We start from the raw sequence: 105386 nt of genomic DNA on the forward strand, positions 1-105386 counted from the left end.
AGTGGAAAATCAAGAGGAACCCATCGAAATGATGCAAACATCACAACTACATTTGAGGCAGCGTTTTGGGCCTTGAACCGGATTGTATAGCTGATCATTTTTGTCATTGTGAAAAATATTTCAGACGTCGATAGTTTCGAATGAATTCAGTTACATGCGACGAGAAGCATTTGATCATATCAGTTATTTTCAAATAAGCGATATTATTAAGTATAGACCTGCACTTCGATCGGATACATACAAAAAATATCTGCAGTTTTCACTTCAATGGGTACAAAATAAAATAGCTAATTGATCTTTCTTGCAACGTCTTGATCTTTAGGTTTTGAATTTGTGTCGGTGGTGCAGCCTTCGGAGAAAGCCCCTTGTCAGGAAGAGTTCTGCTCCGTTCATGAGGAGAGAAATCACGTTTGGTTTTATTTATTTTTTTATTAATTTTATCAATCAAATGGTGCCATTATTTACATGCGGTTTTTTTTTTGGGGGGGGGGGACAAACGCTTGCGAGTGAATTTATTAGTCGCTCAAAATCACAGTGAATGTGCTGCTGCATAGGTCCGATTTGGTTCCATTGATTTTGATATGAATGATGGCATTTTAAGCGAGCTAGGCAATTTGTGTTTTCAAAGATTCACAACTAGTGTGGCCGGTGAACATTTCTTGCATAATTATTCCTGCAACTGTTACGTGGCTGAAATGACCCAAGGCACAAGTGCACGCTTGATTTTGCATGCGAGCTTTGCTGTGGCGAGCATGAGCAGATGCAAACTTGCTTGTAACCACTGAGAAATGCTGACAGGGCCTTTTAGTGGCCTGGCTTGTGGCACCTCCTGTTTATTTTCACCAAGGTTGACTCCGCGCCCCGCGCTTTGCCTACATCAACTCAAAAGAGCCTTTGTAACGTCGAGGCCTGAAATTTAGGCGAGCGACCAGGCCGGTGTGAACTGGTTCCTGCATCCGTTTCAGTGAGAGCCTCAATGTCTGCATGTTGCCTTTGAATAATGTGAGAAGCCGCTTTGGTTAAATCAACACGCTTAGCATCCAGACCTGATAGATAGATAGATGGATAGATGGATAGATGGATAGATGGATAGATGGATAGATGGATAGAGAGAGAGAGAGAGAGAGAGAGAGAGAGAGAGAGAGAGAGAGAGAGAGAGAGAGAGAGAGAGAGAGAGAGAGAGAGAGAAACGGATGGACGAACGAACGAATAAATAAATAAATAAATAAATAAAGCATTAATAAATAACTCAAATTAAAACCATGGCACTTTATTAATTAAAAATGTAACGTCTTGAAAATGGTGTTGACAAATGACATGAGTAAACTCATTTTAGGCTACGGGTCCCACGTATACGTAATAACACGTTATTAAGGCAGCATACGAAAGTTCACACACACACACACACACACACACACACACACACACACACACACACACACACACACACACACACACACACAAGCACACACACACATATGCACATACATATACATATACACACGCACACACATACACGCCCACGCACACGCGCACGCACACGCACACGCACACTCGTGAGATAAAAAAAAATGCGGATCTGGCTTTCAAGAAATATTTAGCGCTCTTTAGAAATAAATATATTAGGATATAATTTAAAAAGGTATTTGTGCCATTTTTTTCTCAAGTTAAGAGAATAAATTGACGTGTTTTTGGTGCTGACACGCAAAATCATCTGTGTGTATCGCCATAGTCTCTTTGACAAAATCATCATCATCATATCATGTAAGAGAGGAAATCTATCTTACGGAAGCTCAGAACTTGCTACAGTCGTAAACAAAAGCTCCCGAGGTGCGGTAGATGGACTGCGCGGACGGGAAGGCCACCTGGCAGCTGCTATTCCCATTGACCGGGGAGCCGTTCATCACCATCCTCTGGGACTCGAACATTTCTCGGACCGAGTGGAAGTTCTGCTGCAGGGATGGGTAGCCCGAGCTCAGGTGGCCCTGCAGGTCGCCGTACCAGGAGGCGAGCCGGCCCTGCTGGCCGTGCTGCTGCGGGCCCTCCTGCAGGTTCGCCTGTAGGCTAGGTGGTGAGGCGGCCGCGGCGACGCCGTAGTCGGGCAAAGCCTCACGATCGTCCACGCTACCCCTGGACGGCGCCGGGTGTCCCCCGGAGCTCCGCTCCGCCGCGTAGAGGCTCATGGCTTGCATGTTGCAATGATAGCTGGAGTTGGTGCAGGCGTTTTGGTTGCAGCTAAAGGAAGAGCCCTGGTTGGGCGAGTAGCTGAGCGCCAACGAGGGGTTCACACCTGTTCGAGAGGAGGTGATGAGAGGCGGGGAGAGCTCCGCTTGGGGAGATCCCTGCAGGGACGTCATGATGTTGTCCACGCTGAAGCCTTGCGCGGAACTTTGGCTCTGCTGCTGCTGCTCCGAGCCGCTGTGCGGGCTGGACACGCTGCTGATGCTGCGGTTGGGACTTTCCGTTTTCGGGACGGCGTCGGGTGCCGGCGACGCGGGTCGAGGTGGCGTGCAGCTTCCGTTCTCAATCTTGATGTCCTGGATGCGCAGCGTCTGGCAGCTGTCGTGCAAGGGTGCGTCGTCCCTCAACTCCCTGGCCGCCTGCAGATCCTTGGTCCGTTCGCGATCGTCCTTCTGCGCATCTTTCTTCTTGAAGCGCCTCCTTCGCCGGAGGAAGCTGCCGTTCTCGAACATGTTGTACGAATCCGGGTCCAGAGTCCAGTAGCTGCCCTTGCCGGGCTTCTTGTCGTCGCGGGGCACTTTGACGAAGCACTCGTTGAGCGACAGGTTGTGCCGTATACTATTCTGCCAGCCCTGCTTGTTGTCCCGGTAGAAGGGGAAGCGCTCCATGATGAACTGGTAGATTCCATTTAGGGTGATCTTCTCGGGGGAGTTTTGGATGGCCATGGTGATGAGAGCGATGTAGCTGTACGGCGGCTTGACCATGTCTTTGGGCTGCTGCTGCTGCTGCTGCTGCTGCTCCTGAGGGCTATACGGCCCGTACGCGCGGCCCATGCCAGCTGGGTACTGCTCGTGGGAATACATGGTCATGGGCGCCGGCATCCCGGCGTAGCCCCCAGCGGCCCGGTAGTATCTCTGCTCGCCGCCCATGTACGGCACGACCCCCAAGGGGTTGGCCCTGGCCACGGAGTAGCGCGACTGCATCCCGCGCAATGCGTCCAACTTGCAAATGTACTCCTTTGGTCACCGTCCGGTTCAGGCCGCAGCCCTCCGCAATGAGCCGCAGACCGTCCGGGCCCCCGCAGTTAACATTTGGAAAGCGACTGAGCGAAAAGTAAAGTCGCGGCAGCGAGACTCCCTCCACACACAGAGTGCGAGAAACATTTCCCCCCCCCCTCTGTCGTTTGTTTGAGCCTGAACACTTTTCCTTCCATATGGTTGCTCGGGCTGCTCCTCCCCAAACGCGCGCTCCATCATCCAATTGGAGGACGAACAAAGTCATCCCCTGCATCGAAACTTGACTTGTTGGTCATTTCAAAGAAAACTCTCCGCGGCACATAAACGACCTCGCCCTCAACTTATTGAAATGTCAATAAAATATTAGTGATTCTAAAAAGAGAGAGAGAAAGAGAGGGAGAGACAGAGAGACAGAGAGAGAGAGAGAGAGAGAGAGAGAGAGAGAGAGAGAGAGAGAGAGAGAGAGAGAGAGAGAGAGAGAGAGAGAGAGAGAGAGAGAGAGAGAGAGAGAGAGAGAGAGAGAGAGAGAGAAGAGAGAGAAAGAGAAAGAGAAAGAGAAAGAGAAAGAGAAAGAGAGAGAGAGAGAGAGAGAGAGAGAGAGAGAGAGAGAGAGAAAGAGAGAGAAAGAGAGAGAGAGAGATGCAATGTCTCAATGCAATTACTATTTGCCAGTTAAAAATGCAAAGTGTCCTTACAGACACTTCGATTTCGTTATTTGGATTCTAGAATTCAGTCTGCAAACGAATTATACCGGAGCCGCTCAACACGTATTTTGTTAATTTGCCGTCAACTTTACAACTTGACAAGATCCATCCATCCATCCATCCATTATCTGTACTGCTTGTCCCCACCGCGACCCCCCGTGGGGACTAAGCGGTTCAGACAATGGATGGACGGGTACTGTTCACCGCTGTCACCGTGTGGTCAAAATGCACAATGCATCATGATCGCACCTCGGGCTCCTTTTCTCCAATGACGCCCCCTTTTGGCCTTGCAATGCCCGCGCAATGGCAGCAGCACCACTCATTTTGAACAATTCTCTCCTTTTCCACAATCAAAATGGCGTCGTACATGTCACGCCTCGTACCCAGCCGTTCCTCCATGTTGTCTGTTGTCATGGTTTCGCCCGTGTGCTCGCCCCTCCCCTCCCCTCCCCTCCTGTGTGCCCCTGATTAGTTTGATTATGCTCACCTGCCTCTTGTTACCATGTCATGTATATAAGTCCTGTCTGCCCCCCCCATGCCCGGTCGGATCATTGTCTTTTTGTTGCTGTTGTCTTGTTGTCGTAATGTCTTCACCTCTTTTGTCTCACGTCCCTGTCGGTCAGTCATCTTGTTGGTTTTGGTTAGGAAGTCATGTTAGTTTGTTAAGTCATGTCAGTTTTGCCGAGTCTGTTTTTGAGTTCCTCAAATAAACCCTGGTCCAAGCTGCACTTGGTCGCCCTGCTCCATTCCTAATCCTGACAGTACATGCGAATGGTAAATGTTTGATTTGTGCTATTTTGTTCAGTTTTCCTTTGTTTGTTGCCTTACATTTGTTTTGTGGAACAATTTTGTCACCTTTTTTCAGGTACCTCTCTCTGTTCAGTCAAATCTAGTATTTGCATGATCTCTTAATAGTCTATGCAGTAGCGAGCGTTTTTCAAGTGTTCAGGGTGTAACAGGCCTTGCATTTAAATTGTGGGATTTCACTACAGAATACCAAACTAAATGTGATTGTGATTACACTGTGAATAGTTGTGTTCAATGGACCTCCATCGTGTCTGGTTTTATTTAAAAAGCATTCAATTGGTTGTAGATTTGAAGAAACGCAAGAGCAGCAGCGCAGTGTCCTAGTCGTGGAATGCATCTTCTTTCTTCCTTGCGCCTCTACTCAAATAAAGGGAATGAAATCAAGCCGTAGCTTGTCCGTCCGTGGTAGCCACTGAGTGGCACTGTAGTCCGTTTTATATCAACGTCTGAGGTATTCTCGTCAAATACAATGGAACAACTCAAATGTTGACTTTGTTGGATGAATGGCCTCTTCGGATATTAATGAGTTGTGTACATTTATTAAAAATGACGTTTCCTTCCTTGTTTCCCCTCGCCGCAATGAAAGGAGGATGCGTGTGCTCCCCATGCAGAAAAAAGACCACCAAGCAGAAACTTGATTCAGTCGGTTTTTAACTCGCTTCAAATGACACGAGATCATGTCAAAAAATATTCCAGGCCAGAGTTTTTAGCTGTTTCTCGTTGCCTCGTGCAACGATAGGCCAAGTCGCGGGTTCAAATCGAAATATCATTTTAAGGGAAATTAGAAAGCTATTTATTCGATGCAAAACGAACCTTTGGTAAGATGAACGAAACGGTGTGACCTGCTGTCACCCATAAATCCTAAATTGAGGGTCCCGCAAGTGGGATTTGTGTTTGCGATTTAGGCCTCTCAGTCTGATTTGTTTACCACCATCTAAAAATAATTCCGTGACGTATTTCCACACTATACACGATTGTTATTGTTTTATTATATCGCCGGCGTCGGACCCCGGTACTTCTATGTCACAATTTGATCCGTCCGTTTAAAAAAATAATAATAATTGCTCAGTTTGTTTGTTTTGTTAAATTAACTTTTTTATTGACCAATGTGAAGTGTTGAAAATGGCTTGTTCTCTGACGAAATTGCCTTTCTATTGGAGGGGCGGGGTGGGGGTGGGGGGGGGGGTCTCCTGAAAACAGACAATGGAAAAAACAAGAAAAAAAAAACATTCCCCTTGTAGACACAAATAATTGTATAAAACCTATAATTGCGTCCTGCGTATTTTTTTACAAGCCTATTACCTTTTTTAATTCACGCTGCACAAAATACATTCGAACATGCACATATCAATTTAGATATAGGAAAACGTATGTGGCTAACAATGTGATAGCACTTTTAATTTGATCGAGGTTAAAAAAAAATCATATGAGATAACATCTGCAAAACAACGCCGTTGAATATTCGCCTTTGTACAAATATGTTTCGTGCCACTGTTTGAATACAAATTGAAGACAACATATCTGCTTGAATAGGGCTCCTACAATGTAAGAGCTTTATTGAAAGACAAACAAGAGACATCTTTGGACAATGGTTATATGATAAGTGCACTATTTGTAGCAGTTCATAATACTGCATCCGTGTGGAAAATCAAACATAATATGGGGCAAGAGCTTGAGCATGATCACAAAGAGGCGGGTGCAAATGTTTCCTTCATTTTCCTTCAGTGCATATTTGCTCAGGTCCACGGAGACGCAAACACGTGAATACATTCGTCGTAATTCCAACAGAGACGAAAATAGTCCCTTCATTGTGGCGGACGTGCAGTTTGACTGCAGCGCTTACATGATGCACGGTTTGATGTCCTGACACACGCTCTGGGGGTGAGGACGATGATGATGATGATGGCGGTGGTGGTGATGGTGGTGATAGTAGGAAGTGCCCGCCGTGGGGTGGATGGATGAGATGCCGTTCAAGTCGAACACGATCTCTTTCCTGTCGCAGTGGCTCTGGTAACGCGGAATTCCCACTGCGTCCGTGTGCAACAACACAATCATGTGTCAAATATGTTCACTTTCACAACAACTCTTCAAATTGAACACCGATCCTTAAAACTGATGGCTACCCCCATCAATGACCGCTTCAATTGGGTTGGTCCTATTTTTGAACCAAATTGGGTTGGTTTTGACCCACCAGTTAAGTCACATTTATTTTGAATAGTCCTTAATTACGCCTCAAAGGGCTTCACTGAGTGGAATATTTTAACAAACGATTTTTAGTTCCATTTGAGGCTAATAAGCCATGAACAATGTTTATTTGTTCATACGTTTTGCAATTCGGCATCTATTTTTTTATTTGACAAAAACGTGAGTCGTTTTCAAAGACGAGCTCGCCTTGGCAACATTTTAAGATGTTATGTGCTTGATTCCATAAAACAATCAAAACAATCAAAATAACGTTGCGATCAATTTGATCGGACAGTCGTCACAGCCATTTTTTCTGCGTTTTCTGTCCAAAGTATTGAAATGAATGATCTCACGATGCGTGTATATGAAAACTGGGGAGTTGCATAAATGCTCAAATAAGGCCGAAGGACGCAGTAGAATTTTTGCTCGTCTTAAATGGCAATTGTCAAGGTCAGAAGGACTCGTGTTTGATGAGCAGGCAGCGGGACGCGTCCACAACTGGACAACATTTGCACACCTTTGTGACTGAAGTGACAGCGTGATTATAGGCCAGAAAAGTTCACACCGGCACCCTTTAACCTTACCCCCACCCGCGGGCTCATTTGCGATGTTGCATTAAGCCGAGCGAACAAGGCCTCCCGTCTCTTGTGGCCCTTGTCGCCGGTGTGGTCCGATTTGCAGTCTTTGTTTGCTTAACCTTTGAGCCTCTTTCAGGCTCCAGCGTGAGCTGCTCGTCTCGCTGAAATCTTCGAGACTTGAGTAAAAGCCCCTCTGTGTGGCGGCTCAAGTTAACCAGCGTGACTTATTGAGCCAAGTGGGAATTTGAAAATGACTTTTAAATGTCTTCAAACACTCCCGAAGACACTGCATGGAGCGTGTATGCACTTGTGCAAAATTCAAGAAATTAATTCAAACTTAAGCATGAGGTCGAATCTTTTATTTAACAACGGAGATGTTGAAATGGATTGTCAATTTGTAATTTGATTTTGGAATATATGACAAGGGATCAGATCAAACTAGGTCAAATCAATTCAACATTCCAAGTCAATAATAAAATGGAAATGAAATTGACGTGCACGGCTCTTTGCTAATTGTGACAATTGAGGTACTAGTGGATTTGGGTACCTGATATGTCGCCGGCGTGGCCATCCCTGGCATTTTGCTGAATGTAACTCTGCTCCAGGGAGTACGACGAGATGCCGGAGTGCAGAGAAGACGACGCTGCGGGGCTGCCGGAGCTTAACGGCTGCTGCTTGATGTAGGGCGACCCGCCCGAGGCGGCCCAGTGCGCGCACGTACTCGCCGCGTACGGGGAGTGGCCGTCCAAGGCGCTTGCCACGGCCGGAGAGGACGGCACCGGACTACTACTACTGTCCGGCCCGTAGTCCCCGTTGGACGGCACCAGGCAACTGGCCATGTACGTCGAACCCGGGCTTGGGGACATGTGGGGAACATGATGGCCGGCGCCCAGTCCGTCGTATCCCGCGGCATGCACGGGATTGCTCATCATGTCCTGCAAGTTGTAGCTGTTGCCGTGACAGGCGAGCGTGGCGGCCGAGGGCGCCTGGAAATCGAAACTCTGTGGCAAGATGGACGTGCCGAAGCCGATGCCGTTCATCATCCGGTACATGGGTTTGAGGGCCTGACACTTTCTCCTGAAGCCTCGGGGTCGACGACGGAACGAGCCCTCCTCGAACATAAACTCGCTGCCAGGATCGATGGTCCAGTAGTGGCCTTTGCCTGGCCTGCCCAGTCCCTTGGGCAGCTTGATGAAGCACTCGTTCAGCGAGAGGTTGTGCCGAACCGAATTTTTCCATCCCTGGTAAGAGCCCCTGAAAAACGGGAAGCGGGCCTGGAGGAACTGATAGATCTCGCTGAGGGTCAGCCGCTTGCTCGGGGAGCTTTGGATGGCCATGACGATGAGCGCGATGTAGGAGTACGGAGGCTTTTCCGGCCGCCTTAAACCGGAGCTGCTCTTCTTTCCTTTGAGCGCAGCCGACGAGCTTTCCGAGGCGGCTTGTGGGCTCAGCATGGCGGGATGCGGGACGCCAGACGCCGGACTGGATCTCAGAGGAGGCGGAGGATCCTGCAGCTGCTGAGGGCTCTCGGTCGTCATGTCAGCTATGACGCACAGCTGGCGGTAGGAGGGAGAGGCCCCCGAGGGTTGGGAAAGGGGCAAAAAAATAAATAATCCAGTGGTCCTCGCCTGTAGTGGGCGTCACGCCACCTTTAGCTCACATCCAAATGGAGAGAGATATCTGTCTCGGGTCCAGTTACGCACGACTCTCTTTGCCGTTACGCATGCACGTACCTGACGCTCGGCGGCCAGTCGAGGGGAAGAGGAAGAGCGAGAGGCAGGGGTGAGCGGACGATTGTCCCTGCACGGCTTTCAAGTGGACGGACGCGGGGGCTCCCTCCACTGGGGGAGGGGGTCCACAGTGGAGCTAAGTGGTGCAGCGTGGCGCGACAATCACTCAAGTGGAGGAAACAGCAAAAGCCCTTCGACTTGGTGTGCCGACTGAAGACAAACAAAAATCGTTTGATAAATCTTTCTCCCCTCTATGGAGAGCCCCCATCCCCACTCACTGTCAGCATTCAAATCTCCCTGAAATCAGTGACCAAAAGAATCACCTCCACTCCCACCCGCTTGGCCCTTTCTGCCTTATAATTGCCACATCTGAAAATCACAAATTTGCCGTCACATCCATGCAACTCACCGGTCCTGCACGTATTTATGACGTATCTTTTGAATATTTCAAATGGCATTTTTGTCATCCTTCTGGCAAGTCCTATATGTAGCCCCCTCCCTAATTATAGTGATAAAAATGTGCGGCCCCGAGCTCCATCATTGAAGCTGCCGACCCCCGCCCCATCTTATCATGGCTGCATTTTCTCCTAATTTCCTCCTAAAATGGTCCGATGGAGAATGAAAACAAACGCTGGCGGTGACGGTTGTGATCAGGCCGGCAGGGGGGTGGGGGTGCTGCTGTTGCTGGTGCTGGCTGGCTGGCTGGCTGGCTGGCTGGCTGGCTGGCTGGCTGGCTGGCTGGCTGGCTGGCTGGCTGGCTGGCTGGCTGGCTGGGGCCTTTGCCGTGCTGCATGTGCGTGTGGAAGCTGGGGATGTTTCTCTCCATAAATGACTTTGACATGAGTGGAAGCAGGCTTTTTCCATCAAGCGCGGCCCTGGCTACCACACACAGTGCGCCAGTGTCAGTTTACCGCCCCCGGCCAGGGGTGCTCCCGGGGTGGACTTTGCGTTCATTAGCGAGAGAAAACCCGAATTAACCTCGCGGGCTTCAACCCCCCCCGCCCACACACACACACACACACACACACACACACACACACACACACACACACACACACACACACACACACACACACACACACGCACACACGCGCACGCACTCACGCACATTTAACATCGGGCCGAAATATACGGCCCATATAATAATAACATGCGTGGTGTAAGAAATAAAATGATAGTCTTAATTATGGAAAAGTGTTTTATATAGCTTCGCGCGTCTGAGCAAAACTATTTCATAAAAGCCCTGCACATTTTCCAAACAAATACCTTTGCACTCTGCACAAACAAAGGATGTGCGGATCAAATGATTTTCCGTGCACGACACACAGTCAGCTCGGTGGCCCCACAAATTTCCTGCGACATCAAAACTGCACGGCGACCCCCGTGGAGATCAGGATGCAAACACAATCTTTGTTATGGGAGATTTTTTTTTCTCTCCTGCTCCCACTGAACAACTGGTTCATGTTGGAAATCACATGGAAGACTGATTTTTCTTTCCACCGACCGACCGGAGACCCACGTGGGCCCATTTGCTCTTCGGAAACGGCCCAGTTATGTTATTCTGTGGTTTCACCTGCAGGTTGCAGCATTAGCCCTGGAACACGAGGTCGCACCTGGCACCTAGCATCCCGCAATTGGACTCGTACGCACATTGTAAATTGTGATGACTCATAACTCGTACAATCGCTGTGATTGGCCTCCCCTAGCTGCTGCTTTATGATGAGTCAAATAACAATCTAAAATACACCAGCTCGAGGTCGCAGCTGGAAAATACAATTTCAAAAACAAACAGCAACAACAACAAAAAAGGAAAGATTTCTCTTCATTTCAAGAGTAGGTTTTGAATTGTTTTGTCTTGAACTGCAGCATCACTTACAGCCCGATTGAATGTTGCCATGTTAACCTCGACAATTGTCATCATGGTCGTCATTAATGGCGCTCGTTTGATAGAGCCGAATTATTTGAAGTTTGGAAGCGTGGTCATCGAATGAAATAAAAATATATGAACGCGGAATATTGACAGTTTGGTGGCTAGCAAGAGTAGACGTCCAGTTTGGGGTGCAAGTTCAGTTGGGGTTTCAGGACCGCGGAGAGCAACTGACGACTCCTGGCCGAACAGCAGCAAGGACCAAAAAAAAAAAAAATCATCCATCACAATATTGACGTCTAACGATCTGCCTCGTCTTTCAGCGAGCCGGACTTCCCCCCCATAAAAAATGTCTTCAACTATTTTTTGGATTGTTTGGATTGTAAATACAAAAACTACAATTTGCTAAAAAATATAGAGGCAAACATGCCACATGATTGGACTCATCAGAAGGATGTTGCGTATCGCAACAACGGAATCATTGGGGAAATGATGATGATGATGATGATTATTACTATTATTTTCAATCATTATCATAATCATTATTGTCATTAATCCTCGTTGTTCCAATCCTTATGTTCATAGAACTGAATTTGACATATCAACAGTGTAGCTTCAAAGATTTTTTTATTTTTATTTCTACCACACCACATTGCCAATGTCAAGATTTGATGAACTCATAATTATGGCCCCTAACCCCCAAAATGCGAACATTTCTTAATGATTCTAACCTGTTTGTGTATTTCCACCATGGTTGCAGACAAAAGATTTGAAATATCACACTATTTAATTGTTGAACTTGTTTTATTCATGAAAATATCAGGCATGCAAGTCGCGGACACATTTGGCAAAACTTCTGCACTTCCATGAAGAGTTTGAGTGCAGCTCAGTCATTGAGTTGATGCATGGTGCCAAGGTTTTCTCACCACATCGCACACAGCAGTTCATGCAATTGAGCTCCAAATCATTTGAGGTCTCAACGTGGCCCAAGCACGCTGTGACACAAACAACAAAGGGAACCGGGAAAACAAACATGTCTCACCGCAACACGCACACACGAGCGCCATGCAGTGAAATGACCCGTGGATAACCTCGCGCACGACAAAGTGTTGTTTGCGTCGCCATGTGAGTTGGCAAAGTGTACATTTGACATGTTGTGTCCTCCCTCAAGAGAGGAGAGAGTCTATGTGAAAGCTTGGCGCCTTCGAGGGCGTCTTGGGGGTGTGGGACGCTGCCTCCAGTCGAGCTTCGTGATGGAGGTAGGCAAGCGGGTCCCCTCTGGCTTCCGCTGCCTCGGACAGGTAGCTGTGATGCAGTGGGAAGTTCAGAGCGAACGGCGGCCAGAAGAGCCGCTGCGCGCGCGGGTTGTCGTAGTCGTCCTCCCTACGTTTGAAGGGCTTGCCGAGGATGCTGTCGATTGCGAAGGGACCGGAGAACTTGGCCCCCATCCTCTCCTCGGTGGCGAGGTGCACCTCGTCCCCCGTGACGTCCGTGACTTCCTGCTCCTTGCACGGGGACCTCTTGGCGATGCGCTTCCTCCTGCGGCGGAACACGCCGTCGGCGAACGTGTACTCGCTGTGGGGGTTGAGCATCCAGTAGTTGTCCTTGCCCCAAGGCCTGGACGGGTCCCGCAGCACTTTGAGGAAGCAATCGTTGAGGGACAGGTTGTGGCGCACCGAGTTCCTCCAGCCGGTGTAGGTGCCACGGAAAAAGGGGAACTTGTTCATCAGGTAGTCGTTGATCTCGGCCAGGGTGAGGCGGCCGCTGCTGGACTCCCGGATGGCCATGGCGATGAGGGCGATGTAGGAGTAGGGCGGCTTGGGTCTGCGCGTGTAGGGCTTGCTGCCCTTGCTCGGGTCGTGCGCGCCCGGAGTGACAGGTGGCGGGCTGCTGGCCGCGCAGTCCCCGTCCGACCCCAGCTCGTCCCCGGATAGAGGAGAGGGGATCCCTGCGTCCGCGTCGGTTTCGGCGCAAAACTCCAGCGGCTTGGCAGCGAAGTGCAGTGCGGAGAAAACTTCCAGTTTCATTCTCGCCTTGCTGCTGAGCAGGTGGACGAATGAACCCTCGTGTCGTGGCGTGGCGGGGCGGACTGTCTGCGTGCCCGCGTGCCTGCGTGCCTGGAGCGCCTGGAGTAAACTGTCTCCGGAGACTCACCGGTGTCGCTATTAATATAATGGCCCCGCAAGGGACGGCCCAGGGGCGGAGCTAGCATCTGATGCACGCAACGATTGAATGATATGTAATGTTTACAATTGGACACTATACCCGTGTCACGCCACGGAGGGAAAACACGGCGACTTATCCGCCTGCCCGTCTAGCCTCTTAAGATGTTTTTTCATCAAATAGATGAAGCCATTTCCAAAGGAATTGCCAGTGGATGCAGAAATGCTGAGTGGAAAAAAAAAAGAAATACGTGCAATACTTTTGAATGATGTGCTATGGTTTGGACGGTGTGTGGATGCAGAAATGCTGAGTGAAAAAAAAAAGAAATATGTGCAATACTTTTGAATGATGTGCTATGGTTTTGAACTATTTGGACGGTGAAGAATGTGGAATGTGGCATCGAGTGGTGTGGAATGGCTGCGTCTCCTTCCTTCACCAACACGAGGATGAAACGCAAGAACCACAATTAAAAAGAGCCAATGAAATCTCAGGAGATGGAGTCAACATAGTCATGTATGATGCATGATTATGTTTTAAGATCATGAATTGAAAACGTTGTATTCATCTTTGTAATGTGGACGATCCTGACTGTCACTTTGGCAGATGAATAAAGTTGGACCCAAACAGTAGCCCAGAAACCAAATCCATGTTTGCGCCTCTAACTTTTCTCCGTTTCGTCAGGGCCGCAGATGCGCAGAGGCTCAAGTCACTTAGCAGCTCAGCGCCTGGCGAGTTCTGAGCCTGTCTTTGCCCATCGGTTGCTTGGACTTGGCTGGGAATGCATGACATGACAACTCACATTCCTTTCACACGCCCTACCAGGTAAGATAAACCATTTTAAAAAAAATCATTCTAAAAACGTTGTGAAAGATCCCAAACACGTTCCATCATTGAAAAAAATTAGGCTTCCAAAGTTGGTCTTTGATTCAACAGAATCAGTTAATCATTCACTTGGCACCACATCAGTGATGCTCAGCAACTTTACGTGGGTGCAGACAAGGAGAAAACCACATTGGGCCCATCTTTGAAAAGGTGCCGCAGCATTTTCTTGGAATGTCTTTGCGTTCAGTCAAATTTCGATTGGTGGTGAAAAGAGTTGAAGTCAGACATCCGCTGCCAAAAACAAACTTTTGCGCCCAGAGGATCAAAAGCAAAAATGTGAAAGACTCAAATGACACTTTAATAAGACAGCATTCATTTCCCTCATTAGGACTGCATAACGCTCACAAGACACGCAAGACTTGAGAGGGCTTGTGGATGTTTAGCTAACACATCAGAGTTTTGCTTTATTTTTTTTATTTTTTAAAAAGACACTTTCAACATTGCAGTCAGAGTATCTTGCAAATATATCCATCCATCCATTTTCTGAAGTCCCCTCGGGGGTCGCGGGCGTGCTGGAGCCTATCCCAGCCGTCATCGGGCGACACCCTGAACTGGTTGCCAACCAATCGCAGGGCACACAGAGGGACAATTTGGAGTGCTCAATCGGCCTATCAAGCATGTTTTTGGGGATGTGGGAGGAAACCGGGGTGCCCGGAGAAAACCCACGCGGACAGGGGGGGAAGATGCAAACTCCACACAGGGAGGGCCGGAGGTGGAATCGAACCCGCACCCTCCTAACTGTGAGGCACACGTGCTAACCACTGCGTCACCGAGCCGCACTCTTGCAAATATATGAAAGAGAAAAATGATCTCGTCAAATGATAAAGTCAACAAGGTCGGAAGAAATCAGAGCAGCTCTCACTTACGGTCGGGGTGCGCCGCGCTTATATAACTTGTTCGCAAAGGTCTGTTCAATTTGTCACCGCGTCGTACGAGCTTGTCTACTGAGATGAACAGGAGAAGACAACTTGTCAAAGTGTTGACATGAGTGGAATTCCACCCGTGTAAATTCACAGGGTAAATCCTTCAGTGCTCCAAAAATAACCGCACCTTTGTGGCTGGTTGTGCTCACACGCTACCTCTTGTCTGCGTGCCTCGGGATGACTTCTTACCTGGATCTCCGCGCGCCTTTGCTTTCTTCTCCCCGAGTGAGGAGTGTCCCACCCCCATGTCTCACTGTAAACAAAGTGCAAAATGTGTGCGCCCACATGTATGTTTGTGTGTGTGCGTAGGTGAGCACGGCAGGCAACGACAGCAACAAGAGGTCCCACGTTGCTGAGATTCCCAAGATTCCCTGCAGCATATTTAGTCTTTGATGGTAGACATGCCTGCTTGGGACATATAGGCAGGTACATGAAGCGTCTGCTTCACCTTCACTGCATGAATTCCTTCCAGTCTTTTTGGAAGAACCTACATGTGTGTCTGTCTGCCCTGATGTACAGTGTGTGTGTGTGTGTGTTTGTGAAAAGTGGACGATTGACTGTGAGGGCACTCAGCCAAAATTGACAATGCCGTCTTGTTTATTCCGTGAAAGTTGGCAGCCGGCAACAAAACCTTGCACACAGCTTTGTCATAGCTCTGTGTCAGAAATCAAGTGAGGGCGGGGGTGGCGAGGGGGTCACCCCTGTATCAAACAGTAACAAACAAAACGTTGTCACTACGGAAGGACACGCTTGAGAAAGTTTCAAGTGCGAACGGTGGCCAGGTCGTGTTCCATCGAGTGCAGTTTGACACCAGGTAATCATGAAATGTGATTACGGAAAATTCAAAAAAGTACAGACTACCCTGCAGTCACATGGCAAGCGCATGTTGCTATTTTAAGTTCTTTCACATTCTTACCTGAGGTGAACACGCCCTTCCATACCAACAGAGTGGAAAAAAATAGATACACAGAAACATGCAAAGTCAACAGGACGGTTCTTAAGGAAACCAAGGGCAAAGGTGCACGAGTCCTGCAGCTGGGCTCAAGACCTGCCTGGAGGCATGGGGGGGGGGGGCTCATCGCCACTCATTCTTGCCCCAGTTTTGAGAATAGCTGATGAGCATGGGGGGGGGGGCTCATTGCCACTCATTCTTGCCCCAGTTTTGAGAATAGCTGATAAGGTCAGGTCAATGCAGATGTGCATGCCCCTCTTCGTCCTACCAGCCAAATGTTTGTGTTTTGCATGCCTTTCACTCAAGCTCGGCCCGTAAATGTGGGCAACGCAGGCTTCACGTGATGTGACACTATCGGGCCTTTCATCCGTTGACACGCGAGGCTCCCCTCGCAAGGTGTGGGTGGCGTTTGGGCATAACGGTGGGAGGCAAGCCAAAAGAAAAGGCGGCACAACCATTGATCTGGGCCACGGCCGACCCCAGACCCCGTTTCGTGTTGGCAAAGGACGAAGGCCGGGCCAACTCGGTACCTGCCTCGGTACCTGCCTGGGTACCCAGCTCGTTACCTGCCTCGTAGCTGCCTGGGTAGCTGCGCGGCGCTGTTTACTTGGCAGCCGTTCAGCCCGTTTTTGTCTAAACTTGAAATAGGATCTAAACACTCTACTCACGCATAGTGGCTTGCACGAGATGCTTTGCTCAACCTACCGCGGGGCTCCCTGCTGCTATTTTTGCTCTGTCTGAACCTTAACCGCGCCTCTCTCGTCTTTGATTGAGAGGCGGAACGCTGGCCTCCGGGGTTTTACCTGCAAAAATAGCGCCGATGATTGGGAGCAGTTACCAAGGAGGCCCGGCACAAAAGCCCAACAAACACCCGCCTGTAAGTTCCGTGTCAGCATTTGATATCTTGGAATTGGCAACAGTTTTAATACCTTAGTCAAGTGACTTTGAACACACTAGGATCTGTCATTTCTTTGGAATATCTCCATCGTCACAGTTTAATCATGAAAAATGAAACATTCCCAAGTAGGAAGATCTTTTGCAGACAAAAGCTCACACTTTTAGTTTGGCTCACTGCACGGGTGATTAGAAAGCGAGGTCGGTATGTTGCTGTTTGTCCTCGTGCTACGAGATATTGATTTGGTGATAATTCATGCCATTAAAAACGGGATGTTGAATTGTCAAGAAATTTCCTCCAGCTGGATGGTAAAGTGTGTTACCTTCGCGCTAGCATCGATCCACGGGAACAAAAAAAACGGCTTCCGGCCTGTGCGGCGCAGCTCCGATCTGGTGCAGATGTGTCGGATAATAAATATCCTTCTAGACTCATTTCCGCCCATTCGCATTTAAATGCGCAGTTCGATCCTTAGCAGCTTACACGTGAACGCCGTTGGCCTTGGACAAAAAATAATTGTGTCTTTCCTTCAGCTGATGGGCGGTCAAAGGGGGAAAAAGCACAATTGAGAGTTGCATTCACAGGCCGGTCTTGGAGAATGGCGCTCGAATGCTCTAGTGTGATCTTTGCACTGCAGCTACAGTCGTTTTAAGACAACAACACGAGACTATTTCTTCTCACTTGCTCACGCCAGTCTAGGTTTCCATATGTCGGAATAATTATAGTTTGGCTGCTCAAGCAAAGAAAAAAAAACTAGCCAGCAGATGTGTAGGCGCAACCTGCCCAAACAGCAGCTTGCGTGTTAGCTTGTAAAGCTCTGTAAAGTTGTGCCTCCCTCCCCTCACTATACAGCCCCCACCCCACCGCACACGCTACAGGCCCGTTCGTGCAGACCAGGTAAAACATCTCCCTCTGCGTGTTCCAGCCCTGCAGGTGGGCCCCGCATGCTCAGGTAGATAATATCACTGTTACTATAGACGCTGTTTGGGTTAACTGAAAAACACTTTTCACAGCAGGAGCAAAACACTGCACGATAACAGTGCAAAGCGCCGCTTGACAATTCCCCACTGGAAACTCTTTGGCACGAACGGCACACGCGATACCTGACGCATTTTTTTTTTTTCCGGACTCAAAGTTTGTCGGGACCCTTCACCACTTTCCACCCTCACTATCCGCAGTAATACTATTCTCTCCACAGACATCTTCAAGTTCTCTTTCAGGACCTGAAATGGACCAGGCACATAGACTCGGAAGAAGGAACAGCAGAGGCTGTACTTTCTGAGACAGCTTTTTTGAATTGTCTACATTATTTGTACTATGTGTCCTCTCCGCATCCATTGCCGCCTGGTCATCCTCCCATCTGTGGTCTGTTCTCAAGGTTTCTCATTTCCCCTAGTTGGAGTTTTGAGGGTTTTTTTTCCTTGCCCTCCTGGGAGTTAAAGATCAGGGGATGTTTGAGAATGTTTGTCATTTTTCACACGTCCTGAGTGTTGTTAGTCACCTAAATGTTGAACAGAGGAGTCAAATTCCTTGTTTGGCACGCTCAAACATGGCGAATAAAAATTCTTGAATCTTGAGAAGCTCAGAGTATGACAATTCCCCATTTAGGAGCTTTCTCTGAGACAATGTAGGAGTTATGTAAATCCAAGACACTGAACTGAGTCTATCTCAGAAGAACTTTCCCCTGGACGGAAAAGCTTTCAGTCCAACAAGCGCCTCTGTTTCTAATCTCCGCAGAGCTTGAGCAGTAGACATTAGAAATTGTCCTTGTGTAAACAAAAGAGGCACCAATAGCTTAAATGTGCTCAGGGCCAGAAGCGAGGATAACTTCCATAAACAGATTACCCAGGTGGTCCACGAGTGAGAGCGAACGGAGCTGTGTTTGAAAGGCCACCGCACGCCATCGCCTGCTTCGGCTGCACTCCAATTCAATGGCCCGACGGCCGCCGATCACATCGTTACAGCTTTTGAGACGATTAGCCTTGCGCGCAACACGGAAAGCTTTCACAAATTTCACAGCAAACATGTCCAAATGCAAGTTTCCCCTCAAAATAACAACAGACGTGCTCGAAACCACCAGCGGAAAATAAATAACGCAAATCTTTCCAGCATTCAAACATGCCCATGTGCATTAAATATTTATTCGATTGTCATCCACATCCCATCAAAATCTCGCCTTGCGCAGCTTCAGTGTAGTACCGCGGTATGCCACACAACACGCTGCATCATTTCCAACACCGAGAAAAGGCAGAGAAGGCACCAAACTGTCTTATTTGATATGCGCTGTGCAGTGTTAGCAAAATTGCTTCGGAAGGGTAGGACGGAGCACAGGAACATGTAGGAAAGTTGACGGACTACTTTTGAAAAGTGACGGCCTCATATTAACTCGAGAGCAAGACTGGTCCTGCGCCTGTTTACACTTTGTAATTCACACACGGCTTCTCTCATCGCCACAGCGGCTGGCTGCGTGGAAAAAGACTTTTTTACAGCTACAAGCGCATTCCTTATCGTCAAGACAGGCGAGGAATCGGGCCGACACCTCTGGCCTTTGTGCCTTGTTTGGATAGCGTCGGATAGAGCTAGCCACGGCCTCCCCTTATCGCGGGTCGAGCAGGTTTTGTTTTTTCGCGGCGGTGTGCTCAGGGCACCCATCGCTTTACGTACGTGATGGGTAACTTGCGTCACGGAGCGTTGTCGTGAATGCCCGAACATACTTAGTCGTCGTTGCTCTGAACTACGAGTCAAGAGTGAAGGTCAGCGCGACTTTGCGGGCTACCCAGGTAGTGTTTCACCAGCGTTAATAGTTCAGGTAATGGCTGTGAGTCATTGTTGAGAGAATGCCCTTGCGTGTATGTTGAGCTGTTGAGGTTTGGCATGTGTGTTTGTCTTGCGGGCGCAATTAAAAACCAGTTCTTCAGAAATGTTGTTTTGACAGCCATCTCTAGCACCGGGATCACCAGCCGCTGGGGCTTCCCTACACGGCCATAACAAAAGCCATTTTTCATTGCCTCGTCTAAATTTAGACTCTGTGATTGTGCTTACGAGATGAGTGTATCAGAAATGTCGTGATTCACGCAGGTGTGGATCCAAAGAGAAACGGACTTGGGTTTTGTGTTTGTTAGACACTGCAGATCTGAAAAACAACACAAAGCCCATAATTACGCTTATGCCTGCTTTCTGTGTCGGCTTACAACTGAGCTTGTTTATGGCCCTTGTGGCTTTCCCCAAAATCATGTCATTTTCTTGCCATTACTTTACCAGTCCAGTGGATGCCACACAAGAACAACCACAAAGAAAAAAAAGACATAACCGAGTGTCCAGAGCAGGAGTTGAGGTGTGAACCTGAGATACATGAATTTGTGGCCCCCCTGTGAGTGACGTGCACTTTGGGCTGACCCTCTGCCAGGTGCAACCTCACCTGATCTTCAGAGTCTGGCCGAGGTGCATAGCTCACATACTTGTGAGCGGTGTCATAGCATCAGAACTTGTTCCTTGAGGAGAACCGCCTTCCGCGCTTTTCTCGCTATGGCCCTTGGCGATGTTGCTTACGATATATCGGCTTAAAGTGAAAGTCAATCCTAAATCACCGGGATTTTGCTCCCCGCTCAAAATGTCATTTTCTAACAACCGAAATGAAAAGAAGAACGTTTTGATCATCTTTTGAGATCAATCTTGAAGTACAATCGTAGTGATTGATGGAAGCACACGTCATCGCTGAGGAAGATGTTGGCCCTTCCAGCCTGGACTTGAACACAACTTTGCAACGAAGCACATTAAGGCGGCAAAGGGTGAGCGACAACTCCTTCTGACGTACGTAGGAAAGCCGGTACGCCGAGTCAGACGTTCCTCACCGCCGTCAACTCATCTGAGCGCAGCGACAGAATACGATGACACGCTCGCGCCATTGCCTCCTGGCATGATATACTCCAGTCACAATTCATCAGTCCACATAATAATAGCAATCGATATGCAGAACTGTAGTTCGTGGAAACAGAAGGAATGGAGCAGGGCGACCTAGTGCAGCTTGGACCACGGTTTAACGGAGGAACTCAAAAGACAGCCTCGGCAAACTGACGTGACTTAACAAAACCATAAAATGACTGATTAAACGAAACAGACTTGAAAACGCCGGGAACCAAAAAGCCATGAAGGCAACATGGGTGTGGGGGGTGGGACTTATATACACGACCACAGACAGGTAACAAGAGGCAGGTGAGAATAATCATGGGCACACGGGAGGGGAGGGGAGGGGCGAGCACACAGACACAAACAATGACAACAGACACATACGAGACGTGGCACTTTCCTTTCTTAGCAGATGAATTTGCTCAAATAGCTCAAAGGTGACAACTTGCAGTTTCCACCTCACTGGATGCACATACCAAAAGTGCGTGAGTGGCTGTGCTCGTGTGTGCTTATTTGCTTTTCCATCATCCAGATGAGCCGATAAGATAAGTCGTCACAAGTACTGTTGAAAAACTGTCGCGGGTGGCTCACACGGCATGTTACACGACCGTTCTCTTTTGCATTGATTGAGCTCAATGCATGCAAGCAACAGTATGTTTGCGCGCATGCGTGCGTCTGTGTGTGTGTGTGTGTGTGTGTGTGTGTGTGTGTGTGTGTGTGTGTGTGTGTGTGTGTGTGTGTGTGTGTGCGTGTGCGTGTGCGTGTGTGCGTGCTAGCATGTCATGTGCAGCATGAGAAACTCAGCAGGGGTTGCAGTGTTTTGGTCCACAGAGAAAGGAAGGGGGTGAGAGGATGGAGGTTGGTCAAGCTGTAACAACAGCCTTGATTTGAAAAGTAACAGCGCAATATCTTTTTCTTCTGCAGGCCACTGATGTGACCAAGAAAAATGAGAAGCTCTGCATACGGGCACACAAGCCGATCATGATTTAACCCTGGACAACTTGTACGTTTGTTTCCAAACCGACAAGCAAACAAGACAGGTCATCTCAGGTCAACATCAGCTTCGGTAAAACGTTAACGTCGCGCTCATTAAGACAAATGACTCGTATCGCCTCAAAACCTCACTGAATGCAGAATGCTGCTGCTGGAATGTTGCCAATAATTGAAAACTACCCAGTGCGATAGATAGATAGATAGATAGATAGATAGATAGATAGATAGAGTGTTTGTGTGTTACATTCGATGTTGCTCAAAGAAGAATTCTTGGCACCTAGCGTGTGCTGGGTTGTGATGTCAATGGAAATGATTGCACGTGAACGTGTAAGTCCATACGCAAGCAAGACGTTAATCCTGTGATTGCTTAATCAGCCGCTCAATTGCGCTCAGATATGTTGGCAGACAACACACTCGCTGCAGCCATTATCATACCATTGGTGTCTGTCATGCTTACATTTTTGTTTTTTTTGCCGTCCCTTTTGAGGTGCACGGTCAAGGCAGAAGAATTGAATGGATCTTAACTGCTTGGTCTTGCAATTGTCCCAGGGAGGATGATAGAAATGAGACCTGATGTGGTGTGAGCATGCTGTAGCAGTTGGCGCCCAGTGCTACGCTAGGATAAAGACGTCACGAATATGTGGATTTTAGTTACCGCTCAAGCCCCACTTTGGCCCCAGGAGAGCAAAAATCCTGAAAACCCCACTCCAACTCCTCAAACTGTAATTGGAAGTGCTGGTACCTCACCAGAGACTGAAAATGCAATTAATCATGCAGCTTTGGGCACTTTTTCTAGAGGCAGTATAGATGAAACATGCATCCAACTTTGTAGAACACAATTTGTCAGCACGTGTATTTAGAAATCAAATAGTAAACATCAATTGTGCTCACACGGTCTTTGCTTGTCACTCCGCGAGAGTTGTTTGCCTTTCAAGTGCATATATCAGTAAACAAGTGGTTCAAAACCCAAAGTATTAAGTCGATTTTTGTGTTCATTCTGATTTGCAAATGTATTTTTTACTCTAGGGTATGTTGAGACATTGAAAAGACAGCACTTGTACAAAGAAAAGTCTGCAAATTCATCTACAGATTACCTCTTGGCAGCGTCAAAAGAAGGTTTTCGCTATTTTGGCTTTTACGTAAACTAATCTGTGAGCGAGCGCAGGCTGTTTGTGAAGCCGCTGCATAATGGAAAGTCTTAACATACGCCAACAGGAGCAAACAGACTCCACCGGCGGGTCGCTCGAACTTTAGGATCAAAGCTTCGGGCACAAAAGCCGAGATTTAGCACGTAGCGTAGCAATGAGCCATCGTCGAGTCGTTCCCAGCCGAGCATTGTCTCGGCGTTTCTCCCCTGAACTTCTTTGAATTCCTGCTCATTGTTCACCGTGGCTACAAAACGTGCTCTTAAAAATCCCTGCGCAGCCTTTCAGGCTTGACTCTTTTGAGGGGAGGATGAAAAAAAGAGCGGGAAACATCAAACAGACGACGGCTCCATGTTTTGCCACGGACAAAGTGGAGCGAGTGTAAGGAATTTAAGCATCTGGCGAACAAGGCTTTTCTGTGCTTGCGTTTCAAGTGGTTGTTGGGCCTCATCCGCTGGGTGGCTTTCAGGTGTACGTCTTTGCCTTGCTGTGAGGAACACATGTCTATTTTTAGTTTGGGAGAGGATTTCGGAAAGGGCAGTCCCTCGCCGTCATTGCGCAACGACACCTTGTTATGTTTCTAAGGTAGCGGCCGCGCCGTTGCCGCGTTCGACAACACACCTCCCACTGCTTTTTTTCCCTCCCCGTTTGTTTGATAAGAAGTAACAGATTGAGTCTTTGAATTCATATCCCACAAACAGTGGCATCAAAATGTTTGGGAAGGATCTGAATTTCTGTTCAACTTGATCGTTTCGAGTCACAAAAATGAATTTGACCCGCACCGGTCACCCTTACGTTTACAATGTTCATTATCGATTCACCTTTGCCATTATCTCCAGACGGCTAAATCGATGTGACGTCGCGAAAATCATCAAATGAACACGAATCGCTGCAGTCGTGTTTGGACTAGACAAACAGGTTGTGAATGATAGCGTATGCTGTAGCAATAAAGCAATTAGCCAATCATATCATCATCACTGACCATGGCCAGCAATAAACACAGCAAACGTGGCTCGACACATGGAAAGCAAACACATTTAACTTGCACCTGATGAGTGTGTGTCGGCTCACTTTTTGCGCTCGATACGTGCACCTTTTCCATGATGTCGCGCAATCGGTGCAATTCTGCAAAGTCGAGGTTGACTTTTTTTACGGGGGGGGTTACGCTTTTTATCAAGCCATTACCAAGCAGTCCCACTCAGGTCGACTCTTTGTTTGGGCAACACAGGCAGCTGCTGAGCTTACTCTGCTCCACTCACAAAGGCTGGTGTCGCTTTCTATATGAATCGCACTTTCTCCAAGCGAGCGTCTGCCGCGCGTGTCGATAACTCTCCGCTTTAATCCCAACCTGTGTCTTGAGAGAAGAACATTGCATGCACGTAAGGATTACCCGCCCGCAAATCCAGCACCCGCCTGATTTGTAGCGACTCTCTGCACTTTGAAAGCACGAGAATAGAGAACATTGTCGGGGTGCTCGACGTGGCTGTTACGCAGATGCGTACACAATAGGAGATTGCTTCCCGAGTGACGTGTCGGATATACTCCAATGTATCGGCCTCGTCTGGCAGAGAGAAAGATAGCGGGAACACTTGCACTTTCTCTTCCAGCAGAAACAACAAAGGCCAGCCCTCTTCCGTCCTTCACGATCGCCAAGGCACCCTTCCCAGAAGCTTTGCAAAGTGTCCTGATCGGAACACGATCGACCACAAGTTGGCGCTTCTCCTGTTCTGCAGGTGAACCTCCAGAAGTGCCATTCTTGATCAGAATGTTTTTACGTGTCCACAGGCTTTGGGAGTGTGAAAAGCTCACGACGACAGATGAAGGATTGATGTGTGAGAGCTCGGGCCTTGGGTGACGTCGTCCTTCAGCTGCTTCGCTGAGAAGAAAGAAACAAAATCTTCATGATGGGTGAAAGTTTTTTTTTTTTTAATTTGCACACACATTTGTAACTGAAGCCATGCATGATGACGGCCTGAACTTTGTTTTTTGTTTTAGGGTTTGCCTTTCAATGTTGTCCAACCTTTGAGGTGCCATGACCAGTCCGCCCGCCTTTTTTTAGGTTTGAAGAAGTGCTCTTCATTGAAAGATGTTTCCTCACAGGTAGAAAGAAGCGTGTCAGTTACACAACCTATGTATTCTTAGGACCTGACCAGCATCCACAGCCTCTGGGAACAACAAACACAAGTTACACAATCTGGGGGAGTAAAAAAACTGTGGTGGTATTTGCGAGGTGTCAGATTGCTCTTTTTGTTCCATGAATTACATTTCAAAAAAACATCCCAGACGGGGACTGTTGATGTCGTGTCATGAACATTGAATTACATAAGGCGCGGTCCCACGGGAATGCCGACGGATCATCACAGTGATCCAAAACAACTTTTTTAAAGGTGTCACTTTACTTTGAGGTGACTGTGACATAATCATCTGGTTGTTGCCTTTGTGAGGAGACAGCGCCAAAAAATTAACTTGAGGTCACACAATCTGCAAAATAAAAAGAAATCAAACAACCAACTCAATATTGAATGAATGGTGACAGTTTGTAGAAGCAGCAGTGGGAGATGGCGAGGGTGCTTGGGCTTCTTCCCACATCCCCACAATGTGTTTTAATTGGAGACTCTCAATTGCCCATATTTGCTGGAATGGGTTTGGACCAAAAAAAAAAAAAAGGGTATCGCTTGAAAGGATCTGTATGGATGTAGTGTGGCCTTGGGCGTGGGTAGTGAACAATATGGAAGAACTGCAAAAGCAGAGCTCGTCCTCACTTTGAAAGCAATATGCGCACAATATCCGTTTCATTATAGAGATATATTATGCGAACAGACAAGCGCATTTGCCTGCTCAAAAAATGTCCAGAAACTGCAGGGTGTAGATTTTCAATTTGACTGTAGCAAATCCGTGAGAATTTTTTTGATTATGTTTCCTGCAGAGTGCAACTTTTTGGATGAGTCCAGCCGTGTTTCATTGTTTCTCATTGCAGATCAAGCAAGCTGCTTTATGACACAGCAAGAATTTGTCTGGCAAGTTTGTTTCCACCAGCCCGGAAGATTTACAGCTGTTTGGACTTGTCTTAATATGCAATAGTGCCACTGATTCAAATCTCGGTCCGATAAAGAAGATTCCTCAATGAATTGATTGATGTTTTGTATGTCCTCAGGGACCTTTTCACCTTCGGGTGTTAGGAGGCATCAACTAAGCTGTCAGTCGAGGCTGAGCTATGAATTGGCAAGCATCCTTGAGCTAATTGCATGTGGGCCATGACACAGACGGCTCAAAACAGAAAGATCTCCCGTGCTGTGGAGTTGAGCGATTGTTCAGTAAGGGGCCTTCTTTATCAGGTGGAAAGAGTGCGGCCTAGCAAAGCAGGATGTCTTTCATCCACTTCGGCAGCGGGATCAAAGGCAAAACGCTGCTCGCCTGAAACTGACCTTAATTTGCACTGCCGTTCGCTCGTTTCCCCACCGACAATCCGATAGGTCTCCGTGCGTGACCCCCCACCCCACCCCACCCCACCCCTTCCCACAAACCACCAACGGCGCCTGCTCTCTCCCTTCCTCGACTCCACAATCAGCAGAAGAAATCTCGTATGATCTCAAACCCATTCTTGATGACACTTTAGCAAGGAGATGCCCGGATGGGCATCGGGGCCAAACCGTGTCGGGTTTGTCCGGCTTAACTAAGAATAGTGTTTGAGAGCGCGGCGCTTCAAAGAAGCAGCCGTGTTGTGCTTCCTCTCTGTCTTCTTCTGCACTGTTTTCACAGCAAACAGTGGACTTGTCAGCATCACCTCTGCACCCTCACGCACGCACGCACATTGTTTGCGTCAACATATGCATACAGTCTTGACATTATGTTCGCTCAAAGACGCATGGAACGTATCGTGTCATTTGAAATAGGACAGAAAAGAAAATGCTCAAACAAATGCAACAGCCAGCCGCACTTTATTAGCCACCCAGACTTTCCAGACAACCAGAAACTCTTCATTGAAGTCAACTCTTCACAATTGTGTTGTATGCGCCCCCACGAGTCTAAACACGGTATTTTTATTCATATTTTGTTTGTGGCATTTAAATGTAGCAGCAAAATGCACCCATTTTTTCCATATTTTACGACTTGCCGTCAACTAAAAATGACATCACAATGGTTCATCAGTACAGTGCTAACATTTTCCGGGGGATGTTTAAGTGTGTGATGGCTTATACATAGCTATGTAGGTTACATTGTGTGAGCTATATGCAAAGATAACGCAGTCTGCCGTCCATGATTCTGTCACAATATTACATAACAAACAACACAACAACGGAGCTCACAAATGACAATGGCTTGGGCGCCCCCTGCTGGGTCGTATGAACGTTTTGAAAAAAAAAATCCTTTTACTGAAAGGTTTGCTTCTAAATACATCAACAGGTCGTAATAGAAGTAATACGCGCGTTTTGATACTTAAAATTAACTCGATCAGAGGGTTTCTATTTCAAAATGACAAGACATGACAAGAGTCGCCATGTTAAATGATCAAAGGCAGTGTAGAATGAGATGAACAAGGATTTGCAAAGCGTTTAGTTTTTGCCACCCTTGTGGATCTTTCAAAGACGTTTCCCAGAGGCTCTGCATGTGGCTCACAGTAGCCTGTTGTCTGGCCCGACGGCGGAAAGGAAGGCTGTTATGAGAGCCCATCCGACATGTTATCTTAACCTGGGTGGCGAAGGCCTCACCAGATTTGGGAAAATGCCTCTTTCACGGCCAGATCTTTGCAAAGCTTCAGCCCTCACCGGCAAGTAGAAGTTCACCAAAATGACACAGCTTGTATATCTATTCATTGACCACTTAATCTGCAATCCTGCACAATCACATACTACGTTTGGAATCTTGAATTTTTTTTTTATTAGACTACAACTGTGTATGTGCGTGTGTGTGTGTGTTTCCATGTTCATGTTTTCAGTCTTTTTCATTTCATGAACCCCTCCCCATTCAAAGTATTTTGCCTATATGTATCTCCGAAACAGATAGTGGATGAACTACCGAACAAAAAGATGGCTTTCTTCTTTTTTACTTCAGTCGTTGTGTCCCCGTGTCAAAAAGCGAATTCACAAGAAATACCACAGCAGTCTTTCGCTAAGAAATCCGTTTTTCAAAGCTGTGTGAGTTGAGATGATCAAAAATGACGTTCAAATCCAAATGTGGTGGCATCACCTCCTTTGATTGTGTTCTCCAAAGCGAGTCCCAAAGAATGCAGAGCTGCCCGGGTTAGTGTAATGTCAACACTCAGCACACCATCTCACCACAATGATCTTTGACATTGAGGGATTCCTACTCGTTTGATGTCCGGTAGTCCAAATGCCCTGCGCAGGAAGGAAGTGCTCACCCACTGGTGGCCTGTTCCATCTTCAGGAGCTGGATGGGAGGGAGGGAGGGAGGATTTCAGTGCAATATTTACAGTGACCTTTTCCGCTCACTGGCCAGGGGCCCATGGGAACAAACTGGAGAAGACAAACAATGAACAATGGGCTTCGGGGGATGAGCAATGGTGCCAGCGCAGCATGTGCCGTTACGGGATGTGCATTACGGAGCACCGGGGGGGTCGGCGGAGAAGGGGCGGGAGGTCAGAGAAAGGACCAAGGCACCATCGCTGTCCTACAGGCGTGCACCTTCTTGAACACCTGCTTCTAAAGCGCTTTCTATTAATACCACTTGCCCCGCAGTCCTACTTGAAACCATTGTCAACATTTCATTTCTGGCGGCTCGGTGACACACCGGTTAGCACATCCGCCTCACAGTTAGGAGGGTGCGGGGTTGATTCCACCTCCGGTTTGGCGTGTTCTCCCCGTGCCCGGGTGGGTTTTCTCCGGGCACTCCGGTTTCCTCCCCAAAACATGCTTGGTAGGCTGATTGAACACTCCAAATTAGCCCTAAGGTTGAGCGCGAGTGTGAATGGTTGTTCGTCTCTGTGTGCCCTGCAATTGGCTGGCAACCAGTTCAGGGTGTCTGTCTGCTGCCCGATGACAGCTGGGATAGGCTCCAGCACGTCCACAACCCCCGTGGGGACAAGCTGTATAGAAAATGGATGGATGGATGGAACATTTCCCTTAATTCATAAATATGACATTATTTTATTGTCATTATAATGACTGTTATTAGCATTCGTATTATTTGTATCATTATTATTGTTGTCGTTGTTATCTGAGAGAGAAAAAAACTAGGCCAGATCCGTAATCAGTGTAAAAAAATCATCTACAAACGCTGACTTGCATCTCCGATGCAAAACTTTAGTCATCTTTTGTTGGTGAGTGTAATCAAAGCTCAAGGCTGAAATATTAACTTGTTAGGTTGTGTTAAGTTGAAATAGAAAAGATCAATATCATGTGCGATTCCAATATCCCCAACAGAGAGTGACTTGCTGTGAGATTCTCGACGGTTCAAGACTGAGACAAGCTTGGTGCCTCTAAGTACTTGGTGCCTCTAAGTACTTGTTTACGTAGACAAACAGTATGTGACAACTGTTCAAACTGCCGCGTAACAGTTGGAGCCCACAATTTGAAGACTTCCCCCTGTAATCGGCTTCCCAGGGGAGAGGGCCTTGCCTTATCAAAATTTTCTTTGCCTTGCACAATTTAGCGGGATAAATGTAATGGTATCAGTGGTGCTGTGTGCATGGGTGGTCTCTGATGCATTTGCATTTCCCAGAACATGTGGAAATACCGCAATGATGCACCGTGAAAAGAGAATTGATGAAAGAGGCAACGCTCTCGCTGACGGCCGATCCTCAAGGGGAGAAAAAAAACCTTCAAAGCGGCAGCGGCCGTGATAATTACCGCCTCATTTGGTGATTCCTTTCAATTAAACTTTGACGGAAATCTCTCTCACATGACCTTAGTGACATGATAATGCAAAACACAGATGCCTGCAGCATCTCAGATCGCAAATGACTGGATTCTTGCTCATATAAACCTTTATATATATATATATATATATATATATATATATATATATATATATATATATATATATATATATATATATATATATATATATATATATATATATATATATATATATATATATATATATATATATATATATAATATAAGCCAGTTCGAAACCTTCCTTTCCATTTTATTTGCTATAATAATATTTTCTTCAATTTCTTCATCATTGTGTTTCCTCAACCACAATGTGACAGTTTGATTCTTTATGCGGAGAAGAGCAGTTGAATGTGAGTGGATGACCTTGTGTTCATAAAAGTTCTTTTGCTCTTGAACAGTTTGTCCAAAACGAAAAAGCTTCTGTCCACCTATTGACTTTCTTTTTTTATATTTAAAGTAGCGGCTCGGGGACGCACTGGGTAGCACGTCCGCCTCACAGTTAGGAAGGTGCGGGTTCGATTCCACCTCCGGCCCTCCCTGTGTGGAGTTTGCATGTTCCTCCCCGTGTCTGCGTGGGTTTTCTCTGGGCACTCCGGTTTCCTCCCACATCCCAAGAACATGCTTAGTAGGCCGGTTGGAGACTCTAAATTGTCCCTAAGTGTGAGTGCGAGTGTGGAAGGTTGTTCGTCTCTGTGTGCCCTGCGATTGGCTGGCAACCGGTTCAGGGTGTCCCCCACCTACTGCCCGATGACGGCTGGGATAGGCTCTAGCACGCCCGCGACCCCCGTGGGGACTAAGTGGTTCAGAAAATGGATGGATGGATATTTAAAGTACTCCTAATTATTCGACTGCCGTGAATGGTGTCTGTAGAGGAAGTAGTACCAGGAGCATAAGAATGTAAAATGGATGTAATTGTGACTTTGGTTTTAATTTTCCAGAATATGCCCGTGCGTCTTTTTATCCCCGCATTATTTGTCCTCGGTGGTGTCACCACTTTGTCTGGACGCAACTAGAAACCGTGCGTTACGCCTAGTTATTTTTATTTTTTTTCATAACGTTTATTCTGAAAGCAACGCCTTAGAACGAATACCGGAAATCAGCTCGTGCTACAGGAAACGGTCTCGACAGCTCGGCAGCGAGTCTAGCAGTAAGTTTCTTATTTCTTATCTCATGTTAAGTGCAACGCCATCATTCAATTGTTGCATGATCATTACTATCCCGCGCCGTATTCAAAGTCAGGCGAAACACAAATAATCAATCATGATATGTTGTCTGTGTTGACACAAATTCAGTGGCCACCCTCGATTTAGCATTGAGAAATGTCAATGCAGATGATGCCCCTTCTATGTCTTGTCTAAAATCGATCGCCAGTTTTGCTCGCTCACTCTCACTAATTCTGGGGTCGATGGAAGGAAGTCGTTTATTTTATCATTTTTTACATTTATATGATTTCATTATTCGAGGGTCTTTCTCTTTCGTAATATTGATTGTCTATGACAGCGTTACGGATGGGTCCATGGGTGGATGTTTGTATTTAATCATCACGTGAGTGAAAGAGAGCGCATGTTAGAAGAAGGGGTCGCAACATTTCCTGCAGACCTCCCATGACAAAGAATGGGTGGCCCTGTCTGTTTGTTTTGATTAAATGCCTTGGCTTTTGAAACAAAATGAAGTCTTTGCTCGACTGAGAATGCTCAAAACAAATCTGACAATTTTAGATTTTTTCTACAATTAGGTTGTTTATTAGCAACTCAACTATAGTGATTTAATAAATGACCTTTAGATCAGTGGTTCTTAACCTGGGTTCGATCGGTGAGTCGGTTTCAGAGATTCGTCAGAGCCTCCACTGTGGCGGTCCGAACACACCTGATTTCTCGTGTAAATTTGTGATGACACTTATCTGAAGTAGTCTCGTCACAAGTCACACTGATTTGCACTTGTGTATTTTGTTGTGAGATCATGCATTGTGTTGGGTTTGTTCTTTGAACAAGGTGATGTTTATGCACGGCTCATTTTGTGCACCAGTAAAAACATCAATGTCTTGAATTTGGAGAAAAAAAATATTGAATTTTTCACTAAAGAGGGCTTCGGTGAATGCGCCTATGAAACTGGTGGGGTTCGGTACCTCCAACAAGGTTAAGGACCACTGCTTTAGATCACAATAATATAACATCTGAAATGTTGAATATCGATTGATATTATTAGTTACAATTTTGAGTTCTCAACAGAACCGCAGAGGAAATAACGCTCATCCTCCAAACTTGTTTATATGAAAAGTGTTGACTAATAAAAGTTGGAATTTCTCATTTTGCCATGTGACTGGACGAAGCCATCTGTCTCCAGTCGGGTAAGCCGCAAAAACAAATTCAGCGTTTTGTTTGTTGTTCTGGCATTTTCATTTGGGAAACGGGGGACTTGATTTTGTCAAGCAAAAAGCTCAAAAGTGCCAGAGGCTGACAACCAAGCGGGCTGGGCCGGGCCGGGCCGGGCCGGGCCGGGCCGGGCACTCTTGTGATGAGAGAAAACAGACTTGACCGAGAATTTGTGCCTCGCTCATTTTGGAGGGCCAAAATCTCTCAATTCAAAAGCTTCAAACAGCAGTTGGAGTGAAGCAGTGCACGCTCTGAGAATATTTCCAAACACACCCATGATGAGGGAACGAGTTCCAGCTCCTTATTTCTTGGTCTCGTTTTGATGGAATAAATCTCCCTCAAAATTCTAACTTGTACTTTTAACCCCGGTACTGTCAGCATGTTGTAAGAGAGAAGACTGGGGATCTTTTGACATCACAGCATCTTCATCACTCCCGTGCCAAGAAGATGTCGCTCATATGTCTTGGTGCCCATGCTGCCCTTCTGCGTATTGCGTGTGTGATCTTGTGCACCTTGGTTTTGTGGAGCGAGGGCTCTGGGCAGACTTCCCGTGTTCATGCGTAGCCTCTGGAGTAAAGTAAACACAGCAGCTCTTTTCTCATCCCGCCCGTCAGCAGCTGCTCCTCGGCCTATGCTGGAGACCACACACCCAGACCACACATGCGCACACACACACACGCGCACACACACACGCATACATACACACACACACATACACACACACGCACCGGTACGTCCGCACGCTCGAGTTTCTTGAGTCATTTCCCCCCCCCCCAAAATGATATTCTTGCACTGTATATTCTTTTAATAATTTGAGTTATCGACTGTTCATTTCATTACTTTGCTTTCAAATTCTTCTGGCCCATCCCTTTACTTTGAAATGTGTCATTTTTAACAACCTTGTGTTTAAGATGTATTCAACGTAAATACCGCAGCATTGCTTCACCTTTGCCATCATTTGAGCTGCTAATAATTTGAAGAAGAAAAATGTCTTGTGCATAAGCCATTTTGCGCGGTCGTTTTCATCCAAGTTAACGGCGAGTGCTCGTTGAGGGCAGGTTTATTTATTCTGAGCTTTGAGGTTTACATTCTTTCTCCCCCTGCTCTCGGCCGCGCCGTTCCTTGCTTCTCACTCGACTTTCTGCTGTCTTACAAATAACTCTTGCAGAGCATACTTTGCATTGTTTGGAAGCTGGGGGGGGGGTTAATCGGTCACTTTTGGGAGGACTTAAGTTTCGGGACTTTTCACAAATAACCAACCCAAACTATCCAGTCGTTATTTTAAATGCTGAAATGTATTTTCCAGCCTGAAAGCACGATTTGATACCCGGTGATGCAATATTGCATGGGTCATTCTGCTTCTTTGAAAGTGTTACTTTTGGCTTTACGATCTTCGTGGCATTGCCTGTTTGCTTTTCCAGGTTTAGATCCGCCCGGCGCACCTGGCCAAGAGCAGCATGTCCCGTGCCCGTCCGCCCCCGCTCGTCACGGGCATCTCGCCCAAAGAGGGTCCGGCCTGGACCAAAGTTACCATCCGTGGAGAAAACCTGGGAACGGGCTCAGCCGATCTCATCGGTAATGTCCTCAGCCCACATGATGGTAGCCTCCTATTTGACCTTTGCTTTCTCCTGCTTCAATTCAGGTCTGTCCATATGTGGACATAACTGCCTGCTGACGGCGGAGTGGATGTCAGCCAGCAAGATAGTGTGCCGCGTGGGCCCGGCAAAAGATGACAAGGGCGAGATCATCGTCACCACTAAGTCCGGAGGCCTCGGGACCTCCACCGTGTCGTTCAAACTGCTCAAGCCGGAGAGGATAGGTAAGACAATCACTCGCAAGATGGCAGCCGTCACCATCCTGAATTTTGCTCAGTCATTGTTTCATCCTCCACTGTGGAGATAAATGGCCTATTTTAAGAAATCCTACTCACTTCCAATTTGGTCAGAAATAAGCAAAATATGAATAGTGGCTGTATCAGTTGTACCACAGGTTTGTTTATTGCAAGACAAATCCCGAGTAACCCGGGCACCTCGCTGTCCAATTTTTGGCGGTGCTGTTAAGATGACCGTCTTGTCGCGCCGGCAGGTATTCTGGACCAGTCGGCCGTGTGGGTGGACGAACTCAACTACTACGACATGAGGACGGACCGCAACAAAGGCATCTCCCCTCTCTCCCTCCGACCCAACAATCCACTGGGCATTGACATCGACAAGTACGGAACACGTAACAGAATTCCATTGCTGTGAACACGCCACGTTCTGTACATCTGGCCTTGTTTACATCATGAGACAAGTAAGCTCTCTCAATATGCAGCTTTGGGAAAAACGTGGCGGAGGCCGCTGACCACGAAAATATAATTGTTCTGTGTAAATCGGTTTTCAATCAAAGCTTTCTGCTCGTCATGCAGGTAGAAGGCAAATTTGAGATACAAATCACTGGTTGATGAAATAGTTGTCATTTGGACTGATTTGTCTGAGCTGACTTGTGTTTAGTGTGCAAGCATGCTTGTGCTTGTCCGCGCGTGCTCGGGTGCTGGCTATGGAGTTTGGATAGGATTTGGCTCATTAGTTGAGATGAAGCATGGCTAATGAAGCACGGGTTCCTCTTGGGTTCCTCTCAGACAGCACACATTTGGCTTCCCACGCCAAACTGGAGGACTTTTTTTGTGTTGGCGACGCACTGCCCCCTGCTTACAATAACACAAAATTTGTTGTGACTGTTGAACAGTGCCACGGATACTTAATAAAATGAACTGCATTCAGCATTAATGCAACATGCATAGGAGGCATCTGCGAAAGGGTTTTTATAACACCCGTGACTCCAAAAATTTGAAATGTTTCCCTGATTTTTTATTTTTTTTTTTTGCGCATAGAGGAAAGTTCCCCCTAAAAGACCTTGAGATGACATTTCCAGGGATGAGCGGTGACTTCACCAGTGAGAACTTCTCTGCGACCTGGTATCTTATTGAAAACCACGCAGGCTCGAGGTATGTTTGAAATGATTCAAACGTTGAAAGCATTTTTTTTCGTTTTTTGCCGGTTAATGAAAGCCATGCTTTTGTTTCTTAGTTTTGAGCACTTGAAGATGGCCGCCAGCAATCTGAAGAAGCAAGCCAACAAGAAGAACGAGGGGAGTCTGGCCTACGTTAAAGGAGGACTGAGTACCTTCTTTGAGGCTCAGGACGCACTGGCAGGTGAGAATCGTGAAGACGTCTTGATGTATAGTTGGATGGCGCTCAGTGGCTGGCCATTTAGACCCTGCGTGAACTTTTCCTTCACTGCTCTGAAAGACTCCTTGTGTTTATGCCACAGCGACCTTCAATAGACACGCAGAGGCTGCTTATCCTTCTCCTAAATTTTTTTCCTCTTCTGACGCGAGTGGCAACCTTTGCGGGTCTTTTAGTTTTGACGTGGCCAGTCACCGGGCAGCCATGGCCGCCCTGTACAAATGGTATAAACGGAGCCTCAGCTTGTCATTTGTGCATTTTGATTGTTTACAATTTTATTCCGCTCAGCCACTCTGTTACTTCCTGGAGCTATTTATAAGCACACTTTCTACCTTTGTCATTATTATTATTGCTTTCCGTATATTTGTGGGAGAACGGCAACGTTTTCATCGTGTCCAAATAAACAGAGTGGCACAGCACAATGCGAGAGAGAATATTAGGATTGCTCAAGATGATAACGGAGCCAATATGAGCAATTGGAACAATGCGCTGAGCGTGCCAACTTTGTGCCCGCTGCTTAGAAGGGAAACGTACATTTGGCGCGGCTTGTGAGGGGGGGGGGGAGTGTTAACACGACACAGTCTCTCACCTGATGCAAAGTCACCCTCGAGAACGTATTCAATTTTGTATTGGCTGAATACATTTTAAGTTCTGCTATGATGCTTTCAACTCAGCAGCTGACTTCAACCGAAGCGACTCCCTTTAAATTTAGTGCAGAGATGAATCAATGTTTTTTGACATGGTTATTATGATCATTGTTTGGTCCTGGCTAAATGTTTTGGTTAGTGCCAGTAGGACGTATTCTGAAATGTCGAGTGGAAGGTTCTGGACTGGATTTGGCCCGGAGGCCACACCTCTGAGACAGAGCTGCTCTGGCTGAGGTTCCGCCCAGCTTTGTTGTGAGTGAAATGTTGAAATTGGAGGTTTTGCATTGTTGTGTCAAAAGGAAGTGTTCGAGCGATGCAGGAAACAGAACCGCTCGTGTGTTCCAAAAAAGCCCATTCCCAGGGCCCATTCCCCCGAGCACCCGGCCCCGACAGGAGTCAAAACATCTCCAGCTTTAGAAAGCCACTGGGCCACGCTGTATTTTTATTCTGATTCATTTTTGTCCCTCAATAGTTGCAGGAAGGGAAGCTGCGGCTCTTCCTCAAGTCGAGTTATCCGGAGCTTGACCCCATGTTTGGCTTGGATGGAACGTCATCAGCCCGTCAGTGTCTCACACGCACACGTGTGACACGGAGCTGGCGACAGGGCGAAAGGGGACAGCCAAGATGTCAAACGGCGCACACGCTCGCCCCAAAGTCTTGCTTAAAACAGCCACGCCAGAGGTGTAAGAAAGACAAAAACTTCCATGCTGATGATATAAAAAAAAAAAAAAGCTATGCTTGTGGAATACTTGAGTATTTGAGCTTACTCAAGTAAGCCTTGAGGCTTCTGTGCGTCCGAACGGGCCCTTATATTTATTTGGAAAGCTCTGCCCCGTCCGTCTGTCCGTCAATCCGTCTTTTTGCTCCCTCCTCGCTCTGCTGCCGCCAAGCTTTGCTAACGATTGGAGGGAAGCACGAGAAGGAATGAGTGGACCGCCCCCCCCCCCCACAATCTTTGTGTCTTTCATCCTCATTTTGGAAAAGTCTCCTTGTTGCATATTTGAATGGCTCGACAAGTATGTGGAAAGTCCGCTTCCCCGACCGACTCTCCTCCCCTTTGTCAATAAACTGGCTGTGCGGCTCTTAGCGGCCGGCGGCCCACGACTGCACACCATTTATTTATTCACCGGGTTAGCTGCACCGCTAGCTTGCTCTCTCACTTTCGCAGTTTGATCCCCCACTCACTCCTTTTCAAATTCATGAAAAGACGCCGCTTTCTGTAAATCATTTGAGCCGTCAGATCATTTTGATTTTTGCCTTCTTCTTTGCCTCCAATTGTGTTTCTCCAAATGCAATAGTTGTAACAAAGTCAAGTCCATAAATCGAGGTTAATCTTCCTGAAACTGATTTTTTTTTTTTTTCAGATATTTGTGACTGTGATTTCCTCCTCCTTTCAAAAGTTTTTTATTCATTATCTTTATGCTTTAAAAACTCCCATTTTGTCTTTTTTTGTGTTCCAGCTATCCACCAGAGGCAGGATTCAGACGGTACTGAACGAGTGGAGGGATCAATGACCCACCGGCTGGAAGTCATCCTCAACAGTAGACTGTTTTTTGTTTTTTTTTTTGTCTCAGCCTTACGTTTTTTTTACATGTTGTGTTGTACTTTACATGCAAAGTATTTTCTTTCTCGTTCACAGGTGCAAGTGAAACGGCGGACACGCTTTTCCAGGAAGTTTTGGGGCGGAAAGACAAAGCGGACTCCACGCGCAATGCACTCAACGTCCTGCAGCGTTTCAAGTTTCTTTTTAATCTGCCCCTTAATATCGAGCGCAACATCCAGAACGTACGACTTTGATTTCTTTGACGAACGGAGGACATAATTGTCTGTAACTGATGCGGCTGGCTTTCAGCTGAGTTCACTCTAACTTTTTGTTACAGGGAGACTACGACGTGGTAATAAATGACTACGAGAAGGCCAAATCTCTCTTTGGCAACACAGAAGTTGCCGTTTTTAAAAAGGGTAAACAGCATTTCCCCTCGTTTTTATTCTTCCGGATAACCATCTTTCTCCTTCTGCTCCAAAGTGTACGCAGAGGTCGAGACGAGGATCAGGGCTCTCAGGAGCCTGCTTCTGGAAAAACTCCTTCAGACTCCCTCAACGCTACATGATCAGAAGAGATACATCAGGTCTTGCGCTTTTGAATGTATTTCCATCATAGTAATATCAAATCTATCTGGGTTGGTCCTCAAATGATGCTTTTCCTCCTTGATGGATGTTTTCCAACGCGAAACCGCAGAACAGCGCGGCGGCATTCCGCTCGAGTCCCCTTCGTGTGGCGAGCCGGAGATGCGTGTGTTGATGCTAGCTAATGAGAAACAAGTGTGCGGCTTCGTTATATGACGACAGCAGGAGGAGCCGGGCCACAGACCAGAGGATGAATCATGTCGGGAACCGCAGGTTGCCCAAGACAATTAATTGCTGACAGAAGGTCCAGTAAAGACTGCTGGGGATGGGATTGGGGGGATTTTTTGCTTTGTGTGGGCTGCCCGGTCCCTGTCCCCCCCTTGTCAGCACTGTGTTGCTGGTCAGAAACCAGTAGGTTTTCAAAAGATAGCAAATGTATGCAAAATCCTCAAAGGGAGTGAAGCGAATGCCACAGAGCGCAAGATTACTTCATGTGCCTGTTTTGTGTCCTTGTGAAGGTACCTATCTGACCTGCACGCTCCAGGTGACCCGGCGTGGCAGTGCATCTACGCTCAGCACAAATGGATCCTGCAGCTCATGCAAGACTGCAGGGACGAGTTCATCGGAGGTCAGCGAGGTAAGCGACGCACATTCAAAACAAAAAAAAACATTTCCTGTGAAATATCCAGAGAGTCGAAAGTTAGAGGAAGCCAGTCAGTCGCCTGTGACGTGGCGTCCTCGGTGCGCATTCCCTAATCCATCGTTAGCCTCCTCTACCCGCCCCTGCGACTCGAGGCCCGCATATTTATTTTCGCTTGAATATCTGAATTAGATAAAGCCAGTGCATTTGGGTGTCAGGGTTTGGCCTATCTGGTGCAATTTCTCGTACAGCGTCGTACAGGAGATGGATTGAAACAATTAGTGACAACTAAAACGGGCAGCACAAAAATGTCCACCACGAATCGTGATTCACCAAGCACACGTGTGTACACTTCCACTCCACATCAGGCATTGAAGGCAAAATTACAAGTGGGTGGCTGTGCCACTCAGGCTAGTTGCAATGTAAACACAACTATACACCCCCCACACGTGGTCTTTCCTGCTCACCTCTTGGTCCAAAGCCACACCTCTTCAAATCTTGGCAAATCCCTTCGGCCAGGCAACCTTCAAGCATTCTCCATTGGGAAAAGCGCATCCATGCATGCCTCCGCCTCCTACTTCCCCGAACTCACCGTTATCTGGCAAAAGCAAATCGCCTTGACTTTGGCTTCTCCTTCCTCCTTTCTGCTCATCACGTGTTCCAGCGTGCAATGAAACTGTTTTTGTTCGCATGCGGCCATCGATGTTCTGACGATGTTTTAAGTCGGGGGCAAGATAGCCGTTGAAGTTGCTTCCGCATGTGGGAACCTCAACACCCCCCCATCTGACTGCGGCTGATTCAATTCCATTTCTCCGATTTCCTCAACGGCGCTTCTGCCAATGTCAATACAATTTGCAGGGAAATTAGTTCATAGGAAAATAGGTTTGTCAGCGAATAATTGGAGGGACTGCGGTGTTCCCAATTTGACAAGGAGACATGAGGTTGCGATTAGGCTCAATCAGTGCACGACTTTACAAGGGTGCCGATTAACACCTCTTTGATTGCCGCCTCCAACGGCTCCGTTGGAACTCGACCGTATAACAACCTACGCTTCAAATGCAGCGCTGGCTCACAAAAAAAAAGAAGAATGTACCTCCCGAAGCGTAATAGGACTCCGATGAAGGTTAAGAGTCGCTTGTATTTTTTTTTGGTCCCTTCACTGTCCCTCTCTGTCTGTCTGTCTGTCTGTCTTGTCGACGCCTCTCCGCCAACAGCTGGAACAACAGCAGCTCTCATCCCTCTAATAAGAGAAAACATTGTAGTCAAAACAACATTTTACATATCTTGTGATGTCTGAAACATGAACGATACAGACTTTGCTTATGTGAAAGCACAGTGCGTCGCCTTGTCTGAGAAACACAAACGGCCTCTATCCTAGTTCTTATTTTCGAAATAGAAGATGAACAAATCCAACCCTGCTCGTTGGGCATCATTTTTCGTGTGTCTCATTGTCAGCCGGTGAATCTTTTCTAGTTGTTGATTCAGTGTCTATTTTGAAGTGAGCACTGCAAGCCAGCTGCAGCACTTGTTGAGGTCTGTCCACATGATGTGGTGAATACACAGCTCCATGTTGCCATCTGCTGGATTTCTGCTCTCAGATGAGCTGGAAAAGAGCTGCCGTGCCGCGCCGCGTCGTGTGTGTGTTGCTACACCCCGGTCCGGCTCGCACCGAACTTCCCGCCCTGTTTCTGAAACAACAGGTCGTCTTGTTAACTGCGGGCCGGGTAAGGGCTGGCTCGGAACAAAAATAAAGATAGATTCGAACACTGAGGCGGGACCGTTTAGTGTGAAAGCCCTCGGGGATTATGGAGGAATGTGCCAATATGAAAATGCGTGTTTGGTATTGGTATGTGTTCCTTTGAGTTCACGGGTCTGCTACCGCCCCCTCTCCTCATTTTCCTGTACATTTCAGTCTGTGCCGGAGTTCTGGATCTAAATGAGGATAGCCGTCCGTCTGCGCTCGGCAGGCTGGGCCACACATTGTCATTGAGGAGAGGCGCTAGCCTGCAGATGACACGACCCAGCGGTAAGTAGCGTGCACCTGACATGTTTGGCGCAAGCACTCTTTAGTGTGCATATAAATGTTTTGGTTTCAGCATAATAATCCAGTGAACATTCGGGAAAGCTTCACAGCTTCACTTGGGTCGCCGCGACTCTTCAAAGTTCCGAACGGGTTGATTCACAAACGACTCACGTATCCACCCTTTTCAGATTGGCGCTTTGAAAGCCCTCAGCAGGTGCAGTTTGTGGAAAAGCTTTCGAACGCGGTGATCGGCCAGCTGCCCAACTTCTGGAAGCTTTGGATTTCTTACGTCAATGGCAGTCTTTTTAGTGAGGTAAGAACGGCATCACGATGAAATGCTCCGTCTCCAGATAGCAGATTGCAGAGCTTCCTTTTTTGTCTCCCCCATCCATCGCTTCTGCAGACTGGAGAGAAATCCGGACAAGTAGAAAAATCCAAGAAGAATGCACGACAGAGGCAGAATGACTTTAAAGTACGCCATGTCTTCTGAAGCGCCATTCAAGTGACTTTGGACTTCAAGCTCTCCTGACTGTTGTGTGTGTGTAGAAAATGATTGAGGAGGTGACCAATCGCTTGGTGAAGCTCGTCCGCGGGGCCCTCCTTCCCACGACACTGCCGCCAGCAGAGCAGAGTCTTTATGGAGGTTGGGAGAACAAGACAGAACTTCCCGGGACCTGGGTCACGCAAATCATTCACACTGTCAGGTCAAAAGACAACTTGGAATTGGCTCGTTTCAGGTCACCTCTGCGCCATAATTTGATGGTTGCTTCTCTTGCAGGGGTTGTTACGAAGCTTTGTCCGCCCTGGAGATCCCAAACGACCTGCTGCAGGTGATCCAGGATCTGCTGCTGGACTTGCGTGTTCACTGCCTCATGATGACACTGCTGCACACCGCAGATGGTGAGGGAGGAATCCCTCACAGATTTTCTGTTGCAAAGGAGTGCCCTGCAGTTGGCCAGAATCAGCTGAGATCTGCTGGGATCGAGCTGTCTACAAAATAGAGGCGCACGCACGGCATTTTGACAATGCACCTTTTTTTGTGTAAAGCGTTCCATTTTTAGACAGGGCTTTGCTCTTAACAGCCACGTCCACAAATGAAGCCTCGACAAGATTTCAAGATGGCTCAAAGGATGAGCGTGTTGTCAGGTTCTCCGTATTGTTCTCGAGCAATCTCTAATTGGAATCTGCTTGCGTGCTTTTCAGATGTCAGGAACCTCGCCGAGAACGAAGACTGGCTGGTAGATAACGAAGGCCTGACTAAGCTGGTGAGGACGCACGAGGCGGCCTATTTCATTCCTGAAGCTGTTTGCTGACATTTCTCTTTTTTTTTTTTTTTGTCTTTATCCATTTGCGTGTCTTTCATTGATGGTCTGGCCAGCCTTCTCAGTTTGAGCAGTGTGTCGTCCACATGCTGCAGTCACTCAAAGAGCCTCTGGAGATCAAGCCAGGAGAGATCAATGTAAGAAATATAAAATATGCTTTTTGCATCCACTGATTCATTTTTTTTTTGGGTTCGAGTGATTTCAAAGCACAGCGACTTTAACTTCCTTTTCAGAATTTGGCACTTTTCAACCTTTCCTTTGCAAAACATTGCCGTTGCTCGACGGCTGCAGAGTGGCTACACACACTTTTAGACAATACCAAAGGCTACTCATCAAAACATTTCCAAGTTACGATACATCAAACAATTTCGCCCAAATCGGCAAGGCTACAATCACAACTATGCCTTCATCGTTCGATTGAAGCGATCGACCTAGTTACACATATTCAACGCAAACAAATCTCATACAGACGCCAATCAAATAGCAAATATGCGCAAGTGATCTTTTCTTTCTGCAGATACTCCAGCTGGACCAAGTTCAAGACCAAGCCACAAACCTCTGCGTGAGCATCATGAAGGTGAGTTTGTTTTTGTCGCGTGTATACTGGAGCTGCCGCGTTTTTGTGTCAAGGTGCGCGTGATAGCTTGCGATGGTTATCTGTCAGCCCACTTATATTTGTGGCAGCCCAGTCGAGTGTTTGTCCCAACATGCCTGACCAGAATGCCCCGTGTTAGGTTTTCATCAGCTGCCTGGAACAGCTCAGCAAAAACACAGATCGAGACGTGCCAACATCTCAGTAAGTAGCGCCGCATTGTGGTGGGCCTCCGTGAACATGTGATAAGATTCTCTCTCTGTGTTGTAGCGTCGCCATGGATCTGTCCTCTCCAGACCGCTTTCACAACACGCAAGAGTGCCCCAGTCCAACATCTGTAAGCATCCTCTTGTCCATGTTTTCTTTGAAACTCGACATGTCATGTGACTGACGGCAACAGTCGACCGCAAAATGTTATCAACTTATGTGGACGAGAAGCTAATACATCCTCCTTTCCTGTAAGTCATCAAATATGTTCATTTGCTGCATACAGTGCTTCTGGTAAAGGTACAGATGGGGGTTTTCCCTTGCCCAAATATGACTCCACTCACCTAAGTTACACATTTGCATCATGTGTAGGCGTCTCCTCCCAAACAAGAAGATGAAAATGAAATAGATTAAGATGAAAGAAAAAGATTCGTAATTGGTCTTTGACCTGTTGCAACATAGCGTCTCTTCCATTCCATCATGATTGATGCGTGTACTGCTGCTGTCTTTGCAGGAACAACGCTTGCTCATCATCCTCAGTAACTGCCACTACCTGGAGAGACACACCTTCCTCAACCTCGCCGATCACTTTGACAAGCACTGTTTGACGGGCTCGGACAAGATCACGCGGGTCAGTGGAATGTTGCACCGTCTCACATTGCTGTCATCTGAACGGTCATTTTGCTGCGGCTCGGGCTGTCCTTGAGAAGCATGTCGGGATGTTTTGTGCGATCCGCTCGGCTTTATCGTACTGCGTCAGAAGCCCATCACAGACACGATGACTCATGTTTGAGTCACAAAGCAAAGGTTCAGTGGAACGTTTTGGTCAAAATTTCCACTTTGTGGAGCTAGCAGAGGATGGATTTGGACCGAGTGCCACTTTTGCTGTCGTCCGCCTGCTAGGTGAGCGTGGCGGCTGTTCGGGAACTGGACGAAAAACTCTTTGAGGCTTACGTGGAGAGGAGAGCCGACCCCATCGCGGGCTCCCTGGAGCCGGGTATCTACGCCGGCTACTTTGACTGGAGAGACTGCCCCACTCCCACAGGTACTTTGACACTCGACCCCCGCCGGGGAAGGAAGCGCTCGTCACGCGCGGCGCAGGAATTCCCCTAAAACTCAAGCTTGGCGACCCACTTTGAAGCCCGTACACTAAAGGGCTCGTAGGAGGAGCGTCGCGCTCGCTGAAAGGCCTTATTCTAAGATTGTTCGGGAGGTCACACTGCATGGTCTTGGCGTGAGAAAACCCAGATGAACCCTGTTTGCATAGATGTGGTTTGCCTTAGCACGGAAACGTGTGCCTTCGTGCATGAGCGAGAGAGAGAGAGAGAGAGAGAAGATATATTTTCAAATAATGATGAAAGTGAAGTTGAACCTTGTGACGAGTGTGTGCAGGTTGGATATGAAAGAGGAACATTTTGGAATAGTAAACCGCACTTGTAGGATATGCTACTTTCGCTTGTTGCACACCCATGTGAGAGTTGTGAGAGTTGGTAGGCACCATGCAGTCGAAAAACAAACGGAGCTAATACTCAAGATGAGCACAGTATTGCTTGCCTTCTGCCTAAAGATCATCGTCTGCAGCTCCCCCTGACCCAAACTGAATAAACGGATGGATGTACAGACCTACCATTTGTTTGGCTTTAGAAAAAGAGTTCCCTGCCTATTGGCAATACAGTGGAGCTTCGGTTTTCCAATACAATCCGTTCCAGAAGGCTCTTCGAGAAGTGAATCATTCGAATTCGGAATCATGTTTTCTCATGACAAATAATGGAAAAAAAAAATCCGTTCCAAACCAAAAAAAAAAACCCCGTCATTTTTTCATTTGCGCATTTTTGTCCGATCGCGCAACTGCAGCGCGCTGGTCGCATGATTGTGACAGGGCGGCTGCTGAAATTTTGAAAATATTTTGAAAGCACTGATGAAGTACTTTCCAAAATTGAAGTGGATCTTAGTGCGCAGGGAGCTTCATTTGGTCCGATCGCGCAACGGCCCGCGGCGCGCTTGCCGGGCGGGCGCTCACTGTCGCATTGCTTTAGGAGCAATCTTTGCGTCTTTGTGTTTTAGGATGGCTTTACTGCTCCCACTTGCTTCATTTGGAGGCATGATTAGAGGTTAATACAATCCTCAAAGTAGCAAGAATGTAAGAACGAACGGAGTCAGTTGGCATGCGGGTCCTCTCGCTCATTTCGCGCGAGGTTCGACAACCGAATTTTGTCCGACATCCCAAGCAAAATAATCTCGGATTTTTGGTTCGAATAGCAAATTGTTCGAAAACCGATGCTCCACTGTATTTGGAAGCAACGGTTTCTCTTTCCCAGCGGTCTAAAATTTGCTCTGCAATAAACCGCAGTTAAGAAAGGAGCATTGAGTAACAATTTATCCATTTAAGGAAAAAAAACAATTTAGAATGCAGTATGTCCTTCTTCTTCAGGAGTGAGAAGCTACTTAAAAGAAGCGCTGGTCAACATCATCGCCGTTCATGCTGAGGTATGACACCCAGTTGTATTTTTTCTTTTGCCGCCGCCCTTCGAAATAGTTTCATCTGTCCGCCAGGTCTTTACCATCTCCAAGGACCTGGTCGCTTGCGTCTTGTCCAAAATTCTCGCGTCGGTTGCGGACGAGATGTGTCGCCTTATGCAGTGTGTGTCAAACTTCAGCAAAAACGGCGCCCTGCAGGTATTGCCATCGCAAACGCAAGCTGCTGACCGCTGCCAAATGTGTCAGATGGCTCGCCGGCTAACATTTGCACCTGGGACCTCCGTTTTTAGGCTCGACTTGAACTTTGCGCCCTGAGAGATGCCGTCGCCACGTACCTGAATGCCGATAGCGAGTAAGTGCAACGCGCGCACCCGTGCATGAACGCACGCACGCACGCGGGCCGCCACAGACAGGAACTCACTTGGCCCGGTTCTTGAGACTGCGTGTGTATCGCACGCACACACATCTTAACAGTCATGTGTAGCTCGCTACGATCCATCCGTATTCATGTCCCTCGGTGGCTTGAGAGAAAGGAAGTGAAAGCAATCTGCTTCTGCTGTGCATTGGCTCGCTCGCGTCTAAGCGGGACCGTGCTCGCCAAAGACATTTGGTATCGTTGAAATGATTCGTTGCCACGGCGACTCCGTATCACTCAACAGCCGTGCTCAACTTTGCTCCTTCTCGATGCCCGAGCTTCTCTTGTGTCGTAGATGACATTTTGCTGGCTGTTTTTAGATGATTGCGCCAATCCAACTTTCATCTTTAATTGACAGCTTAACCACACAGAGCTCCACAATGCGAACGGAAAGTGGCCCTAAACGTACATGTTTAAGAAGGCTCGCTTCAAAACAGTGAAACAAATTGGAACCATCCAGGAAGTTGGGTCAAACTTTGTGGATCAGTCCAATTTTGTACCAAGCCACACACACACACGAACGCACGCACGCGCACACACGCAGAGTGTCTATTTGTTGCTGTGACTAATTGAGTCTTTTTTTTTTTTTTTTTCCTCAGTGGCAGCTTCCACATGGCTTTGGAGGCCCTTCCTCCGTTATATAGCGCATCAGATGAAAAGTGAGTGTGCCCACGCCGCGCACGTTCTGATCAGATGTTCTTCCAGACTTGTAATGCAGCGCGTGCATGTCTTGTGCCAGGTTGCTGGGAGAACTTTTGAATACGTTTAAGAGCAACATGCGCCTGCAGCTCACCTGCTTTCAGCCCGCCTACGTCCAGTTTATCAAGAGATAAACTCCAGCCGCTCTTTGTGCACGACCAGAACTTGTGTGTCACTTTCATTTTCCACATCAAAAACAAGCTGGAGCCCAAATGTTGAAATAAATTGTTGCTCCAAAAGCCCAAAAAGTTCAAGAAGCACAATCCATCTGAACTCATGTTTGTCAGTGACTACAAATGGCCGTGTGGACCTTTGACTTATTCTCGTTCAGTGCGTTTTCAGTTAATGGCACCAATATACGTTTCCTACCTTTTCAACGTACTCATATGGTTTTCAATGCCTACAGTTGAACCACCAGGCGCACGGGAAGAGTCGAAAGACACATTTTTGTCGACGGTTGCATCCAAACGAAGGGTGTAGCCGTTCATCTGCACCCTCCACTTCCTTCGAGCCGTCTGGCGTCTCGAGGGCTTGCTCGCACAAACACTGGCGGGGTGTGGGCCGCTGGGGCCGTTACAAAAAGCAAACACTTTTTGGCTTTTGCGCTCTCTGTGAGGCACACTCAGGCTTCACCACACACTAAAATCTTTCCTCATCCTCTAACATTGCATTTTCATTAAGAGCCAAAACAAAGTCAACTAAAACTGAAGGTACCCTTCTGTCAAAAAAAAAAAAAAACAACAACCTCATGTTCACACAACTTGAAACTGAGAAAAGAATGACTGATAATGTACAAATGCAAATCTGCCACTTTTTGTTTGACCTGGAAGTGAACATGTGGCGCAAACATTTTCAGGCAATCCATTTCTGTAGCCTTCTGTTCTGGCTTGCGACAATAGTCCCCTCTGCTCTCAGGTTTATTGTCAAACAATTCATTCTAATTGGATGAAATGATTGAGACAGCCCATCAAACTGCATGGCATTTTATTCCAGATTGAAATTGCTGCACATATCTGCTCCGTTCACTCCTGCAGGCCGCGATGCTGCGCGAGGGCCCTGTGATAGTCCTCGGAGAGGCTCGCGTGTTCCGTGAGCCCCGCGTGCTCGTAGCCGCGCGGGTACACGTGTCCACTTGTCTGCTGGGCGTAGTACAAAAGTTGCCTGGCAAACAAAGGCTCCACCTGGGAGGAACGTTTCGTTTCACGTTGAGCTTTTACATTTCCTAATGCAGGTTTCAGTGTGAGTGCTTTGTTAGTCACCTGTACAGTGAGGCCCGCCCTCTGGGAGTCAAGACCTTCTTCTCCAAAAGTCAGAAGAACCTGGAAGCGAGCGGCCAGCGGTCGACCGTAGAGCCCCAATGTCTGGATCTCTGATGATCAATTGTGAGGTACGTGAAAGGCATTTAATGGTAAAAGTGTGGTTTGAGGCGTGACCTTTGGGGCTGACTGCAATGGAAAACCCTGCGTGGCCACAAGACATTTGCAAAGCCCTTCACACTTGACACACTTCACACTTGAGCTGTTTTAACGTGTGGGCGGGGACACTTAGACGGCGTAGTGATCATCAGTGACTCATCTTAAAGGACACCCTGGCCCGCCGCTGCAGCTGTTGACACGCACTTTTGGGGGACTTTGCTTCAGCTTTTAGGCCCACACAACTTGTTAGTATTCAAAAGCTGAGCTATTGGCAAACTCCACCTTCAGCGAGGGGCCAAGAATCCCTTGAGCTTCTCACCATGCAAAAAAGAGCTTGGTGTCACCCAGCTGAACATGATCCAGATTTTAAATTGAGTTGAGTGTGACCATGCAAACTTTTGTCATCTGGTCATAATGGATTTTTTCAATATGAATAAAAATGCTGATTGTAGACAAAGCAGTCACAATAAAGATGTATGTAACTGGCCAGCGGAAATAGTACAGGTAGCCCAGCCCTGCCAACTCTCACCTGTGAGGTAGTCTTGCGTGTGGAGTAATTTACAGGCGACGTCTCGCTCCAGCTTTTTGGGCTTGTCACCGCCGTAGGGGGCGAATCCCGCCTGCCAGTACACTCGACCCTCACACAGCCGCTGGGCGTAGAGTCCGTCGGGGGCCATCCAACACAGCAGCCCTCCCTCCAAAGCGGAGACACGGGGACTCGCCGGCTGGTCCAAGGCTCTCCTCTGAGCTGCGAAGGTGTCGGCGCTGGGCAGCGGGACCACGTCGCGGCCTCCTGAGGACAAGTAGTGTTTTTCCTCCGGGGAGCCTGGCATGATGTGGCAGCCTTCCGGGCTGAAGGTGGTCACCTCCTTCACCAGGGTGTCCCGCAAATACACCGACACGTGCAGCCGTGTGTCTGCGTGGAGAAAAGACGGCGTGAGTCGGGAACCTTTTTCAAAGAAAAGATTGTACTCGCAAAGTACCTCGGAATGCCTCTGCTGATCTGATGCTGCCGTCCAGACTAAAAGGTGAGGGCTGAGCGTCGGTGGCTCCGTAAGAGTAAAAGGAAGCTCTGAGCTGGTATCCTGCACACACGTGTCGTTTCAGGGGAGCCCGTCACGGGACTTACTGCGTGAGCCACATACCGTTCTCCACAGATGGGCCCTGCCATGGCAGGCTGCGAGGGGGACACGGGCCCTGAGTGAAGGGTAGCTCTGGCAGAGGGGCCTGCTCCTGACTGAAATCCCTCCAGCTGCATTCCGGAGAGGGAACATACGTAGGCATCTGTCGAAGGACGCGCGACACCTGGTTGGAACCAGCCAACCACATCGTTGACAAAAACCTCGGGGTGGGCCATAGAGAATCACCTGAGTTTGAAGAGCGGCGTAGGCTGAAGTCACGGAATAGCCAACGGCGCTCAGAGGACCGTCATCCTCTCTGGGCCCTGAAAGTCAAGTTGGATACATTTGCTGCAACGCTTCCTCGGAAAAAGCGACGGAAGCAACCGGAGTCGTACGACTTGGACTCGCTGACGAGAAAAAGTCCATCTCCCCATCACGGTTCCATTCCAGAAGAGACAAACGATGTGACAACTGACCTTTCTTGGCGCCCTCGGGGATGACGCGATAGACTTTGTAGGGGTCGGAGATGTCCAGCTGGCTACGCTCCACCAGCTCCTCAAAGTCGTTGCTCTTGTTGAGGGCGCAACGGAGGCGCGTCTTCCAAGTTGGCGGGTCGGGCTTATCCACCCCTTCCCGGTATTTGCCCTTGAACAGCGCCCAGGCCTACAGCGACATCAAACGTTGGAGAAAACTCAAACTGCTCCGCACGCTACCTACTTAGTCATTATGCTTACGACATTCGACATGTCGGTGTCGCGCTTTACAAATGACTCGGCAGAGTAGAGCATCAAACGGTCACTGCACACGGGCAGGGCCGAACTCGAAAATCATCCGAAAAATAATCCGTGCATTTGCACTCTATTTACAAAAGAGCGCAAAGGTGAAGCAAGCCGAGGCAAAGCAACATAGGAAGAAAAGCCAAAGGCAAACGCAGGAATCGAAGGTGCCATTTGTTGTCGGTACTTTGAAAAGTGCAGCGTCCTCGTCGCGGTTGTAGTCCTGCTTGCCAGCGTGTTTCCAGGGGATCCTGAAGATACTTTTCTCCTCGTTCTCCCACACCAGGCCGGCATATTTCCCACAATCCACCTGCTCAATGAGCCACTGTCGCAGCTTTCCGTTGCCGCTGCTTCCGTGAAGTCCGTAATCCGCATCAAGGTTCATGTTTGACCCCACGGACACCGCGTCTGCCTGTGTCCCTCAATTGGGTCCAAGTGAGTCTCTCAGCCAAGTTTGCCAAGCAACTCCAAAGTTACAAACTTCTTACTTGTGCTTTGCAGGTGGAATCTTTTGCACAGCCGCACTCGCCTTGCCTGTCGAGCTATTTCAAAGCTCTCAGTGATTGTGAAGTCGTCGTCATCATCTCGCCGCTTAAATGTGGTGCGTCTGGCCCCATTTAAGGGGTGTGGCCAGAGGATGCTGCATGGGGATGTTGCATGTTTCTTTGAGGCGGGGCGGGGGGGCTACTTGTAGAACAACTATCAAGCTTTGTGCGCGTATGTGCAACCACTCAACTAGGGCACAGTTGCCTCACTCCAAACATGAAGTTGTCCTGCTGTAGTGCACTGAACTGTCTTGCAAGTGAGCACAGAAAGTGGATGAGGATTTGAACAACTTTGGAATAAAAGCTCAAATGACTTGCTATAACGGCTGCTGCATCTGTGACACACGGCGTAGCGTGTGTATATGTGTGTGTGTGTGTGTGTGTGTGGGGGGGGGGTCAACGTTTAACCCAATCCGGTCAGGGTCACGGGGGAACCGAATCCGTTTCTGAAGAGTCACTGGTTGCCGTCGTGCTGAAACCCGAAGTCATTTTGTTTCCAGTAAATGCGGCCGGAGTTGTTTTACAACTTTACAACGCTGTATCTGAGCTGGTATCCTGCAAAAGTTTATATATATATATATATATATATATATATATATATATATATATATATATATATATATATATATATATATATATATATATATATATATATATATATATATATATATATATATATATATATATATATATATATATATATATATATATATATATATATATATATATATATATATATATATATATATATATATATATATATAAACCTTACATTCATGGTCATTTTTATTTATGAAAAAATGCCTTACTATGCTTGGTCATTTTTTTCGTTAAAAAATGGAATTTGGAATCAAACTGACACTGCTGATTGTGAATTCTTTCTTTGTTGTATTTTTTTTTTTTTGATAGATTCGGAATTCTAATGAATTATTTTTTGTTGTAATTAAAAAAAAAAAAGTCCATCTATAGTATTGAGTACAGTGGAAATTGTAATTGAAACCAACAGCAGCAGCAGCAGGAGCAGCAGGAGCAGCAGCAAGTCGTGAATCCGTTAGCGTCCTTTCACTTTAAATGCAAAACGATTTGTGGGTAGACTGACGAAGACTTTGAACTTGAAAGCTCAGACCTTCGAACGAGCGGGAATGACAAGGGTTTTGCGCGGAGGACGTCTGGTCAGCCTGAGGAGAGCGACGGTCGCGATGCAGTCGTACTGGTGCTCACACATCGACCTTATTTCATATTGCAACATGTCTTTGAAAAGTGTACGGGCGCTTGAATGTGAGGGGGGGCTGCTTGTTCCAGTGGCGTCACCACATTGGCAGGAAGTCATTCGTGCGTAATGAAGTCCACTAGATGGCGTCGTTTCTCCATGTGGCAAACAGAAAAGAAAACATTCTTGCTCAGTGAGGCGGCCTCTCTAGGCAATTTTGAACACATTGTGTTGAAATTTCCAACTTTCTTGTTGGCCGTCAGAGGGGACAAGTGTACTGTAAGTCAATTGAAAGTATGGTTTACCTTAGGAAATACCTCAGAATTACCACAGTACACTATCATGTAAAAAAGTGAGTCACAGTTGCGCATGAATCTCCTGTTGCATAGTGGTCCAGTACAGAATATTTTTAAACGCGCCCCAATACTTTACACTACATCAACACTTCCCATTCCCACACTGTTCTGTGCATGCATTGTGCCTTAACAGTAAATCAAACAACAAACAGGTGATCCCGACTTCTTCTGCACCGGTTGGTGCTTCTTCCCTCGCTCTCAGCGTGTATTTAAACGCAGTTCTCCAGTCACTTAGAAACCTGCGAAGTAGCGCGCGCATTCGTGAAAAGTGAAGCGCCAAGTGGTTACGTGTTATTTTACAACCACTTTGTATCCCTCAGCTAAACTCCTAAATCATAACCCACCCCCCCCCCCCCTCACATTACTAAAATCTTTTTTTCAAAATGATCAAGGTATGAGATGTTACATCATTTCAAATGAATGTAAGTAGAATGATAGTGTTCTTGGTGCTGTATAGAAATATATAGTTGGTTTTCAGCACTGTAAACATAACCATCTTCTCTTTCCTGTTTTGTTGGGGGTGTTGTTTTTCTGCAGCTCCTCACTGACATGTGGCAGGCAAAATGTGAACGGGGTTGATCTTTACTATGAGAAGGCAGGCACAGGGAAACACGCCGTGCTGTTGCTTCCCGGTGCTTTAGGTACACACTAACGTACACAACACTCCATCTTCAAGATTTAGTACGGTGAATTTAGAAAGTCTCCAGATGATACTTTTTTTTTTCTCTCTCTGTCCATCCCTTCTCAAAACTGCATTTCCAATCATGCAGTCCTCACAACATCAAGCAAGCAGCTGATTAGAGCAGATTAAAAACTAAATACCAAATATTTCTAAATAACAACTTGCTTTTTTTCATCCACAACAGGAAGCACAAAGACCGATTTTCAACCTCAGATGAAGTCTTTGAATCGGGATCTTTTTACAGTCGTGGGCTGGGATCCGCGTGGCTATGGAAAGTCGCGACCTCCACACAGAGACTTTCCGCTGGATTTCTTTGAAAGGGACGCCAGGGATGCGGTGGATCTCATGAGGGTAGGTCGCTCATCTCAGACGAAAACAGGATAAGCGAGTCCCAATACATTTCCACATCACTTCTTCATTTTAGACGTTGGGCTTTGTCAAGTTCTCTCTGCTGGGATGGAGTGACGGCGGCATCACGGCCCTGATCGCCGCTGCCAGGAATCCCGACTTCATCGACAAGATGGTGGTATGGGGGTCCAATGCGTTTGTATCGCAACAAGACCTCGACATTTATAACTGTAACCGCTCACTCTTCAATCCCCTGTGGTCAAATGCGACGGGCATTTTTGCTGACATTGTATCGCCTTTGGTGCGGGCTCGGCCGAACCACCAGCGGTCCGTGATGTGTCCAAATGGAGCGCAAGGATGAGGCTGCCCATGGAAGAGGTGTACGGAGCACAAGTCTTTGCGCAAACATGGCAAGCCTGGGTGGATGGCGTGGCGCAGTTTGCACACAGAGCCAAAGGTGAAAACATGGCAGATCATTTCATGCCACGTGTGTCACGTCTCGTACCCAGCCGTTCGTTCCACCATGTGTCTGTTGTCATGGTTTGGGTCTGTGTGCTCGCCCCTCCCCTCCCCTCCTGTGTGCCCCTGATTAGTTTGATTCTTCTCACCTGCCTCTTGTTACCTGTCATGTATATAAGTCCTGTCTGTCGGCTGATTGTCTTTTTGTTGCGGTTGCTGTCGTTTTGTTGTCGTGTCGTCTTCATGTCTTTTTTGGTCCCTGTCGGTTTCAAGTCTGTTTTCGGTTAGTCAGTCACGTTATGGTTTTGTTAAGTCATGTCAGTTTGCACAGTCTGTCTTTGGTTCCTCCAACAAACCCTGGTCCAAGCTGCACTTGGTCGCCCTGCTCCATTCCAACCGTGACAACGTGATGCGTTTACAAGCAACAAAAGGATTTCAGAACAATAAGTTGATTCCTAGATGACTTTGTGATGGCAAGAGGAAGCTTCAGATTTGCTTCATGAAGCACTTTGGACTCAATGTTGTGCTGAGAGACACTGACAACGAAGACACCTAACCCAACAGCACCATCTAAAATACATGTGGCCCTTGAAGCAAATTTGAAGCTTCATTTTAAAAAACAATTTTACACACAATTCCCCATAATCAATCATGTTTGAATTTTGTAATCAAGTAACCTCTTTTCCCTAAGTGATGTCAGCTGCAATCTATTTCTCATTTTCAATTGCAATGGCTCTCACAAACCTCTTTAAAAAATCTCCTCTCTTTAGGAAACATCTGCATCGAGCACTTGCCTCTGATCAAATGTCCGACTCTGATCATCCATGGCGAAAAGGATCCGATGGTGCCCCGTTATCACCCCGACTTCCTCCTCAAAGGCATCCCAGGATCACGGTGAGACCAGAGCGTGTGACCATGTCAGGAAAAAAAAGACCGTCATAGATCGTAGCGCTCGTGTTCCCTTTCCGAGTGTAGATTACATCTGATGCCAGAGGGAAAGCACAACCTCCATCTGAGATTTCCTGAAGAATTCAACAAACTGGTAGAAGATTTCCTGCAAGAGGGACACAATCATGAAATGAACACTTCACGTCTTGAATGATGCTGGACCAAACCCAATTAAAAATCTTTTAACGGACAAAAGAGAAGCTCGCACAAGTTAATATTCCTTCAACAACCGCTTTGGAAGATGCTCGGGCTATACGAAAAGTCCTTCTGGAAAGGATTACACTTCAATATCAAACATCTTTACAGTCATTCAGTTTCTTGTCATTTATTTTGTCGAAAGTCTTCAAAAGAGTACAATTCGATAGTTGCATAGCAACGGGGTAAAAAAGTAAGTTGTGTGAACATCGCTCAGGCTTGTCAATCAACCGACAAGTTGGTGCATTCATTGACAAAACACGGGTTCAAAGGTCATGTGACAGCTGCGCTCATACAAAACGCCAAATAATGGATTGACGGATCACGTTGCACAAAGCAGATTTTGGTCCCTTCTCCTTTTGTCCTCCAAGCATTCATCAAAATTGAGATGCTCCGGTTGCATTTCTGCTGATTTTATAGTCCAGACATGGTCCACAAAAATCCAAAGGCGGTCCGGGTCATGTTCAAGAACAGACAAGAACTGCAGAATCGATTTACGGAGGTGCCATTGGGAAAGATTACGAGTCTCTGCGAGCAAAAAGAAAAATGACTTCGCAGTCGGTCGCTGGAGAGCAAATCAGCGATGGCAAAGAGGAAGAGGTCGGCATGCGGCCGGCCAATCGTTCTATCGATTGCCTCCGTATTTGGCGGTCCAGTCCACCCGCCCGTGTACTGGCGGAATGTGTGTGTTTCTGGCCAAGGTGTTCATTGTGGAGAAGCCGCCACTTGGACATGGACACGGGATTTGCGGCGCTCTGAAGTCATCGTGCTCCGTCTGGTTATCTGCGGGCAGCAGAGTTACCTTTGTTATTACAACTACAAAATGGCGTCCTTCTGTCCGTCTATAATCTGAACCGCTTCTCCCCTGTATGAGTGATAGACGGGGGGGGGACACCCTGGACCGGTCGCCAGCCAATCACAGGGCACTCGCAGATGAACAATGACAGTGTGTGTATTTACCTTTATTGGCGAAGATTGTCGTCTTGGACAGTTTGATTTTGGAATCAATCCTGAGATCAGCAGGGGTGGACAGATCACCTAAACATCCAGGAATAAGTTTCGAAAACGGACACCTCTTTCGAACTTTTAAATCTCTGAGAGACATTTGAGTGAAAAAGAACTGAAGTGTGCTGATGTAGCTTACTGGCAGAGGGAACGCCAATCTGCACCAGAGGACTCATTTGCTTAGCGTCTTTAGTTTCGGACTTCTCTAGAGGTGAAAGATTTGTCTTGGACATGAAGGAGTCTGTTGAAGACAAGAAGCCATACTAAAGTAACATGCGGCCCGCTGAAGGTGTGAGCTGCGTCCAGAGCTGACCTTTAATAAGGGGGAGCTCCAAATCCTGTTTTTGAGCTAAGCCCAAGATGTCCCACAAGCTTCTGCTGGCTCCCTGATTGCCCGCTGAAGATCTTCGTTTTGGATTGATGCCTGAAAAGCGCAAGAGTGAATTTACTGGTCGGTCAAGCCAATCATTTTTCCAATGAGTCAAAGCTCCATTTCTTGAGGTGGGCCAGGATTTTGTGGTGCTCCCTCCCTCACCTGGAAGGTATCTGGACTGCCGCAGGTAGTGCTGCTTGGGAGACAAGATTGCCGAGTCACCTTTGTCCAGTTGGTTGCCGCATTCTGCTTTTGTCGCCATCGATGTCTTGGGGAGTGGAAAGCTGGACAAGAGGTTTGAGTTGTTTTTTTCATTTCCCGGATCAACCCAACGACCCGCCATGATGCTTGCGAACGAGCACTTACCAAGCAGCGGACACGTCGAGGGCTTCCTCTCCCAAAGAGTTGATGGTGGGTTTTTTGGAGATGGAAACGCCGATATCGGCGTCTTCGGTTGTCTCCCAGCTATCCACCGATTTGATGGAGGTTTGACCCCAGCGTCTTCGTCCGGCCCTCGCCCTGCTGACGCTGTTCCCCGGCCCGATGCTCACTGTTTTTGTGGGCTTTTATTGAACGAGAAGGGAGAAAATCAGACTCGACCATTTTGCCCCAGTGTCACGCGTAGCCACGAGAGAAATACCGCGAACGGCGGCGGCCTGTTTTTAACCAGGCTGAGCGGCTCCAGTTGCTCCTTGGACGGAAGCAAGCTGGGATCAGCTTGCTGCTGCGTGTCGGCCTGTTGGACGGCTTGAAGAGGCTGATGGAGAACTTGACTGCAGGTCTGCTGGCTCGGTTGGACGGCTTGAAGAGGCTGATGGAGAACTTGACTGCAGGTCTGCTGGCTGGGTTGGACGGCTTGAAGAGGCTGATGGAGAACTTGGCTGCAGATCTGCGGCTCCGTTTGGCTCTTTTTGGGCTCCTGAGCCGTCTTGTTTGTCTTACACAAAGGTTTTCCTTCCATGGCTCCTTTGACATCCTTTGACTGCAACTTGTGCTGCTTGGAGAACTTGGGAGGGCCACCAAGTGACTGACCCACGTAAAAGTAGGGGTACCGCAGTGCCTGCAAACGAGACGGAAAGACGGAGAATTTTCTTTCAGGTCATTACGGTGTGAAAATGATCCATCTTAATCAAGATGTGGGTGCACCTGAGCAGCATTTGGCCTTTTCTTGGGATCCCACTGCAGCATGTCCTTCATGAGTGTAATGGCTTCATCGCTGGCGTTGGGAATCAGCGAGCTGAGGCACGTCGGGACGCATTTAGGGAAGCGGAAGTTCATCGAGCTGGCTAAAACGTGGCCCTCGGGCCAATCTGCCTAACGCGTTAGCCCGGAGACATGACAGAAAGAATAAAAAAACATCAACAAGAACAACAGCAGCAGCGACGTGACTTGATTGGCACTCGGGTCAAGCGCGGGCGCTTCTCGTACGTTGGCTCACCTTCTTCAAAGTTCCCAGCACTTGACAGATCTTGAAGATCTCGTCCACTTCACTGTTGCCGGGAAACAAGGGGCGGAGCGTGTACAGCTCAGCCATGATGCATCCCACTGCCCAGATGTCGATGGGGGAGCTGTAGGAGGTGAACTTGAGCAGAATTTCCGGAGCTCTGTACCTGACAAGTGATTCCGTTTTATGGGTGGGTCGTCTCTCAATGGAGAATATAATGTCATTTCTCTCACCATCTGGTGGACACGTAGTCTGTGTACGGTGGCTGCGAGCGAATTTCTCTGGCAAGGCCAAAATCTGCTATCTTGACCAATTCAGGACCAATGCAGAGCAAGTTCTCCGGTTTCATGTCACGGTGGAAATAGCCTAGAAAGCAATGTAGCACTCAAAACATAGCACAAATAAAGGAAAATAAAATAGCTCTTACCGTGTTTATGCATAAAGGCTAATCCAGACAACACTTGAAACATAATGTTCCTGATCTCATTTTCGGAGAACATGACATAGTTCCTGACAGCATCGAAGGTGGGGAAAAAAAAAGGAAGAAGAAAATGTTGTGGCAAAAACGCAAGGCAAACAAATGTGGATGTTGGTGAAAATGGCACAAAGCAACGATACTGTAAGTGCCGGTGAAGTGACGTTACCTCTCATTCATGAGCTGGTAGAGGTTTTCTTTCATATACTCAAAGACAAAGAAGAGGTGGTCATTTTCTCTTATGACCTCTTTCAGTTTGATTACGTTTGGATGGTTTAGTTTCTTCAGCGACTGTACAACAGGGGACAAACGGAGGATTCAGTAAGAATACAATATTTTGCTCATGAAGAAAAGAAATGTCCATCAAGCCAAACACGTCATTGTTTTAGCAAACAGAGCAACAGTTGATGACATATTGATCCAATCCTCACCTTCAGCTCTCTTAGATTCATGCACTCTTCCCAAGAATAAAATTTCCTCTTCATCCTGAACAGTGACACATTTTTTCTGAATTGCTGTTATTCATCGTATACACATTTCAAAATGTTTGGCAAATGTGTTCCAACTAATCCTCCAATGGCTTTCCCTGACTTTAGAATCTAGTGCTCTCTAACGTCTCACCGCTGAGCTTACTGTTTAATGACATGAATTTCACAATGAATGAATCTGACAAGAGCTTTTCATTCAAACACATAACTGATCACTGATCAGATGGCAAATGCCAACCTGTATCCATCAACAAAATCCATTACAGCTCTGCTTACATGAAGCCATCACTAGCCAATTACAAATACTCTAAACAAGAACTTGAAAAGTTTCCAGAAGTGAGCCGATTCACTTTAGTACGGCCGTGCAGCAGCCATTTTCCCTCAGCTTCAAACTGGGCCATCTGACCTTTGCTGCGCTCACCTTTTGATGGCAACCAGCTCGCCAGTCCCGTTGCTCTTGCCCAGGAGTACGCTTCCATAGGTGCCATCCCCCAGCTGTTTGAGCATCGTGTAGCGGTTCATTTTCCACCGTCCTTGAAGAGGAGCCTTTGCAGTCCGACACAATGAAGCACTCACTCACTGCAACATTCAGCTCCTGTCTTTTTAAATACAGAGGTGGAAGTTGTGGCTTGGTGTCTGTTTCTGAGGAGAGTGTTTGGATGCTGTTTGTTGGAATGCCTCTGTCAGCCTTTCACGGCAAACAGAACAATCCCCTGGTAAGTAGAAGTGGATGAAGTTGACAGGTGGTTCAGAATATGTGCCAGGAAACAACCTCAGAGGAGAAGCTGGGTGCTTGTTAGTACAGCAAGCTTTATAAGACAGCTTGCCTTTATTTAGGCTATCACAAAGTCACAGCAAATTGGACCAGTCATTTCAATAAATCACATCTTACGCAATTTGACAAAACAAATACAACATTTTACTGTACCAATACGTAGATTGTCCTGTAGATGGCGTCGATACAGCCCAGAACTGTTTCACCTCAAATCGGCAAGTTCTTCATCGATTGCTTTGGGCTGCCGCTGTCGTCCTGACCCGGAAGTTGTTGTTTACCGGTTGTGTTGCTTCCGCTCTCGTTAATTCACGTTTGCATACAAGACAATAAAAATCGAGCAATAAATCAAAACGAGTGACGCCCAAGTCGGAGAGATGCCAGATCCTATTTCAGTTCACAACTTTTCGGAAAGATTTATGGAGCAGACGGTTCACTTTCACGTCATGAAACTCAGTGGTGCTTTTTTCCTCTGGGTTGGTTCGAGTCCACTTCTGTCCAACTTGGCGGTTTCAATGAGCAGCAGATACGTGAGTCCAAAGCTGATAGATAGTCAACAAGTACAAAACGACTCGGCATCGGGGGGGGGGAAAGAAACGTCTTAAGAAGGGCTCGTCACACCAAATGTCTTTTCTCTTTGAGCGTGAATTGACTCATGCAAGTGATCGCGATGGTGTTAATGATGAAGTGATCTGATCTCATGTCTTCTTTTATGATTCCACAAACCTGGCCCCTCTGCTTTGTCTGCGCAGATGAAATGAATGCATAAATTAATGGGCATTGCAACGATGGGCCAAATGTCAAAATCACATTTAGTATTGGCATCGATGAAACGGCGATTTTTTTTGTGTGTGTGAAATACGCCATTTTTTTTTTAATTTCAAACTGTCAGTACTGTCCAGAGATGGGGACTCGAGTCACTGTGACTTGGACTCGAGTCGCTGACGATGAGTTGAATGACTTCAGTGTTATTTAGTTTATGTTTTCAGTTTGAATATAAAATAATATCGATAACACGGTAGGAGCACAGGCTGAGAATGACGTTGTCATGATTGGATCACTACCCTGTCAATCAATCAATCAACCAATCAATCAATCAATCAATCAATCAATCAATCAATCAATCGTGCCCTCTCTACGTAGCTAACGTGTTGATTGGAGACTCGAGCCCTTTATATCAGACATTCACAAAGATGTCAGCGGGAGCGCAAAATGACCTTTCTGACGGCAAAAGAGGGATAGATAGCACAGTGCAAGATATGCAACAGAAACATTTCAGACAGCCAGACAACAACTTCAAACTTTGTTCCTTTGAAGTTTCTAGAGCTACAGATGAAACATCAAATGTTTCTAATGCTCTTTAATGTATTTCTTCTTTCAAAAAATTTTCAGATTCTTTGTTCATATTTGCAACTCAAATGTGTCAGACACTGTCGGCAGACGTTAATTTGATTAGATTGAGCTGTCAATAAATCATTGTATAAGGTCATTTCTTTTTTGCTTGATTCCATGGTGTATTTGACTGAATATCAGTAATTACAGTGCAAATCCAAATTATTGTCATATTTTTTAAACATTGGACAATGATGGTTACTGATATCTTGACTTTTCACTTTACTAAGATCAAATTCTGTGGGTAAAATTGCAATAATAAGGTGACTTGACTTGGACGTGACCTATTTAAGGACTTGACTTGACATAACCTGTGACTTGACTTGCTCAAGAAAAAAATGACTTGGGACTTACTTGAGACTTTTAGGTTACGACTTGAGACTTACTTGAGACTTGCATCTCTGGTACTGTCCATTCTGAAGCTTGTCTGTCTTTTGCGCAGGACTCCATGCCATTATCTACGTTAGTGATGGGGGACCCTTCAGATACAGCTCCAAATTCTTTGGCACAGAGATTAGGTATTGCTGCATTCTTTGTTCCACACAATAGTTTAGCACTAGGCACTGTGGACTTTTTCCCGCCTCACTATTTTTCCATCACTGATTCCATTCTGAGGGCATATAAATACGTTCAAAAGAATCGTTCAGCCTTCCAAAGAGAGTATACTAATGTGTGTCTCGTTTTGCAGCAAAGAAGACCCAAAAGCAAGTTTTTGTTAGTTACAGTCTTCCAACGACCGACTCCAGACTCTCTCTGCTAGTGGAAAACCGGATCAAAAAGGAGCTTGAGCTTCATCCGGGAAAATTTTGATTTTTTTTGGTGCGAGACTGTCGAAAAGGAATGGCGGGTTTTTCTCTTATTTGTTGCGGTGACATCTACCACACAAAAGAACGTCACATCCAGTGTTGTTTTTTTTTTTTTATTGACACAATAAATTAGGTGATTTCTATTATCAAAACGTGTTAGCCTATGCCTTTTGATACAAATACATCATTTAAAAATATGACTTAGAAAACAATTTTTGGTGGCTGGGTTGTGTGTGTTTTTTTTCTTTTTTTTCTGTGTAAGTGTTGAAAACATGAACCATGTGTTCAAAATACAAAACATGCTAAAGGAGTACAAGCAAGATGCTGGATCCTACATTTCTGTTTGTAGTTTATGTAACATTACTATAGAATGTGCTTGTAGAGTCTAAATAGGTGTATCACACATCATTGCTGAATAGTTCATGAACACAAGTTGTACTAAGTATACCTAACAACAGGCAACCCCGTTCGAGGCAGACTGTTCTAGTCTACTAGTGTTTAGTTTTGTAATTGTGCTTTTTGGCTAGCTACCATCAGAGCAGGATTACATCATGACCACAGTACAAGGAACACAGCTAGTGAGACATGGAGCGGGATCTTGACGAGTGACAAGCGACTAAAATTGGGCAGCATGACAAAAGAACAACAGATACATAAAAGTCAGTTGGAATGTTAAAACGCATCATAGGACTTCAGAGAAGAGAACTTCAATGTCACGTCTGTGTAGCATCACCCGCGGTCTCTCACGGCAACGCATGCAGGCAGGGTCTCCGGATGCACCAGCAACCGTCATAAACCTTCACCGACCGCCGTGATGCTCACTTTCAAAATCAGCGTCTACAACGACTTCTGGATAAAGTGCCAGTGTGGACCAGCGTAAGACAAATAACCTTTAAAACGTGGTCATGCAAAACATACAGCGATAGTGGTTGAGCCAATCCGCTTGATTGTGTCTCTTGACTTGTAGTGCAAAAATTAACTGTTAGAAGAAGTCACCTCAAACACTGACCGACCCATCGATCGATAGCTGCTCCATTTGCCTTCATCGGCTCCTTTGACCCGGGAAAGACTCCAAACAGAGTCGACAGCAGTGCAACACGGGAGATTTCAGATCAATACAATATTTTGGCAATTCTTGAATTCATAATTTAACTACAAATGTACCTTCCTCAACATCCTAGCCTCTCTTGGCACAAGAGATCATCAGGGTCACAACAAACAAAATGGTTCAATGATTTGCCATTTGAATTTGGGATTCAAGTTGAATCCCAAGTTCAAATTGTTTTCCGGGCCTGTTAGTTGCTGAGCAATTCGTTTGGCTCAAACCCCGTTGGCCACGGTGTGGTTGCCAATGACCTCGCCACCGGTGGCCAAGGAGTACGAGGCCGGTACCGCTGCCAGAGCGGTGGCAGCCGCCGCGGTGGCGCCGCCCGTGGCCGACAGGTGAAGCGGGGTGTCGTGAACGCGCGAGTAGTCCCTGTCGCCCTTGGCCAGGAGAAGGTGCTGCTCGCCCGGATGGAGCAAGGTTTGCCGGGTGAACGTCTCCCCGTCGGCCAGGCTCTCAGGCAGCGGCTGACCCCGCGGCTCGGGGAGCAGCAGCAGGCAGATGATGCACAGCAGCGTGCAACAAGCGAAAATCACGTGATGCAGGAAGTAGCCCTTCTGGTTGTGGAGCTCCATGATGGGCGCCGTCAGCATGCCGAAGCCAGCGCTGGCTAAGACTAGACCCAGACCTCCGCCCCTGATCCAGGACGAGAGGATTTGCTCAGTGCATCCGTCCTTCCCATTTCAAGTGATGGTAAAATGAAGCTTGAAATGTGCTTCATGAACCAATTGCTGTATTTTTTGACACCTCTAGATGGCACTGTTGGTTTCAATAACGGGCTCGACCACATGGTCAGCCCCGTGTTGAACACAACTAGAGAAGTCCAAAAATACAACTGGTTCAACCATTTTGCCATCACTGCTCCAAATTTCAGTCACAAGGAGCCTCTCTACGCTTCTCTTTCTAATCATCCTCACTTACCTGATGACTGTCGGTGTGATTTCAGCACAAAAGAAAATGCTGAGGGTGCTGACGGCATGAGAAGAGAACATGCCGATGATGGAGAAGGCCACGGAGAATTTCCTCTTTAGGCTGTCCCGCAGGACTGTCGGGAAAACAAGAAAAGCAACAATATGATTCCATGTCATTCATCCAACCTGAGCAAATGCGAGCAACGGTAGTAGCTGTACCGTACCCGTGTCATATCGGAGACTGTACTTCCCAATCACTGGATCGCATTTATGGTTGAGGGCATGTGGGGAGGGCAGAAAAGAAAACATGCTCATGACAAAAACATTGCGCGGGGCATTTGTGACACAAATAGGCCGTACATGCCTGAAATTCGAAATTACGAAACCGCATAAAAGATGAGCTGCTGCATTTTGATCGTCGAGAGAGCTGGAAAAAGTGCGGTGACTCACGATTGAGCAGGCCCAGCTGCAGCAGCGACGCCAGCGCCGTGATGATCATGAAGGTCAGAAGGCCACCGCGTCGACCCATCAGGCCGACCATGGGGCACAGCGCCACGCACGTTGCCACGGCGATGCCAGCCATGGTGTAGTAGTCCGTGTGGCACAAAGCGGTGGGCTGGGCTTCCGGGTCCATCATACTTCGAGCGAAACAGTGGTGTATCCCGTAGCCTGTCAACCTGGAAAAATGCACACAAATAAGCAAAGCTGGGAGTTGACGGAAAATGATACATAAAGGTGTCGGAATCTGGCCCATATTTGAAGGAGGCCGATGATACCAGCCATCCGGCATTGAGTAGCCGACAGCGCTCCTTTTCTGAAAAGTGCTTCTCGCAATCATTCGCAATTCAATCATGGTTCTCACCACTGTGAACGATGTCGCTATCGTGTCCGAGCACATTGCAGGCAAGAAAGCGACTTACGAGTTGACGCACAGCACCACAATGTTCTTCCACAGGTTCCTGGTACTCATCATTTTCACTACGCAGGAGCGCTGGGGCTTCTTGTGCAGCTCCTGCTCCAGCTCTGCTTGAAAACAAGACACTTGCTCACACTTAGACAGGAGATACAGGAGATAGAATCGCAACTTTTGCATTCTACTTGAACTTCAATGAATTTTCTAAACGTGAATCATATCAAGAAGCTGCTGTGAACACAAAATAATGAATGGAGTGCAAAAAGTCCAAACAAAGGCAACATGAATTTGACCACGTATGAAGCCTTCAGCACCTGAAAGAACTCTGTTGGGTTCAGTCGTCACGTCCACTTGGTTCTTCCTCGCAATGCGCAGCATCATGGCTTTGGAACGTCTGTAGTGCCGGGTGCTCAGCAGCCAGCGTAACGATTCAGGAAAAATCCTGCCGTAAGGGCAAGACACTCGTGAAACTCACAGACAATGTTTTGCCAAAGCAACCAGGAGGCGCGGCGCTGCATGACATCCTGCACATCCTGCGTTTGCATCAACTCACCACACATAGGGCAGCATCAAGACAAAGGGGCTGATGATGACAATCTGCAGAACCTGCCAGTCATCTCGCCCTGGCCAATGGCGGCACAAGGTAGCCAGGCCGGGCATCAGCAGCTGCCCCGCCACCATCAGGAAACTGGCCACCATGCTCATGGAGAAACGCCAGGCGGGCAAGCAAAGCTCCACCCCTCAAGTGAAGAGAGCCCAAAAAAAAAAAAAAAGGGTTTCAAGCTTTAACTGTGCTCACCATTATTAACAAGCATATCCAGAAAATGGCGTCTGAATCAAAAAAATAATCATCCAGTCTGAACATTGCAAACATATTCATTTTATACAATGCGGAAGTGACCCCATATGTGCAAATCAAAAAAACTCAACAAAAAACAAACCTCCCTGTGCTGTTTTCAACTGTTGCCAGCTCCACGGAGATATTGCACATACGCACGCACGTATGCGCGCACACAAACACACACACACACACACACACACACACACACACACACACACACACACACACACACACACACTGTAGGCACAAACCTTTTGTTCGTGCTGAGTAGCAGAATGCGCTGATTATATCAGTGCCCCCACTCTCGCCCCCCAGCCTGTGGGCTCATCCTGGTATTGCCTCACTCCCCTGCCCAATCCCCCTCCCTCCCTGCCTGGTCTCACCCCATCCCCCATGAAGCCTCCTTTCTCCCTCATTCTTTTCTCTGCACACATTCATTCACCGGCACTTCCTTGTCTGAAGAAAACAAAAACCGAAGGGGGGGGGGGGGGGGCAGGCAGCTGGTGACCACTGTCTGTGTGGGAGTGCGCCCAGAGAGCTGAGGAGTTGTCAACATTTCTTACAAGACTTCATAACATTTAGCAGATTCTCGTTAAGACCCTTAAATGCCACATCAAGTTTGGAAGCAAGCAACTCTTCTCTTCTCTTACAGTGTGTGTGTGAGTTGAAATGATCAAAAGAGTGACTGCAATCGTCCGCCATGGCCTCAAGTTCAAATGAAAAACAAATGTGAGGACACTAATAGCTCCCCAAGGACGGCCCCGCCAGGCACTCATAAAAAAGGTCCCAAATGGCCGCCACACCCAACCATGCACACAGTTACACACACCGCGTCTGCATATTTGGGCGACGGCAATCTGTAGTGAGAGAAGCAAATGATGAAGGGAAGCGCAAGAAAAGAAGCGCGTGCGGCTCTCTGTGCTAATAATAAACGGAGAGGCAGGCGCTATTGAAGGACGAATTCAGTGGAAACGGAAAGGACCGGAGATCAAACAGATTGACAATTGGGATTCCATATTTCCATTGGTAGAAAGAATGGAAATGGGGCCATTGACATGTATGCAGTAAGCGCACGCTTGACCTCATTCCAATTCAAAGCATTTTGTGATGAGTGCAGTTAGAAAATAGGATTCATGACACAAGTCGCATGATATGGCGCAGTGAGGGAGCAAAATACAAACGTGCTGCTGGCACTAAAGTAGGTCAGCAAGTGATTTTTTTTTCTATGCAAATGAAGCTGTAGCAACAACTTCAACATATGACAGAGGGGAAAAACGGATGAGGATGCAAGCGCTGCCAAAGCAGACAGGTGTAAGGTGTGTACTTACTGAGCACGTAGAGGGCGAGAGCGAGGCCCGCCAAGCAGAAACCCTCAAAGAAGCGCAAGGTGCTGAACATGGTGACATTTACAGAGAAGGCAACACTCAAACCAAACACCAGCATGAAGAGCACAGAGAGAATCAACACCGGGTGGCGACCGAACCTTGGAAGCGGAGAGAAAAAGAAAAACACACATCTTTACAAAAGGCTCACAACAAGGCCATATGGGCCATGTCTTTTTTGGGCCGCCTGGACTTCCTCGTTTGGTCGCCCAGTAGGTCATATTAGAATCAAAGCCACTTCTTTAAATGGTTTCCATGATGACTGATCCAGGACACAATGCAAAGGATTTTGTTTTCCCACGAGCCAGCTGAGTTGCCTTGTGGGAACTCAGTCAGTCAGTCAGTCAGTCAGTCAGTCATCTGGCATAATGGGCCAGGCACTTCCAAAAAATAGAAGTAGCAATTTGTGGGTCTGGCACCAACTAAAGTATGAAGCCCTTATGAGCTAGCCCACTGCCTGGGATGCTTGGGTGAGAGCTGTCTGGTTGTACCGAAATAAACCCAATAGAGCTTTCTCCATCAGGGCGCCTCGCCTTTGGAACAACTTGCCTGGAGGCATGCAGAATCAGTGATGTTTCAATGACTTAGAAGTCACTTTTTAAGAGAAAATTCTCAAGATTTCAGGAATGGAAAGGAAGTGAATTTACCAGTCGGCCATGACACCCATCACTAGGTAGCCAAAAATGGAGCCCACGAGCAAAGAAAATTTGGCAATATGGACCTTCCAGGCTGAGTCACACACCAAGTTCCACTGGAAACAAAAAAAAAATGTAGAAATCAGAATTATGCATGAATCCAAAACGTTGATGTAGAATGTCAATTATTCTTACAAGGCCAATGAGTCCATACATCTCTTAATTATCTTTCACTAGTATCTCACAAGAAGATATGCCAAGATAAATACTGTCAAAAAACAGATACAGTAAATACTAATCCATAAATAGGCTAGTTGTATATCAACACATTCGGTCATTGGGGCGGGGGTGAGGGCACGCAGCCTCCATCTCAAATTGAGGTCAGTGGGTGAGCCATGGATCAGATGTTACTGCCGTCGGTGGTGATGAAGGCATGTCACGGTCGACATATGTGAATCAAAACAAATGATAAATGTATTCGTCAAATTTACGGAGCAGTGTCGCGCTCTCTCGTTACCTTGGTAACCACATTCTGACTAAGTCCCGTGTGCAGCTCCAATGTCCTCTCCTTGCAGGCGCACAGCAGACCACTGCCGTCGCCGTCTTCATCCTCCCCGGTGCCGTTGACCTGCAGTCCGGTACCGACGAGCGGGTACGATTCTGCGGCCCATTTGCTGTCGTTACCCAAAGGTTGCAAACACCTTCCGTTGGGCTGCGCCAAGAGGAAATAATCCGAGAATTGGCTAAAGCCTATGAACAATGCCGGTATCCAGGTCAGGACCACGAGCTGCTTCTGGTGCCTCCCGAACCCTCCGAGAGACGGCAGAACCGAGGCGTCGATGTGCGCCAGCAGCCTGGGTGCCGGTTGATCAAGTGGGATGAAGCCGTTCTCGGGCGGGTGGTCGTGTGGTTGCGGGCGACCGGCTGCCATCGCTGTCCGCTCCCGCGGAGCAGCTGGCCGCAACAGCCGGCCAAGCAAAGCAAAGCAAAGCAAAGCAAAGCAAAGCAAAGCAAAGCAAAGCAAAGCAAAGCAAAGCAAAGCAAAGCAAGCAAGCAAGCAAGCAAGCAAGCAAGCAAGCAAGCAAGGAAGCAAGCAAGCAAGCAAGCAAGCAAGCAACCAAGCAAGCAACCAAGCAACCAAGCAAGCAACCAAGCAAGAGAGCCAAGCAGCAATCAAAGCCCGTCTGTGCTAAGCCTCCACGGACACAAAGGGGCTCGCGGCGCAGATCAATCCTAATCGTAGCAACCCAAAATTCTCGCCCCCTCCTAGGTCTGTTTGGAGGAAATCACATTAAAGTTGTCCTCATGTCGTCCGCGGGGGTCCCGAAGCAGTCCAATTGTTTCAGGAGCTTGTGGGGAATTTCCCTAAGAGGACTGAGCTGCTCGGGCGAGCATGGGCTTTGTGCTCCTCCTGCATGCGCGCACCTCCCGCAGTGGGATGCATCCATGTGGAGCCGATCGGGGCTAGTGGGAAGAAGAGAATATCATCTAAACATCTGCTGCGAGGCCATCCATGTGCGCCACAACAGGTTTCGTTCGAAGCCAAAGTACCAGCCCAGTTCTGGAGGCGCGCATCTTCTCGGGGACGATCCCAAAATAGCATCCGGGCTCCCTCCCTCCCGTCGCCGGCTGGCTTTGTCGCTCTGGGAGCTTACGTTGAGAGACTCAGACGACTGTGCTGCCTGCCTGCCGCTGTCTCCTCAATGGAAGGAAGGCAAGGAGGGTCACAGAGATGGCGTGACGTGGGGATGGATGGGGGGGGGGGGGGGGGGGGGGGGGGGGAAGGCGAAGCCCAGCCTCCGCCGATCGCGCTATGCGTGGCGATTGGAGAGACCGCAAAGGGCGACCAGGCATCTGCTGGCAAGCAACAATGATCTCCTTTGTGCCGCTCCTTCCCCGAAATGCTTGCTCAAACTCATCCAAGTGGCCGTGTCGCCATTGTGTCATCTATGACGAACACATTTAGGTTGAATTGATGCTTTCAAAGGTCACATGTTGTATATCATTATTTGACTTCATAAACCTTTGAATCAATTAGTTACTGCTTTGGAAAGACAATAGAGGGGACGATTTGACTATTCGGCCTCACGGGGGCGACAAACCATCACATAATTCACGCACGTCCTTGCATCGTTTCAGGCACCTCCATTGTCAGTCACCATGGGAGAGCATTTCTTCTGGATCCTTACAAGGTTACGTGGCACAATGAATTCGAATGCTTTTATTGGCGTGTCTGACTGCAACTGGAGAATGTGTGACCTTGAGATTCCAACAGTGACACAATTAAGGAGCCTGAACTGGAATTTTGCATTTACCCAACAATCTGCAAATAAAAAGGCCAAGTATTAGAAGGTAAACGCTTTCGAAAAAAAAAACCAAAATTGTTACCGAGGGCTTGACCCCTGCTAAAGTAGGCCTGCTGAAGTATCTCTCAGCTCTTCTCATATGTACTCATATGTCCCTTGAATCGTCAAAAGGGTGAAATAAAGCACATCAAGTATCGTGGCAGCAGAAAAGTAGAAGACAAGTCAAGCCAATTCAACATTCATGTCACAAAAGGTTCAATGTTTGCTACCAGAAATGTGACAACCTTTGTTTGTTCGCTCAATTCTCATCTCTCATGTTTATCCAACGTCCTCCTCCTCGTTTACTGTAAAAGTACCGTCATTTTTGGACTATAAGTCGATCCGGAGTATAAGTCGCACCAGCCATAAAATGCACAATAAAGTGAAAAAAACATATATAATAATATATCGCACTTTTGGGCCATATTTATTTGTCAAATAAAAAATAACAGCTTGTTTTTCAAGCCTTCTGTGTCACTCCAAATCATGAAATCCTTCAAACTCTTCATCCTCCGTGTCACTTACAAACAAAGTCGCTAATGATGCCGGTAGTACGGTTCCCCCTTTTTTATTTTTTTTTATTTTGAAAATTTGTGAAGAAAATTCATATATAAGTCGCCCCCCCCCACCCAAACTAATAAAAAAAAACGCGACTTATTGTCCGAAAATGAATGAACTGATGTGTCATCTGCCAACCACACCCATATAGCACATTCCTGCACAGCTGGCATTCCTGCTGCTTAAAACAGAACGTTGCCACACCTTCAAATTGGAATGAGGATAAATGATTATGACAAACATGTCCAAGGTCTTCAAATATTGAATTGAACAAGGTGTGTGATTAGAAGAACAAACAGTCAATCATATCATGGGAGGCAATGTGATGAAATGCTAACCTATTTTGCGTGGCTCAATGGATTATTCCCGCCTGTGTGCATGAAGTTGCTGCAGTCAGTATCTGTAGTTTCAATGGGACCGTAGAGCTGGCCGAGCTCAGGTATCATTCTCTTTGCATTTGAGCTCCCCCTCCCCCTCTGCACATCCCAGGGGGCATATCCATGTCAGGTGAGCAGGCACTCAGGTGCGGCACTGCCACGGGATTAGCTGTTGGCAAAATGACGGTTCACCTGTACTCAACACACTTGGCACATTTCCAATGCACATTCGTCTTACAAAGCTACAACTTTCAAAATGAGCATTTATTTTGCAATGATGGGTGGCAAAATCGTCTGTCTCCATGGCAATGTGAGCACAGAGACTCCGTTTCACCCCAGCGAGCCGCACATAGACTGCTTTCAACTTCCATGAAAGTGCCCTAAACAATGAATAAATTTGGGCTTTGCCTCGAAGGCCACCTCCTACTCACGCACGCGCAGGTGCACAACAGTCACTTTCATTATTCTGACTGCTACGACTGCAATTGGTTATCAAATCAATGAGGCTGGTGTGCGACTCCAAAAAGAAATTCTAAAGAGAAGCCAAAGGCAAACAAGGCTTGGCCCTGCACTAAAAAAATAAAGAGCACAAAACCATCACAAGGAAATAAGACTCAAGACCGGGAACTAAATCTGCATTTGAGGGAAGTTTGGAGTCTGATTTGTCCGACTTCCAACTAAGAATAATGCACGCAAACACTCTTTTGAACTGGGAGGTCCGAGTTGCGAAGAAAAAAAAAAAAAAAAATTGACCCAGAGTTCTCCTACAGACTAAAGAGTGCAAATGTGTGAATGGCAAAACGGAATTTACAAGCTTAGAAACATAACTTGAGCTTTATTAGGACAGGTTAAGGAAATTTGCAACCCTTGTCGGGATGGATGAACATTCATCTGGATTTGAACAGATGTGTTGGCGGGCTGAGCTAAAGCCACCACACCCGAGCAAAACTCACCTGGCTCGCAGCCAGGGTCATTGCACCCGCCATAGGCTGAAATTTGCTTTAACGGCACTCCGGCCACCTTTTACTCAAAGTTTTGCACTTGCTGCCATAGAAGTCAGTCATTGTCAACGTTTCTGCTCTTTTCATTCCTGAACACAATCTTGCACGCATGCGGCCGCACCCCAACAAGGCACTCAAACATCACTTCTGAGAAATGATTGAAAAGGTTCGCCTTTTGACGTGATGATTTCTGTCAGACTGTAGAAAGAAAACAACCAACCACAAAAATCCCTCTTGGGCAGGGAAGGTGCCGAAACATTCTCGTTGAGCGCTGCCGCATGTTAAAAAAAATGAAGAAGCAATTTGGGCAGATGTGCAGGTGAGGTGCATGGCGGTGAAAATGATCCAAGCAAACGAATGCAGCTCACTTGATGAAATCAAATACGTGAAAGAGGCTTGATGTTACATCATCAAATAGAAGACTCGTTGATGTGTCCACTCAAGCCTTATCCTGTCCCCAGGATGCAAGAATGAAAGGAAGGCACACACCCAGACTTTGCTGACAGCAAGTTAACCACTGAAGCAAGCTCGTAGCGACTTGTGTAAGTTTGCTACTCGAAGCGTCGACACCTGTCGCCTGTGAAAAAGAGAGTGCACGGCCAAATCTTGGCCAAGGCACGCCTGCCGTGGAATGCTCCTCTGCAAAAGGAGCAAGAGGCAAAATCTTTTCTGTCATGTGCCGCAGGAAAGAAACTTCATAGCAATGTGGGGACTTGCTTTGCTGAGAAAATAAAATGCATGCAGGCGCAGACACAAATGTCACGCTCAATCCCTAAGCGGTGACGTGGAATAGTTGTGAAGTCGAGGGGAGTCATTAAAATATTTATGCACTCTGTCATTTCTTCTCAAATATGCTTGACATAAATCTGAAGAACATCTTTCAAGTGCAATTCAAGTCCTGAGTGCATGACCAGACAAAACATTTGCTAAATACCTCAAGAGCTGTCGATGTTGTCTGAGCAAGTGAATGGGCAATTTTGAGAGCCCATCTTGATCTTGACAACTATTTCTTCAACGCCAAGTGAAGAACAACAAGAGTCACAGCTAACAAAGCACGGCGGCAGTTGCAATGTGCTTTGTGACTGTTTGGAGCTGTCAAGGCTGAGGGAGTTGAAAACAATTCCTAATATGAGTCAAGCTGCACAGAAAAATATTCACTGCTTTCTTTCACTCTCTGCATTGTGGCTAAATACCCTTTTGCGTTACTGAGTGCAGCAAAGCGTTCTTAATTATGCTGCTGTCCTAAAGCAAAGACACTGGTTGTCTGGTTGTCAAACTTGTTTTGCCGAAGGCTCCACCCAATGGCTGCAGGCAAGCGTGCGTACGATAGTCAAAATGTTGAAAAGAAGTCCATGGGCACATACGTGACTTCAAACATTACAGATGTAAAACAAAATGCAAAAAGCCAGCAGCACACAACTGTGGAAGTAGCTCACAACAAATATAAACATATTGAATTAAATACAAACGTCTCACAGGATTGTTGAGTGAATTTTTGAGCGGATCGCTACGGAAAAAGTCGTCATTCTGTTAGGGGCTATAATGCATTAAAGGCATTTCTATCTTGTCGTTTCAGTGGAGAAAATGAATTTCATATTTCAGTCAATTGAACACACACATCACAGCACATTATCGCAAGCTTTAAAAAAAAAAAAAAAAGAACACACAGCTTTAGGCCAGGCAAACTTGGGAGGGGCAGAAAGAGAACATGAGTGGAAGAAACATTTTGGCTCAGCAGGTTGGAGAAGGTGTGGTTTACAAAAAAAAAAAAAACAACAGTCCAGGCACCTGGAGCACGGGTACAGTCTGCTGCAACGGGTGGAAGGAGAGACAGCGACTCGTCCGGCCATGAGTCAGTACGATTCTCAAAACGCACTCAGCATGAACATGAGCTTGAGCCGCAAAGGAGACCCCGGTGGAGGCTCCTTCCGCTACACCCGCACGGAGTTGCTGCAAGGGGCTGCCGGCAACGGCTATGACCACTTCATGGACGGACACAACACCTTGCCGAGGAGTTCAGCAGGAGGGGCGATGGCGGTCGACACCATCGGAAGAATGACATCCACCACGGGAGGCGGAATCAGGTACGCTTCTCAAAGACTTTTGATTGGAAATTGCCCACAGTTGTTGCAAAATTGAATTGACCCCATCTATCTTGTTGAGTCAGCAAGTTTACACTCCATTAATGACTGCCATGAAAGACTACGGCAGGACTGTACCGTCAAATGGATGAGTGGTAATGCTTGATGGTATAAAAGGAATTCAGTGTTAGGAGATAAAATGCAAACTTCAAATAGGTTTAAATATGTTCAAATATGTTGTATTTACAAGATAGTGCAGCGGGGAATTGTTCCACAAGGTTTTGCGTTTGCAACAATGATGGCGAGTATTCATCTCAGACAATGGCTATTATTGCGAGCGTCTGTAGCGAGTGCTGTTCCCTCTATGGTAGTTTCCTAATTTAGGGACAATACTCCACATGTGAGTCTCAATACTAGACATATGTCACTGTGACGTTCTGCAAGACAACAGTCTCATGAGACGAGTCAGGACTGTAGACTTCAACTTTTGCACACTAAATGTTTGCTTCACTGTGCAGCGGCCTCAACGACATCCATCAGAGGGCCATGTCGCTTCAAGCCCAGTGTCAGGAGGACCTGAAGAGAGCCGAATTCGCCCTGCAATCTGTGAGTCTGTTTGGTTTGACATAATTGCCCCCCCCCCCCCCCCCCACAGTGGCTTTTCTTCATCACCTTTTTCTTTTCTTATCTTTTCTTTTTTTGGGGGGCTGTCACAACAATAGAAATCTTGCAAATTGTTGGTAATGTGAATTTGATTTGTAATAAAAAGCTATGTCACCTGCCAAGCATTGATTGTTTTGCAGTCAATTTCAGAGCACATGACAACCGCTAAGCTAATTCTTGTCTGTGATATAGAGAAACAAAAATCTCTCCCCCAAGAAGCATGTCAAGACTTAGTCCGCAGGGTATAGTGACATCTAGCGGTAGAAATGTAGATCACAACTAGTGCATCCTGGCCCTGAGTAAGAGACGGAAAATATTTCTCCTCATTTTCTTCTTGGTCCTTCTGCAGCAAGTTCTTCTGTTTTTGTGATGATGATTTTAGCATTTGGGTCTTTTTTTTTTCAATTCAGGGGGCTAATATGGCTGAAGCAGAGCAGTACATGGCGAGGGTGAAAGACACAATTGAGCAGCTGAAAATGTATGCAATGGACCTGAGGCAGATGGGGCAGCCCAACGACAACGTTGTCAGAATGTAAGCCTTTTCCTTCCAAAAGCTTGGCAGTGACATTGGCAAGTATCGCCTCTCCATTTGCACCCGTCTCTTGCCCATACCTAGTTGGGAGATTTGTAACGATCAGCTGAAGGGGGTCCACTTGGCAATGAGCGGCTCTTTGCAAAGGAGAAGGAGCGCTAAAGGGAGCTCTGGAACTCGGGAGGAGCCGGGGAAGAGCTTCCAAGATGCTGTGGCCTGGATCGCGCAGCAAAAGGTGGGCACGCTCACCTCCTCGCACAAAAACTTGTGTCTCGGATTACCTTTGCAAAAATAAGACTCACAGAGATGCTTTTATTCCCTCCAGCGTCTGATTGAAACGACATACTGGGGTGAAGATCCTGCTGGTATAGAGAAGAATCTTATCAGCCACCAGAGGTTTCATAACTCTATCCAGAACAGCGCAGAAGTGGACCGAGCCAGGAGTGAATTGGTTGGTCATCGTTACAATTATGGCGCTTGCTGTTGACACAGCCGACCAGCTAACACCCCCCACCACCAAAGAAAATCTCATTTTGTGCTTTCTATTGTCCTGAAATAGTGAAAATGTTTGATTTGATCCCCCAGGTCAAAAAAGGGGACAAAGGAAATCTTCACGCTTTGGACCAGGAGTGGGACAGTCTACAGGTCCAACAAATGCCTTGAATACAATCCAAGTGGTTTCAATTGGGTGGTGAGCTTGTTATTGAAATTCCTCCCTCTATGGCCATAGCAAATGTCACATGCTCGGATGCAGCAGTTAGGAGACCTCCAGCAGATCATCCAGGAACTGTCCAAGGAGATCATGTGGGTCAATGACAAGGAAGAAGAAGAGTTGGTCTTTGACTGGGGTGAAAAGAACCTGGACCAGTACATCCCCCGCAAGCAAGAAAGCTATTCCGTAAGTAGCGACACCTCCGACAAGATTGTGTCAGCTCATCCGCAAACGCTCTGTACGTTTTAGAAACTCATGAGTGCCCTCGAGGAGAAAGAAAAACATCTGAATAAACTGAAGGTCCGAGCGGACGCCCTACTGAAGAGCGAACACCCAGCCTCGGACAAGATTGAGGTTTGCTCTGATTGTGTTCGTCTGTGATAGCGGCAGCCTCATTGACGGGATTTTCTTCTCAAGGCGTACCGGGACACGCTGCAGACTCAGTGGAGTTGGCTCCTTCAAATTACCAAATGCATCGACGTGCATTTGAAGGAGAACGCAGCGTACAACCAGGTAATTCTCCAAACTCTTTGCCATACGTATCATCTTCATGTCAGAATAGCAAAGGATGGAAAGGTTGTGCTGTTAGCATGGCTAAAGCCACTTTCAGGAGGTGGCCCAGATCAGGCTTACAGCAGCAATGCTGTGCGCCATAACATGCGTAGGCTATACAACTAGCAACTTCAAGACTGTATGTCTGCTTCAAGTTCTTTAAGGAGGCCAATGAGACACACAGAGCCTTGCAGGGGCAAGAACAATCCATTCGTACAAAGTTCACCTGTGACAAGAACACCTCACTGGAAAACCTGTTGGAGTTGCTCCAGGGATTGGAGGTACAATGAAAGACAATCCAATTGACACGACGTATCACGGCTGCAGTCTCGTTGGCACTGACTCGATACGATTGTTCTTTGTTTTTTACTTAAGAGGGAGCGAGAGATGCTGAGGGACCAAAAGAGGCAAGTTCAGCATCTTGTTAACAAGGCCGACAGCATCGTCAGACTGAAATCCAGAAACCCCGAAGAGAAGAGCAATCGGCCTGTCATTGCTAAAGCCTTGTGCGACTTCAAACGAGACCAGGTCAGTGTTTTCACACTTGAAGGTTAGACCTCACTTGTTGAGTCTCGCAAAGATGTTGGGTCGACACATTCGTGGCAGCAAAGGTTTTGAAATTGATCTCGCTCTACCTTTCGAGCCCGCTAACTCGTGTCAAATACAAGTCAAACCCATCGTTTTCATTTTCAAGCCAGGGCTTGTGTTTGTTGATCCTCCAGAAGGTGATCTGTAAGGGTGACAAGGCCATCTTGAAGGACAACAGTCAGCGCAGCAAGTGGGAGGTCACAGGGCCGGGGGGACTGGATATGGTCATACCGTCCGTCTGCTTGATCCTCCCACCTCCCAATCCGCTCAGCGTTAACATGGCTAACAAGTGGGCAGCTTTATTTCTTCTTTTTGCCTGTGTGCCATTGACACGAACATTCAAAACAATGGCCAACGTATGTTCTTTTCCTCTTTTCAATAGAAACAAGGAGCTCTATGAGTCCATCATGTCTTTCTGGAACCAGCTGTACATCAACGTGAAGAGTCTCATCGCCTGGCAGTACTGCCTTGTGGATATCAATCGCATCAACTCGCTCACCCTAACCATGGTAGGGGGGGAATACAATGTCAAATGTAGCGAAAGCAACGGTAGGCCGATAAAAGGCCTGCAGATAGTTGTTTCTCTTGAGATCTTAAGCCACGCATTATGCATCATCTTACTCTACATTCATTTTAGCTGGCTCAGATGAGTCCAGAGGAGTACTCCCAGTTTATCAGGAGCCTGGAGACTCATTATGAAGAGTTCAAAGTGAGTTGCCAAGGCTCTCAGATGTTTGCTGAGAATGACAAGAGGGGCACGGAGATTCAGTTCAATGGGGCTCAGGCCTACTACGGAACTCTCGTGGTGCAGCTACCCGCTTACCGTAAGTCGCATACGCCTCCTGTAAGTCGCAAACGCCTCCTGAAAGTCAACTTCATACTTCATTTTTGACATTGAAAGAAGAAATGTGCAAACATTTCATCAAATATTTGATACAGTATGACATCGTGCAATGACAACAACCTACTGTGCCACAAATAACCACTTAGAAACTCATTTTAAATCAGCAATTTCCTCTTATATGTTTTTTTTTTTTATCTAGAAGCCCAGCAAGGGCAGCAACAGCTCATTATCGTGACCTCGGCTACCGATGGAGATGCCAGAATGCTTGAGGAAGAGCAGCAGAGGACAGAGGTGAAGAAAGTCAAGAAAGAGGTCGTGAAAGTGGTCAAGACGGAGCCAGTGAAAAAGAAGGTCACTTCGTCTCACAGTTTAACGGAGCTGCAAGCACTCAGAATGAAGCTGGAGGCAGCTGAGGACTTGCTGAGTCAGCATGTTCACATCTGCTTGGGAGATGATGCGACCAATGACTGTGGCCTCAGAATCACACAGATGGAGGTAAACAAAACAAACAGGCACTCAAATAGAAGCTCTTAAACCCTCACGGTCCATTTCTCAATATTAAAGAGTGCGCAGTTTGACGTCCAAGCAGTAAAAGAGGAGTACATCAGGCTGAGGGAGAATATTATGAAGGAGCTGGAGAGCACCAATGATTCTGATAAAGCTCAATTCCTACTTAGTGAGCTTGAAGTCATCACCCAACGACTCAGCGGTCTGGAGAGCAACTTATCAACTTTTCTTCTTTGGTAAGACTCTTGTTTTTCCATTGCTCAGTTATAAATTCCTTAAAGTCCAATACGGGTTTCATTAAAATGTCAAATCTATCACACGGTTTAAGTCTGCATGAAGTCAGCACCGGTATTTAGTTCGTCATGTCCTGATCATTTCCTGGAATATGATGAAATCCCATCCTTTCCGTTACCAGGCTGCAGGCTCTAAGGGACCTGCTGGAAAGCATGGCACATGCTGAAGATATAGTTAAAGTTCATGAGGCGAGATTGACCGAGAAGGAGACCACTTCTCTGTTACCGGGAGACGTGAACGACTACTTGAAGATTCTTAAGGTTCGTATTTTGCTGGGAGATTGATGCAGTGCTGCCGCAGATGATCAAAGTCAAAGTCCGCTTTATTGTCAATTTCTTCACTTGTTAAGGCACACAAAGAGATCGAAATTACCTTTCCCACCGTCCCACGGTAGTACACAACACTCACAATCAAATAGCACAAAGAGTAAAAACCAACAGACAAGAGCAACGAATAAGTAACAAGCAAATAACCCAAATGTCGCGGATGTAGACACAGATACCTCCTCCACGCGATTTCCCCCCTTTTTCAATGGCCCGATAGCACGCTAGCGGTGGCAGTGGTCGACAATTGCGCTCCTCAAATGATCAAAGGACCGGAATTGCCCACCCACGGCAAAATTGACCGGTTTTATCATGCCGTTGCTATTTTGCGCATTGTGTGTACAATGTTCAGGATGGCTTGGATGGCAAAAGTGACGTTGTGGCCTCCATGGAAGCTGAACTTGCCAAGGCAAACCAGTGCAATGGCCAGGTGGGCGGGCCCTTCTACAAGTGTGACATGATGCTGTCAAAATGCACTGAGCAGGTGGGCCTGCTGTCAGACCGCTGGAGACGAATAAAGGCACAGATCCATACTAGGTACACCACGGAATCAATGAACCTTGCCAATGTTTGCCTCAAATGAATGGATTGCTTTCAGACTGCAGGACTTGCAGCACTACCTGCCTCAACTGGAGCACTACAAGCAGTCCAGCTCCTCCTTCAGTGACTGGATTGATGACACTCGCAAAAAGCAAGACAGCCTGCAAGCCACCAACATCCAGAATGTTCATTCTCTGAAGGAGCACATCAGCAATCAGAAGGTTTTTCCAACAATATGATTTTGTGCCTATGCCATGTTTGTTCTGACATTGTGCATCTTTGTATTTGTCATGTTATCAAGGCTCTGAATGCAGAAATCAAAGCAAAGAGGGATGCACTGGAGAAAATCCTCAAAGACAATGAGGCCTGCGTGGCCTCAATCAAGGTAAGGAGGTCTTATTATTGATTATATTTATGAGGTCTTTCCATCTTCCTTAAAGGTGGACAAACGTGCATTGGCAGATTATCTTCAATATCTGCAATAGACAATCATTGTCATAAATTATGAGCGACATTGATGTGCTAATAGTTGTGAGAGAAACTTTCAATGACGTTAAAGGAGGACCTAAGTTTAAAATGACGAATGTTCTTTTGTTTTACAGGATTATGAAACAGACCTAGCCTGTTACACCTCTGGCTTAGAGACTTTGCTCAACATCCCTATCAAGAGAACAATGCTAAGATCGCCATCTGTGGATCTTATTCTAGAGGTACAGTGGACAATTGCACACCTTTTATTTGTCAAGTTATCAATTCAGAAAGTGATAACATCCATATCAAAGAATGAAATCATGACTGTTGCGTTTCTCTTAGGCTAGTCAACTGCAGACCCGTTACATGGAGTTGCTTACTATGTCTGATGACTACTTGAAATTCATTGGGGAGCTTCTCAAAAACATGGAGGATCTTAAGGTACTGAACTTTATATTTGTCGATATGTAAATATGTTGGAGTTGAGCCAAATGATTATTCACCATTCATACACTGCAGTGATCTTGAATGACTCTGCCTTGGTTCCAGATTCGCAGCACTCGAATTGACCTGTTAGAGGAAGAGCTTCGCATGCTGAGGGAGGCTATGGAGGATCGCAATAGCAAGAACAAGTCTCTCGAAGATGCCATTGTCCGCTATCAACTCGAGCTGTCCCAGTCACAGGACAAGCTGCTGTCAATGGAGGAGATCAAGCGAACCACAGCTCTACAGTGCAATGCCGCAAAAGACAGCCTAGATGACTCACACAACCAACTGGCGGACCGCGCTGATCAGGTGACACGTCTCAACTACTTGCTAGAGGAAGAAAAGAGGAAGACGAAATTGGCCGAGGAGCGCCACACCCATCAGCAACAGGAGTACGAGTCTGTCCTCAGGAAGAGGCAAACAGAGTTGGAAAGCGTGAGCTGGTCCAAAGTGGAAGTGGAAAAGACCACGGCAAATCAAGAGCATGAGATCAAGCAGCTGCAACGGAAGCTAGAAGAGGAAACATCCAAGGTGGCAGAACTGCAGAAGGAGATTTCAAAGGTAAGAAGCCAATGCAATGCAAAGATCACTAACTTAAATCGGCACTATGAATCCCAGATCCATGTCAATCAGAGCACAATTCAACGACTTTCGGCCCAGAAGGAGGATGACGCGTGTCGGCTTCAAATGCAATATGACAGGATGCAAGCAGAGAGAAGGACTATGGAGGATGAGCTCAGGAGGCTGAACATTTCCCTCAAGCAGGCAGAAGAACTAAAGAAGAGAGCAGAGGAAGAAGCCCATAGGCAGCGTTTGCTAACCACAGAAGAAGGGCACATGAGAAGAGAACTGGAACGTGAGATTGCGGTTTTGATCGAGCAGAGGGAGGAGGAAAGCAACAAGTACCAGGAGAACCTGGCTCAAGTTAGACAGGGGCTGGAGAAGAAGACTGAGCAGCTGGCCTACGTCACCCACAGTCTGGAGGAAGAGGTACGAAGAAGGGAAACTACAGAGGAAGGAAAATGTGCGCTAGAGCACACTTTGCTCGAACGTCAAGCAGAGCTAGCTAGTTCAGCAAAGGCCGTGGCCCGACTGCAGGCTTGTGAGGCGGAGCTTCACAATGTGCGTTTGGAGCTGGAGAGGGAGAATAGGGATCGGCGTAGAGTTGAAGAAAACCTGAATCGATTACAGGGCCGCATCAAACGCATTCAATCCGTTAGAGATAGCCTGGAGATCCAGCTGGCTAACCTGAGGATCGCCAACCAAGAAGAAGTAACCAAAAGGAGACAAATTGAGATCGACTTAGAGAAGACCACAATGACGATGAGACAGTACTACGGCACCATTACCGCTTTACGCCAGAACCAAGAGCAAGTCAACGCATCAGAAACGAGAAGTGAAGAACAGTATCTTGTTATACAGGAGGAACTGCAAAAAAGCTCGGATCAAAACAGAAGCTTGATGGAACAGTTGTCGCAACTGAGCACTGAGGTGAAAGCCCTGCAGCATCTCTTGTTACAGGAGCAAGCAAAAGTTGAAGAGGTCAACCAAAGGAATGAGAGTCTGCATAGAACAATAGAGGAGAAGAGTAAAACTCTGAATGAGAACTATTCTGAACTTCAAACTCTCAAAGGGAAGACTGAAATCATGACGAAAGAAAGACTGAGACTGGAAGAGGACCTTAGGATAACACGACATCATAATGCAAAACTTTTGAGATCCAAAGAGGAATGTGGTGATGAGATCTCCTCTCAAATTACCGCCCTGGAGCTTCAGCTGCAGGCTAGCGAGCGCAGCAATGTCGACTACCGTAACCTTATCTCAGAGCTCACCGTGGAGAGGGACAACCTCAAGGTGTCCGTCTCCAAAATGCAAACTCAAGCCGCTGAGGTACCCGCAAGTCTGAAACCTTCTCCCAGACTGCTCCCATCTTTCCAGATGAATCAAGTAGTCATCACTATCCATAGAAAAATTCTTGATTGCTTGCTTGCATGAACCTCAAAAATCCTTTTCTTTTGTTGCTTCAAAATTAGCATCAGACTTCCCAAAAGTTTGAGTGGTGTCTACATGGGGGAAAAGAAACATGTTTTAACCGTACGCAGTTGTCGGACAAAATTGCATTTGTCAAATGTCCTTTAAAGGAAATCATATTCTATAAGCAGCACTGCACATGCTCAAGATGAAAAGTGTGCAGATTACTTTTTTGTGATTTGGCACTCGAAATATGAAAACCAAGAACGGATCATTCTATTTTACCCAGCACCCAGACTTTTGAAATCAGAAGTTGTTTTTCTACAACTTGAAATGAAGTGCATGACTTTTTTCAAGTTATAGTTGGCAAGTTGTAGCGTACCCATTGGTAGTTGAGTAGCTGATCTGTTCACACTCCTCGCTCCACTATTCCAAAAGATGTAGCTTGCACAATTTTTCACTTCTGCTCATTTTTCCTTCGCCCAGAGACCCATTAATTGCTTACGACTAAAGCCGACACTTTTTTTGTTTGAATGAAATTCAAATTTCACACAAGTAATGTGTGCCATTTTGAAACTGAGAGATCGTCATTGGTATAGTAATTAGCATCCAATGACTTTATTTTATGAGTTGCAATCATTGCAGTTTGGAATAACAAAGCAAAACCGGGTTTGGGCCAGGATTTTGAGTATGTAATAATTAGGCAATTAGATTTGAAGTTTGCACGTGTGTAAATTCATGCTGTGTATATTTCCAAACATGCCCGAACGGACTCATTTTCAGCTTCTTTTCCATTTTCTCACTCATTTCCCACAGATCTCAAGCACAATGCTTTCACTGGAGTCTCAGCACAGCGAGATTGTGAAAGAGAGAGATGCACTGCTGCTGAAACTCCAGTTGTCTGGGACAGACAAAGATGACCTCCAAAGGCTCGAGGAGGAACTCCGATGCATTAAGCTGTCTCTTGAGTCTGAGCTTCAAAATAAGCGACGCGTACAGGGGGAGAATGAGAGGGTGAAAAGAGATTTAAGTTACTGGAAGGAACAATATGAAAGTAAGCAGGGTCTTGTTAACCAGTACGATGCAGACAAAGAACGTCTGGAAAGGGAAACGACAAGTCTGAAAAGTGAGATCGAGAGCCTTCGAATGCAACTTAGTGAGCTGGAGAACACATACAAAAGAAAGCTGTCAAACCTCCAGAAAGAACTCACAGAGTTGACTCTTGTGAGACAAACTATGGAGAATGAGGTCAAGAAAAATAGAGAACTCCCAACCTTGGATCCATCCACCGTTATTTTTCACGGTGTTCGTAAACCAATTAGAGCAACCCAATTGCTCGATTGTGGGCTTTTGGATAAAACAACTTTTAACCAGCTCATTAAAGGGCAAAAGACTGTTCCTGATGCGTCCGTCGATATAAAGGTTAATCTCAAAGGAACAGGCCCGATAGCAGGGGTGATCATTGAAAACCCACAGGGTGACAGTTTGATTTATAAAATAAGCCTCGCAGAAGCAAAGAAAGAAGGTCTTCTCCCAGCAGATGCTGTTGATCTGCTACTGGATGCTCAGGCAGCCACAGGTCACATCATTGATCCCAGAACTAATCAAAAGCTGACAGTAGAGGAGGCAGTTGCTGCCGGAGTGGTGGACCCAAGAGATCATAACAGACTTTTAGCGGCACAAGCTGCTGCCGTGGGCTACAAGGATCACAGTGCGGTCAAGCCACTTTCAGTGTACGAGGCCTTGAAGAGGGGATTGATCGACAGAAACGTTGGACTGCGTTTATTACAGGCCCAGGAGTGCGTTGGTGGCATACTAGATCCGGACCTCAGCGTGTTCCTTCCCAAAGTCACAGCTATCGGTCGTAGTATTTTGGATGAAAACCTCAGTTATGCTTTGACCCAGAATCCCAAGTGTTATCTTGACCCAGACAACGGACAGGGTGTCAGTTATGGAGATTTGAAAAAAAGATGCAAGACAGAGGCTCACACTGGTCTGCTACTGTTGCCAGTCACAAGGGGAAAAGACCCATCCAAAGTGATTTTCGATGGTGTTCGTAAGCCAGTCACAGCACAACAGTTGCATGATTGTGGGATCTTGGACAAACATTCACTTCATCAATTAACAAAGGGACAAAAATCCCTCCCACAGTTGTCAGAAGAAAAAAAAGTATTTTTAAAGGGGATCGGGCCAATTGCTGGTGTAGAAGTTGGATCTTTAGGGACTATATCTTTGTCAGAAGCCAAGAAAGAGTTGCTGATGAATCCACATTGTGCAGATTTACTACTTGATGCCCAGGCAGCGACCGGCTACATTATTGATCCAAAGATGAATCAGAAGTTCACAGTAGAGGAGGCATGTGCCAGAGGACTAGTGGACATAAGAGATCGAGATAGGCTCTTGGCAGCAGAATCCGCCGCTTTGGGTTATTGGGATTCTAGCACGGCGAAACCGCTTTCAGTCTTTCAAGCCATGAACAAAGGACTTATCGATAGGAGAACTGGGCTACGCCTGTTGCAGGCCCAGGACTCTTGTGGGGGGATTTTAGATCCTAATCTGAGTGTGTTCTTCCCCAAAGACATGGCTGTGAATCGCAGCCTTTTAGACGCAGATCTTTGTAAGGCTCTGAATCAAAATACAGAGTGTTACCTTGACCCGGAGAATGAACGAAATGTCAGCTATGAGGCTTTAAAGAAAAAATGCAAAACCAAGTTCAACACCGGTTTGATCATCCTACCAATTATTGAAAGAAAAGATGCCTCCAAACTAATGTTTGATGGTGTCCGCAAGCCAGTCTCAGCAAAAGAGTTGTTTGAATGCGGAGTGCTTGACAAGCATACATTCGATCAGTTGCTGAAAGGGGAGAAGACAGTCGCTGAGGTATCTTCTGAAAAGGTTGTCTATCTGAAGGGAACTGGCTCGATTGCTGGGGTTCAAGCTGGGAACCAAGGAAAAATTTCTTTGTCAGAAGCTAAAAAACAAGGCCTCTTATCCCCAGAGACTGCAAATTTGCTACTGGAAGCACAGGCTGCCACAGGTCACATCATCGATCCTACGACCTATCAGAAGCTAACAGTAGATGAAGCGTGTGCCAGAGGAGTAGTTGATCTAAAGGATAGAGACAAATTATTAGTCGCAGAAGCCGCTGCTATCGGTTATAAAGATCCAAGTATGGCGAGGCCTATGTCTGTCTATGAGGCCATGAAAAGAGGACTAATTGATAGGAAAACGGGTTTACGATTCCTGCAGGCCCAAGAGTGCGTCGGAGGCATACTTGACCCCACTCTCAGTGTATTCCTCCCAAAAGACATAGCGATCAAACGCAATTTATTAGATGAAGACCTCCGCAATTGTCTAAATCGAAGTCCTACATACTACCTTAATCCCGAACCTGAGCTCGATGTAAGTTACGGGGCTTTGAAACTTCGATGCGAGACAGAGTCTCACAGTGGCCTGCAAATTTTGCCAATTTCAGAAAAGCTGGATCCTTCCAAATTGACATTTAACGGTGTGCGCAAGACAGTAACAGCGCAACAATTGTTCGATTGTGGAGTCTTGGACAAAGCTACATTCAATCAACTCATCACAGGGTTGAAAACGGTACCGGAGGTGTCAGCGGAAAAGCAGGTTTTCCTCAAAGGCACTGCTTTAATTGCTGGGATTTCAGACGGATTATTCCAAAAAATCTCCTTTACTCAGGCCAAGAAAGAAAGTATTATAGCCCCTGACAGTGCTGACTTGCTACTTGAAGCTCAGGCAGCCACAGGACACATCATTAACCCACAGACCAATCAGAAATTGACCGTCAAGGAAGCATGTGCGAGAGGTGTAGTCTCTAAGGAAGACGAATCAAAGTTGTTTGCTGCTGAAGCTGCTGCCATAGGTTACAGAGACCCAAACACTTCCCTGCTCTTGTCAGCTGGCCAGGCCATGAAAAAGGGACTTATTGACAAGGACACAGCTGTTCGCTTACTTCAGGCTCAAGAGTGTGCAGGAGGTATTTTGGATCCTATCCTGAGTGTATACCTACCTAGGGACATTGCTATGAATCGAGATCTGATCGATGCAGACCTATACGAGGCCCTCTGTCAGAATCCTGAATGTTATTTGGATCCAGACACGCAACTGCCAGTGAGCTATCTGTCCTTGAAAGCGAGATGCAGAGCAGACACAAGCACGGGTTTATTGCTTCTTCCGGAACCTAAAAAGACAACAACTGTCCAAGGGCTTCGAAGTCAGGTCTCTGTCATAGATCTAGTAGATGCCAACCTGCTGGAGCCGTCTGATATTACTGGATTGAAAGAAGGGCGACTGACAAGTCAGGACATTGCGTACCGCCTGCGTTCTTATTTGGGCAAGTCCACCTGCATAGCAGGACTATTGGATGAAGCCAGTGATAGGGTGATAACAGTTTATGATGCAATGAAAAGTGGACTCTTACGACCGGAGACAGCTCTATACCTTCTTGAAGCCCAGGCCGCCTCAGGTTTTATCGTCGACCCAGTGAACAATATTCACCTCACTGTTAGTGAAGCTCATAGCAAAGGAGTTTTTGGGCCCGAGTGTCTGGACAACCTGCTATCAGCAGAAAGAGCTGTGAAAGGTTACAAACTGCCTGGTACACAAAAGGTTATCTCTCTTTTCCAGGCAATCGAGAGGGGTATAGTTGAGAAAGGGCACGGTATACGCCTTCTCGAGGCCCAGATTGCCAGTGGCGGGATTATTGATCCTGAACACAGCCATCGGATCGATGTGGATGTGGCCTACCGCAAAGGATTCTTCAACGAGGAAATGAATAAGAATGTGACCGATCACCATGCTGCTAGTAAGGATTACGTTGATCCTAACACAGAGGAACATTTAACATACCTGGGTCTTAAGAAACGTTGTATTACTCATGGGAAGACTGGCCTAATCCTTTTGCCACTTGTGGACAAGGAAAAACAAGAGGCAACAATGAAAAACACCTTGAGAAAAACGAGAGTGATAATTGTGGATCCGCAGACTAATAAGGAGATGACTATACGTCAAGCATATGATAAAGGCTTGATTGACTACAGCACCTATCTGGGGCTTTCTGAGCAGGAGTGTGAGTGGGAAGAGATCACCATCACCGAACCCGATGGTTCCAAACGTTCTGTTTTCATTGACAGGAAGACGGGAAGCGAGTACGACATCAATAAACTGCTTGAGAAAAAAATCATTGATCAGTCAGTTATGAATCAGTATCGCTCAGGGATCATTACTTTAACAGAGTTTGCAGATATCATCACTGAAAAGACGCATGAATTGCCACCAACAATTTCCACGTCACAGGCTTCATTTCCGACGTCAATGTCATCGTCAACAGCAAAATCTTCTTTCACAAAAATATCTTCGATACCTCCCACCATTAAAGAGCAAAGTTTTGCAACTGGCAGTTGTTCTCAAGGCCTATCAGACACCCTAAATCAAACATCAAGTGTCGCTATCACCCTGGCCTCTCCCGTTGAAAGTGTCGGTGAAAAGGAACCCGTGGGCGCCATATTTGATACAGAAACTTTGGACAAATTATCAATCATGGCAGCTCTAAACAATGGCCTTGTTGATACCATAACTGCTCAGAGATTGCTGGAGGCACAAGCGTGCACCGGAGGAATGGTAAATCCAGAAAACGGGCGGCGGCTCAGCATCCAAGAAGCGTGCCGTCAAGGCATCATTAATGATGACATGGCAGCAAAACTCAAGCCTGCTCAGAAAGCGTTTATTGGCTTTAAAGATGTCAAAAGCGGAAAGAAAATGTCTGCGGCTGAAGCCGTTAAGGAAATGTGGCTACCTTATGAGGCAGGCCACAGGTTTTTGGAGTTCCAATTTGTGACAGGAGGACTTTACGACCCTGAACTGGGCTGTAGACGAAGCGCGGCAGATGCTTTGAAAATGGGCTGGATTGATGGTAGCACTGTTATGAAACTCCAAGATGTCAAACGCCACACAAAGAATTTAACATGCCCAAAGAGCAAACTGAAGATTTCTTATCATGAGGCTCTGGACAATTGTCTGGTGGAGGAGAGTACTGGGATGAGAATGTTACCAGCATCATCCGTGTCCTCCAGAGGAATAAGTAGTCCGTACAATTATGCATCTGCCCCAGGATCTAGCACAGGCTCTAGAAGTGGCTCACGACGAAGCTCTCGTAGAAGCAGTTTGGATTTAGGCTCTCCCACCCCCTTGTCAACCAGTCATTACAGTCATACAACCCTTACCACCCACACCACTAGACCCTAACCCACCCACGGTCTTATCCCGAAGGTATGGAGTTGAGTCAGGGGGATTGAAATTGACTCATGAATACATTCAAGTAATCAACCACACAGGATTGGGAAGCCACACGCAGCGTGGAAATTGTAACATTTGAGACTTACTCTCCACAGCCGCTTTGTGAACCAACACCTATAACTTACTTCTTCGTGTACTGTCTGAAAAAGGGGCTTTTTTTTTTGCTTTGGGAACATATTGATGCAGTGATTACATTTATTTGGCTATTCTCTTTGTTTTGTCTTGAGAGCGTTGCAAGGTTAATTACATGCACAGTGGATGTTCAACTATAATTTGATGTTGATTTGGTTGAAGGAACATTTTCAAGCAACACGACACTGAAACAAAAGTTCTTTCCTGTTCTTTCCTTTCCTGAGTCGACTTGCATTTAATATGTATTTTTAATTCCTTTCTTGAATTCATGAAAACATTCAACTTTTGATTCTTTGAGTGAATAAATAATTGTCCATATATTCATGGTGATTCTGCTTATTTGCCAATATGTTGTTGTTTTCAGTAAAACATATGACATGAATGTTTCACAGTAGCGGTGTGTGCAACAAGTAATGACATTTCTAGCCCAACTACATTTCACCTTTGTTTGTACTAAACTGCCCCACATCCCCTTGTGACATCCGAAAAACCTTTAGAAGGACACACAGATGGAGGAATCAAACTTCTACGGGGCCAGGTGGGCCATATTTTTCAAATATAAACAATCTGATGCGATACATTCATTCATTCATTCATTCATTCATTCATTCATTCATTCATTCATTTTCTGAACCGCTTTGTCCCCACGGGGGTCGCGGGCGTGCTGGAGCCTATCCTAGCCGTCATCGGGCAGTAGGCGGGGGACACCCTGAATCGGTTGCCAGCCAATCGCAGGGCACACAGAGACGAACAACCATCCGCACTCGCACTTATACCTAGGGACAATTTAGACAACTTATGAGTAAGTTACTTTTAACTTATGCTGACAGCAGGATTTTAGAAGGAGTGTGTTTAGTGTGTTTTTTAGTTTGTTTGTTTTAGTGATACTGTAATGGCCCTCAGTGCGTTAAGGATGTTCAGACGGTTTGATGGCCGCTTTTATTATAACAAAAAAAGGCAACAGAAAAACACATTCAAACAGCAGTTGCTGGTGGCCACAACTGACACACCAACTGATTGCCAAGCTAACCAGCCCACACAACCAACCCGCATGACGTCACTTCTCACTCCTGGCCCCGCCCTCACACGCCCAGATACGACAACAAATAATACGGGACATTACACTACTATCACACTCCACACCGCTAGGTGGTGGTAATGCTTATATATATTTTCTTGCCAACCGCCACTAAACTCCCTCAAGAAGAAAAAAAAGAACATGACAGAACGCGAGCGTGTTGTTTAACATTCATTACATTATGATTTTATTTATTTAGTCATAAATGTGACCCAGAGTTAAATTTCGGTGACGCAAAGAATTCCTGCAACCAATTCCTGCAACAACTAGGAATGTTTTGAGGACGAAGCCCTCGTGAAACCCTTGCTCTCGCGTGTGGGCTGCTTTGTCAGGTGAAATTATGGCTGAAGACCCTCAGAGGAACTTTCGCTCTGCTTATTATGAGAAAGTTGGCTTTAGAGGAGTGGAGGAGAAAAAGTCCCTTGAAATACTGCTGAAGGATAACCCTCTGGGTGAGTGTCCATTTTGTGACATACGATTAAACACCGAGTCACTCATAGAAGATTTAAAGACACTTTTATGGTCCGAATGATGTACCTAGTCAATTTCACACATCAGTCACAATCTATAAATTTAGAGATGACTTTCTCATTTTCTTACTGGCTTGCATGAATCTATATGCAAGCCGGTTTGTTTACAGAGACTGTGCCTCTTTGATAGATCTTGAGAAGCTCAGTACCTTCAGTCAACGTTTTCCTCTCCCGTCCATGTACAGGGTCCATGTGTGGAAGGTTTTGTTAGGTAAGACACATTTATACTGTAACTTTCATTGCAATTGGTTGTACAATATTTTTGATGCATCATGTTTCCATGTTCTTCAGGCGTCCTGCCGCCCCATAGCGACTCTCACACCTTGGTCGGAAGCTATAGAAAGGAGCAGTACCAAGACATCAAGGAGGCTCTGGAAGTGATGAGATTCATCAAGTCCTCCTCACCTTCCACCCATGTGTACTTGCGTATGTTCCAGCTGGAGAGCCAAATGCTTCCACGCTGCTCTGAAATTTCACCACCGGTATGATGTGGCGTTTAGCAAGTGAATCTTCACAGCTACTGCCGTGTATATATTGGCGTGTTGTTGTTTGTTTTTTTCCCCCCATACATCAACTGTTAATCTGGTTTTCAGGATAAAGAGCATGAGGACTTCCTGTCCATCAGTCAAGCCATGGAGGAGATAGTCGAGGATCCAGTTGACTGCTATTGGCTCATTAAAAGTTTTGTCAGTCAGTTCCACACCAAGTTTGGAGACTCAGTTCCACATCTTGTAAGTGTCACGATGTGTGTCATTTGTGTGGCAGTGGATTAGTTTTGAATCGGCCATGGTTCTGTCACCTTTGTTGGTATAGCCAAAGAGCCTGGAGCACTACCTGAGTCAGGAGGAGCCCGGGCTCCTCTGTCATTTAAAGACCAGCAGCGCTTTGGCACAACTTCCATACAACCTCTGGTTCAAGCGCTGTTTTGCGGGCAGCCTGCCCGAGTCTAGCTTGCAGAGGTGAGTCCTCAAGCCAAAACGCACTCGTTTCTTTTTTGTCCAGTGTTGCACAAAAAGCTGTCAAAAGGAACAAAAGGTAGATGAAATATACATTTAGAACGTTTGTGATTTACTTTTATATCATTCCATATATTATTGATTGGATGTGTTTTCAAGAATATGGGACAAGGTGATCAGTGGCTCCTGTAAGATCCTGGTGTTTGTTGCCCTGGAGATTCTGCTCAGCTACAAGATTATGTTGCTGGGGATGAGCCGACCAGAGGGCATTGTCAAGTTCCTGTGCAATGTGAGTCTGCAACTGTGCGACGCGCCGCCGCGATCAACATTTCACAGCGCTCTCACCCTCACCGTGTGTTTAACCATTGCAGATACCGCAGGAGAACACGGACGCCATCGTAACAAAAGCTATTGATTTGTGGCACAAATATTGTGGCACCCCGATACACGCCGTGTGAATTGTGGCCAGGTCAGCTCGTTGTCTTCACACTCCAGAGAGACTTCCGACCTAGACCCTGCATACTGATGATCACGATCTCATGAGCCATCACCGGAAAGAACAGGGAGATGAGCAGCCATGATGAACATGGTGAGAAACTGAGAATGTTTGAAAGAGAAAAAAAAAAACCCCAAGCAGCCAAAATCACATTTCTTTGTTTAAGAAACTGCATACATCATCAAAGACTCACAATAAATAATACATGCTTTACCCCAAAACATTTGAAATGTCACTTTTTCTGTTTTATGTCCAAGTCGTGTGATTATGTGCACGCAAGCAAGTAGCTTGGCAACACGCACACCATCACGCAGATGCTCTCACACACAAACACGGAGCAATATGGAGAAATCAAAAGTGCTGTCCACCCGACTGCAGGCGCTCTGAACCAGAAGCTCACTGATGGGTCCACGTTGGCAATGGTGGGATCCGTTCAACCCGGACGTTGTGCTCACTTCAACAAGTCCAGATGAGTTTGAGATTATTGCACTGCTGATTTGATTTTGAAGACATTTGATTTTTGAAGAACCAAGTGTTGGGCGAGTCTCCACTCACCTGGAAGAATGGAAATGGTCCCAACAAACACTGACATAAATGACATCATAACCCCCCCCCCCATGATATTATTAAAAGTCACAATAGTCTACTTAAATCTCATTGCACGTAATCCATCCCTTCATTCTGTTTGATTTATGGAACACAATCATTGTACCCTGTCACAATTCAACATAGTGCAACTTGAACACGGAGATTAGAATTGTTGCCAGCCGCAAGAACCTCGTGCCCTGAAGAAAACAGGACGTTGGTGGATGAACAGAAAGATGTTGCTCTTTAGCAGTAAAAATGGAAAAGGCTCAAATGAGTCTGAAGCTGAATTAGGATTTCCAAATCACCAATAGTCCCTCCCGTTCAAGTCCAGTCTTCTTTCAATGAATCCGAATTGGCAACAATTTGACTTGACAAAAGTGCAGTTTGTTGATACAAAATGTTTTTGGAAATCCAAATCAGTCTGGAACGACATTCCAAGGAAAGTTGCCGAGTATGTCGTCTGCCCGCCCATGAGTCGATATCACCTTGGCCGGCGTTCCTTTAGGGCCGATGAAACCTGCAGAAGAAAAGTGATAGTTTAGGTACATTTCCAAGAGTAATTTAGGGCAAAAGTTTTTTTTTTCATGCCTGGTGAAGTGACGACTGGACTCGTGCACATCCATCTCGGTGCTTTTAAACTCATTCAGCTCTTTCCTTATGGCAGCCTAAATGATACACAAGTCAAGCAGATGAATCAAGTGCGGTCCACTCCAAATTGGACTTGCTGTCGTTCCGCAGGAACCTTGTCAGCAGCCGTCAGTCGCGTCCAGGGCTTGTCTGCCCTCCTGTCGTAGTCCTGAGCCTCGGCAACTTCCACGTAGTCGCTAAAGCGAATGAGGATCTTTGCTTCTCTTAGCTCCTCCACCGTGGGCCGCTGGCTGAGCTACAAAGCGGAGGTGGAGTGGCAAATTAGCTTCACTTGAAAACACGCTGCCATCATTACTGGCTGCACATTTTGTCCAAATCAAGTGTGTGTTCTGCTTTTGAATTGGCTTCTTGGTGCTTTTCAGACACGCTGCCAAAACAGACGTGAATGCAGCTACTCGCTACTAAATAAGTCATGCAATTAAAACACATTTGAAAAATCAGGCATCTTTAAAGGTGAAGAGCAAATTTGTTTTTAAGTTGTCCTGAGAAGGCGCTGTCATTTGAATAGTGTGTGGTAGTAGTCCAGATCACCATGGCAACCATGTTGCTCTAAAAAAAAAAAAAACATCTGCTCAGAGAGTTAGCTGCTAACTTACTTTTTTGGATAAATGTCTCTTGATCTCCCTCTTCTCCTCCTGCTCCTCCAGGTCGTTTCGAGCTAAAGAAGAAGAAAAGAAGACGAGTGATCTCATAGGTGCCCTTTTGTCTTTTGTGTTCTATTTTTAGCGTGCAACGTAACGTACGTTTCAGGATATTCCTCTGTTCCAGTTCCTCGGCAGTTGGGCGCTGACTCAAACGTCTGAAAGAAAAAATATTTTAGTTTTATTGACATGACATTGAGAGTCATGCGAGAAGGAAGGAATTGTGTTCATCAGGTCGCTATCAGTCATTTTGTTTGGACCAACAAAATGTTCTGTCGTGAGGGTGGGGAGTACACGAGTGGCTGGCGGCCATATTTGCACCGTGTCAGCTTGGTGGCCGTTTGCTGTCGGGACTCGAGTCTCTCCTGGTCGGACTGCAGCGGCAGAATGTTCTTCTCCTCCAGCTCCCTCTTTGATGGACGGTTGCTGATTTTAATGGCTAAAGAGTCCTTTCGTAGCACCTTCAGGGCCAGCGTGCCTGCAGTGGCGAGAAAATTCATCAGCACGCGTACATCAGCTGCACATTGTTGATGTCTGTCTTTACGTGTCTATATAGCTACTTGTAAACAATGCTTCATCCTCCTCCTCATCATCCTCCTCTTCATCCACTTGTTCCTCTTCCTCCTCTAATTCTTCTTCGTCGTCATCATCATCATCATCCCCATACATCACAGGCAGATCCTCATAATCCGCCTCATTGGGGAGATTCTCCTTGTCGTCGCATTCCATCAGCACCGTGGGAATGCCGCGCATTACGGAACTGTGGTTAGTGGGAAAGGGCAAAGGTCAGGAGTTCTTGCTGAGGAGATCAACACGAGCTTCTCCAGAAGTGCAAACAAACTAAAGGAAACATTTTGGGATGACAATGTATGTCATTTGGCAAAACCAAAGAATCACAAGATCTAGGTCACAAATGTGCAAAATTGGACTTGATTCCAAATAAATCCTATGGACAAAAATCACAACTGCAGAAATGAGAAAAACATGAGCCCACAAGGCAACCTGTTGGGACACCCACCTCTCAAACCTCTGCATGGTCAGGGCCAGGGTCTTGTTAAGCTCCTCGATGATTCGGCTCGGCGGGTGAAGCGGGACGGGCAGTGTTCCGTACTGCAGTGAGTGGCTGCCCACGGAGGCGTGGCCGGCGGGGGCGGAGCACTTCTGGAAGGCGAGCAGAGGCGGCAAGGCTTCCACGCACCCCGCGGGTACGGAGATCATGAGCTTCTTGGGCGCTAGAGGAGGAGATAGCTTCACTGCCATGCATGGCAACTTCACCGGGGTGCCATCTGGAAATTGACCAAAGAAACGAGGAGCTCGGAGACCGCAAGCGGGAATGTCACAGAGGCGAATGTACCTGTTGTGTGATTTGCCATCCTGCTGGAGGGTTTCGGTGGTAGCGCTGGACCTTGCTTGTGTATTGCAGGAGGTCTGTGCAATGTTGAGTCAATCTCGTCCGCCGGGTACACAGAAGTTTTTTTTGGTTGGTTAAATTTTGGAATTTGGTCCGGTTGACTTGTTCTCTCAGCGGGGATCTCAAACATGAGTACACCTGAGGAGAAGGCGAGGTCATCGACTTTGCTCGCTGCTTTTCGATGTTTCTATGTCGCCTACCTCCGGTCGCAGCCGCTCCTTCCATTGGCTGGGTACCTTCAGATTGTGGCAAATTGCGCCCCAGCACGGGCGAGCGGCCATTTTGCATCTTCTTCTCCTCCTGTGGTAGCGATGATGACGAACTGTCTACGCAAGGGTGACGCGAGAGCGCAATGTTACAATTTGGAACGGCACGACGGCCAAGTCAACAGCATGAACATTCTTGTTGGTTTGGATGTGCAATCACCTTTCTCATAAACTTCCTTCAGCACGCCTTTCTTGATCAGTTCCTCTCTGCTCTGTCTTGTGGACATTTTTCTCTCCAGCACTGAAAGGTAAAGAAGCGGTTAAAATGCAGTCTAGAAGAGTGCCGTGTTCTGGTCCTCACCAGCAGAAGTCTGCTTGAACTTTTCACTCTTCTTCTTTCTCCATTTCCAGGGTTTGAAGAGACGCCCCAGGGTGGCAAACTTACTTCGCCGCCTAATGGGAGGGGTGTGCGTGCCAGGAACCAGGGAATCAGAGCGCATGGCCGCGAGCCTTTCTACTTCTTCGGCTGCAACAAAATCAAAAGTTGACATTGGCAGAAACACACACGCCTAACCAAGGCCGAGCGATGCGACAAGTGTCATCCGGCCGTAGTTCATACAACTTCAACTTCAAACACATCATGATGCAAGTCTTCCCACATTTGTGTTTGAAACACGAAACTGAGGGCCCCTCAGTCAACAGTCCCCTCAGTCAACAGTGCTTCTTCACAAGCTCAACTAAAGCATCACCTACTGGGAGGTGCTGGTACTGTGTTTAGTATTGACTGGTGAGGAAAACCATTGACTGTAATCTACCGGACTACTACGGGAGCACTGGTTGAAGAAGATCGCTTCCCAGTCTCCTTTTTAGTACTATATTGTAAGCTGCGGTAGATGTAAACCTCTGACATAGACTAAGAAGCAAAAATGGCACCGAGTGACTGGCATTTGTCATTTTCTTCTTTTCTGGGGGTGGGTCCAGTGCAACTCAATGCAGTAGTGGCGCAAGTGGAGGGGGAGGGGAGGGGAGGGGGGGTCATGATGTGGGTGATGGTGAACGAACGCCGATCACCATCTATTCAGTTTCAGGACCACTGGACAGCTTTGCATTGACGCGTTCGTTCGCCAAGCACGATTAAGGATGAGGATGATGAGTGTGCTTTTGCCGAATGGGAGGGAGAAAGAGCTCTCTTCCCGTATGCATTTTGAAAGCAACGTTTTAGCTGTTCATCGTGACCATGGCAACAAAGAAAACTGTCACTGTGACAAGCGCAGCATCAAACCAGCGCCATTTGATATGCGTAATGCCGTGATAGCGTTTCACGACAACGGAGGTCACCTTCGAGATTGGATGGTTCAGCGTCCTTTTTTTTAAATTGGACATGATTACCGAACTAGGATGAGCTCTCCACGAATCATCCATTTAAAATAAAGCCATCTTTCCCATGTGTATGAGTCACCGTGAGGTTATTATCCTCCGACATGCAGCTGTGCATCCATCACGAGTACCGCCAAGCTGCATCATAAAACCTCGTAGTCATGCCGATGTCTCGGGGCGGTCACGATAACGAAGCACACCGATGGGGATGCCTTTTGACCATGTGTTGGCCCCGAGAGGCTATGATATGCGGCCGGCGCTCATCCTTGCCAATTCCCGTCTGCCCTACCTGTCTCCAGGTGCAAAGAGATCCTCGCTTCGTTGATGTAAGGCGTATCACTCTTGGAACGAACCCTCCGGATCGGCCTGCGGTCCTCTTGCTCCGGGGCCGCCGCCGCCGCCGCCATCTCCACCGGGGTCTGCCAGCCGGCCAGCGTCCACAGACGACCGGCGTGACGAGACTCGGCGCCGCCTCAGCCACTCGCGAGCGCTCACCCCACAGACAGTGCGGGAGTGGGTGGGTGGGCTATTGTAAGGATGTGGTGGTGGTGGTGGTGGTGGTGGGGTGGGGGCTATCTCCGATACGTCACGCTCTCATATTCAATGGGAAGTCAAAATGATCTGTTTGTTAGGAGGTCTGCTGTATCATATCATATCAGACGACATTGGGTTACAGACAATAATGTGGCCGTCATCAGATAGAGCAGGTTAGGGTTAGGTTCTCAAAATTTCTATCCATCACCACCTAAAAAAGGAAAACCAACATTAAACACTAATGACACCAAGTATTATTCAAAATAAAAGCACTTTATTCACGTCAAAATATTGAATATTTTTAAGATCAAACAAAAAGGAAAATCAAATATCCAGTGGTTTATTGGTGCGTGTTCATTGTACAAAAACTGTAACTATATTTAAATATACAATAAACAATTGTTTATTCTGAATTTGCACTATTTTGATCTAATGATGTGGAGTTTAACCGATTAAACAAACCCTCCACATGCACCCCCAATGTGATGCACGGTAAGTGGTACGAGTGCGCCCTCTGTTGGTCTCATTTTTTGCTATCCCCATACGTGATATCCGCTTGTAGCGTTATTTGGACATCGTGTTTTATTTACTCTCCTTTGTATTATGTTTAATATTGACAGTAGCTGGAAATTTAAACTCGTAATCGTAAATAATGGAATAGGGGCGGAAGAAAGCGACATCCGGAAGCGGAAGTGTCCCGTCTCCGTTGTCACAGTTCGACAGGTAGCGAGCTGCAGACTAAATATATGTGTCCCTTTTCCGCTGTCACAGTTTGACAGGTAGTGGCAAACGTTCAAGTCGGGCATATGAACAAACTTGGAAATGTATTCTTAAAAGTGTGCATACACTTCGTTACAGTTACAGTCTGTAATTGTCGCTATATAAGTCCAGCTTGTGCGAGAAACGGGGTTAGCTTAGCTACGCGTAGTAGCCTATAGTGTAATTGTTCCCCAACCTGCATTAACATTGACGAGGTTTGGAAGAGTGTTTCATAAACTCCAACCTGCGAAGACGTCAAACGTTAGTGTTATTACATTTTCATGACAGTTTAGCTTATAACACTTGAACAACAACAATTTGGAATTGATCTATTTAACTGATGGTATGGGAGTGACATTCAGTAAGAATACGAATATGATTTGGTGGTGACATGGTATGCACATTGAAGTTATAAACAAAATGAATATGTCGGAATGTCTCAATCATAAAGCAATTACTGTTCTGTCATATGTCACACAACAGTTTATGTTGAGTCTCAAGCAAGATCATACCATAATGAATTTACTGGTGAGAGTAATAGCAGGTACACATTCTATGCGACCAGTTACTAAGTGACACTGAGATGCAATGATGCAAAAAAGCATTAAAAACGTTGCCACAAAGATAACAATTAACTTTACCCTAGTCATCCAAACCTGATGATTGTATGGCAGCTGACCTCCAGAAGCCCTATCAAACTTTTTGCTCCCCTGAGAAAATGTTGGAGCAGTCCAAGTATGACCAGACCCAGTTCAGGTAAAAGCACCGCTCACATATTCATTTTGTTTTCCTATTGAGAACAGACGGTCATCAGTGTCAATGCAATGGGAATGCATTTTCTTGCACAGACCTGGCCGCATTTAGGGAGCTCTTTTCCAAGGCCTCCAATATAGCCATCCTCACCGGAGCAGGTGTGAGTGCAGAGAGTGGAGTCCCCACCTTCAGAGGGGCTGGGGGCTACTGGAGAAAGTGGCAAGCTCAGGTATGCATCCGCACCTTTCCTTCAAATACGATGCCATTCTGTTGCACGTCATCATTTGACATGTTAAAAATTGTCCCCCAAGGTGACTTAAATATCTGAAATGGGGATGCTTTTTTTTCTTACCTTTTTTCTGTTTGGGTTTTTTTCTCATGCTACAAATAGAGGAAAAGACTTACGCAAAGCAAAAAAACAATAAAAAAAAAAAAAACTGAAATTATTGTACACTCCAACGGTTAGGACTGAGATTGCCATGGGATTAAGCACTCGCGATGGATCTATCGACTTTGATCGAGAAGCTGTGTTGTGTTTGAACATTACACCGTGTGTGCCCCTTCAGGATCTCGCCACTCCCGAGGCCTTCTCCAGAAATCCCTCCCGTGTTTGGGAGTTTTATCACTACCGTCGCGAACTCGTTCTTAGTAAAAGCCCGAATCCCGCTCACCTGGCCATTGCGCAGTGTGAGGAGCGTCTGGCCGAGCAGGACCGCCGAGTCACTGTCATCACTCAGAACATTGATGAACTTCACCGCCGTGCTGGATCCAAAAACGTCCTGGAAATTCACGGTAATGACTGTCGTTAGCTTGGCAATTGATTTGGATTTTTGGCTTCCAAGACTAAATATGGAAGCGCCGGTCTGTCACTTTGGATAGTTGAGGAAAGACAAGCTAAGGAATCGAAATGTTTGCCCCATTCCAGAGATTGGTCTGAAGTAAATAAGAACCGCTCTGCTTTTCAATGCTTTCCCGTCAGGACACCTGCAAACTGTAGACTTTGCTCGTAGGGTTCCGCTCCTGTGAGGGTTGTACTTGTAATATCCTGTTTTGCTTGGTGGCTTTCTCTCTCCAGGGAGTCTGTTTAAAACGCGTTGCATGAGTTGCGGCCATGAAGCGGCCAATCACAAGAGCCCCGTTTGTGCCGCTCTGGGGGGCAAAGGGTAAGTGATGTGCACGGCAACTTTTGTTTGACCACGTTGAGGTGCTTCACGCCTCGTATCAAATTGCTTCCTCAGAGCTCCAGAGCCAGGAACACATGATGCTCAGATCCCTGTTCAGGACCTCCCCAGGTAAGAAGCTTGCATGGTCATCTGCTGTCAGTGTGAATGTGTGTTTGTGTGTTCCAGGTGTGAACAAGCCGGCTGTTCAGGCCTTCTGAGGCCAGCCGTCGTTTGGTTTGGAGAGGCTCTCGATTCGTATACCTTAATTCAAACGGAGAAAGTGTTGGATATATGTGACCTCTGCTTAGTGGTGAGTGTCATGTTGTGTTCTTGCTGTCCAATTTTGAACTATTTTGGCAATGTTTACATTCTGTGCGACACAATGCTCCCCCCCCCCCCCCCCACACACACACACAGGTTGGCACTTCTTCTGTGGTGTATCCGGCAGCCATGTTTGCTCCTCGGGTGGCTGCAAGAGGCGTGCCGGTGGCCGAGTTCAACATGGAAGACACGCCGGCCACCATGCGTTTCAAGTAGGTTGCATTCTTCTTTTGACTTCTTTACGCAGCCATTGACAACATTGGATGGTTTTACTTTTTAGGTTTCATTTTCATGGGCCTTGTGGGACGACCTTAGCTCCTGCTTTGAGTGCCCACCCATCTGAAAATTAATAAAAACTATCAACTGCTTGATTGTTGGATGATGTCGTTCGTGAGTCATTATTTGTTCCTCGGTAGTAAAAATTTTGAAGCCAGCGTGCAGCAGATTTGAAAACTGTCAAATTCAAGTTCCTTCATTTAGTCGCATGAGAAGTGCAACAACATATTGCATCATGGGAAAAACAATTCGCGCCAGTCTTGTGTATTCGGTGTGTGGCAGCAGGGGGCAGTGTTAACCCGCTGCTATGCCAAACGCTCCACTAAACACAAAGGCAAGTTTTCTACTGTGGTTCAACTTAGACGCCAAAGAAAACTACAATGCTACATGACATGAATTTTTACATGATGAAAATGTCAGTCAAAGTACAGTCAAAACATTTTCTTGTCATTCAGAAATCTTCCTCCTTTTGTGTGTGGCACTCTCTCGTTGTTATGTCGCAGTATTATTTGATTTGATCTGCCTTTGTGGAAGATAAGATGGTGCGTGACATTTGCCAATATGCCCCCCCCCCCCGCCCAACTTTCATCATTATTCCATTTTCAGTTTATTAGCATCAGGCAGCTATGATTTCTCCCCCGAGTTCTTATCTTTGCTCTTTCTGGGCTCTACCTCTCGCATCAGGGCTTCACTTTCTCTGCCGTCTGTATTATTTGAGGCGCCTCGCTCGCCTCGCCGTCATCACTCGCTCATTAGAGAGCGGATAATGGTCTGATGCTCCCTCGTGACTCCGCTCCAAAAATAATAGCGCCAATTTCATGCCAATCTCAGTTGCATTGGCCAGATTGCTCGGGCTGTCAACGGCAGAGCGGAAAAGCGCAGCCGGCCGGCCCAGATGCAATGTTAGTTGAGAGCTAGAAAATGCTCGTGACCATGTGCCTTCGCCGTCATTCATCAAATACACACGTGACATTTCGTACATGACACAAAGAGGAGCTTTCACGTTCATTCTTTTATCAAATGCATTTCTCAGTCAACATTAGCCTGCCCACTGAAAGGGGCGAGACGTGGCGAGATGTCAACACCACATTCTCTCTCTCTCTCTCCCTCTGTCTGTCTTTCCTTCTTTGTCGGTTGTATGGCTAATAAGTTACACTCATGCTGGAAAAAGCATTTTAATTGATTTATCATTCTTCGTATCACAAAACCCTGGCATTTGAACAGGGGTGTGTAGACTTTTAATATTCCCTGTAGCTGGTAATGAGGCGCGCGGTATTGTGTGTCCCTGTGTGTGTGTGTGTGTGTGTGTGTGTGTGAGTGTGTGTATACATTTGAATAAGTATCTTTCAATTATGAGCAGCCAAAGTGTAATCTCTACGCTTAATGGGGGCCCAAAGCCACACACACCCACACACATGCACAGCCATGCATGCACAGCCATGCATGCTGGGCCGGGCCGGGCCGGGCAGGGTTTAACAGAATTAAGATGACTGAAGCTGGTGCTCTTCCCAATCACCCCAGATTAGGTTTTTGGAGTGAAAATCCTCCAGGGAGGCACTAATCCCTGACCGTAAGCAAAGCTTTCTCTTTCCACATCTCTCTCTCGTTCTCCATGGCTCTATTTTTAGCCCCCGCTAAGCTTCTCTGCGTGCTACTGTTTACATTTGGAGCCCCCTTTTTAGATTCAATGCCCTCACCCCTTGTTCCTCTTGGAGTGTTAGTTGAAGAATTCCAAGCAAGAAATCTCCGTTGGTCAACTGCACGCTTCAAACATGTTTATGAACGTTAGCTCGCCGGATGGCGTTGTCAAGTGACAGGCACTGTCAAATGTCTTCAGGCTCTTTTTTTTTTTTTTTTTTGGTCTGTGCACAAAATATTACAGTTGGCAAAGACCAAAGGAAAAGTAGACTTGCTATTTAAGATGCATGATACATATTTGCTGCATTGTGTTAAAAATTGCAGTCAAAGATGAGTCACCACACTCAAATGACTTTTTCCTTGCAACGTGTTGGCTCGATTGCTGTGGATCTTTTCAATGACTCCGTGTGCTCTACATCAGTAGTCCACGTGATGAACCCAGTCACAACAGTCTGCTGTCTCTCCCAGACAGAGATGAAATTACAGATCAAAAGAATGTCAAAAAACTTAGTGCGTCATCACCCCACACCCCGCTCAAAAAGAGAATTTCAGGTGGACGGGGCAGGTGGCACCGCAAGGAAGCTCCGGAGACGACGTTCTCCGGCCAGCCCCGGAGGACTTGGATGAAGTAGCTTGGGAAAGAAGAGGCTGGGCTTCCTTGCTAAAGCTACCGACCTCGGTTACGTCCTACAAAACGGATGAATGGATGGACAACATTCCTCCTCCCTCTGCCAAAGGTAAAGACGGCCAACTGTTGACAATTTAAGCTCACTGCCCGTCAGGCTAGCGAGCAGCGACTTGTGTCAACTTTGTGAAAGTTTGCGTTTGATACCATTTGGGAGCAGCTAACCTTTTGCTCCTCGCGCTCATCATCAGGTCGTGGACGCGACCGAAGCATGATAGCGGCTTGCGCAGACTGTGTGGATTCACGCAGGAAAGCAGCCACGTTGTAAACCAGTTACATCATTGGATGTGATGCAGTAGCCGCCTCCCTCCTTTGTGGATTTTACACTCAGACCTGCAGGCACGCTTCCACTCGTGCTTCCTGCCAAGTGTCAATAGCATAATCAGACGTGAGGGCAACAGCTGCGCTACCAGTCGTGCGTGCACACGCGTGTGTTTCAGGAGAAGTGCTACTTTGCTAGGGCCACGTTTGGCTTGTGCAAGTTGAAGTACCGGCCAGTGTTGTCGGGACCTGACGTGATGCATGAAGTGCATGTTTCCAAGAAGCTACCCATACAGAAGCGCAGTGCATGATTTCCACGCTTTTCCTTTTTCAATCTTTTTCCTTCACCGATGTGTCGGCAGAATGACCAACGCACTCCCAGGCAGGCCCGCTTAGTAGATCAGTGTTCATATCTGTTTCTGTGTACAATCCAGTTTGGGGGCCCAGAGACTTTTTTCCTCCATTTTCCATAGCGCTTAACCTCATTTGTGTGGCTGATCCCAGCGGGCTTGAGGCCCAGTTCCCATTGAAAACAACCGAACGCGATGCTCGCATCGTTCCTCTTCCGATGACGGTCCGCTCATTTTGCATCTCACAAGGTTAGTTGTCATTGTTAGAGCGGCAGTCCCCTCTCGAGCTCCTTCTCTGCCAGATGAGAGCTCTGATCTGCAAACAGCGGGTGCCGCCGCCGCCGCTTCAATATTTGCTTTGAGGAGCCGTCATCTGTCAGAGAGCACACGCACCGCTCTCGGTGATAATGAGTATTTGTGATGATGTCCCCAGCTTTCCTTTGTGTCGAGGGTTTTACCGAGCCGCTGCTCGGTATTTGATGTGCCCGTTTCATTTTACTGCTGCCTCTTTCACTTCTTGTTGCTTTCCGGGGGGGGGGATTTCTCCCTCCAGCCATTGGTCGGACTTTGTCTTAGACTCGGCCAGTCTGAAAGCTTCCACTTTGATGAAACGCTTTGTTGGGTCGGCGGTGTCTTTTGTTTTGGGTCATTGTCTCGTTGCATGATGAACTTATGGTTGGTTTGGATACATTGTTCTGCTGACAAAACGGTTTTGTCGACTTCAGGATTCATGGACAAAGAGCGGCCATGCGAGCCCAAGCCGTGACATAATCGAGACGGCGATTGACTGACGATAGGCGCGTGCGTGAAAGCCGATTGCCTGAGAGAAATCCTTGTCGGTATTCCATCAGGATGAGCGTAATCCTACTTTCGAGTCTGCTGACTTCAAAAAGCGCTGCTGAAAATCAATGGATTGTCAACTCGGCAGGGAATTGATATCGTTGCCATAGAATCTTGTTTTGCAGTGTGGCTCGGAGGTGCTCGGAGAATTAAAAAACTCATTTTCATTTCCACTAACTGCGAGAAGCTCGTGCGATCTTTTTTCTCGTTGCTTGACAAACAAATTTGGAAGTCATATAGAATTGGGGTAACAATCAGGATGACGGCTGCTGAACTCCACATAAAATTGTCCTCATCAGCACTCGAGAGAGAAATTAAACAGCATGATGAAAAGAAAAAAAATCTGGCTGGCTTTCTTTTGAAGATGCAGCTGGTGAGTTCTCAAACTGTATGTTTGCGTGCGTGCAATGGGCTGGTTTGAGATTGCCGTGGAAGTGTTTTTCAGCTTCCCTTTGACATCTCTTTCTGAGGGAGATGAGAATTAAAAATAGCTCTCAATAACACTCCCACGCGCTGCAAATTGAGGCAAAGCCTTACACACACACACAGGCGTACTGGCAGGAATTTGGGGCCCAGCGAAAGACGGACCCCACCACTTCTGAAAGGAATGGTTGCCATGGCCCCCGTCAGTCATGGGAACTTTGAATGCTCTTCACCTTTCTCCCATGACATTTGATTGCCGTAGAGCTTACCTGGTTTCTGGACGTTTCCAAACCTGATGATAGTTTGACATGATTCGAATCACATCATTGAGTTTTGGCCTTCACCCCCCCTGGAGCCACACCGTGATGGGGATTTTGTGCCGTTGATTGCTTGCTGTGACCTCGGCAGCCAGCATTTGCGCCGGCCCTACTTTTACGTCAGAGCCTCAATTTTGAGAAATGTCAGCGAGCATGGCGGCTGGCTCACGCAAACACCTCGGCTACACACGCCGTGCTGCTCAAAGCCCCCGAAAAAAAGAGTCTGGAATGGAGCGAGCAGGAGCGGCAAAAACAGAGCGTAAGCCCGTGGTGTTAGATCGGGAAACACCTTGGCGGTGTATCATTCATAACTGCTCATTTTACTGCCTCTGTTGCCATGGCAATAGGGGACTGACTGTCAGGCATCCTGGAGAGAGGATGGTCCAAATATCTGCAGCCGTCACTTACTTGGGTAGACGGAACCAAGCGGGGGCTCAGTGTGTGGCCGGATGTGGCTTTGCGCGTTCAAAGAGAAATCATTCAAAGCAGAAAATAGCCTTCATTTCTGTCGACCATGATGTTTTTCCAGATGCGAGCCCTCGTTTGACAAATGAAAGTTGGCTCTGCTCATGCTTGATATGGAAATGTATTCTTCCGTGAATCTTTGGCCGTTCCTCCTAGTTATACTATCGAGCTTCCAATCTCACGGTCCCTGCAAATCATGACAAACATTTCTATCCGTAAGAGGCACCTGGTTGTTGGAAGTTTGTTTTCTGGG

General features: G+C 46.8%; 13 protein-coding genes and 1 long non-coding RNA gene across 20 annotated transcripts; 7 read left to right on the forward strand and 7 right to left on the reverse strand.

Annotated features, from left to right (window-relative positions):
* Positions 1–1254: 1254 nt before the first annotated feature.
* Positions 1255–3379, reverse strand: foxc1b (forkhead box C1b). Its single transcript, XM_085927955.1, has one exon. It carries the CDS (start codon positions 3162–3164, stop codon positions 1794–1796), a length of 1371 nt encoding a protein of 456 aa, XP_085784081.1. The 5' UTR covers positions 3165–3379; the 3' UTR covers positions 1255–1793.
* A 3168-nt stretch (positions 3380–6547) lies between these two features.
* Positions 6548–9008, reverse strand: foxf2b (forkhead box F2b). Its single transcript, XM_085928374.1, has 2 exons — positions 8018–9008; positions 6548–6735 (listed from the first exon to the last, which is right to left on the reverse strand). Exons 1-2 carry the CDS (start codon positions 9006–9008, stop codon positions 6548–6550), a joined length of 1179 nt encoding a protein of 392 aa, XP_085784500.1.
* Positions 9009–11771: 2763 nt separating this feature from the next.
* foxq1b (forkhead box Q1b) lies at positions 11772–13182 on the reverse strand. Its single transcript, XM_085928179.1, has one exon. The coding sequence runs from the start codon at positions 13092–13094 to the stop codon at positions 12234–12236; it is 861 nt and encodes a 286-aa protein (XP_085784305.1). The 5' UTR covers positions 13095–13182; the 3' UTR covers positions 11772–12233.
* A 7976-nt stretch (positions 13183–21158) lies between these two features.
* Positions 21159–24872, forward strand: LOC147046759 (uncharacterized). Its single transcript, XR_015068017.1, has 3 exons — positions 21159–21266; positions 21710–21851; positions 24709–24872. It is a non-coding gene; the product is annotated as an uncharacterized LOC147046759 (long non-coding RNA).
* Positions 24873–30816: 5944 nt separating this feature from the next.
* On the forward strand, positions 30817–46945 carry exoc2 (exocyst complex component 2). The gene is made up of 28 exons (XM_085928679.1): positions 30817–30927; positions 33574–33727; positions 33795–33971; positions 34238–34364; positions 35025–35138; positions 35221–35345; positions 37486–37566; positions 37665–37810; positions 37906–37987; positions 38052–38154; positions 38671–38789; positions 40705–40818; positions 41004–41128; positions 41219–41287; positions 41362–41519; positions 41594–41715; positions 42019–42080; positions 42194–42274; positions 42655–42714; positions 42872–42933; positions 43000–43066; positions 43451–43567; positions 43840–43981; positions 45368–45423; positions 45490–45612; positions 45705–45766; positions 46429–46488; positions 46569–46945. The coding sequence occupies exons 2-28, from the start codon at positions 33610–33612 to the stop codon at positions 46660–46662; spliced, it is 2766 nt and encodes a 921-aa protein (XP_085784805.1). The 5' UTR covers positions 30817–30927; positions 33574–33609; the 3' UTR covers positions 46663–46945.
* A 596-nt stretch (positions 46946–47541) lies between these two features.
* Positions 47542–50343, reverse strand: LOC147046761 (interferon regulatory factor 4-like). Its single transcript, XM_085927813.1, has 8 exons — positions 50028–50343; positions 49541–49727; positions 49311–49387; positions 49089–49227; positions 48927–49028; positions 48473–48859; positions 47788–47897; positions 47542–47709 (listed from the first exon to the last, which is right to left on the reverse strand). The coding sequence occupies exons 1-8, from the start codon at positions 50223–50225 to the stop codon at positions 47551–47553; spliced, it is 1359 nt and encodes a 452-aa protein (XP_085783939.1). The 5' UTR covers positions 50226–50343; the 3' UTR covers positions 47542–47550.
* A 1110-nt stretch (positions 50344–51453) lies between these two features.
* On the forward strand, positions 51454–54697 carry bphl (biphenyl hydrolase like). The gene is made up of 7 exons (XM_085928119.1): positions 51454–51598; positions 52489–52592; positions 52818–52984; positions 53058–53211; positions 53307–53438; positions 54211–54334; positions 54416–54697. The coding sequence occupies exons 1-7, from the start codon at positions 51528–51530 to the stop codon at positions 54540–54542; spliced, it is 879 nt and encodes a 292-aa protein (XP_085784245.1). The 5' UTR covers positions 51454–51527; the 3' UTR covers positions 54543–54697.
* LOC147046763 (serine/threonine-protein kinase MAK-like) lies at positions 54620–59804 on the reverse strand. Of its 2 annotated transcripts, none has more exons than XM_085928117.1 (15): positions 59297–59804; positions 58790–58963; positions 58312–58366; positions 58050–58171; positions 57833–57915; positions 57639–57771; positions 57400–57571; positions 57108–57275; positions 56602–57021; positions 56328–56524; positions 56124–56245; positions 55902–56012; positions 55728–55829; positions 55544–55621; positions 54620–55366 (listed from the first exon to the last, which is right to left on the reverse strand). In XM_085928117.1, the coding sequence occupies exons 2-15, from the start codon at positions 58888–58890 to the stop codon at positions 55209–55211; spliced, it is 2022 nt and encodes a 673-aa protein (XP_085784243.1). In that variant the 5' UTR covers positions 58891–58963; positions 59297–59804; the 3' UTR covers positions 54620–55208. The 2 variants fall into 2 exon arrangements, with proteins under 2 accessions (XP_085784243.1, XP_085784242.1); XM_085928116.1 differs by having other exon boundaries at positions 58790–58967.
* On the forward strand, positions 59402–61604 carry psmg4 (proteasome (prosome, macropain) assembly chaperone 4). The gene is made up of 3 exons (XM_085928120.1): positions 59402–59670; positions 60975–61050; positions 61221–61604. Exons 1-3 carry the CDS (start codon positions 59518–59520, stop codon positions 61340–61342), a joined length of 351 nt encoding a protein of 116 aa, XP_085784246.1. The 5' UTR covers positions 59402–59517; the 3' UTR covers positions 61343–61604.
* Positions 61323–68056, reverse strand: slc22a23b (solute carrier family 22 member 23b). The gene is made up of 10 exons (XM_085928118.1): positions 67643–68056; positions 67138–67241; positions 66437–66591; positions 64821–65007; positions 64582–64709; positions 64275–64377; positions 63805–64031; positions 63579–63611; positions 63365–63488; positions 61323–63079 (listed from the first exon to the last, which is right to left on the reverse strand). Exons 1-10 carry the CDS (start codon positions 68054–68056, stop codon positions 62659–62661), a joined length of 1896 nt encoding a protein of 631 aa, XP_085784244.1. The 3' UTR covers positions 61323–62658.
* A 5174-nt stretch (positions 68057–73230) lies between these two features.
* dspb (desmoplakin b) lies at positions 73231–88727 on the forward strand. 2 transcript variants are annotated; one of them, XR_015067987.1, is made up of 25 exons: positions 73231–73490; positions 74006–74093; positions 74561–74682; positions 74767–74917; positions 75008–75133; positions 75268–75327; positions 75413–75580; positions 75644–75748; positions 75812–75907; positions 76102–76227; positions 76322–76474; positions 76669–76823; positions 76917–77043; positions 77172–77358; positions 77578–77873; positions 77943–78121; positions 78301–78439; positions 78855–79039; positions 79101–79263; positions 79344–79427; positions 79645–79752; positions 79856–79954; positions 80063–80308; positions 80410–80560; positions 82787–82931. XR_015067987.1 is itself a non-coding variant. In XM_085928225.1 (24 exons), the coding sequence occupies exons 1-24, from the start codon at positions 73255–73257 to the stop codon at positions 88232–88234; spliced, it is 9099 nt and encodes a 3032-aa protein (XP_085784351.1). In that variant the 5' UTR covers positions 73231–73254; the 3' UTR covers positions 88235–88727. The 2 variants fall into 2 exon arrangements, 1 of the variants encoding a protein (XP_085784351.1); XM_085928225.1 differs by having other exon boundaries at positions 80063–80560; positions 82787–88727.
* Positions 88728–89593: 866 nt separating this feature from the next.
* Positions 89594–91688, forward strand: tbc1d7 (TBC1 domain family, member 7). Of its 3 annotated transcripts, none has more exons than XM_085928137.1 (7): positions 89594–89947; positions 90136–90236; positions 90317–90507; positions 90619–90756; positions 90839–90984; positions 91141–91270; positions 91353–91688. In XM_085928137.1, the coding sequence occupies exons 2-7, from the start codon at positions 90203–90205 to the stop codon at positions 91437–91439; spliced, it is 726 nt and encodes a 241-aa protein (XP_085784263.1). In that variant the 5' UTR covers positions 89594–89947; positions 90136–90202; the 3' UTR covers positions 91440–91688. The 3 variants fall into 3 exon arrangements, with proteins under 3 accessions (XP_085784263.1, XP_085784262.1, XP_085784264.1); XM_085928136.1 differs by having other exon boundaries at positions 90156–90236; XM_085928138.1 differs by having other exon boundaries at positions 89828–89947; positions 90121–90236.
* Positions 91689–92566: 878 nt separating this feature from the next.
* Positions 92567–96755, reverse strand: phactr1 (phosphatase and actin regulator 1). The gene is made up of 13 exons (XM_085928540.1): positions 96638–96755; positions 95333–95497; positions 95192–95272; positions 94966–95091; positions 94709–94903; positions 94373–94640; positions 93915–94114; positions 93676–93832; positions 93457–93512; positions 93310–93371; positions 92808–92948; positions 92654–92730; positions 92567–92582 (listed from the first exon to the last, which is right to left on the reverse strand). The coding sequence occupies exons 1-13, from the start codon at positions 96753–96755 to the stop codon at positions 92567–92569; spliced, it is 1662 nt and encodes a 553-aa protein (XP_085784666.1).
* A 687-nt stretch (positions 96756–97442) lies between these two features.
* LOC147046769 (NAD-dependent protein deacylase sirtuin-5, mitochondrial-like) lies at positions 97443–100258 on the forward strand. Of its 3 annotated transcripts, none has more exons than XM_085927936.1 (9): positions 97443–97605; positions 98288–98397; positions 98490–98623; positions 98961–99186; positions 99470–99557; positions 99633–99686; positions 99744–99867; positions 99975–100090; positions 100159–100258. In XM_085927936.1, the coding sequence occupies exons 2-9, from the start codon at positions 98301–98303 to the stop codon at positions 100226–100228; spliced, it is 909 nt and encodes a 302-aa protein (XP_085784062.1). In that variant the 5' UTR covers positions 97443–97605; positions 98288–98300; the 3' UTR covers positions 100229–100258. The 3 variants fall into 3 exon arrangements, with proteins under 3 accessions (XP_085784062.1, XP_085784061.1, XP_085784060.1); XM_085927935.1 differs by having other exon boundaries at positions 97444–97902; XM_085927934.1 differs by having other exon boundaries at positions 97444–97661.
* Positions 100259–105386: the final 5128 nt, after the last annotated feature.

The sequence above is a fragment of the Syngnathus leptorhynchus genome, chromosome 13 (genome assembly GCF_054491065.1).
Source record: "Syngnathus leptorhynchus isolate UIUO chromosome 13, UIUO_Slep, whole genome shotgun sequence".
Classification (NCBI taxonomy): Eukaryota; Metazoa; Chordata; class Actinopteri; order Syngnathiformes; family Syngnathidae; genus Syngnathus; species Syngnathus leptorhynchus.

Bases quoted from the DNA above. Each gene is read 5' to 3' on its own strand.
- foxc1b (XM_085927955.1), bottom strand. From the start codon at position 3,164: ATGCAGTCGCGCTACTCCGTGGCCAGGGCCAACCCCTTGGGGGTCGTG.
- foxf2b (XM_085928374.1), bottom strand. From the start codon at position 9,008: ATGACGACCGAGAGCCCTCAGCAGCTGCAGGATCCTCCGCCTCCTCTG. The intron at 6,736-8,017 runs GTACCCAAATCC...ACACGGACGCAG, and splicing joins CCACGCCGGCGACATATCAG to TGGGAATTCCGCGTTACCAG.
- foxq1b (XM_085928179.1), bottom strand. From the start codon at position 13,094: ATGAAACTGGAAGTTTTCTCCGCACTGCACTTCGCTGCCAAGCCGCTG.
- exoc2 (XM_085928679.1), top strand. From the start codon at position 33,610: ATGTCCCGTGCCCGTCCGCCCCCGCTCGTCACGGGCATCTCGCCCAAA. The intron at 42,275-42,654 runs GTAAGAAATATA...TTCTTTCTGCAG, and splicing joins TCAAGCCAGGAGAGATCAAT to ATACTCCAGCTGGACCAAGT. The intron at 42,934-42,999 runs GTAAGTAGCGCC...TCTGTGTTGTAG, and splicing joins CGAGACGTGCCAACATCTCA to CGTCGCCATGGATCTGTCCT.
- LOC147046761 (XM_085927813.1), bottom strand. From the start codon at position 50,225: ATGAACCTTGATGCGGATTACGGACTTCACGGAAGCAGCGGCAACGGA. The intron at 49,388-49,540 runs GTCAGTTGTCAC...CTTGACTTTCAG, and splicing joins CCCCGAGGGCGCCAAGAAAG to GGCCCAGAGAGGATGACGGT. The intron at 47,710-47,787 runs GTGACTAACAAA...CGTTCCTCCCAG, and splicing joins GGGCGGGCCTCACTGTACAG to GTGGAGCCTTTGTTTGCCAG.
- bphl (XM_085928119.1), top strand. From the start codon at position 51,528: ATGACAAGGGTTTTGCGCGGAGGACGTCTGGTCAGCCTGAGGAGAGCG. The intron at 52,593-52,817 runs GTACACACTAAC...CATCCACAACAG, and splicing joins GTTGCTTCCCGGTGCTTTAG to GAAGCACAAAGACCGATTTT. The intron at 53,212-53,306 runs GTAACCGCTCAC...CCGAACCACCAG, and splicing joins AGACCTCGACATTTATAACT to CGGTCCGTGATGTGTCCAAA.
- LOC147046763 (XM_085928117.1), bottom strand. From the start codon at position 58,890: ATGAACCGCTACACGATGCTCAAACAGCTGGGGGATGGCACCTATGGA. The intron at 58,172-58,311 runs GTGAGGATTGGA...CCTGTTGTACAG, and splicing joins TGAATCTAAGAGAGCTGAAG to TCGCTGAAGAAACTAAACCA. The intron at 55,622-55,727 runs GTAAGCTACATC...CTGGATGTTTAG, and splicing joins GATTGGCGTTCCCTCTGCCA to GTGATCTGTCCACCCCTGCT.
- psmg4 (XM_085928120.1), top strand. From the start codon at position 59,518: ATGCCAGATCCTATTTCAGTTCACAACTTTTCGGAAAGATTTATGGAG. The intron at 59,671-60,974 runs GTGAGTCCAAAG...TCTTTTGCGCAG, and splicing joins TTTCAATGAGCAGCAGATAC to GACTCCATGCCATTATCTAC. The intron at 61,051-61,220 runs GTATTGCTGCAT...CTCGTTTTGCAG, and splicing joins TTCTTTGGCACAGAGATTAG to CAAAGAAGACCCAAAAGCAA.
- slc22a23b (XM_085928118.1), bottom strand. From the start codon at position 68,056: ATGGCAGCCGGTCGCCCGCAACCACACGACCACCCGCCCGAGAACGGC. The intron at 64,378-64,581 runs GTGCTGAAGGCT...GTTTTCAAGCAG, and splicing joins ACCCAACAGAGTTCTTTCAG to AGCTGGAGCAGGAGCTGCAC. The intron at 63,612-63,804 runs GTGAGTCACCGC...AATGCGATCCAG, and splicing joins GCAGCTGGGCCTGCTCAATC to TGATTGGGAAGTACAGTCTC.
- dspb (XM_085928225.1), top strand. From the start codon at position 73,255: ATGAGTCAGTACGATTCTCAAAACGCACTCAGCATGAACATGAGCTTG. The intron at 73,491-74,005 runs GTACGCTTCTCA...TTCACTGTGCAG, and splicing joins ACCACGGGAGGCGGAATCAG to CGGCCTCAACGACATCCATC. The intron at 79,264-79,343 runs GTTTTTCCAACA...CATGTTATCAAG, and splicing joins AGCACATCAGCAATCAGAAG to GCTCTGAATGCAGAAATCAA.
- tbc1d7 (XM_085928136.1), top strand. From the start codon at position 89,836: ATGGCTGAAGACCCTCAGAGGAACTTTCGCTCTGCTTATTATGAGAAA. The intron at 89,948-90,155 runs GTGAGTGTCCAT...CCTCTTTGATAG, and splicing joins GCTGAAGGATAACCCTCTGG to ATCTTGAGAAGCTCAGTACC. The intron at 90,508-90,618 runs GTATGATGTGGC...TCTGGTTTTCAG, and splicing joins GCTCTGAAATTTCACCACCG to GATAAAGAGCATGAGGACTT.
- phactr1 (XM_085928540.1), bottom strand. From the start codon at position 96,755: ATGGCGGCGGCGGCGGCGGCCCCGGAGCAAGAGGACCGCAGGCCGATC. The intron at 95,498-96,637 runs GTAGGGCAGACG...ATTTTGTTGCAG, and splicing joins CTCTTTGCACCTGGAGACAG to CCGAAGAAGTAGAAAGGCTC. The intron at 93,833-93,914 runs GTAGCTATATAG...TCGCCACTGCAG, and splicing joins GGATGAAGCATTGTTTACAA to GCACGCTGGCCCTGAAGGTG.
- LOC147046769 (XM_085927934.1), top strand. From the start codon at position 97,486: ATGTTTAATATTGACAGTAGCTGGAAATTTAAACTCGTAATCGTAAAT. The intron at 99,187-99,469 runs GTAATGACTGTC...TTCTCTCTCCAG, and splicing joins AAACGTCCTGGAAATTCACG to GGAGTCTGTTTAAAACGCGT. The intron at 99,687-99,743 runs GTAAGAAGCTTG...TGTGTGTTCCAG, and splicing joins CCTGTTCAGGACCTCCCCAG to GTGTGAACAAGCCGGCTGTT.